Source organism: Sciurus carolinensis, chromosome 10 (assembly GCF_902686445.1).
Source record: "Sciurus carolinensis chromosome 10, mSciCar1.2, whole genome shotgun sequence".
In the NCBI taxonomy this organism is placed as follows: domain Eukaryota; kingdom Metazoa; phylum Chordata; class Mammalia; order Rodentia; family Sciuridae; genus Sciurus; species Sciurus carolinensis.
This window is the reverse complement of record NC_062222.1, coordinates 2,015,698-2,157,013: the sequence shown is the minus strand read 5'-3', so window position 1 is coordinate 2,157,013 and position 141,316 is coordinate 2,015,698. Positions and strand designations below refer to the sequence as shown.

The 141,316-nt window shown below is 43.1% G+C and overlaps 4 protein-coding genes and 1 pseudogene across 6 annotated transcripts; 4 read left to right on the top strand and 1 right to left on the bottom strand.

The window, feature by feature from the left end:
• Nucleotides 1-25,045: 25,045 nt before the first annotated feature.
• Nucleotides 25,046-68,511, top strand: Bbs7 (Bardet-Biedl syndrome 7). 2 transcript variants are annotated; one of them, XM_047566898.1, is made up of 19 exons: nt 25,046-25,237; nt 38,910-38,975; nt 39,878-39,940; nt 41,398-41,573; nt 43,447-43,633; nt 45,208-45,280; nt 45,672-45,788; nt 47,154-47,284; nt 50,489-50,573; nt 51,314-51,416; nt 52,959-53,151; nt 54,303-54,377; nt 56,422-56,487; nt 60,284-60,423; nt 61,974-62,138; nt 64,821-64,930; nt 65,040-65,143; nt 65,264-65,387; nt 67,270-68,511. In XM_047566898.1, the coding sequence occupies exons 1-19, from the start codon at nt 25,202-25,204 to the stop codon at nt 67,401-67,403; spliced, it is 2,148 nt and encodes a 715-aa protein (XP_047422854.1). In that variant the 5' UTR covers nt 25,046-25,201; the 3' UTR covers nt 67,404-68,511. The 2 variants fall into 2 exon arrangements, with proteins under 2 accessions (XP_047422854.1, XP_047422855.1); XM_047566899.1 differs by lacking the exon at nt 25,046-25,237 and adding an exon at nt 27,209-27,284 and having other exon boundaries at nt 67,270-68,510.
• LOC124994694 (ubiquilin-4-like) lies at nt 34,096-35,753 on the top strand (annotated as a pseudogene).
• A 1,221-nt stretch (nt 68,512-69,732) lies between the features above and the next one.
• On the top strand, nt 69,733-76,060 carry Ccna2 (cyclin A2). Its single transcript, XM_047566892.1, is given in 9 exon segments — nt 69,733-70,180; nt 70,896-71,142; nt 72,052-72,164; nt 72,354-72,415; nt 72,417-72,575; nt 73,104-73,311; nt 74,034-74,147; nt 74,564-74,697; nt 75,081-76,060. Coding segments are annotated over 9 exon segments (1,296 nt in total). The 5' UTR covers nt 69,733-69,970; the 3' UTR covers nt 75,130-76,060.
• Nucleotides 75,886-86,558, bottom strand: Exosc9 (exosome component 9). The gene is given in 17 exon segments (XM_053743454.1): nt 75,886-76,027; nt 76,287-76,365; nt 78,208-78,389; nt 79,007-79,120; nt 79,122-79,151; nt 79,769-79,842; nt 79,844-79,858; nt 80,816-80,948; nt 82,161-82,243; nt 83,971-84,077; nt 84,080-84,105; nt 85,203-85,307; nt 85,423-85,438; nt 85,441-85,476; nt 85,479-85,540; nt 86,259-86,353; nt 86,426-86,558. Coding segments are annotated over 17 exon segments (1,308 nt in total). The 5' UTR covers nt 86,492-86,558; the 3' UTR covers nt 75,886-75,942.
• A 32,698-nt stretch (nt 86,559-119,256) lies between these two features.
• Smim43 (small integral membrane protein 43) lies at nt 119,257-124,727 on the top strand. Of its 2 annotated transcripts, none has more exons than XM_047567328.1 (6): nt 119,257-119,479; nt 120,234-120,313; nt 121,213-121,283; nt 122,079-122,430; nt 123,247-123,356; nt 123,433-124,727. In XM_047567328.1, the coding sequence occupies exon 1, from the start codon at nt 119,257-119,259 to the stop codon at nt 119,446-119,448; it is 192 nt and encodes a 63-aa protein (XP_047423284.1). In that variant the 3' UTR covers nt 119,449-119,479; nt 120,234-120,313; nt 121,213-121,283; nt 122,079-122,430; nt 123,247-123,356; nt 123,433-124,727. The 2 variants fall into 2 exon arrangements, with proteins under 2 accessions (XP_047423284.1, XP_047423283.1); XM_047567327.1 differs by having other exon boundaries at nt 120,200-120,313.
• Nucleotides 124,728-141,316: the final 16,589 nt, after the last annotated feature.

Below are 141,316 nucleotides of genomic sequence, written 5' to 3'. Positions count from 1 at the left end.
GCCACTGCATTCCTCAGGCTGCAGGTGAGACAGGAACATCAAGGTGGAAGAGTGGGCGGAGGGAAGCAGCTTCCATGGTGATCAGCAAGCAGAGACTCCACCCCCCATACAGATAACCCAAAGCCACGCCCTAATCCCGGCTCCTCCAGCCACGCCCACCACTTCCCGGCACTGGGTTAATCCCTACCAGGGGTTCAATTCACAGAGGGGCTTAAGACGCTCACAGCCCAATCATTTCTCCTCTGAACCTTCCTGCATTGGGGGGACACCTCACACCTCACATCCAAACCACAACGACGTCGTTTTCTTATAAAAGATTTCAGCTCTTTCCGCCTGACCTTGAGTGTGCTGTATCTGGGCTGGACTTCCCGCATGGCCGCGCTGAACACCGGTCACATCCACAGTGCGTCGTGACTCTGATAGGAAAGGGTGTGGGCTCCTCAGAGACGGCGGAACACTCAGAGCTTCTGTCACAGGCTAGGCGAAGTCTGCCCTGGAGACCAGCCTCCGAGGCTTTCCACTCTGAGGCTGGAGCTTCGCAGAGCCACCCCCTGTGACCACAGCTGGGAGAGTGACTCCTGATGGTCACTGCCACACAGGAGGGCTCCCAGCCACGGAGGTGGAGTAAGCCTCAGGGCTGGGATGAGGCTCCGGGGTGGGTGCTGCCCGGCAGGCAGAGGCCCCCCAGAGTCAAATGAAACTACACAGAGCTCTTGAAAGACCCTTCTCTGCTGCTTCATTTCTACTTTTGGGGAGTTAAGAAAAGGACTTTGTATATTTTTGCTGCATTATAGAATATTTCATTAAGTTTTGTCTTATGCTAACAGTATTTGTCTTAAACGTTTTTCCATTTTAGAATAATTCTAAAAGCAAAATAATTTTTAAAACATTTTTCAATTTTTATGAATTTTATGTCATTCCTCAGAACTGAATGAAATAGTGAATTTTTCCATTGTTATATGTTACTGTGAATTAAAACTGTAAGGAAATGGAGTTTCTATAAGTGACACTTCCAGCTTTTTAGTGTTGTCTGAGATGCCAAGAGTGGAAGTTTTGCTGATAATTAGGAAACATATTCTTAGTCATTTTCCCAACTGAACTTTGAAAAAAGCTGAATGAGGAAGGATCAGATTCTACTGGGCTTTACCCTCGGGATCTGGAGCAGAGGCCATGGGCTCTGCCTCACTGTGCACGTGGTCCCTCGCTTTTTCTTTCCCTTTTCTTTTGGTCCTCTCCTCCTATACCTGTAGGCTCTTAACATAGGGTGTTTTCCCTTTGTTTTCCACACTTGTATAAATGGTACAGCATCATTTTAAGATTTCATTTCTTCCCTTCCTCAGAGTTTTGAGGTGTTAGTCAAGAAAGGAGAAGTGACACCAGGTGTAGTGGACACTGTCACGAGTACTGATATCCCATCCTGGAGCCTGTGCTGGGCCAGGGCACCTCCCCACCTTCCCAATCTCTCCTCTACAGATTGTGGGACTACTCGACAGACCTGGGGACTCCTCCACAGTTCCTAGGACTTCTGGGACTCCTTGGCGGTCCTCAGGACCCCCTGACTCCTCCACAGTTCCCAGGACTCCTCAGCCACTCCTGGGACTCCTTCGCATATTTCAGGACTCCTCCACAGTTCCCAACCCTCAGCCATTGGAAGCAGCCCTGCCCAGGGTCTTATCCCTTCCTCCTCACAGCCAGGGACTGACAGGGGTGCAGACAGAGGCTGGCCCCTTCCATCAAGGTGGGGCACAGTTTTGGTGGAATTCTCACTCTAGAAGAGCGCCTGGAGGGATCAGGCTGGAGCAGCCTCCATCCACGGTGGTCTCCCTCCGCCTTTCCCGGTCCCTCCCTTTCCCCTGAGAGTTTCCCTGAGTCCTGCATCCAGTCTTGGACCTGCTAAGACATTGGAGTCCACGCAGGAGCAGAAGGCCAAGGTGGGATTAGCTCTGCGAATGGTCGGATGGCCCCATCCTGCTGGCCATGGCAGGCACACTTGGGAGAGCAGAGTTGGAAGGAGGAGGTGGGAAAACTCAGAGGAGGGAGCCGTTCAGCAGGACCCAAACCAGCCTGTCCAGAAAGTACCACCAGGGCCCTGGCCATTGACCACAGGTGGTCTTCTCCACATGGCTTTTCCTTCATCTCTGACTTTTGATCACTTTGCTCTTCTTAGTTCTTTCCTCAGAGAGAGTTAAAGGAAAGAAGATCACACCTAGTTTGCTTCTTGGGCATACTGTTCTAAAAGTCTAAGATTTCCTAACGAGCGCCCTTGATTTTATGGAATTTTGTTGAGAAACTTGGATTCATAGAATTAAAATAGGAACTATAAAAATGATACCCAGAGTCTTCGAAGAACTCTGTGTACTATAAAGACTTTAAGGTGGCGTATTTTATGATTATTAAAAGCAAATGTAGTACAATGTAGGATGACTACCTTACTCAAATCAAATCCAATATATCCATATTTTAAATACATAAGACAAATGAAAGCAACTTTTGTAAATTGGAAGGTAAACTGTCTTAGGGACAGTGCCTAAAAAGAATTAATTCTAGCCAGATGTGGTGACACACACTTGTAATCCCAGTGATTTGGGAGGTAGAGGCAGGAAGATTTCAAGTTTGAGGCTAGTCTCGGCAACTTAGGGAGACCCTGTCTCAAAATAAAATATAAAAAGGACCGGGGATGTAGCTCAGTGGTAAAGTACCCTGGGTAAAGATCTCCAGTATCATATCTATCTATGGTTTATTTTGGTTCACAGTTTGGGGGTTCCAGTCCACAGTGGGCGGCCTGTGTTTGGGCCCTGCAGTGAACAAGCACATGAGGGTGAGAAATAGTGGCAGAGCAGAGCTGCTGGCCTCCCAGCCAGGAAGTGAAAGAGAAGAGGCCGGGTCCCACATTCCCCCAGGCTCCACCTCCGGAAGCTCCACCACCTCCAACAGCACCAAACTGGGGACCAAGCTTTCAGCACTTGCACCTGTGGGGGACATTCCAGATGCAAACTGTAGCAGTGGCCTTGGGGTCCACCTCAGTTCTGCAGACACTGTTCTCAAGGGCAGGCCTGACGGCCACAGCAGTGTGCACTGTGGTCATGTCACACTGCAGCCCTTCTGCAGTCTGAGGAGCAGGGCCGTGAAGGGGCCCTGGGGAGACACCGCAGCATGACAGGGGAGGGGCCCTTGCAGGACGCCTGGCCCCTTCTCCCAGTTGTTCACGAGTTCTGCTGTGTGCGTTTCAAAGCAACTCTTCTCTGGGTCTCCTTTGGGGTCTTTCCTGCCCTGGCTAATGTTCATAAAATTATCTTTTGGATTTTCCTTTTCACTTTTCAGTGTTTTAAGTGCGTGTGATTATAGCCTGGCACTTTTTCAGTTACCTACACTAATGACTTAATTTTAATTTTTTAAAAAATTTTGCTTTTACAGACTGCATTTTGATTCATTGTACACAAATGGGGTACTGTGGGGGTCCTCTGCCATGTCCCGCGTGGAGAAGAAAAGGGTTAACTGCAGGAGGAGGATGTTGGCCGTTTTTCTATCTATTACCCAAAGAACTTATCTACTCAATGGACACACAAGAGCCGACACTCTTTTTAAATGAGAGGGGGCGTGAGGGGTCTGGCCACACCAGCTCTGGCCCCTTAAAGCAACTCACCCAACTCTCTTTTATTTATAACACACAGGTAGAGGGGTAGGACTGGGAGGAGCTTCTTCTGTGATGGACAGGATAGGGTGGAGTTAGGGGAGCCATTCTCTTACGGGGGAATATTCCAGAAGAAGAAAGGGAACCACTCCCATGCAGCACCATATGCTTCCCGGCAGTTTCTAGAAGCCAGGACTCTGTGTCCCATGGCTCAACCTAGTCTGATTCTGCTAAATAAGGACAGCTTCCCACATCTCCTCCTTTTTAATATTTTAAAATGCAAATGATGGGCAGTTGTGTTGAGGCTCTAGATCTTGGTTCTGAGAGCTGCTCCAAGGTCCTGGTTCTTTTTTCAGAGGGTATGGTAACCTATTATAACCATACAGAAAGAATTAGTAGCAAATATATTATTCCAATGCTATTCAATTTAGGAAATATCTGATCAACCAGGAATGCAGAGTGCATGAGATCAATTCTATCTTTTGAATATCCTGGATGTGGTGATATGATTTTACAAGATCCAGGTTATTACTACTATGTCAAATGTCCATTAGATGAATCTTAATGATCTCTTAGTCCCATTGGCAAGTATGATATTTAGTTGTAACAACACACATGTTTACAGTCATCATGACCTTTAAACCTTTGTTTAAATTTGGGAGCAAAAGGCTCATCACTGATATTTAAAATAGTAGCTGTAAAAGCATTTAATTTGATCTCAATCATTCTATTAATACTCAACATTCAGGGGCCATAGCATCTTAACAGAAGGAATCATGCCCCTAGATATAATGAATGTAGGAACGAACAGAAACCTAGAAGAATACATATGTGAATTATTCATCTCTCTAGTGTAATATCAGTTTGTTAGATTCTAATTTGGTCTTTACTACATGGTTACCAGTAGTGCAGAGTAATATCCAAATAATAGGGAATAGTTCAAATTACATGGAGTTTCAAAAATCAGAATGATTGTATATTTAATCTTATTTTTATGTACTGAAAATAGTTTTAAACAACTCAATATTTGCCTAGTTCCTTACATCTTTCATAGCATTAAAGATTTAGATTGAACATGGTCACTTGTAAATTCTTTTCAAGAAGTAAAAGTGAAACATTCAGTGGCAATGTTACCACATTAGGCCTTGCTGACTTTGAATCTTCTAGAGGAAAATATTTTGATATAACTGTCTTTCATTAATTTTTAAGGTCATTCCAAAAACGTATCCACCACCTTTAGAGATAATTGGCAAGACATTTGCATATTTTATCCATTTAGGAAAAGTGTCAGATTCTATTGCAGAACAATTAAGGCAGTAAGATATTGGTGGATATTTCATATAAATGACTGCCTTTATATGAGAACGTCCTATTCCAATAACCATTTGAACATACAATCCTCAGTTCCAAGGGCAGTATAATTGGCTGGCCCAGGTATTCCTCATGCTGTCTTTTTCTTAAAGGTTACCTCCAGGCAGCCAGAGAGTCTATCATGGGACCAGCATATAGGTAAATTTCCACTGCAGACAGTAGAGTCGATCCAGCCACATGGATGGGTGTAATGTGAGTATCTGTGAAACCTCCCATCATACGAATATCACCAGTAAATATTGGGATTGGTTCTCCAGTCCACATGGTTGGATGTATTAAAGGTGGATCTGGGAAATGGGCCCAACAGATTTCCCATATATTTCACTTACCTGAGAGCTCAAAGAGCTGCAGATAAATATTGTGGTTGGAGATTTAAGATCTCCTTATGGTAAAACCTGGTGCGTTCTATTGCTTCATGTGTCACTCAGCAACGGTGGAACTCCTAATATAATTTTTAGACAATATTTTTTAAAATTAAGTGGGTTTACATAGGAATCTGTTCCCCCTTTGTATTTTTATTTTTGTAAATCATAGGGAAAAGATTACTACAAACATTACTACAAGCATTATTAACCTTGAATTGTAGACAATGGCCTAGCATTGTACAAATATTTAAACTATAAGAAGTGACTTAATAAATATTTCTATTTGGCCAGGAAGATTAATAAAAGTTACCTATTGTTAAAGTCAATGTTGTTAAGTTGAAAAAGGCATTACAATAAAAGATGGCCAAGTTTCCACCAAATATAGGATTTGATTTAGTCTCTAAAAGTAGACTGAGTTACAAAACTATAATATGCTGTCATTACAAACATGGAAAATTAGTCTCATTGAAAAGTGAAAAGGCGCCCAGACAAACCACTCAGGACGCGGGAACTCACACAAGAGATTTTATTAGGCAGACGAACAGTGTCTGCCCTGAAAAGAGAGAGAGCATGGCTGGGGAGCTTTCCTTAAGTAGTTGAATTTCCCGGGCTAAGGACGACGGGGCCAATTGCTGAGCAGTTAAAATTCGCGGCCACGGATTAGGCCAATGGTTGCCGCGCTGACAGGTGAACCAATGGCTGGCTAGGGTGGCAGACTGACAGCTGGGAGTGCTGTCATGCCTCCTTCCCTTCCCCCACAGGCGTGTCCTGCACCCCACCGCCCAGGAAGGAGCCCCAGGAGGTCAGGAGGTCATAGGGTGCGCTGGTTGTAGGTAACCTGAGGCCCCAGGCCAGTGCTAGACTGCAGGGAAAACCCGGTACCCACCTGCTGCCTCCCACGCCCAGCCGACGACGCCCGTCGTGTTCACGTGGGCAGAGCGCTGCATTGGCAGCTGCGGACCTGCCCTCCCGTGTCAGCCCGCCGGGCAGCCCACTGGGCACTACACTCATGACATGTTTTTCTATAGGTAATAACCTTATTATTCTAAATTAAGCTATTATATTAAAATTGGTGATATCTGTCAGGATAACGATTCAATAAATTATTTAAAAAGTCTTAGACTTTGTCATGGATCTAGGAATTACATTTTAAGGGATCTATGGAAAGATAACAACTATGTATAAAGATATATTTATATGAATATCTTTAATAACCTTATTTTTAAAGTGGTAAAAATAATCCAAATGTCCAACATGGGGTTTTGGATAAATGAACTATATGACAAAAATCTGGCATTAAAAGTAATGTTGTAAAAGAATACTAATTATGTGCAATCTAAAACAATGTTATAAGATTTGAAATTAACAATATAATTGTGTATGTATAAAATATGTATATCTCTGAGGTTATGTAGGGAAAGTAGTTTAGAAGATTTAGTAAATGTTAATAATAGTTGTTAGAACCTCAAAAAAGTTTTTTTATGTATACCTAATTTTTCCTAAGTGGGTCTCTTGACAAAAATCTAGGGAAGATACCTTAATCTTGAAATCATCTTTAGCCTCTTTATCTGAATATTATTTTATAAAACTTCCATATATAATTCTTTGGATTAATATAGTTTAAGTAACATAATTTAATATCACATCTGAAACATGAAACAGACAAGTCAACAGCTTCCATCCCCTCTTGGGGGAAGTTGTCAAAATACTTCCATATCCCATATTGTTAGACTTTAAATAAGCCAGCCTCTCCTGAATGTCTTTTAAAAATATAGCTGTTTACTTCCTAGTGTAGAGAGTAATATGAAAAGTGTACAACTTATATTTATGTAATTTAAAAATATTAAATAATATATTTTTTAAAATTAATTTGTTATTATTATATAATTTTGCAAGAAACCATTATTGAAAAAAACTTTAGTTTGGGGAACATCAGCTTAAGAACATGTCCCTGTAAATCTAATATTTTAAAGACTTCTTTGGAAAACAAGAATATAATTAACATAATAAGTACTAATTACCATGGTTAAGTTAAATAAAATATAGCCATTGATTTTTTTTTTTTTTTTTTTTTTTTTTTTTTGTGGTGCTGGAGATCGAACCCAGGTCCTTGTGCTTGCAAGGCAAGCACCTTGCAAGCACTCTCTTGCAAGCACCTTGCAAGCACTCTACCGACTGAGCTATCTCCCCAGCCCCCATTGATGTTTTTGTATTAATCAAATTTGGCTTTTAAAGAGAAATTTAAAATTTGGAATGCAAGGTGGTATTTTAAAATAAATTATTGTTTAACCAAATTGTATAAACCATAATGTCTTTGAAATTAACCTTTTTTTAATAGTAGAAATTCAACAGGCTTAAGAAATAACTTTATTAGAATGAGAAATTAAATTTTTAGGTATTTTCTTTTTCTTCTATCCTTTAGTTAGAAGATTCAGTTAACAGGGATTTGTGAAAAGATCTTATCTATATTTGTAAATAGCCTTTATGATAGAAACTTAGTAGAATTTAAAGAATAAAAAACAGTAACCTTAACTGATTGTGTTAATTATATACAGCCAATTTAATTACATATAAATCTTTGGAAAATTATTTTTCACAGATTTTGTTTTAATTTATTCAACATGTTATAGTCTTCTATTTTATGAGGAGAAAAAAAATTTTTTTAGACACTTACATATTACACCTGATAGTTTAAGTGCTAGTGTCTTGATTCTCAATGAGAACATAGAGAATAAAGGAATTTTAGACCTTCTTTATATTAACCAAATTACAAATGTTTATAGTTTAAATATATTTTAGTTAAAAGTATCTGATGTTTTCATATTTAGTAGATGATGTTCCAATTGACGATCTTTTAGCATCTCATCTGTAATGAGACAAGGAAATTATAGGAATTGCTATAGTTGTGTGTTACATAGTAATAAGCTGTATTTGGTATTTGCCTGGACTTGTAAAACTAAAATCATAAAGGTGCCTGGTGACCAACTTGCTGTGTGGCAGGATGACACTCCTGAACGAGGCCAATATGAACCTTTATCTATGATTTGAGTGGTGGCTTCTAGTCTAGTCGTGTTCAATGAGGACCAGAGCGTGACGGGGCTGAAAATCGCTGCTTAAACCCCTGGACTTTTGAAGCAAACTGTCAGCAGCACCATGACCAGAGGACTCCACGTCACTCTGTCTCATGACTACCCCAGCTGCTATCCACTCTATCGCTGATTACTGATCGACTGTTGTCACCAAGGCCAGACGACTGACCACCTCTCCCGCAGCAACCACTGCCACCCAGTCTCCTGCTTATTGGACACCTGAGGACATCAGAGGACATCCGAGGACATCTGAGGAGCTGAGAGGGGATACGGCTGAGAAGAATCCCTTCTGTCTTATTGACTGACTTCTTGGCTAAGAGATGTTGCATTGAGTAAGTCCATGGGGATTGGACTCTAGGTGAATAAGGGAGTGAATCTTCAATGTATTTGTGACTTGCTATCATTAGGGATGTTAAGTTGAGTGTGCATTGCATGAATAAAATCCACTTGTTGGAACCAAACTTGATTCCTCTCTTACTGCTCGAGACACCATCCTTGTAAATCAATTAAGTATCTCCTATAATAAAAGCTTGGATAATTAATTTTATTCACCTCAAATTAAATTTATTTATTCTTATTTGCAAAAGTCAAGACATCAAACAAATATAAATAATAATATTAATAATTTATTTCCTGTTTAAAAAACATTAGAAACAAGGAATATAGATCTTAAATATTATAGAATTTAGCAATTTTATTATTTATTTGACCACCTGAAAAAATGTGAATTAATAAAGAAGCCTTTTTACCTGGAAAAAGGTGAGTTAATAAGTAAAAAGAAGCCCTTTTTATTTTCAGTTGTTTACCCAATGGAAGTTAAATCTCATTGATTCATGTGAATTAAAGTTATATGGATATGAGTCCATTTTTATATTAATTTTAAAATGTGAGCATGCTCATTGAACTGTAAGTAAATTTTGAAATCATGTAAATATAGTCATTGTGTGCACACATTTATAGATCAGTCAAAAAAAGGAAATTTTTAAAATTTATTGGAAGTGAAAGTGAAGCTCCACAGCAATGGACAAACATGCATTAAACATTGATTTAATTTGTCTAAGAATTTAAGATATAAAAAGAAAAACTTCAGAATAATTCAGGCTGCCGACTTTTGTCCTGATGATTGTTATTCACCTTTAAAATCATCCCTAAAAGGCAAAAGATCAATCCATTAAAAAGCACAATTAGAACATCTTTTACCAACTTTGGAAAACATCTTCTTTTCCCCTCCTTTTTTTGTTTTGGTTAGGTCAGAGTGGTCTCCTAGTGAGTTTGCAGGTTTCTCCATTTACATTTCAACTTAAGCCTTCACTGAGACCTGTAAGGAACTAAAAGAGAGATTAGTGTTTCCAGCAAAATCTTGATGCCAAGGGCATTTTAACCATTTCTTATTTTTAGGACAGGTTTGATGTCAAAGAAAATGATGAAACCTTATTTTCCATTACTTTTGAGAATGAAGCTACTAGGCTAAGCTCCATACAGAAGTATGTCATGGGCTATTGACCTGATTTGCCCAAGGCTGCCTATCCAGCAGTTCTGGGTGAATACTTTTAGGGTTACTTTTCTCTCAGTGACAAACAGGTTAAATCTCGTTCCTTAGGTAGGTTGAGAACAACTTTTGATATTTTAAAAACCTTTAGTATGTTTTGGTTCTTACATCAGGGCAGTTGTTCCTTGGTGCAGAGTTTTTTGGGGAGGCTGTAAAGAGGCTTAGCTAATTCCCTATGCCCAGGAATCCAAGGCCTGCAGTATCCAGCTATCCGGAGGAAGCCTCTGTAATGGCCTTGATATTTCTCCTGTGTGGTAGCACATTAAGGATGTCATCTACTTGTTGGAGAACAATTACAAATGTTTTATCTCTGAATATTTTTAAGTCCTCAGCTAGGGTTTGTCCAACCAGGTGAGGGCTATCTCCAAATCCTTGAGGCAACACTGTCCAGGTTCGTTGTTACAAACTCTGAAATATTTTCCCCTGGCCCTGGCCAAATTTGACTGGGGTTAAGAGTTTTCTCTCTGGGCAGATAATTCTCTCCATGCTCTTTGTGCACATGCACTTATTTGACATGAGTTTTCAAGTTATTAAGTCAGTTGTTGTCCCAAATCAGCAAATGTCCTGAGCCAGTAAGCATATCCAAGGTAATCTGAACTCCATTCAATTTATTAATTTTTGCGTGATCTGAACAATGCTCTATCCAATTGCATTTCCCTGTTAAATATTCACCTTCAGAATGGCAGGAGCTACCTAGTAGGAGCGGTAGTGCCTCATTACATATTAATTTTAAGAAGTTTAGTACGAGTGATGTATCACTCCACACATAGATCATGCAGATTTTAACTTCCTTGATGTTGTAAAAGGAACAGACAGAACTTTGAGAATCATTTTGCTCAAAAATAGGGTATAACCCAAATTTTTTTAATTCCTTCTCAGCGGTCAGAATTCTTGGTCTCCTGATTTCTCCAGGGGCAGGGCAAGACACTGGAGTAGGACCTTTCAAATGTAGATTACTGAAATCCCATGTTAACTCCATTTCCTCTTCCCATGTCTGAATAGAAACTTTGCCCCCACTGTCAGGTGTCCCTCTGTCCACAGAAACATGCTTGGGGCTAGTTTCTGAATCCTTTTCTTTTTTACCAACCAACAACTCCCCAGAAGACCGGGTCCTGGAGGACGAGCATTTCTGACTCTTAGATCTAAAGCTCTTAACAGCATTTCTAAGACTCCTGCTCAAAAGATCCAGACCCCACAAATCAACATAAAAACAAGTTTCTATTACAGTCCAAACTAAATTCCCACAGCCTGCCATTGGGCTTCCAATCCCTGGGCTAGCTCTCCGCCATCAAGAGGCATGGCCCTGAGGGGCTCTGCCTGAGCAGGGAGCAGCCAGGTTCTGTGGGCTTCCATCCGTCCCCCCAGGGAGCAGAGACCAGGCTGTCTCTGGAGGGCTAGAAGCCTGGCGGGGACACACATATTTAAACTAGGAATTCCCCTTCGAAGTTAGAGATTTCTCTGAATTCCCAATTAGGATCTTTTCTTCCCAGGATTCTAAACTTTGCACCATCTCAGCCAAGTTGGGTCTCAGTCTCATGCAGTCACAGGGACACAAGCAGACCTGCCTGACCCAGTCTGCAGTATCCAAAGCAACCAGGTCTCCATTTACATTTCAAGGACCATAGGAGCTGCGTTCTTTCCACTGAATTTTCACTCCAGCTAAGTACTGAATATGGCTGAAAAGATCTATTTTTATTTCTCTCTCTCTGTAGAGAGTGCATTCCCCAGACTTAACATCACACAATTAAATTCCCTTTCCTTTCTTACTACTAAACTTATTCACATGCACCCACTTACTCCGGAAAGGGGCCAGCATCCTTACCTTTCTTCTTCTAAAATCCTCTGGAACAGTCGTTGTCTGGGCGCCAAATGTGGAGGTCCTCTCTGCCATGTTCTGTGTGGAGGAGAAAAGGGTTAATTGTGGGAGGAGGATGTTGGCAGTTTTTCTATCTATTACCCAAAGAACTTATCTACTCAATGGACACACAAGAGCCAATGCTCTTTTTAAATGAGAGGGGGCTTGCGGGTGAGGCCACACCAGCTCTGGCCTCTTACAACCACTCACCCAACTCTCCTTTATTTATAACACACAGGTAAAGGGGGTTAGGACTGGGAGGAGCTTCTTCTGTGAGGGACAGGATAGGGTGGAGTTAGGGGAGCCATTCTCTTAAGGGGGAATATTCCAGAAAGAGAAACACACAGTGCCACATACTTCCCGGAAGTTCCTAGAAGCCAGACATTTGTGTCCCTTGGCTCAACCTAGTCTGATTCTGCTAAATAAGGATGACTTCCCTCAGGGTAACTACTTTTCATTTCTATGGTTGTACATGACGTATATTCATACCATTCGAGTCATCATACATGTGCATAGGGTAATGATGTCTGTCTCATTCCACTATCTTTCCTTCCCCCATCCCCTCCTCCCCTCATTTTCCTCTACACAATCCAAAGTTCCTCCATTCTTCCCTTACCCCCCTCCCAATTATGTATCATCATCCACTTATCAAAGAAAAGATTCAACCTTTGGTTTTTGGGGATTGACTTATTTCACTTAGCATGATATTCTCCAGTTCCACTCATTTACCTGCAAATGCTATAAATTTACTCTTCTTCATGACTGAATAGTGTTCCATTGTGTATATGTACCCACGAAAACCACACCAGACATGGGAAATCACATAAGGGAGTTTATTAAGCAAACAGTGTCTCCCTGCAGGGTAAGAGAGAAAATGAGAGGAAAAGAGAAAGGAAAGAGAAAGGGCGCATGCTAGAGAGAGTAGAAAGCGAGGAGGAGAAAGAAAGTGAGTCAGGGGGAGAGAAAGGCAAGAGAGAAAAGATGGCGGTGAAGCTATCTTTAAGAATCCCGCCGGGCTAATGGGACCAATAAGGGAGAAGGATACTTGCAAGCTGACTGATGAACCAATAACTAGTTAGTATGTTCACAGACTGACAGTAGTTGGGAGGCGGGGAAATGGCTGCACAGAAAGGGTGGGGAGAGCAGCTTTGTACATGACATTCCCCCCTTTCTGTTTTTATAAGGAAATCTTTTGTTTTCAAGTTCTTTCCTGCCTTCTCTCTCCTTCCTGCCTAAGTGACTAGGGCTGGTTTTGCAGGTGAGATGTAAAAAGTCCATTCTCCCAGGGGCAGTCTTCAACTTCCAGACTTCCAGAGGCAGATGGTTTTCATGGACTTCCATGTCCTCGATTTAACTGATCCCCGATTTCTACACTAACTGCCTGTCCCCAATTCTGGCTTAACTCCTTGACTGCTGTAGGGAAAGGGGGGCGATGACCATTCTGACTTATTCGAGCTGGAAGTGTGCAGCATGGGGCAAGCAGTTTGGAGTTGCCTTTTTAGAAATCAGGTTAATTGAGGGGTCCATGGTGGAAGTCTGTTTGGGGAAGAGCAGGCTGTAAAGGCATCTGGGGATGGGTGCTTCTATGAGAGAAGAACAGAAAGACATGAGTACTGAAATGAGATTGATACAATATAAATGTTGCAGAATCTGGAACATGCCAATGCATATCATAAAGATGACAGAAGTCAATAATTCCTCACCAGGGGGTGGAAGAACTGAGAAGTTGTTCCCATAACAAGGCCTAAAGGCTGGAGAGGACAAGGCCTTTATTCGGGAACTTTAACATTGTCTAGGTTATCAGGAATGTAAATGCATCATTTAGTAGAGATACTAGCAAACATAGATTAAACCTACCTGTGTCTGTAGGCCTTAAACTGACTAAAACTTCTGGCTCTGGCAGTTTCTCTTGATAGTTATCAGGCACATTTGCCTAAGAATCTCTGTTTTGTAGCTTTCAATCTTTATTCTAGTGGGCTAACACAAGTGTACATCTTAAGTTACATTTAACTATTATTTCTTTTAAATGCCCAAGAATGGCTATATTTTGGTTTTAACTGTTTTGCTAGGTGTTTAAGATCCAGCTGGTCAAGTGACCTGTTCCTGTCTGTTAAAGAGTCAGCTGAGTTCCCACAGGGGTCACTCACAGAGAATTTAAGAGCAGTTTCTTAGCTCCATTAGTGCCATTAGTTAGGCAGGGTCTTCTCGATGAGGTGGCTTCCCTTGGAAGCATTAGGGGTGTCTCCCTTTTTCCATGACCCTCCTCTGCAGCAGTGCTCTGATTGACTTTTCATTCTCTAGTGGCCTCATCAATCTCCTTGGTCAGGAGGTTGTGTGACCCACCCAGAATTGCAAAGTTCCTTAGAGAAGTACTCTTGTTCCCTGGGTTCAGGCTGACCGAGGGCAAGACCCAAATATGGACTTTTCTTGACCTCTGTATTTAATCTCAATCTCTAAGTTTGATCTTAACCATCAAGCAAGCCAGTCTCACCAGTCATAAAGTAAGAGTACTGGGCTTTAACTTAAATGTCTATAACTTTAGTTATTTACCCCCTTTTATCTAATTGGGGTCTACATATCTGTCCTATAGGTGATGACTTTTCAAGTTAATCTATGGTGTACTTCTGCAAAAGATCAGGCAACAGTTAGAGTTTACAAGGAAATACAAAATGGAATCACCAACAGTAAAACATTCAGTTTGTGCAATAGCTATCTTGAATTTTGGCTGAGTTATTCATTATATCCCCTGGTTGAGATCACAGTAATCTTTACAACAAACATCAAACTTTTGAACACAACATTAAATGAGTTAAAGTCTGGCTTACTTTGGAGCCATTCTAACGTGCAGCAGAGTTGTGAGGCAGAGACTTATCTCAGGTAAGGCAGGCTTCCTTTTTGCCATGACCAGCATGACCAAATTCTCAAGTTCAGTGAGTGACAAAGGAGTATTAGAAAATAAAGGTTTATAAACACAGATTGTGAAGATTAAGCTGAGATCAGATGGAACTCTGCTCTCTGATAGAAATGCAGACCTAAAGAGTTATGTCAGCAATCTTTATATATGTATGTAAGCATTATTCTTTGTTTTCAGGAAAGTTACAGAGACTAGGACATTAACGTAACTTTTTTCAGAACTGCAAAGTGCAATGTTAGGAGCTCTGTGTGGCTCTCAAGGAAGTCCACTGTTCGAAGTTAGTGTAAGATGGGCAGGAACCAGAGAAGGGAGCTGATGAAACACTGGTTATCTAGCAAAAGAAATCCTTCCTGCCCAAAAGCTGAGTGCCTGAGATTAATGTACTGCCACAGCAGTTAGGCATCTTGTGCCCTTGCACAGGAGCATTCCCAGGCACCAGGCATGCCACAGTCATGAGGTCACAGACCCTAATCTCAGTCACTGTTGTCCCATTTTTGCTATTGCGCATTACACACTTTCTTAAGCATTACACACTTTTTTAAGAAGTTTACATGTATTGACTCCTGAGTCTATATGCACATTAGTTAACACAATTTAACATTATATCTAAAACGTGAATTAAAGAAAGGCTGAGAGAGCTTTTAACTTTCCTTTCATGTGGCAAAGTGGCAAAATGCTTTACCCTATTGATGACAGGTTCTATAATAGACCATTAAATGATGAGTTTAAAATTACCATTACAGACAAGTTTAATTTGGAGAAGAGCAGCTTGATACATTTTCTGCTTTAAAGGCTTGTATACCTGGAAAATATGAACACATTTAATATACAAACATTTAATGTACAAAGAATAATGTTTTTAAGTTTGTTACTCCATGGAATAACTTTATAAATTAATCAGATGTGAATCTGCTCATTGATGAATGGAATATTCTATATATGTCTACTAAGTCTGGGATATTGATTGTGTTATTGAGTTCTATGGTTTCTTTGGTTGGATTTTGTTTGGAAGATCTATGTAGTGGTGACAGCGGTGCATTAAAGTCACCCAGAATTATTGTGTTGTGGTCTATGTGATTCCTGAAATTGAGAAGGATTTGTTTGATGTACAGGGATGCACCATTGTTTGGGGCATAAATATTTACTATCGTTATGTCTTCCTGATTTATGGTTCCCTTAAGCAGTATGAAATGTCCTTCTTTATCCCTTCTGATTTACTTTGGCTTGAAGTCCATTTTATCTGATATAAGGATGGAAACCCCTGCTTTTTTACTGAGTCCATGTGCATGGTATGTTTTTTCCCATCCTTTCACCTTTAGTCTGTGGATGTCTTTTTCTATGAGATGAGTCTCTTGCAGGCAGCATATTGTTGGGTCTTTCATTTTAATCCAATCTGCCAGTCTGTGTCTTTTGATTGATGAGTTTAGGCCATTAATGTTCAGGGTTATTTTTGAGATATGATTTTTATTCACAGTCATTTGGCTTATTTTTGGTTTTTAAGTTGGCTTGGTTTCTCCTTCGAGTGGTTTTTCTCTAAGGAAGTTCCTCCCTTTGCTGACCTACATTGTTGTTTTTCATTTCGTCCTCATGGAATATTTTGTTGAGAACATTCTGTAGTCCAGGCTTTCTATTTGTGAATCCTTTTAACTTTTGTTTATCATGGAAGGATTTCATTTCATCTTCAAATCTGAAGGTTAATTTTGCTGGGTATAGGATTCTTGGTTGGCAACCATGTTCTTTCAGAGCTTGAAATATGTTGGTCCAGGCCCTTCTAGCTTTTAGAGTCTGGGTTGAGAAGTTGGCTACTACCCGTTTTGGTCTCCCCCTATATGTAATCTGATGCTTTTCTCTCGTGGCCTTCGAAATCCTATCTTTATTTTGAATGTTAGGCATTTTCATTATAATGTGCCTTGGTGTGGATCTGTTGTGATTCTGTGCATTTGGTGTTCTGTAAGCCTCTTGTATTTGATTTTCCATTTCATTCTTCAGGTTTGGGAAATTTTCTGATATTATTTCATTGAATAGATTGTTCATTCCTTTGGTTTGTATCTCTGTGCCTTCCTCAATCCCAATAATTCTTAAATTTGATCTTTTCATGATGTCCCATAGTTCTTGGAGATTCTGTTCATGGTTACTTACCATCTTCTCTGTTTGGGCAACTTTATTTTCAAATATTTTAAATATTTTGTCTTCATTGTCTGAGGTTCTGTCTTCCGAGTGGTCTAGTTTTTGGTGATGCTTTCCATTGAGTTTTTTATTTGGTTTATTGTCTCTTTCATTTCAAGGATTTCCATTTTTTTTTGAGAATCTCTATCTCTTTGTTAAAATGATCTTTTGCTTCCTACAGGTGCTCTTTCAGCTTATTGGTATTATCATTCATTGCCTGCGTTTGCTCTCTTATCTCATCCTTTGCTTCGTGAATCATCTTAATCATGTATAATCTGAAGTCCTTTTCTGACATTTCCTCTAACATACTGTTATTGGATTGTATTAATATAGAATCTAGATTTGTTTGGATCATTTTCTTCCCTTGTTTTTTCATGTTGTTCATGTATCTTCCCCTGTAGCAGTGCAGATCTGGGGTATTGCAGATTTCCCCCTATAGGCTTATAGTGGCCCTATAGGTTTCCACAACCCTTTCTTTAAGAGGAGATCAATATTAGCAGTGCCCAATTCAGACACTATGCAATCCTAGACCAAGTAGCCCCTATGAGGACTATAATAAAATTGTAATAATAAACAGTATGAGTTAAAATATTATCTTCAATAAAACAAACAGATTTGCAAGAAGGTCTACAGTTTCTAAAGGAGGACAAAGAGGATGCAGAGGGATGTAGAATGTGGCTGTTAATGGGATAAGAAAAGAATACACAGAAGTTCTAGAAAATAGAAAGGTTGAGAGTGTAATCAAAAGAAATTGGATGTTAGCATGCAAAAAAGGGAGAAAGAGACTCTGAGGGAACAGTTAAACAAAAGGAAAAGAGAGCAAGAAAAGCAAAGAAATAAAAACTTAAATTTTTTCAATAAGGAGAAAAAAGAAAATCTACAGTATAACAGTCATATAGTATGAAACCTCCCAATCTTCAGTAGCCTGATGCTTGAGAGGTACCTGACAATGAGCTTCAAGCTTCCAGCAGGCATCTCAGGATGGGATTTGCCCCACCGAAAGATCAGAGCTAGGGCTTCTTTGATTATTCAAGATGGCCGCTCTGGCTTCCAAATGTGTTGTCAAATGGGGAGCTGCAGCTCAGGGTGTGGACATGGACAGCTGGAGGTCTTGGAGGCAGGAATCAGTTGGTCAGGCAGGGGTCCTGGAGGTCTGGTGTGTTTGGTGTGGTTGTGGGATCCTGGAGATCGGGTGCAATCAGTTGGTCTGGGGTCCCGGTGATAGGGTGCAGTCAGTTGGTCTGGGGGTCCTGGCGGCAGGGAGCAGTCAGTCGATGTGAGGGCCCCAGAGGCAGGGAGTGATTGGGTGGGCTGAGGGATCCTGGTCATGGGCCTCAGTCAGTTCAGCCAGGGGTCCTACAGTTCCCTGTCTTTGTCTCGAAATGGCGGCAGCCACGTGTAATCAAACCTGCAGGTACTGTGACAGAGAACTTCCAGGCAACAGCAGGCAACTGGTGCTCCACTGGCAGTCGGCGATCAGTTTGCTGACTGTTGTCAGACCATGGGGAGGTGAACCTCGTGCATTTGGTGATGGATAGGTGTAAGGCAGGCAATGGACCAGCCAGAGGCAGGCAAATGGCAGATGATAGGCACCTGACAGTGAGCAATTTGCACTCAAAAAAGGCGTTGATATACTGGCAGACTGCAGGTCATCACAGCAGACAAATGGGGTACAGAGCAGGGGATCAATAAGCAGCAAAAACTGCCTTACCAAAAAACAGAGATCCTCTGCTTGAAACCGGAGTTATGGAGCGACAAGGAACGCAGCCTCCCTCTAGTCCGCCATCTTGGATCTCCCCTAAATTGAACCTTTTTAAATCACATGAATTGAAAGTATTTGGATCCATTTTTTAAATTAAATTTTAATTTTTATGCATGCTTATATTTAACACAAAAATAAAGTCCTTGTAATGTTTATCTCTATTGCAATGTAACAGAGGTTCAAAAATAACTCTAGAGTTGGATAAAAAGAACTGATCAAAAATCATTAACCTAGGTATGTAGGATCAAAATTGTGAGCTCAAAAATATAGCATTTAAGAAAAACAAGAGTCCTAGAAGAAAAATGATAATGGCCATTAATTATAGCATGAGAAAATGGGAAAGAGAAAGGCAGAGAGAAGAGGTAAAAGGGAGAGATAAAGTGTTGTGTTGCAGCCCAGGAGAAATTTAAAATGGACACTTTTTTTTCCTTGGGTTTGAAACTGGTCTCCCACTGCGCCTTCCTCCATTTACATTTCAGTGTAAGCCCTGACTGAAAGGAGCTAACAGGTTCTAGCAGAAACTTGATGCCTAGGGCATTTTAACCCTTTTTCCTGGTTAGTAATCAATTAGGTTTGGATGCAGAAAATTGTGAAACATTATCTCCCACTACTTGTGGGGGAATGGGGCTGCTATATCATACTCCTTACTGGGACATTCCACTGATGGCTGGGCTGGTTACTCCCTCCACAGCGGCCTATGCAGGACCTTGTGGCCGGAGGACTAGGTGGGCTGGGCCAGGGAATGGAAGCAGAAACAGCTGAGTCAATGTTGGAGGAGGAGGAGGGATTTAGAGGGGGAGAAGGAGGCGGCGTTTGAGTTTGCAGGAAGAGCCAAGAAGCAAGAACGAAGAGACTTGAAGATAAGGAATCCCTTTCCATCTGCCCACTCGCTCACGGAAGGTATGTGACATTACAAAAACGAATTTTGATGGCTTTAAGTCGGGGGTCAGGCCAAGGGTTGAATCTGCTGGAATGGAGGACCCAGATCCCATGGTGGAGACTGATACAACCGAGTCTGTGGCCAGGGCGTCCCAAGGCCAGAGTAGTCGACTGGAGACGAGAAGGCAGCACATTGATGGTGTCGTCACACAAACAACAATGTGGGGCCAGGAAAAGCCGAGACGAGTTGAGGACCTGATATCAGGGTTTTCGAGCACTAGTGGGAGTGCGAGCGTGAGATGAGCCTCAACCCTGAGAGGGAATTTCCACCATAAAATCAGGAATCCACCCGGCAGATAAGACCGACTATAGGGGTGAGCCGTAACTATAAAAGTTGTGACTGGGGTACCCCCACCCCTCAGTTGCCTCGAGAGCCCAGGACACTCAACGGTCGCTTCTCAGGTCAGCAGAGGTGTGTTTAAGTGGTCTAGAGTGGGGACCTATCTAAGGGAACTCACCAACCTGAAGTCCGGTGTTGCATGCACTGGGCGAATGGAAGGTGGGGCTGTGTCTGGGGGCACTGGGGCTCCGATGGGTTTCCACTTGCTTAAGAGGCAGTGGAAGGACCAATCCCGGGTCTTGGCACCAATGTAAGGAATCCCACAAAAACCACGCCGGACACGGGAAATCATATAAGGGAGTTCATTAAGCAAACAGAGTGTCTCCCTGCAGGGTAAGAGAGAAAATGAGAAGAAAAGAGAAAGGAAAGGGAAAGGGCGCACACTAGAGAGAGTGGAAAGCGAGGAGGAGAAAGAAAGTGAATCAGGGGGAGAGAAAGTCAAGAGAGAAAAGATGGCGGTGAAGCTATCTTTAAGAATCCCGCTGGGCTAATGGGACCAATAAGGGAGAAGGATACTTGCAAGCTGACTGATGAACCAATAGCTAGCTAGGATGTTCACAAACTGACAGTAGTTGGGAGGTGGGGAAATGTCTTCATCAGAAAGGATGGGGAGAGCAGCTTTGTACATTACAGTTTCTTTATCCATTCCATTCATCTATTGAAGGGCATCTAGGTTGGTTCCACAATCTAGCTATTGTGACTTGAGCTACTATAAACATTGATGTGGCTGCTTCACTTATGCTGATTTTAAGTCCTTTGGGTATAAACTGAGGAGTGGGATAACTAGGTCAAAAAGTGGATCCATTCTGAGTTTTCTGAGCAATCTCCATACTGCTTTTCAGGGTGGTTGCACCAATTTGCAATCCCACCAGCAATGTATGACTGTGCTTTTTCCCCCATATCCACGCCAACACTTATTATTGCTTGTGTTCTTGATAATAGCCATTCTAATTTGGGTGAGGTGAAATCTTAGGGTGGTTTTGATTTGCTTTTCTCTAATTACCAGAGATGTTGAATACTTTTTCCTATATTTGTTGATCTCCTGTGTATCTTCTTCTGTGATGCGTCTGTTCAGTTCCTTAGTCCATTTATTGATTGGGTTCTTTGTATTATTGGTGTAAAGTTTTTTGAGTTTATGAGATTAGTGCTCTATCTGAACTGCATGTGGGAAAGATTTTCTCCCACTCTCTAGGCTCTCTTTTCACATTATTGATTGTTTTCTTTGCTGAGAAAAAGCTTTTAAGTTTGAATCCATTCCATTTATTGATTCTTGCTTTCATTTCTTGCACTTTGGGAGTCTTGTTAAAGAAGTCCGGTCATAAGCCAACATGATGAAGATTTGGGCCTACTTTTTCTTCTATTTGGTGCAGGGACTCTGATCTAATTCCTAGGTCCTTGATCCATTTTGAGTTGAGTTTTGTGCCGGGTGAGAGATAGGGGTTTAATTTCATTTTGTTATATATGGATTTCCAGTTTTCCCAGCACCATTTGTTGAAGAGGCTATCTTTTCTCCATTGTATGTTTTTGGCTCCTTTGTCTAGTATGAGATAACTGTATTTGTGTGGGTTTGTCTCTGTGTCTTCTGTTCTGTACCAGTGGTCCACCTGTCTATTTTGGTGCTAATACCATGCCATTTTTGTTACTATTACTCTGTAGTGTAGTTTAAGTTTTGGTATTGTGATACCTCCTGCATCACTCTTCCTGATCAGGATTGCTTTGGCTATTCTGGGTCTCTTATTCTTCCAGATGAATTTCACGATTGCTTTCTCTATTTCTATGAGGAATGTCATAGGGATTTTAATTGGAATTGCATTGAATCTGTATAGCACCTTTGGTAGTGTGGCCATTTTGGTAATATGAAATCTGCTCATCCAACATCATGGGAGATCTTTCCATCTTCTAAGATCTTCTTTAATTTCTTTCTTTAGTGTTCTGTAGTTTTCACCTCTTTTGTTAGATTGATTCCCAATTTTACTTTTGTGGCTATTGTGAATCGAGTACTTTTCCTAATTTCTCTTTCAGAGTATTCATCACTTATGAATAAAAATAATTTTTATTTTTTTAAATAAATCAAATCTTACACATTAAAAAAATTTGCTTCGTATTTAATTTACTTTTCTTTTTCTAGTTTCCTAAGTTGGAAACAGATTGACTCTAGATTTTTCTTCTTTTCTTTTTTTTTTAAATTAATGCAAAATAATTGCACATGTTTATGGGGTACATGTGATATTCCAATGTGTATATAATGTATGCTGGTCAAATCGAGCTGATGAGCATTTCCATGTCCTTGTCACTTGTGTGTATCTGCAACCTTGGAGACCTTCTCTTTCAGTTCTTCAAGAAATACACAATAAAGCGTGTGAACTCTGGTCATCTGCTGTGGTGTGGGCTTTCCTCCTGTCTGTGCCTCCACATCTGTCATCTCACCTCCCGCTTCCCCACCCTTCCTAGCCTCTAGTTTTTTTTAAATTCATGCAGATAAGAATGTGCAGAGGTTGCCTTTCACACCTGGGTTATTTCATCTAACACAATGTCCTCCAGTTCCATCCACTGTGCTGCGATGGACAGAATTCATCATTATTTTGTGGCTGAATAAGATCCCATTTTGTATATGTACTGTGTTTTCTTCCTGCGTTTACTCATGGATAGGCACCTGGGTTGACTGCTGCAGGAAGTGAGGAAGGCATGTGTGCCTTTGATATTCTGATGGTGCTTCCTGGGGCGGTGAATATACCTAGAAGTGGAAAACTGGAACAGCAATGACAGGGAAGGACCCATAAAACACTTTCATTATGTACACAAGTACACTAGTTGGCTCAAGGAAAAACACTGTGACTGAGTTGCTAGATGAACTCTTTTTTCATGAAACACTTTTAAATTTGAAAGTGATTTATGATTATTCAGACTTGGATATTGGTGTAATTTTTCTTGTGAATTTACAAAAGGAACCTCTGAGTTCTAAGGAAACAACCGAAAATTCAAGCTTTTGGAAATCTGTGTATTCACCGTTTAACAATTTGCCATTTCTTCAAGATTTCTGATGAAATGCATAGTGATAAATAGGATTTGGGGGGACAAATAATGAAATCACATTTCATATTGGACCTAAGTTTCCCTTTTTTTTTGGAACTAAGTTTTCAAACCCTACCACCTGTTGACCTTGCACCAAATTTTCTTATACGCGTAAACAAAAACAGTACACCAACAGATTGATTACGAAAGCAGATCTGGGACTCCTGCCATATACTAGTACCTTGGAGAAAGACTTGGTAAACATACAATGCCAGTCGTTTAATTATTTTTTAAAATTTTAGTTTTGTTTTTCATTTCTTCTCATATTTAACAATATCAAACATCCTTCCATGTGCTTATTGGCCATTTATATGTCTTCATTGGAGAAATATCAATTTAAGTCATTTGCACATTTTAATTGATTTGCATTTTTGTTGAATTTTAGGAATTCTTTATATATTCTGGATATTTGGTTTCTCCTGATCAGATATTTGAATTGCAAATATTTCCCCCATTATTCAGGTTGTCATTGTACTCTATTGATAGTATATTTTGATGGACAAAGTTTTAGTGTTTTCTGAGGTCTAATTTCTATTCTTTTTTCTTTTGTTGCCTGCATTTATAGGTATCATTTTGAAGAAATCATTGCTAAATCCAATTTCAACAATGAGAAACTACCTCGCACACATTTGAATGTTTACTATCAAAAAATATGTTGGTGAGGATATGGGAATTAGAACCTCTGGGTATCATTACTGGTATAATGATCATATATTATCATTATATGATAGCCCCGGTGGGCAAACAGTATGGTGGTTCACCAAAAAACTAAAGAGAATTAGTGTAGAACAACTTGAGCATCCATTAATAACTAAATGGGCCAGAAATCTGTTGTGTATACAATATTGTTTAGCCTTGAAGAGGAAAGTAATTCTGACTATGTGGGCGAAACTTATTCTAAGTAAAGTAAACTAGTCACAAAAAGACAATACTGCATGCTTCTACTTATTTGAGGTAGAATAGTCAAAAATCACAAAAACATTAGCAGTTGCCAGAGGCGTGGAGGGGAAACAAGCAGTGAATTTTTGTTTGATGGATAGAGTTTTAGTTTTATAAGATGAAGAGAGTTGTGGAGCTTTATGTAATGGTGGTTGCATAAGATGATGGATATGTTTAATATCACTGAACTACACATGTAAAAATGGTCAGAATGCTAAATTTTGTGTTATGTGTATTTTACCACCATAAACAATGAAAAAGTTAATGAGACACAATGGGAATCTATTTAAATATCAAGTCAGTAGAATTTATCAAATTACTTCTTTAGTCTATGTTTTGGTGTATGGAAGAGTCCATTTGAAAATAGATTTAATACTAGAGGGTGTTTTAATTATTGTTGTTTTTAAATGACATACTTTGACAGAGTAGCTCATTGTCAGCTGCCCCCACCATGTACGATAGTGACATGCGTTCACTTTAACATTGGATTACATTTATAATACAAATTACTCCAAAATTAAAATGGAACACTCTTGAACAAATAAAAAGAAAATAAAATTTTATTTTTATTGATACTTATGCAACGGGGTTTTAGAAGTAAATTAATCAAAAGCATTTTCAGTTCTAATGTCCAATACAGTAAATACCAACATTAATTCATACAAACAAAAGGTCCTTCTCAGAGTTTTGAGAACTCATTCCAAAGCTAAAAGTTTGAGAAGTGCTGCAGAAGGCAGCAAACGCCAAGCTCCTGAAGCGAGGACGCTGGCCCTGCGCGGGCGCTCTGCAGCCCGAGAGAAACAGCTCGGGGTTCACGCGCGCTTCTCAGCAGCGCCGTCTCCGCCCAGGAGAGCGCTGTCAGGCTGGAGCTCTGCGTCCCGGTCTCCCTGGAAACCGCCCGCCCACTCTCCGGGACCCCCGTGCTGTATTCCGCTCGCTGTGATTGGAGCAGGCTGGCAGGGGGCGGTCCGCCGGGAGCGGGCGGGGCTTATTTCGGTTCTCTGGCCACTCGCGCGGGCGCGCTGACGTCACACCACCCCCGCCGCAGCCAACGCCGCCGCCCTACGCGGAGCTTGTGTGCCGGGGGCGGAGCCGCGTAGCGGGACTGGTGCTGCGAAGGGGCGCTGCGGCCTGCGCGGCCCCCCGAGGCTACGGGTCGGAGTTTTTACTGCTCGCGTCCTGCCGGCGCTGCCGGGCTCCGCAGCCGGCATGGATCTGGTTTTAAACCGAGCGGATTATTCACAGGTAAACCTGAGGGCTGGGGCGGGCGCCGTCCGCGAACCTGGTCCCAGAGAGGCTCGGCCCTTAGCTGACGCCGCCCGGGCCAGGTCCTCCCGTCGCGGGTCCCGCGAGGGCCCGGCTGTGTGCCGGCGCGCGACCCGGGTAGACGGTGTGCGCCCCGCGGTGCGGTCCTGGGGCTGCTCCGGGTGTCCCGGTGGGGCCCGGGTAGACGGTGTGCGCCCCGCGGTGCCGTCCTGGGGCTGCTCCGGGTGTCCGGCAGGGCCTGGGGAGACGGTGTGCGCCCCGCAGTGCCAGAGGTGCCCCTCCAGGACTCGGCCTTGCAGGTCTGCCTAGCTGCACATGCCTGTGTACCGCACTCCTGCATCTCTACCAGTCCCTTCTCCAGAAGTTTAGTTGTTTCTTATCAGCCGGTTTCCACCAAAAGCCGCGACAGCCGTTCATGGAGCAGCTAATTTCTTCTGAGAACTTAGCGTGCTTACTTATTTTTCAAAATAGGTGATAATATAAATGGGGATTCAGGGACTCAGAGAAAGTAAATAATTTGTTCGAGCTAAAAATTGTGTTGTTGCTGTTTGGATAAAAGTCTTGGAATCTAGAACTGGTGCCCTTTTTATTACAGCTAGCTTCCTTTCTTTCCAGAATCCTTTCAGCGTGGAATTACCTTTCCTGGTTTCCCATCTCCCTTTTCAGCCATCCATTCTGTTTCAGTTCATGGTGCAATATTTGCCTAGTGGGTTTCCCTGCGAGTTTTGCTAGGTGATTCCTAGGTACTTCACACACACACACACACACACACACACACACACACACACACATTTTTAAACCAAGGATTGAACCCAGGGGAGCTTTACCCCAGAGCCATATCCCCAGACCTTTTTTATTCTGAGATTTTGAGATAGAGTCTCACTGAGTTGCTTAGGGCTTTGCTAAGTTGCTGAGCCTGTCCTTAACTTAGGATCCTCCTGTCTCAGCCTCCCAAGCTGCTGGGAGGACAGATCAACTTCTATATATGATTATCACATCTTACTGTTTTTAATCTTGGATAGCTCTTGTATCTACCACTTTTCATCATCTCCATCACCTTGGCTCATCTAACTTGCTGGATTAATTGAAATTGACTCCTAACTGGACTGATAGCCTTCAGGTTCACCTTCCTCTAAGCCATTCTTTCATATCACTTGCTAGGTGGATGTTTTTAAAATGCAAATTTTAACAGATTACTTTAAACTTCAATACTACTCCCTCAATGCAGCATGGAATCATTTATCTGTGTATGCAAATTCTTTCATGATCTGTTTTCTTCAACTTCTCTCCCATTAGTCCTGTCCCTCCTCTAACCATATCTCCCTATTGACAGTATCCTGCTGAGCAAGCTCTGCTCTTTCCATCTTTCTATCCTCTTTTGTAAAATTATTTACCATTTGTAAAATAACCTTCACCCTCAGATTGGATGTTATTATTATTAGCATGTTTGGTATTTTATTTTTATCATTATTGTGTTTTGGTATTGGGGATTGAACCTAGGGACACTTAACCACTGAGCTGTTACATCCCCAGTCGTCTTTTTTTTTTTTGATTCATCACTTTATTCTGAAGCTTGAGTGTACCTCTCACCAAAGGACTGGAGATTATCTACACTATGTTTTTTTCACAGCAAATAAAAGCCCCATTTTTTCCCAAACCGTGAACAAGGGGAAACCTTCAGATTTCCTTCCATTTGTAGCAGACACAGCAGCACAGCTAATGGGCACTGCAACATCCTCACATCCTTTGTCTTATTTAAAGCTTCAGCGGTTAGGTTGGGGGCTGGGATGTGGCTGAGTGGTAGATCCTTGCCTGCCATGCTGCATGAGGCAAGCACCACACAAAAAAAGTAAGATCAGTAAGAATCAGAACCTCATTTTGAAAGATCCCCAGTCCTTTTTATTTTTGTTTTGGGACAGGATCTTGCAGAGTTGCAGAGGTTGGCCTCAAGAACTCATGATCCTCCTGCCTCAGCCTCCTGAGTCACTGGGATTGCAGGCATGGACCACCACGCCCAGCATGTCTGGTATTTTAACAGAGCCTTTCTGTGTTACCTTTCAGTAGCTATAATCTATTTCCAAATATTTTTTAATCTTTTTACAAAAGTTCTTCAACAAATGTATGAAATTAGAAAAGATTTACTAAAACATACTTTCATGAAACAGTAATGTCACATAATTGTTTTTGGCTTGACAATCTTATAGAATAAATTTTACTATTTTTGATTGTTTCCTACATTCTAATTTTTTGTGACCTGTTTCATTAGAAGATAAGTTTATCAGCTGGGCACAGTGGTTAACACCTGTAATCCCAACTACATGGGAGGCAGGAGGATCATAAGTTCAAAGCTGGCCTAGAAAATTTAGTGAGAGCATATCTGAAAGAAATAAAAAGGGCTGGGGTTATAGCTCAGTGGTATATCCCTGGTGTGTGGGGGGAGTTCATTACTGATAATAATAATAGCTATATCAGAAGAGAAGATGTTGCCTTAGAGGCAGGGAGCACAGCCTGCAGGTCCTCAGCACAGACAGCAGGAATCCTCCTCCTCAGGGAGGTGTGTTGCTGAGGAGAATTTGCTGAAATTCAATAGTGGACAGTAGAACACCACAGAGGCTCAGAAGGTCGGGAACTTTGAACATGATATAAGAAATAATTCATTAGAGCTGAGCCAGTTTGGCCGCAGAGGGTAGGGGCACAGGCAGAGAAGAGACATTGTGGTGTGGCCTGGGGAACCCTGGGAATAGAGAGGGAACTGAGCTTAATGGACCCAGGTTAGTGGGGAAAGTTACTGAGTGTAAAGCAAACATAATTGCTTGGTTGAGGGGCAGAGAGTCCAGTTCTGAAAGCAGGAACCAATTTTGAGGCCAGGCAGCAGTGAGCAGAGGTGGGACACTGGAACTCATAAAGGAAGTCGCCAGTGGACCCAGCAATCTCCTGTTGTGGGCTGCAGAGTGTGTCTGGACCAGCAAGATTGAAACAGGCCGGGAGAGGACTGTGCCTGGGGCTGCCAGGCTCCAGATAACTACAGAGAGCCCCTCTGTGGCCTCCGACCCACCAGAGCTACTGGGGAGAATCCTTTCGTGGCCCGCAGAGTCTGCACTCCGGGGCTGATCTGGGTGGTTCACACCCACAGCAGTGAATGTGAGACCTTGGAGGTGGAGACCCTACGCCTTTGTAAAACTGGAGTTTATGAGAGGCTCGAGGTCAGACATCCAGCAGCAACCAGCATCTCCCAGCGACAGGGTGTCTGATCAAATCTCAAACACCACCGACAGAGTTCCCAGGGTCAGCCGAGGCCAAACGCTAACTGGGGAACCCCAGTCTGGAACTCTGCAGCACCCACCATGGGAACACAGGGCTTGTCAGCACCTCCAGTCCCCCTGACCCTGTGCTGGGAGACAGGGAGCTGAGCACCACGGCAGCCAGCCCTGGCTCCTGGCCACAGTGAGTTCCTGGCAGCTTGGTGAGGAGCACAGAGATGGTGGACTTCACCCCAACCTGGCCCAGGAGTTACAGAGCCCAGTAGTCAGTGCCATGAACGAAAGTCTGTCCCTGCAACAGTTTTGGCCACCTCAGCAGAAACGAGCCCAGTATTTCTTGTTAAGATTTTTAATCTTTTTTTCTTATCCATAGGCCCCATTTTTTAATTATATTTTATTCTGTATTTAATTTTCAAAAAATTTTCAGATATTTTATTATTTTTTTTCAATTCTGTGAGATTGCATGTTTTTTCTCACTGCATGGATAGGTTCAAATATACATATTTTCAAATAACTACTTTCATTTTAATTGCTTTCTTCCTCACCTCTTTATTATGTAGTCTCATTTTGACTTAGGTGGGGTGTAATTGTGTGTGGATTTGAGTTGTTTTGATCTTACATTTGTTTATTCTTTCCTTGGTTTTTGTCCCTTTTGTTACCCCTTCGTCACTCTCTTCCCCCACAATAGCCAAATTTTCCTGTTCCCTCTTCCACTCTTGTTTTTAAAATTACTTTTACTTGTTTTTATCCTGCTCCTTTATAGCCATCATCTGCTCTGATCTCCCACCTCTCCTCTGTTCACTTTTTAAATATTCTAAACTTTTTGTTGCCGTCCTACCCTATTTTCTTTTTACCTAAGAGTCTATAATCCCACTATCTAATAGAATTATATAGTCTATATAATTCCTACCCATTTGTGTTATGATTATTAATACAGTAGACAGTGTAGTAGACATGTACTGTTTACTGCTAGGTCTAAGTCATGGTTCTTTAGTGTTTGTGCTGATGTTAAATGCCGACCCCACTGTTCCCGTAGAGGTGGCAGTTAGTGTTACAGGTGTCATTGTAGACACAGGACGTTCATCTTAAGGCTGTGCACCCCTGCGAACATCAGTGCTGCTCCTGGCTCCCTGTTCCTCTACGAGGGACTGCAAAGTGACTGGGACTCTCCAAGTTCACAAAGTAGAGATCCTGCTCCTGAGCAATGCTCACAGCTCAGCCAAGATCCAGCATGTCTCACCTCCCACATGGTCTAGCCCACCTGAGCCTCGGCCATACTTCAGCACAGGATCGGGGAGGAAAACTCCGAGCCAACAACCAGGCCCCACGGGGCATCCATCAGAGGGGGGCCTCCCTCTTGGACATCTACTCATCCATCAAAAATAGAAGTCCCACAATAAAAGAGAAAAGTATACACAGAAGAGCATGTATAAATTAGGAAGGGGGAACCACCTCAACTGATGCTCAAGTCCAAGACCTCTGAAAACATGAGGAAACAGGCTAACAAACCTCCCCCCAAGTTCACAATCCCCTAACAAAGGATCCTACAGATATGGAAGTAGATGAAATTTCAGAGAAAACGTATAAAAACTGTTAAAATGTTCAGTGAACTGAAAGGAGATCTAAGAAAGGAATCAAGAGGAGATGAAAGGCTCCTCTTCAATAAAGAAATACAGATATTGAAAATAGACAGAATTCCTGGAAATTAAAGACACAGTGAATCAAATTTAAAATTCACTTGAAACAGCACCAACAGATTAAGTTGCATAGAAAACAGAACTTCAGGCCTTGAAGACAGAGTGTGTAACTTGAACACTCGGTATGCAATAAAGGGGCAGGGGAGGACCATGATGAGAATATGCAGAAATTCCGGGATAGTATCAAGAGGACAAATCTGAGAGTTGTTGGGATAGAAAAGAACATAGAAATACAGAATAAAGACATTAAGAACATCTTCAGTGAGATAGTAACAGAAAAGTTACTCATATTAGAAATTAGATTTCCACATATGGGACCCCCTATAGGCAAAACCAGAACACAGCCTCTCCAAAATGCCTAACATAGAAAATAAGGAAAGACATTAAAAGCTACAAGAGAAAAATCTTACACCACATTTAGAAGGAAACCAATAAGACTCACTTGTGACTTCTCAGATTTCAAAATCAAGGAGGGCCAGGTGTGGTGGCACACATCTATAATGCCAGTGCCTCAGGAGGCTGAGGCAGGCTGATTGTGAGTTGAAAGCCAGCCTCAGCCACTTAGGCCCTAAGCAACTTAGCAAGACCCTGTCTCTAAATAAAAATATACAAAAGGGCTGGTGATTTGGCTCAGTAGTTAAGTGCCCCTGAGTTCAATCCCTGGTACAAACACACACACAAACACACGCACACACACATACACACATACACGCACATGGAGTTGGGGGGGGGGGCTGGAATGAGATTCCAAAAACCAATTACTAGCCAAGTTTACTGTATCCAGCAAAGCTATCTTTTGAAATTAAGGGGGGAAATAAAAACTTTCCTTGAGAAGGATAAACTAAAAGAGGTCATAACCACCAAGCCAGCACTACAAAGCATACCCAGTGATATAATGTACATAGTGGAGCCCCAAAACAAACCCCAAAGTTCCGAAATAAAGGAAGATCACTAGAAGAGCAATCAACTAAATGAAAAGACAGAATTAAACACAGCAAGAAACCAAAATGTCAGGAAACTACACATACATATCCATGATAACACTAAATGTAGATGATCTCAACTCCCCCCTAGCTAAATGTATCAAAAACCAAGAGCCAACTATATGCTATTTGCAAGAAGCTCATCTCATAGGCAAAGATACCCACAGGCTGAAAGTAAAAGGATGTCAAAAAATAGTCCATGCAAATGGAGTCTGAAAGCAAGAAGGATTAGCTGTTCTCATGTGTGTCAAAGCAGATTTCAAGCAAAAATTAATCAAAAGAAACAAAGAAGGCCCCTATATACTGGTAAAGGAAACAATCCATCGAGAGGATATAATGATAGTAAATATGTATGTCCCAAATGTCATTGCACCTAATTACATAAAAAAAAAAACTTCCTAACATTAAATCCCAAAAAGACACCCAATAAAATAATATCATATGATTTCAGTATCCAAATATAAAAATCAATAGATATTTCTGATTTAAATAATAGTAATACATCGAATGAACCTAATAGATATCTATTGATTACTTCACTCCAAAACATCTGAATTAATTTTCTTCTTAGCAACTCATGGAATCTTTCCCAAAGTAGCCCATATTCTAGGTTGCAATGTATTAGTAAATATATATATATATAGAGAGAGAATCCCATGTATCCTATCAGATCATAATGGAATGAAACTAGAAATCAACAGCAAGAAAAATAATAGAAACCCCATAAACACATGGAGATTGGCAGTACTCTTAAATGACGAATGGATCATAGGGGAAATGAGAGAAATCCATGATTCTTAGAAACAAGAAAGATACAACATATCAAAATCTCAGCATGAAAATAGTTCTGAGAGGAAAATATATAGCATTGAGTGCTTATATTTAAAAAAAAAAAAAAATCCCAAATAAGCTTATACTTCACCTCAAGATCTTAGAAAAGGAAGAACAAATTCCAAAATTAGTAGAAGACAGGAAATAAACAAGATCAGATCTAAAATTAATGAAACAGAATTAAAACACAGTACACAGGATCAGTGCAACAAAGAATTGGTTCTTTGAAAACAGAAGATTAATGATCCTTATCCAAACTAACCAAAAGAAAGAGAAAACCCAAATAAATATAATTAGAGATTAAAAAGCAGATATTTACCACAGACACTTCATTAGAAACTATTTTGAAAATTTATACTCCAATAAACTAGAAAATCTAGAAGTCATTGACAGATTTCTAGACATGTATGACCTGACCAAATTCAACCAGAAGTTATAGAAAACCTAAACAGACCAAAATCATGCAATGAAATTGAAACAGCATTAAAAGCTTTTTAACAAAGAAAAACCCAGAACCAGATGGATTCTCACTTGAGTTCTACCAGCCCTTTAAAGAAGCACTAGCACTGGTCTTTCTTAGATTATTCCATGAAATTGAAAGGGAAAGAACATTCCCAAATACATTCTATGAAGCCAGTAAAACTCTGTTATCAAAACCTGACAAAGACATATCAAGGAAAGAAAACTACAGACCAACATCCCCGGTGAATGTAGATGCAAAAATCCCTAATAAAATATTAGCAAACCATATTAAAATACACATCTAGAAGATAATACACCACAATTAAATGGGTTTAATCCCAAGGATGTAAATCCTTAATAAAATACTAGCAAACACATAGAGAAGGTAATACACCTTGATCAAGTGGGTTTCTACCCCTGGATGTTCAACATATACAAATCAATGTCGCCACATAAGAATCTAGGACAATAATCATATGATCATCTCAACAGAAGCAGGAAAAGCGTTTGATAAAATTCAGTGCCCATTCATGTTAAAACCACTGGAGCAATTGGGGATAGAAGGAACTTGCCTCAACATTATAACCACTATATATGACAAACCCAAAGCCAACATCATATGGAATGGAGAAAACTGAAAGCATTTCCTCTAAAATCAGGAACTAGGCATAGATGGCCACTCTCATCACTTCCATTCAATAGTTCTTGAAACTCTAGCTAGACCAATTAGGCAAGAGAAGGAAATTAAAGGGATACAAATAGGAAAAGAAGAATTCAAATGATCTCTTTGCTAATGACAGGATCTTATATCTTGAAGACCAATAAACTCCCACCATAAGACTTCCATAGTTAGTTAATGAATTTAACAAAGTAGCAGGCTACAAATCAACATTCATAAGTCAATAGCTTTTCTATACTCCAACAGTGATTCTGCTGAAAAAGAAACGAAGAAAACCATTCTATTCACAATAAACTCAAAAATAAACAAACAATCCCCAAACACTTTGAAATTAATCTAACCAAGAAGGTAAAAGGTCTCTACAATGAAAAGTATAGGACACTGAAGAAAGAAATTGAAGAACACCTTAGAAGATGAAACGATCTTCTGTGTTCTTGGATAGGGAGAATTAATATTGTCAAATGACCATACTCCCCAAAGTAGTACTGTTTAGATTCAATGCAGTCTCCATCAAGATACTAGACATTCTTCACCGAACTAGGAAAAAAACAGTCCTTAAGTTCATTTGGAAGAATAAGTGACCCAAAATAACCAAAATAATCCTAAGCCTAAAGAGTGATGCAAGAAAAATCACAATACCTGATCTCAAAGTATACTACAGAGCTATGGTAACAAAAACAGCATGGTATTGGCATTAAAATAGACACGAAGACCAGTGGAACACAATAGAAGTCATAGAGACAAACCCACACACTTGACTGTTACTTGACTAAGTTGTTAAAAATATATGTTGGGCTGGGGATGTAGCTCAGTTGGTAGAGTGCTTGCCTCGCATGACAAGGCTGGAGATGAGCCAGGCCAGCGGGATGGGCAGAGAGGAGGAGGAGCCTGACAGGCTGGTGGTTGGCCAGGTGACGGCAGCGGCATGGTGGAGCTGAGCGGGGCTGAGACAAGGCCCCCCATTCAGGTCATGGTCAAGACCCCCAAGGACAAGGAGGAAATTGATCTGTGACCAGGCCTTGGTCAGGGAGTTCAAAGAGGAAATCTCTTGGAGGTTTAAGGCTCAGGTAAGGCAAGATGAGCTGGTCCTGATCTTCACAGGCAAGATCCTCAAGGATGAGACACGTTGAACAGGATCAAGACCCCTCAGAAGGCCCAAGATCCAGCTGCTGCCACTGCTCCTTCCACTCCAGACCCTGTCTCAGCACCCTCCCCCATGCATGCTTCGCCTGCCACCCCTGCCCATCCCTCTGCCTCTGGCAGTGGAGTGAGAGGAGCAGGAGAGGGACACCCTAGTGCCACTGCACCTACTCTCTCTGGCTGTGGGGCAGCCTGGGCTCTGCCAGCTTCATGGAACTGCAGCAGCAGATGCAGAGGCAGCTGATGTCCAGCCCTGAGACGCTACTGCAGATCATGGAGAAGTCCTTGGTCCACGATATGATGTCTCACCTGATCTGATGCGCCACACGATTATGGCCGGTCCCCAGATACAGCAGTTGATGGAGTGGAACGTCAGAATCAGCCTCATGCTCAACAACCCTGAGCTCATGAGGCAGACAGTGGAGCTTGCTCAGAATCCTGCCATGCGGCGAGAGATGATGTGGAAGCAGGACCAACCCGACAACCTCGAAAGCATCCCTGGGGGGTGCGACGCTCTGTGCCACATGTGCACCGACATCTAGGAGCCCATGTTCAGGGCTGCCCAGCAACAGTTTGGCAGCAGTCCTTTCTCTTCCCTGGCCAGGAACTCCTACAGCTCATCTTCCCAGACTCTATGGACTGAGGATGGAGAGCCCCTCCTTAACCCAGGGAGCCCCTTTCCCCCCACCTCAGACCGCACCCCCAGAGGGCACCAGAGGATCGGGGACCAGCCAGGTGCACCTGACAGTCTCGAACCCCTTGAGGGTCAGTGTGGCTCGCCTGGGTTCAACAGCCCAGAAATGCAGGCACTCCTTCAGCAGACCTCTGAGAACCCCCAGCTGATGCAGAATGTGACTTCAGCCCCCTGCATGCACAGAATGATGCAGATACTTGCCCAGAACCCTGACTGTGCTGCTCAGATGATAGTGAATGTGCCTCTCTTTGCTGGGAACCTCTCTACCTGCACCTCGCCATCTTCCTGCAGCAGATGCAGAATCCTGAGGCACTGTCTATCCTCACCAACCCCTGTGTCATGCAGGCCTTGCTGCAGATCCGGCAGGGACTGCAGACCTTGCAGACTGAGGCCCCTGGGCTGGTACCCGGCCTTGGCTCTTTCGGGATGTCCTGGAGCCCAGCACCCTCAGCGGGCAGCAACTCTGGGCCTGCAGCTGAGGGCCCCACCTCTTTGCCAGCCACGCCAGCCACATCTCCTCCCACTGGGCTTCCAGTGCCCAGCAGCAGCTCATGCAGCAGATGATCCAGCTTTTGGCTGTAAGTAGAAACTTACAGGTGCAGACGCCAGAAGTGAGGTTTCAGCAACAACTGGAGCAGCTCAGCTCCATAGGCTTCATCAGTCAGGAGGCCAATCTGCAGAACCTGATTGCCACCCGAGGGGACATCAATGCAGCTGTTGAGAGACTCCTGGACTCCCAGCACTCCTGATCCTTCTGCCCGTGCCTCCTGCCTGTGCCCTGATTCAGCAGCACCCTCTGGCTCCTCGGTCAGTCCCTAACCTCTGCAGCTTATTTCTCTGTTGTCTTCCTTGTCTTCTCCAAACAGCAAGGTGACTTAGAGGCATGGGTCCAATCTCATAGCTCCGTCTGTGAATATTGATCTTACCCTTGTCTCTAACGATCTTTTCTCCTGTCCTCCTAGAGCAGAGCTGTGTGAAGAGTTTTCACAGTTCTGTTGACTGACCCCAGCTCCTTGCCCACACCACCTTTTTGCAATCTCAGCCTTCTCAGTGGGGACTGCAAAGTTGAAGGAGGACCTAACCATCTGGTTTACTGGAACAGTCTTCCAGTCGTACCGCTAGGTTTTAGCCTGTTCTGATTTACTTTTGGTAACTGTCTACTTCCCCACCCTCCCGCCAGTCCTCCAGTGCTATTATTGTACACTCTGAAGGTGAGGGGCAGCTGAAACAGGCTGTGATTTTCCTCCTCAACCCCTATTCTGGTCACTTCGTCTAGTACTTTTTCTTGGACTTCTCATCCAAAGAGGAACATGAGACAGCACTCTGTGTCTCATGGACAGAAATTAACAGACGTGGACCAGAGCAGTGGAGACTGTTAAGGCAGAGGAGAGACTGAGATTTCCTAGAGGAAGGGAGTGGGAGACAACCTGATCAAAAGACTTGACATGGGAATTGACAGTTGGGGTCTGGGAGTACTAGTAGTTCTGTGGGGCAAGAGGATCCTTGCCCAGGCCTGAGAGGAGAAATAGGTATACTAATGGGATTTGAACTGAAGAAAGGGACTCGATGAAGCTAAGCAGTCTCTCTCTCTCTCTCTCTCTCTCTCTCTCTCTCTTTTTTTCTCTCTCTGTCTCTCTCTCACTTTCTCACACACACTCACTCACACTCCCATGAACCCAAGACCTCAAAGGATAGGAGGGGGACTGGAGCCTGTTCAGTACTGGGGTAGTATCTGGGTGCGTGTGTGCCCACATTGAGTTGGGTAGAGTTGGGTTCTCCATGGATTTCTGGTTCAGAGCTACTTCTCAGGGACAAGTGAATGCATGGGCCCATCTAGAGCAGAAGTAGGGACACCCAGAGAGCTTAGGCTTCTGGATGCTGGGTCACAGAAAGGCAGTGCAGGGACCCTCGTGAAGCTGTTGGGGTGTGACTGCTACCCTTACCACCCACTGCTGTTCTGGAGACTAGTACAGGGGTTTCTCCCTCCCGAGTTCCTGGTCTTTCAGTTTTTTACTATTTTCCCTCCAGGCCAGAAAGTTCTATTTGAGGAGGGAGGGGATGGTGGCAACGAAGCCTTTATCTGGAACTGGACATTGCTGTACTGGAGCACGGAGGAGGCTCTTACTACCTCCTCCCTCAGCTGTGCGGCCCCGCCGCTTGGAGAAGATGGAAGCAAGAGGAACAGAAGTTTGCTCCAAGCGGGAAAGGGTCCCAAATAGTCCAGAGATGTCTGTACTTTTCCTCCCTGTCTCCCCCTACTACCACACTGGCGTTGGTAATAAGTGGTGTGATCTTTGTTGTGAAAAAAATATATATAGAAAAGATAGGCTTTTTAACAAATGTTGTTGGGAAAATGATATACATATGTAGAAGAAGGAAACTAGATCCCTGTCTTTCACCATGCACAAAAGTCAAATCAAGGTGGATCAGAGATTTAGGAATTAGACCAGAGACCTTGCAACTGCAGAAGAAAACATAGGGCCAACACGCCATCATATTGGTGCAGGCTCCAGCTTCCTCAACAAGACTCCTACAGCTCAAGAGATGAAATAAAATGTCAATAAGTGGAATGCGTCAAACTAAAAGACTTCTGCACAGCAAAGGTAGGGAGTAGGAGAGTGAAGAAAGAGCCCACAGGATGGGAGAAAGTCTTTTCCAGCTACTCCTCTGACGGGGGATTAATACCGCGAATATATAAAGAACTCAAAAAATTCAATGCAAAATAAACAAATAGTAAAGGAACAAAAGAACTGAACATTTCTCAAAAAAATGAACACAGATGGCCAACAAAGATAGGAAAAAATGTTCAACATTTCTAGCCATCGGGGAATTTGCAAATCAAAACTCATCTCACTGCAATAAGAATGGCAAATATCTATCAAGAATATAAATAATAAAAAATGCTAGTAGGGTGCAGTGGTGCACGCCTGTCATCCCAGCAGCTCTGGAGGCTGGGACAGGAGGATTGTGAGTTCAAAGCCAGCCTCAGCAAAAGTGAGGCACTAAGCCACTCAGTGAGACCCTGTCTCTAAATAAAATACAAAATAGGGCTGGGGGTGTGGCTCAGTGGCCTAGTGCCCCTGAGTTCAATCCCTGGTACCGTCCCCATATGCCATAAAATGAAACAAAATCACAATATTGCATAAATAAATATGCCACTTTGGTGTACCACATTGTTGGTGGGACTGCAAATTAGTGCAACCACTCTGGAAAGCAGTGTGGAGATTACTCAAAAAACCAGGAATGGAACCACCATATGGCCCAGTTGCCCAGCTCTTGTTGTTTTTCTAAAGAACTGAAATCAGCCTCTGTGACTAAAAGACCTGACAAGAATAATTAGAGGAGGAAACGTTTATCTGGAGCCTCACAGTTTCAGAGGTCTCAGTTCATAGATGGCCAACTCCACTCCCTGGGGCTCCAGGTGAGGCAGGACATCATGACAGAAGGATGTGGTATGGATATCAAAAATATAGGGAAGATCAGTAGAGTAGAAGGAGACTGAGCTGAAGAGAAGAGGGACAGGGAAGGGGAGGCGATGTGGAATGAATTTGACAAAACCATACTGTGGTGTATAAATATGCACAGGGAATCCCACCTTTACATGTAGAAAGCATCCCCCAAAGATAAATGAGTGAAAGAAAGATCAGCAGAGTAGAGGAAGGAGACAAGGGGAAGTAAGGAAGGGAGGTAAAGGGGAACAGACTGAAATGGGTCCATCACATTCCGGGCATGAATGACTTTGTCAAAATGAACCCAGCTTCTAAAAACGGGTATCACTCTTTTCAGATTAAAAAAAAAATAAGGCTCACTATGATCTGATCTGCTGGTCCTTTTAGTCTCTGATGTAATAACTTCAAATTACAGAGTATCAGTAACCATTAACTAGGCAGCTGGTGTTTCCTTAGGTGGGAGTGACCTCGCAGAAGACTATGAAGCTACTTCCTGCGTCAAGACATAGAGCTGCGCAGAAGGTAGGTGTGGACACCTCCTCTTTTACCAGGAAGTCAGTCTTTTAAAAACAGAAGTCTTAAAATGAAAATGAATTTCTTTTAATTTGAATGAAGTTTGACTAACAAGGCACATTTACACATAGTAAATTTACATATTTCTTGGACACTTTAAAAATTATTATGTACAGTTAGTAAATAGGATAATAAACTTGTTAAAATCCATATTCCATTTTTATGGTAATAATTTGCCCTATGTGGACCAGATTGTGTACATGGAAAAGAAAAATAAAGCACATCAGAATGTAGAGAAAATTCTTTCCTTAAGATTTATCATATTTTTAAGTCATTTATTATATGTTGAACTTTGTATTTAGCTAACACTATTGGTTTTTAATAAAAATAAGGTCTTTGACCCCCTTTACTTGTTTAAATTATTGAAGATCCCAAACAACTTTATGTAGGTTTTATCTATTAACACTTACTGTATTAAAATTAAGCCTATGAAATGTTAAAAATATTTTAAAAATGTATATGTTTATAAAAATAACACATTTTTATTGAAAGTATTTTTTCAAAAAGAATTTAGAAAGATTAGGATATGATGTTATATTTTTGCAAATTCTTTAGTGTCTGGCATAAGCAAAGGCAGATGAGTTCTCATATCTGTTTTCTATATTCAGTCTGGTGTGATATGTTGTTTTGGTTGAAATATATGAAGAAAACCCAGCTCGTCCGGATACATGACTTGGAATAGGGAAAGATATTTAGATAGCTTTTTCAGATAGTTATGACTATTCTCTTCCCATTTGATACTACACTTAAACTTGATGTAGTTTCTTAAACATTGGTGTGATGTGGACTCTGAAAGCATTTGATGAACTTTTTATAGTAAAATTAATTTTAAAGATTATTTTCTATTACAGGTGGTTATTGGAGATCATGATGGGGTAGTTATGTGCTTTGGCATGAAGAAAGGAGAAGCCATGGTAAGTGTAGCTTTTTTGGTGGGGAAAAGTTGGGGTTGTTTTGGTTTGTGGGTTTTTTGTTTGCTTGTTTGTTTTGTGGTGCTGGGAATTGAACCTAGGGCCTTGTGCTCACAAGGCAAGCACTCTACCAACTGAACTATATCCCCAGCCCTGTGTCTTTTTTAAAAGACAAATGTACTACCTTTTTTTCAATACTCCCAGGTTAAAAATTTCCTAAAGTACAATTAAAATAGATTGTAAGGGAAGTTCCCAAAGTCCCCGCCAAGTGGTCCTTGCACAGTTCTTCGTACGATTAGTAACCTTCAAAGTGAGCAGGAAGATCTCTTAGCATGTTCAGATGGAGTCTTACAAAGCATAATGTAATAGTGGAAGTGACAGTCCTGCCACCCTTGCCACGTAGCAGAACCCAGTCAAGGTTACCTCGTCATGTCACGTGCTTGGTCTGAGACGTGAGCTCTCACACTCATTATACATTACATAGGATTTAAAAACAGATGAAGAGGGTGGAAGCTCCCAGAAATACCGTCTCCGTTATTCACATGCCCTCCCAGAAATCGTGTTCTCTGTGTATGAATCACGACAGGGCAAGGGAGACTGGTGCAGAAGATAAAGTGGAAATTACGCGGAAAGTTGCAATCAGAATGTTGTTTTTAGTTAAAGAGAGAGATGATTAAGGTAATAAAATAGTCACATTTTCAGTAAATTCTATAGGTAGTCCTTTGCCAAAATTTATAAATAAAATTGTACAAAATTTAGGAACAATTAGTTTCAGAAAAGATGGTTATGGTATAAAATATGTCCACTGAACCTTGTTAAAGAATTTGTGAAGTGGACTTTCCTATAGATCCAGTCCTTCTGAAACTTCAGTGTGTATAGGAAAGCTAGGGAATCTTGTTAAAATGCAGATTCTCATTCAGCAAAGTCTGGGGTTAGGCTTAAGATTCTGCATTTTTAATGAATTTAGCAATGCTAATCCTATTGCTTCATGAACCCTGCTTAAGAATTTAGACTTCTGTGGTATCATTAAAATATGTGTCCATTTTCTTTCGGATGTGGAAACTAGAGAGAAAAAAGGAAAAGAGGCAGTTATGTCATGAAAATAGAGGGGAGGTAAGGGTGAAGAGGAGGGAGAGGGAAGGTGCTGGGGACTGAAGTTGACCAGATTATGTCACGTGCATGTACAAATATGTCACAATGAATCCCACCTGGTATGATCACAGTGCACCAATAAAAAAATTATCAGAATAAATATGACAGAGTTAAAGGATATCTAGCACAAAACTGGAAGACCCATTAAAACAAATCGAATTTTTTCTAAAGATGTTTCTGTATAGTGGAACTTACAAAACATTGTGTCATAAGTTCAAAATCATAGCGGTTTTTTTTTTTTATGATAAAGGAAAGAGGCTTACAGTACAATAACTTGTATACTTATCTTTTCTGAATGATTTTTGCAGGCAGTGTTCAAGACCTTACCAGGGCAGAAGATTGCCCGGCTGGAGCTGGGAGGGGTTCTTAATACACCTCAGGAGAAAATCTTTATTGCCGCAGGATCTGAGATTAGAGGCTTCACCAAGAGAGGAAAACAGTTCCTCTCTTTTGAAACAAACCTCACTGAAAGCATTAAAGCTATGTATGTTCATTGTACATATCTATTTTCAATGTTTTAGTAGATGTAGATTATGTGATTAAATGTCATATCTTAAGTTTTCTGGAAAATAATATTGACTACATTACAGATATTCTATTGGAAATCAGATTTGCCCCATAAGCAATACAAAACTAACTGACAGTTGAAATGTTGTTTTCTTTTAAAGAACTTCATTTATATACACACATTCATTTGTTGTAGTTTTTTTGATTTTTGTTTTTTGCACTACTGTGGAATGTTTGAGGGTACTCTCCTGCTGAACTACATCCTCATCTCTTTTTATTTACTGTTATTTTGAGATGGGGTCTTGATAAGTTGCATAGGCTGGCCTCAAATATGTGATCCCCCTGCCTCAGCCTCCTGAGTTACTGGGATCACAGGCATGAGATTCTTCTGCCTCGCCTTTCCAGTAGCTGTGATCCTATGCATACACCACTGTACCCTGCTCTGGGCATTTCTTTTTTGAAATACATTTTATGTTATGTTATTTATTTATTTAACTATTTTTAGTTGTAGATGGATACAATACCTTTATTTTATTTATTTTTATGTGGTGCTGAGAATCAAACCCAGTACCTCACACATGCTAGGTAAGCACTCTACCACTGAGCCACAACCCTAACCCCAGTACATTTTATTTTTAATTGTACATATTTATGAGGTACAGAGTGACATTCCAGTGCATGTATATGATGTATAATGATCAGATCAGGGTAATATTCAGAGCCACACTGAAGGCCATGCAATAATGAACTGAGGGGCAGTATAGGGTAAGCATGGCCAGGGTGATTTTAGTATGAAAAATCTTAAGTGGACTGTAAGCATGGAGAAATAGATGAAAGGCCCAAGTAAGATTATCTTTGGGGTGGTCATATGGTGATAATCTAGAAGTGAAAGATAGACGTGTGTACTGTCCCTTTTCTGAAATGCTTGGGACCAAAAATGTTTCAGATTTCAAAATTTTTCAGATATTTCAGGTATTTGTAAAGACTTTCAATTAAGCATCCCTGACCCAAAAGTCTGAAATGTTCCAAAGTTTGAAACTCTTTGAACATTTTGTTAATACTCATAAAATTTTGGATTTGGGATTTTCAGATTTCTTACCTTACATTCCAATATATATATATTATATATGGAATATATATATAAATTTTTGTCAAGAAATTTCAGCTGTACCAAGAGAAAATTCATTCTAAGAATTAGAACATCATTATGATTCTTATCAAAAATTTGTTAAAATAATTTGAACTTAATTCTCGTTTCTTTATTCAACATAAAGTTCTACTAAAGACTTTTCTCCTCTTCTTATCATGTAGTTTATAGTAGATTTACTTCAAATCAACTTTTCTGGGCCATTTAGTGTGGTAGTAAGAAAGCTTAATTCTAGAGCTAAAAATGACTGAGTTGCAGTCCACTGCACTGTTATTAGTTGTAAGTCAGCTGGCTGTTTTTCACCTGCAAGGGGATGGTCATAATCCCACTTTTCAGGACCCTGAGGATTGACTTACCACATAAATCCCCCAGGACAGTGCTTGACACGAAGTGTCCTATACATTAAGAATGTTTCTTTTTTATATTTCTTCATCTGCAGACAAATTATCATTTTTGTTTTCAGTTTTTCTGAGCTTAGTTTGTATTGAGAAGCCTGAAGCTTTAAGATCTTCATTTTTATCTTTCAAAATAAAAAAAATGTATTTTCAAAAAGACCAGACATTAAGTGGGGAAATTAAAAAAAGTTTGTGTTCTCTAAGTCTGTGTTAACTTTTGTTTTCATTTCTGAGAAAAATTCAGGAATTACCTGTGCTTGTTTTTTTAAAACTATGGATGTCTTAAATTACTATTTTAATGTTCTCAGGCACATATCTGGCTCTGACCTCTTTCTCAGTGCAAGTTACATCTATAATCATTATTGTGACTGCAAAGACCAACATTATTACCTTTCTGCAGACAAAATCAATGATGTCATCTGCCTTCCAGTGGAAAGAGTACCTCGGATTACACCCGTCTTGGCCTGCCAGGACAGAGTGCTCAGGGTTTTACAGGTGTCTGTCATTTGCGTTTTATAACTTTTCATTATATAAGTAAATGAATAATTATGATCATTGTTGTAAGTTTTTTTTTAAAAAATTGTTAAATTTAATTGATAAGTTAATATGTTTGGTTGGGGCAAATCTTTCACACGTTTTTAGAGAGCAATATGTGGAAGAAAAAGGATACTTTCTCCCTCCCCATCCACAGTTTCTAAGCTAGTACAGTCACAACAGAGTGCTTACTTGCATTTTCCACTTTCTCTCTCCATCACCCTCCCCTTCCCCCAAAAATCAAATTAAAGGAAGAGATTGGGTTGAGGAAAGGGTGATATTTGAGTTTATCCAGCATTTTTGACAGTATGTAGAATAAAGCAAGTTTTTTGGATAAGTAGGTAAGTGACAGACGGAAATCATCTAAGTTCCTTTATTTCTAGTAAGAAACCTGATGACCCACACAGCTGTTTCAGGTCATTGCTGTTAGTGGTCCTCATCACCACTGTGTCCTCTGGAGGGTGGCTTTTAGTTACATATTCTCTCTCCAAGACCCTTAGAGTTTATTGTGTAACTGTAAGGTTAATTGGGCCAGTATTTAGGTTTTGTGTGTGTTCTTTTGTGTTCATGTATTTGTGTGTAGATATGTGCAGATTTAAAAATGTTAAAGATAAGACATATGGCTCTCATATTCTAAATATATAGTAAATATTTTTAACTAATGTTATACCATATTTACTGTAATTCTGTAAGTTGTGTTTCCATTTTACTATATATGTGGCAAAACTGAAGTGACAGAAGGACCTGACTTGTTTTCTTACCTAAGTAGCAGGTGACTGCCTCTATCTGGAGTGGATTTTGGGAATACCAAAAGACAAGGCCACACTTTTCCTTAGGCAGTCATTTTGGGCCTGCTCAAATGTTTGAATGTGCTTGAAGTTAGGCTAGTTATGACTAGAGAAGGCAGAAAAAACAACTGTTCCTAGTGAGTTTTTTTTTTTTTTTTTTTTTTTTTTGGGTGCTGGGGATCGAACCCAGGGCCTTGTGACCAACTGAGCTATCTCCCCAGCCCCCCTAGTGAGTTTTGAAAGGAAAATTTACTATTGTCAAGTATTCTATCAATCAGCATATTCAAAAAATGAAAAGTTTGAAAGTGGAGAATATTTTGCATAATTTTTCTCCTTGGTCTTTACATTTTATATATATTTTATTTTCAAATGTGTTAATATATATAGAGTTGCTAACAAATGGAAGGTGGTTCAACTGACTTTTTTTTTTTTAGCAGTTTTATCAAGAATACCAGTGTTTTCTATGAATGCATGTATATGTGTGTGTGTGTGTGTGTGTGTGTGTGTCTGTGTATTTATGTTTTTCTTTTTTGTGGTACTGTGGGGATTGAATCCCAGAGTGTCCTGTCTCTGAGCTACTTCCCCCAGCCCTTTTAAATTTTTTTTTACTTTTGAGACAGAGTGTCATTAAATTTCCCAGGCTGGTCTTGAACTTGGGATCTTTCAGTCTCCCAAGTAGCTAGTTGGGCAGGTGGAACCAGGCCCAACTTCATTCTGTATTATTTTAAACTTGTTTTTCTCCTTCAGGGTTCTGATGTGATGTATGAAATTGAAGTTCCTGGCCCACCTGCTGTCTTAGCACTACACAATGGAAATGGGGGTAATCAGGATTTCAGTTTTCACAATCAACTGTATTTATGAAATAAATTAAGGAAAATGAGACTTATAGAAAGGAGGTGAACTGGGATTGAGATATTTGTCTTCTGATAACTTGCCTATAACTCATAATAATGAGTCATTGAACTTTGATTTTTAGTTTTATCTTAACTTTAGATGATGGGAGTGGGGGAGGAGTGGTCTTCTCTTTTGAGCTACAAAATTCTGTGAATATATAACCATTCTCCCAAATTGTTATCTGCCTTATAATATTAAAATTCTGTGAATATATAACCATTCTCCCAAATTTGCCTTATGATATTAAAATGAGGTTTTTATATGAAAATATTTTAATTTTAAAGAGCTGTCACTAATGTTGCCTTTAATTATACTAGGCAACTCTGGGGAAGACCTCCTGTTTGGAACAGCAGATGGGAAGCTTGGGCTTATTCAGATCACCACATCCAAGCCAGTGCACAAGTGGGAAATTGGAAATGAGAGAAAGAAGGGAGGTACGATGCTGATGTAGTTCAGATCCTGAAGTGTCCATAGTTGTTAAATTAAAAAGATTATGCAATTCACCATTTTATGATTCATGTTATATAGTGGACCTAGCAATTCACAGAGCTACCTCTGGTTATATACTATTTGTTTATCAGGTCTCTTACACTGTAGGTATAATTTTTTTTTTTTTTTTTAAGTAAGAAATGCTAGTAGTGATTTGGGGTAGCATGCTAATGTGCATCATTCTATGGTAAAATCCATTTTTAACTGCCTATAGTAGGCAGGTAATTGGACTCTGAGAGTGATTGGTAGGATGCGAAGAAGGAGCACAGTAGGTCAGGAGGTGTTGTTTTCTAAGGAATTTACACCTTTCTGTGGGGAATTTGCACCCAGCGAGGTAGGTAGTGAGATGGGTCTTTATACGTACAGGATGTCTATACATTTATCCCCTTAACAAGTATTATTAGGAGAGACAGATAGTCTGACTCTGTCATGTGAGGAAAACACAAGAGACCAGGAGTTAGAGAGCACTGAGAGAGGGGAGCTGCTTTCAGACTGCGTGGTCAGAGAAGGTGTCTTAGAAGAGGTGAAATTTGAGCTGAACTCTAAAGAGAAAAAGAAGGATGTGAGATTCCTGGGAGAAGAATCTTCCAGCCTTCAGTTTCCCTGAGCCTTTCGGGAGTTCCCGGTGGGACGTCATTGGAGAATTGCCACTGGGGACGGTGTGATTTGATTCACCGAACAAACAAAGCACACTGCACTGAGACTGGATTTGGGGAAGGCAGGTCAGGACTGGAAGCATGGACACAAGTTATTATATCGTAAGCTAGTCTAGGCCTCGTCCAGGCTAACTGGACTGGAAGTGAGAAGAGGGCAGTGTCAGTATACATTGTGGGGCACAGAAGGTAGAATTTGCTAGTATATTTGAAATGGGGAGTGAGAAGAAGAAAGGAATCCAGTTGTAGGCTAGGTTTCAGCCTGAAGACTGGGTGGTCTAATCTACTGAGTTGGGGCAAGCCTTGGGAAGGAGCAGCAGGGTAAAGAGGAAGGTGTGGTAGAGAGGAGCTTGACGAGTCCTGTTTGGAGCATGGACAGTTTGAGAGATGTGCACAGGAGGAGGCTGAATTGGCATGTGGGCCTGGGCCCTGGGGAGGCTGGCATGGGAAGGAGATGTAAACCTGGGGCCACTGCCACGTAGGTTGACATGAAGCCCTGGACACAGGGATGTGGGTGGAGAGGAGGAAGCACCTGATCGTGCTCAGAGTTCATCTTTCCTCCCTCACTCTGAGTTAGTCTTTACAGTTTTGCATTCTTATTTGCTACATACTTGACTACAACCACTCGTTTTGTAATAACATCACATTTTTTTAAAGGTATTTTGTGTATTGACAGCTTCGATATTGTGGGTGATGGGGTTAAAGACTTGCTTGTTGGGAGAGATGATGGAATGGTGGAAGTGCACAGTCTTGACAGTGCAGAGGAGCCTGTTCTGCGGTTTGCCCAGGTAGGTGCATTTAGCGAATTCTCCATCTGTGTGCTTATTCCTTGTCAGGTTTTATAGAGATGACCAAGGGCTGGATTTTACTAAGGAAAGTAAATTAAAATCTTGTGTTTGATCTGAGACATTTTGATGTTGTCAAAATCTCTAGACTACTCTGTGTGTGAATAACAGACTGTTGCTTCTAAACTGAATTCGCAATTGCTATTTCACTAGACTTTTAACCCTTTGAGTTCCTCAAGCATTAACTGTTTGGCCCAAGTGTCTCGAATGCACAGCAGCACACTGTAGGAGTTGCCTTTCCTGTGCTTGAGTGTCATGTGTGAGATGATTGAAGTAATCAGAGTTCAGGAATAAGCTGCATACCACGAGGACTGTATCAGAAGTAACCTTAAGCAGAGAGGAACAAGTAGCAGTTTCACGTGTAGATACTCAAGAGCCAGCTACGAAAGAAATACTAGAGAAGAATGACTTTTGTTCACCAAACATAAATGTAATGGAATCTGTTTATGCTGAGGTATAGAGTCACATGGAGAAGCATTCTGACATAAATAGGATCTTTCCTATTTTTTCTACTTGTTTTAAGTTTATTTTAGTGATATTTAAAAATATAAAAATTGAATATATTAATGGGGAATCATGAGTGTTTTGATAATATACATTGTGTAATGTTTAAATCAGATCAAGCATTTTTCTGCTCAAGCATCGTCATTTCTTCATGGTGAAAACAGCAAAAATCCTTTGTTCTAGCTTTTCGGGACATGGTTGCCTGCCACCCTGCTGTGCAGTGGCACAGCAGAGCTTTGGGTGTGTGTGTGCTGTGACCTGGGTTCCACAGCTGCCTAGTCCTGCTGAACTGTAGCTGTACCCACTGGTCAGCCTTTTCCTGTGTCCCGCTACCCTTCTAGCCCCCGGGAGCACCATTCCTCTGAACTTGTATGAGATCAACATTTTTATGTCACACGTGCAAGTAAGATCACTTGGTACTCGTCTTCCTATGTGTATTTCATTTAGCGTATGGTTTCAGTTCCATTTGCGTGGTATCAGACATATTCCGTGGTCTAAGTGGGATCTTCCATTTTCCTGAGCTGGCATATTAGTCCATGTTTCTGCTCTTGTGTGAAGTATCTGGGGCAGCCTCCTTTATAGGGAGCAGGTTTGTTCAGCTTGTGTTTCTGGAGGTCCAGGTCTAGGGGCCTTGTCTGTGGGTGGCCTCCTTGCTGGTGGAGTCTCCTGTGTAGGCCTCAAGTCCCCGCTTCAATGTCTGTCCCAGACCTCAGCAATGACATCTGCTCTGCCAGGTCTGGCCTGAGACCTGTCACCCTCTGGTTCTTCTGCTTTTATAACAGGACAGGTACTGGTTTCAGAGCTTACTGTGAAAATGAAAGCAAAGAGAATACAATTGATGTTGAGTCAGTCTTATTCTAGCAAATAAATCTATCCTTTCATCTTATGAGATACGGTTGCTTTAGGAATTTGCTTTTGTGATTAAATACTACATACTAGAGCTTGTGTGTTTGTCTTGATCAGATGTGTGATACTAATAATTGTTATAGAATATCCAGTGTTTGTAATTATCATAATTTCTAATCTTAGGACTTCATGATCACAGAAGATAATTTCAAATATACATACATATATATATATATATATTTTATATACTATATATATACTTTTTTTTTTTTGGTACTGTGGATTGAACCCAGGGGTGCCTAACCACTACACCACATCTCCAGCCCTTTTTTATATTTTATTTAGAGACAGAGTCTCACTAAGTTGCTTAGTGCCTTGCCATTGCTGAGGCTGACTTTGAACTTGTGATCTTTGGGGTCCTCCTGCCTCGGCTGTAATCCCCAGCTGCTGGAATTATAGGCATGCGCCACCATGCCTGGCCTCAATTTATATTTTTTTGGTTGCAGAAAAGCATAAAAGAACTTCAAGCATATGATTACATTAAGATAAAAGTATGTGAAGGGAGTGAAGTGAAAATGAAAGTTGAAAGAGAAAAAGGAAAAATGTAAAATTTCCAACCATTAAGGACTTATTAAATCTACATTTTTTTCTTTTTCCTTTTGTGATACTGGGTGTTGAACCGAGGGGCACTTTACTACTGAACTACATTTCCAGACCTTTTTTATATTTATTTTGAGGCAGGGTCTTGCTAAGCAACTGAGGCTGTCCTCCAACTTGAGATTCTCTGGCCTCAGCCTCCCCAGTCATTGGAATTACATGGAGCACCACCATTCCCGGCTTCTCAGTATTTCAGTTGTTTGCATCAATTTGTCCCTCCCTCCTTGGTGGTGCACACCTGTAATCCCCGCATCTGTGGAAGCAGGAGGATCACAAGTTTGAGGCCAGCCCAGCACTTATTAAGATCCTGTCTCAAAATAAAAAGGGTGGTGTGTAACTCAGAATGCTTACCTAGTATGTGGGAGGTTCTGGGTTCAATCTCCAGTAGCACAAAAATAACAAAACACTCACTGGTGGGTTGCCAGCAGATTTTTAAAAAATGAAATAGAATAAACAGATCAGAGTGTAACTGCATATGTTGTATACATTCATGTGTGAATGTATACCAGATAAAAAATGATTGCTGCTTTCCAAATAGCTTTAAAGCCACTGACCTACAGTGCTTGTTAAAAATACAGATTCCAGGTTGACTCACCTTGGTGATTATTGTCAGACAAGTTTGGGGAGTTTTGCTTAAAAGATGATATTATTTACAAACTTCCAGAAATATGGGCTTTATAACTATGTAAAATTATGATGAAAAATCTAGAAGCTAACTTAAAAATGTACAGGAGTATACATGGTTTTGTTCATCTAAAAACTCTTTTTTAGAGAAAACAAGAGGTGATCTATTGAATTCAGATAATAGAATAAACATAGTAGTAGTTTTACTTTTGTAATTTCTTTTCAAGAATCTTTCATTATGTGAATAAATTATTTTTGCTCTTTAGATAGGTACAGTGTTAGCCAAGTGGGCCTCACAGATATACTAGAGTCATTTTAATCTTCTTTAAAAATTTAAAACTGGCATTTGTATAAGGCTTTGTCTTTCTAATCACAGCATCTGCCCATAACAAATAGACAGTCAGCGAGTATGTGTTCAATGTCTGGAGACAGGAAGATGCATCTTGGCAGCTTGCTGAAACTGCCTTTGAAGTTTTCAGCTTATTAATGAAGTGCTTGGTCTTGAATTTATTGTAGGCATTGTCTGAGAGTGTCACATCCATCCAGGGCGGTTGCGTAGGGAAAGACGGTTATGATGAAATCGTGGTGTCCACCTACTCAGGTAAAGAACGATGGAGAACCAGTGACCAAAATCTGAACGCATGCTCTTTGGGTGGCTGCTTTTTGCTTGGTGTCATTAGTAAATCCCTCCTTCAGTGTGGTCACCTGTACTGGTGAGGAATGAGGTGGCGCTGGAGCACTTGCCTGGCCTGCACCAGGCCCTGGGTTCCACCCCAGCCACAGAAAATAAGTAAAGCAGGAGCAGTTGGCTTGTTGGTTTGTAAGGTAGTCTGCATTTGAATGACCCATGTTTCTAGTGCCTTTGAAAACCAAGTAGTACTTTGTGGAAAGGGAACTACCTCCCGAAACCTAGTTTGCTTTGGTCTGTGTGCTTGTCTTATAAAAACTCGTTTGCTTTTGAGTCACTGAGTTTTGCTTTCTCACAACAGTCTCGAGGGTTTAAATCTTGAAAGTGATTTTCCAAAGGCGATGCTTAGTGGTCACTTTTTTGAATTTGCTAAAATGTTCTGACTTACTCCATAGTTCAGATCTAAAACTATTGAGAATAGAAAGATATCTTTAGGCATAATATTATAGTAGTTTCAAGCAAAAACAGTATCACAAAATGCTTAAATGCTTTTTTTTTGGTTTGAATTCTTTGCAGCTGGGTGTTGTGTTTTGCTTTGTTTCTGAAGGAGTCCTGGGGCTGAGTCAGGTTGGTGGTGGTGGACACGGGGCCCACACTGTTGGCATCTCCTGTGCACTAGCAGCACTGATGGAGCATGACTGTTCTCTCTACAGGCTGGGTCACAGGTCTGACAACAGAGCCCGTTCAGAAGGAAAGCGGACCAGGAGAAGAGCTGAAGATGAATCAGGAGATGCAGAGTAAAATTTCTTCTTTACGGTAACTTTTGAGTTGTGTGTTTCATCTCAAATGCTGGTTGCTGCTTACCACTTACAGATGCACTCCATTTTATTGGAAGGAATGATATGACTGTCACCTTTTAAAGTGAAAGTTTGTTGATCTGGGAGAATTAGCAGTGAGTGTTGATGAATGTTTTGGGTTTAAGATCCACCGTTTCTGTGCATTATTCTGTAGTGACTCTCAGATCCGAACTGCATGTTCCCATTTGTCAGTTAAGGTGGTTGCAGTGTTGTGCCCCCCCACCCCCCGCCCCAAGACATTACAGAGAAACCCAACAGATGTGTTATTTTTCTCTATTTCTCATTAACTCTAGTGTTCACGCTTCCTGTGGACATAACTTTGGCTCATAAGTTTTCTTAGAGGAACTGAATGTTGCCTCCCGTAGATACAGTTGCTCAGTGTAATATGCAGACTGCACGCAGGCGGTTGCTTCACATAGTGAGGAAGTGGAGTGAGCAGTCATTAAATTTGGGCCACTTTCTAGATGAGGGAGGCCTGATCTGTATTTTGGTGGTGGTTAAGGCTAGAGAACGTCCAAGGCAGCAAATGCCACAAGTTCCAGTAGCACAGACCAGTTCCCCAGAGCCACCAGGAGAGACCTCGAGTGTTTATGCAAACCAGTCTGCCATTCAGGACGTCCAGGTTCATGCACCAGGAATACCGGTACACTTAATGACCCCCACATCCTCAGCACAGTTCTTTTTATTCATGACCAAGTCTTGCTCTTCCTGATTCCCTGGCTGTAAGCCCTCTACGAAGGCTTGTGTTTTGTTCTTTCAGCACCTGGTGCACTGCCAGGTACATAGGAGTAAATACCTAATGTTCCCTGGGTGAATGAAGCTTTTCCTCTGTTCATTGCACAGATCCCTTCCACACTTCTCCACGTACCCTTCCCCCTAACTGGGGATAGCTAAGCTCCAGGTTGTTCCAGCTTATTGCTGTTGACTTCATCTGCATGTGGCTTGTCCCTCAACCATAACTACCTAGGCAGCGCCCATATGGTTCAGTCTCAGCAGGATCTGCTGCACCACTTGGTAGAGCTGAGACTGTGCCACTGTCCCAGGGTCATCCTGGTGGTTACCACAATGAGACTACTGAGCAGCTTCTCCTTATTTTGTCTTTGTGCCCCAATCATTACTGAAAGGTGTGTGTTGCTGGTGTTCCTCCTCATTAAGGCTGATGCGTTCTTCCTCATATTTGTTTTCCTCCTGACTAGTCTTGGATGCAGCTGTAGCCATCTCCTGTGCTGGAGTCGATTAGTTGTGACCTGTCTGGATACTCACAACTCTTTATTAGTATTTCTGGTATGGGACTGAGTAGATGCTTTAATTTGGGGGTTAGGAATAAATAACGTGGGATCAGTTGGTCAGTCAGAGAAACTAAAATTTTGTTCCTATTGATAGTATACTTCTAGCCAACCAATTGAAAACCCATTTTGCAGAAGTAAATGTCTTGAATTTTTACACATTCTAAGGACCTCAAATGTTTATAGATGACAAAGTTGTGTGTCTTTTCTTCTAGGAATGAGTTGGAACATCTGCAGTATAAGGTACTGCAGGAAAGAGAGAACTATCAACAGTTTTCTCAGTCAAGCAAAGCAAAATCAGCAGCACCTTCATTTAGCATAAATGACAAGTTTACATTAAATAAAGATGATGCCAGCTACAGCCTCATTCTGGAGGTGCAGACCGCAATAGACAATGTCTTAATACAGGTAAGCAGGAAGTCTGTGTTTTTGGTGGTGTGCTTGGATCTGTTTTGAACACCAACCATATGCACTTATTATTATTGAGCACTTTTAGTTTTAGATGGTAATTTTAAATGTTTTTGGCTTCTTAATTTTCCATTAGATAATCAATTTGCTCATAGGTTATTTGAATTTTAGCTTTACCTTTGGTTTACCCTAAACATAATAAACAAAAGATGGATGAACTTCAGTTTCAGGAAGAGAGAGAACAATAAGGATTTTCTTCTTTTGCTCTGCTCTGGGAGAATCTTCACAGAGATGTGACTAAGGAAACTCCAATATTTAATGCTCTTGTTATACCCTTTTATAAATCTCCAAATACTAAAATGATAACTTACAGTATAGTTTACCCATTAGCCCAGTAGTTTCTAGGTAGGTCAACAGGAAAGACAGATAATCCCAAAGGATGAAATTTAGGGATAATAATGTATAGCTCTGTTCATCTATTTAATAGTTTTATTTACTTTTAAGTTGGAATATACTCAGGAAGTAGAAAAGGATAATAGTAGGATGAATGAAAAACAAGAATAAGATGGAAAACCATAAGAAGATGAGAAAATAATAAATTGGAGCAAGAAGACAAGGTTCAAGAAGATGTGTGGAGAGGCCCGATTCTTACTTACTTGAGTCTCACTACGGCAAACTCCAGGGCAAGGCTGCTCAGGTTGCTGCACTCGGTAGCCTCAGAGCACCGTCCACAGAATCCCGCATAGCAGCATCTCTTAGACACTGCTCCGTCAGGGACCGTGGCTTATCTTCTTTTTGTGTTGCAGGAGAAGCTAAAATTGAGCAACATGAACCTGTGTAATCTGAATGCCCCTCTGATTACTTATAGCCATGGTAACATTTTTAGCACTTACGAAAATAGAAGATGATGCTTTTCAGGGGATAGTAAGAGACATTTTATGATTCTGATAATCTAAATTAGAAAAACATAGGTGATTTATTCTTTATTGTTTTCCAGAAATGTCTGTGATCAAGTGTGAATTAAGAGAATGCATACTCTCAAATTTAAAGGTGAACATAAACTGGAACCCAGGCAGACCCTCAGAGAACATGTTTTGTGAACAATTTGGGAATTTTCTCTCTGAACCATTTCTTTTAAATATTCCCTACAGAGTGACGTCCCGATAGATCTGCTTGATGTGGATAAGAACTCCGCGGTCGTCAGCTTCAGCAGCTGCGACTCGGAGGTGAGTGAAGATTCCAGCAGCCCTTCCCTTCCTCTTCTGCCCCTGCTCTGACTCAGGTCCTGAGGCCAGGAGTAGCTGCTGCCTCTTCCACAGTCACTTGTCTGGTCAAGCTCTCACACTCCAGAGGCGAGGCCCTCAGCGCTGCCCCTGGGCTCCATGGGCCAGGGTCCCCAGTTCCAGGCCCTCAGCGCTGCCCCCGGGCTCCATGGGCCAGGGTCCCCAGTTCCAGGCCCTCAGCGCTGCCCCTGGGCTCTTGCAGCTCTCAGCCTCCTGCTCCTGCCGTTCCAGCTGCTGATGCTCTCTGCCTCCCATCCCGCCTCCCATCCTACCTCCCGCTGCAGACACTGTCCTCTGCCACCAGCGGGGCCTTCCCCCAGCACAAACTTCACATCGGCCTTCCTTTTCCCAGAACGTTTTAAGGATTCCAGTTTCTTGCTGGATGTGAATCTAGCTTCCTCCTCCCTCACTGGCACAGATCTTCACCTTGTAATCACGCCCCAGCTCATCTCACCAGCTCCCCCCTACCCCCCCATGCATTTCTGCCAAATTGAAGTTCTTAAAATGTCCTAACTGCCGGGAGCTTCACACATCCCTGCGCTTGGACACGGTCTTTCCTTTCCCCAGTGCTTCCCGGCTGCCCTAGAACACTTCCCCTGTACCAGCAGGTCACCTGCTGGCTACCACTGCCTTCTGCCCCGTGCTGCCAGGCGAGCTGTCTAGCTAGCCCTGTCCTGAGGGGAGCCGGGGAAGGACACAGCCAGATGGGCTGGGTGTGGAAGGCAAGCCAGAGCAAGACAGAGGTGACCATAGTGTGTTTTAAAAGGGAGGAATGAGAGAGTGGATGAAGAAAAAAGTGGTAGCTGTGTGAAGGAAATATTTTAAATATAACTTCATAGTAAGCACTTTCTTTTTATTAAGAGAAAGTTTTATAATAGTTATTAATGTATAGTTTGACATCCTTTTTTTAGAGTAAAACACAAAGGACCTACATTTTTATGATCATTTAAGAAATAAAATTAGCATGAACTTAAAATCTTTTGTTAAGTTACTATGAAAAACTAATCCATTTACATCACTGCAGAATTATTTGAAATGAGTGTTTTAAACTAATTTAAAATCTATTTCCTAGGACAATGGATTCTTAAATCAGAAAATTTACATGGAGATTTCAAAAATAAAGTAGGAGAAGTGTAACATCCCTCTCCACACTCATCGCTGAGCCAAGCACGTGCCCCACCCCCACCTCCCGTTCCTGAACCTAATCCAAGGCATTTTCTCTCTTTAATCTGTTATTTTATCCATAACTACTTCAGCATATGACATTTATTTGTACATAAGGTATATTTATTTTAAATTTGATCCCTCCTTCCTGTTCACTGAGTTGAAATGATTTAAAATGAAAAAAAATTGAGATTTCTTTTTTATATTAACATCTTTTTAATTTTTTGGTTATTAAAAATAGAGAAATAGCAGTACATGAAAATTGCATGTAAAATATTTCATATTTTGTGGTTGCAATTCATGCACCTAGTTTCTTTTTCTGTGTTTAAGTTTGATATTTAATTTCAAGTAATTACAATATTTGAAGGAACTGGCCCAATTTAATTCAGTAAACATGTATGCCAATAATGTGCTGTTTGCTGGAATCACAGAGACAATATTTTTCTCTTCTCTGCAAGTATTTGTGAAAATCAAAGGCATTGGTCCACATGCCTTTATAACATTTGTGTTGTTGGAGTTTTAGAAGAACTTAATGTTTACAGGATGGAAGGATCATGAACCATAGGGTCTTAGAGAAATTTGAATTTGTTTCATCACTGACTAGTTTTGGAAAATTTCCCTAATCCCTCAGGGCCAGTTGCTTCATCTGAAAAGCTTACTTAGTAAAACTTGGTGCATATGGTTGTTTATATAATAAGAACGTTTGAAACTCACATAGCACACATGATAGGTATTCAGGTGAATGGTAAAAACTTTTATTGATGACATTTCTGTGGTTAAAAACCTGGATTCATCCTTTTCCCCAACTTTGAATTCTTTCCAGTCCAATGACAACTTTCTTCTTGCCACCTACCGCTGCCAAGCAAATACCACAAGGCTGGAACTAAAGGTAAAGATGTTAGCAATTGCCTTTACTTGGGTGTTTGAGCTGTCTTTTCTCCCCCTTGGCATATCACTCGAGATGGCATTTCTTCGGGTTGAACTTCTCCATGGAGAACAAATGGTTTTGGGGTCCACCTTTAGAACGACTGGCTGACATGATGCAGCCTGAACCATCATCTCTGCTCTGACACTCCTTCAGTTACCATTTGTAAAATTCGTGATCATAAACTTCCCTGTAACGGAATTATTTTTCCGTTTTCCATTGTGGGAAGTTTTAAACATACATAAAAGTAACGATCCGTTACTTACCCCCAGCTTCATGGCAGTCCTGTGTGCCGGCACTCGCTCCTGCAGGTGACTTGGAAGCTCATTCAGGATATTTGCCGTTTCGCCTGGGAATACTTGGTAGATATGTCTAAAAGATGATTTCTTTTTTTAACACAGCAAAAATGCTATCAACAAATTTTTAAAAATTCTCTTTATATTAACAAGCATTTAGTGTTCAGATTCCATTGGCTTTTGTGATCCAATCATGGTCTAAATTAATCTAATTTACTAAAGTTATCTGAGCATTTCCCTGATATTTTCCTATTGCCTAAATTTTGCCAGTTGCATTCCAGTGATTGCATTTTATTATCGCCTGTTTTAAGTTTTCTTTAGCAATTTATTAAGTCATTTTTATAATTAAAGATTGAGTATAGCAGACAAATTTATATTAGTTTTTTTGGATTGTGAGGTTTTATAATTTTTTTAGTTTTGATACACCTCTGATCTAAAATTTAAGGACTGAAACTTTTTTTCCTGGTATTGCTGATTATTTTGAAACTTGAAGTATGCTTTTTCAAGACGAATTCTATTATATGATACTTTTTTCACATCTGGTTAGGAAAATTGGAGTTAAATGTAATTTTTTCCCAAAACAATTCATTCAGTCTTTATAAGTTCCCTCTCATGCATCATTGAAAGAAAAATTGAAAAGTAGGATAAATTTATTTCTAGAAGAATTTACTTAAGCATATTGTGTGAGTGATCGAATTATATACCTATTGTATGTCACTAAGCAAGGCTGTGCCAGTAATTTTAAAAGCAGATCTAAAAATTTTTTAAAAAATCATATTCCTTTATACAATTGGATACAATAATTTTAAAGTTCAAAGGAAAAAGTAAATACCTGAAAAGAGCAAGAAAATTATGAGAAGGAAGTAAGGAGGAACTTGCCTTGCCAAAAGAGAAAACACACTTTAAAACCATGATAGCAAAAATAACCTAGCAGCTGGGTGTGGTGGCACACGCCCCTTGTCTCAGCCCCTGTGCGGAGGCTGGAGGATCTTGTGTCCTCACACCTTCAAGACCAGCTGGGCAGCACCATTAGAGCACTGTCTCCAAGATACTGGCCATGGTGGTGATGATGGTGGTGATGGTGGTGGAGGAGCAGAGTATTTCCGAGTGTAAACAAATGGGCTCTATAGCAGAGAAGTGTCTAGAAATAGAGCTAGCACACGTTTATAGGACTTAACATGCGGCATCTCTGTTTAGGGAAAAATTCTACTACATTGCTATTTCTGTTTAAAAATTGGCCTAACTGGCATTCATCTGGAAGAAAATGATGGGGATTTGGGATTAGTTTTTCTTTTTTTTGTGATGCTGGGGATTGAACTCAGAATCAGGGCCTCATCCATGCCAGGCAAGTGCTCCACCACAGAGCTACATGCCCAGCTCTAGAGTATTCTTACCTTTTGCCAAGTGTAACAAATAAATTTAGAAGTACTTAAAGAGAACATTATGTTCCAGATGACAGGTGATTGTCAATGAAAGTAAAAACCATCTGTATGTTACTGTAGAGAAGACCATTGAATAAGGAAAATAGGCAAGGGTCTGGATAGGTAGTTCACAAAAAAGAGAATCAGAATAGCTAACAAAAGAGTTCTGCCTCGCTATTGGGGAAATTCAAACTCAAATAGCAAAAAAGTAGCTTCTGCTTTTCTAACAAATGGGCAAAAAATATTAAAATAGTGAAGACATCATCTCTTGGTAACAGGGATGAGTAAAAGGTCACAGTCAGTCATGGTTGGTGGACTTGTAAATTGTTATAGCCATTTTTGAAGACAAGTAATAGTGCCCTTCAGGAGGATCTATTTAATAGCAATGAAGTCACAGCAACCTGTACACACCCAGTTGAGTACAGTTAATTGCAGTGTTGCTTTTAGAGGCAGTAACATAGAACCAAAGGGAATACTTGTTAATGATTGGCTGGATAATAGCTGGAGTTCCCTGGGATGCTACACAGCTACTGCATCTATTAGCATGGAGGGTGTTCCAGACAAAAGCAAAATGCAGTCAGGTCCCTATGTGCGTATGTATGTATAGATCTTAACTATAATGATGTGGAAAAAGGCCAGGAAAGAGACACACCGAGGGGGCAGGCATTGCCTGCAGTGTGGGACAGGTGTGAGTGGGATGGGAGAGGACGCAGAGCCGGGGTGCCAGAGCCTCCTGGGAAGTCGCGGGTGTACCTAGAGAAGACTGGCTACCTGAACAGCAGGGGTCATCTCTGGGCAGGAGGATGCCAGTGGACTTGTGTGTTTGTCTTGATGTTTCCTTACTGTTGGAATTTTTAAATAATATGAACTGTTATATTCATTATTGAAAGATACAATTTTCGGGCTGGGGAGATAGCTCAGCTGGTAGAGTGCTTGCCTCACAAGCACAAGGCCCTGAGTTTGATCCCTAGTACCGCAAAAAAAAAAAAAAAAAAAAAAAGATACAATTTTCATATAAAATTGTTACACTTCTGATTAAAGCTCTTTTTATTAGGGAGAAAATTGTGCTGCCACTGTAAAAATAAACCCTTTAAAAAAAAAAAAAACCCTTTAAAAATAAACCCCAAAATTGGATTTACAAAGCCTATTTTCTTTCTGTCTTTCTTACCCTGTTATCTTTCCCATTTCCTGTCTTTCTCCCCATTTGGAAACAAATCTTCCTTTAGACTTTCTCATTTAGGTGAAACATTTCTTTATTTTTCCTCACATGCTGAGAAGGGTGTGAGTTAAGAAAGGTGAAGTAAGACATCAGTCAGCTTGGAGACGGCATCTTCCAGGACGAGCAGTCCTGCAGTCTGCCCTGGAGCTGGGACAGCCCGGCAACCTCGGCACTCCCCGTAGGCCAGGTCCTAGCAGCTTAGGGAGTCGTTTTATGTTAGGGGTTTGGCGTTCTTGGGGCATCCAGCCATGTTCAAAATGGCCTGGGAATTTCGGTCCAGATGTGCTGGTATAATCTGTACTTCCCTGCTTTCGGACAGTCAGGAGTTAAGCTTTTGGGAACACTTTTTTCTGTCAGTAAAATTTCACAATCCCTGTATGGTGTAATCCCTATTTCTGAGAAAGTACTGTGTCCCATGAGCTATAGTTATTTTGAAAACTCATTGATCTGTTCAAAAAAATGTCGAGATTTTAAGCTCTTTTCTTATGGACCTTCTACCATATGCTCACACCTCTTTTGAGTACTCTAGAATAGCATGCAGGAGTGTCTGTCATGTGGAGTGGCGCAGGGCTGGGAAGTGTGGGCAGGCCACCTGGAAACATGGTGGATAACTCGGATCGACTTCGCCACTGACCCCCAGGATTGTCCTTAATTCTACTTCCCTGTAGTGGGGAAAGAAAGTAGTTGCTTGGTAGAATGTCACTGTAGCCCTCAAAATAGTACCAAGGAGTGAAGAAATAAATATTTGATAACTTTGTTGAAAATTATAAAGATGTGTTTATGCTGCTCATTGTTCTCATTTTCTTTCGCGCGCGTTGCATCAGATTCGCTCAATCGAAGGCCAGTACGGCACCCTGCAAGCCTACGTGACTCCAAGAATTCAGCCCAAAACCTGCCAGGTGCGCCAGTACCACATCAGGCCACTCTCACTGCACCAGAGGACTCACTGCATTGACCATGGCAGGTGGGACAAGGCAGAGATCCATAGATTTTTAACTTACACACTGTTCAGATAAACTTGCTTTTTATTTCTATAGTGTATATTCTGATAGCTTTTTCTCCATTTAAAAATAATCTTAACTTGTGGTTCGATATTAAAGTATGGGTTTAATATTCCTAATGGATACAAGGTTTTTTTGTCTTATTCTCAAAGCTCTTTTGAGTTGAATTTTCTTGTCTTTCACTTTATTACCATCTCAAGACGATGAGAGTAGCAGTTTTCTCAGATACCTGTTGTAAATACATACATTTAGCTTTTAGATGGCCCAGTAGTTCTGAGTGAACAAGGCTCTATTGTATTGGCCTCACACATTGTATCTCCTTTGTCACTTCACGGAATACTAGTAGGGCAGATAGTGACAGTGCCTATTATTACTGACTTCCAGTGTAAGCCTCTTCCTGTTAGGAGTTTTCAGGACAAGAGAACTTGATCTTGAATGAAAGAGAAGAAAAAGAGATGAGCAATTACTGAATACTTTCTCGGTGTCAGGTAGTATGGTGGGTGCTCATGTATTATTTAAACCTCACAGCAAGATGTCACGTCTCCATTTTACAACAAGAAATGGAAGCTTAGGAAAGCACATAGCTTTGATAAAGAACCAGAGCTATGATTTGAGGCCAAATCCCGAGTTCTTTCTATTGCAGCTTCTAATTTAAATGACATAAGGTGGAAACTTCTTAAGGAAGCCTTGTGGAAAACAAAGAAAATAGATTCTTTGGGGATATCTTCCTGCTTTAAAGTCAAGGTCAGCTTTAATGGTATAGAAGGAAAGGCAAACTGAGTTACAATATGTTCCTGTGTGGTGTCAGGAAGGTCATTTTTCCGGATTTCAGATTTTTCATCTGCAAATGAGATGACTGATTTGGATGATCTCAAAAGTTCTGTCTAGCTCTTCCCTTCCTTAGCGTGTGTCCCACTGAGCTTGCTTCTGAACGTTTTCTTCCCTGTGCTCTTGTGTTCTCTGCCCTTAGTGGTCGCCCACTGGCTTGCTTCAAGTGTTGTGATTTATTTTTCAAACCTGTGTTCCTTTTTTTGTGCTTTCGAGTGACAGGAAGTACTCCCACATCCCTGGGAGGTAGAAGCCTCATTAACTTGCCTGGTGGTTCTCACCCTGCCTGTCTTACCTGAAAGCCCCAGTTCTTTCCTTCATATTATGCTGATTCTTTCCCTAAGGCCATTCATATGTAAGTGTGTCTTGAAGTTCACATAGTGGAAACACTAGATGAACTTTTTAAAGAGATCTACCTGTAGACATTTTTGTGTGTGTGAGGTTTATTGTAATGACAAAGAGCTATTTGTATCACCTGACTGAATGTCAAGACATTGAGCACAGGTTCAGATCGAGACAGATGTTCTTTTTTTTCCTCCATGAAATTCATATCTTCTTTTATTTAATGTGGGAGGTTAGGAAAATCAGTGTTCTTTAAGGTGTTTGTTTGGTTGCTTTTGGAAATGCTGCCTGTGAGTGTGCAGGTGACGCTGAGTACACACCTCGTGTGTGAACTGACTTTCAGACCCACGAACACCCTGACTCTGACGGGCCAGTTCAGCTTCGCTGAGGTTCACTCCTGGGTGGTGTTTTGCCTGCCGGAAGTCCCCGAGAAGCCTCCAGCAGGAGAGTGTGTGACCTTTCACTTCCAGAACACCTTCCTGGATACACAGCTGGAAAGTATCTACAGGTGCGTCGCTCGTGAGAAGGCAGGGTCCGATCTCTATTGGTACAAATCATATGATTAAAAACCCGTACTGTTCAAGCAACTCTGCTGGAAAACAAGTAGGGTTAATGAGGCTAGAAAAGTGATCAGTAAAGATGGATATGCAAAGATCAGTGCCTTTCCTAAATTCCAACAGTAAGAAGAATCAGTTAGAAATAGTTTAAAAAGATCCTTTAAGAACAGGAGTAATAACAACAAAATGTCTATGTGGAATCTATAGGAATATTCTTAATTAGAAATACGGAGGACATACATGGAGAAAGCTATAAAAGACTAGATTAAATGCAGAAACAGGTGGTCTTCAATGTGAAGACACTGCAAGGTGGCAGGCCTTCCCGGATGGACTTGAATATTCATCCTAATTCCAGCAAACCTTCCAGCTGAATGTCGTTGTGTAAAAATAGAGATGGCCTGGCCCCGCAGGTGCAGCGTGTTGAGGTGATCCTGCTAGGTGTGGGTTGCCCAGCCTCACAGGCTCCCTCTGCTCCCAGCTGCACCCTGTCCCTTGCCCGGGGCTTCTCACCCCTCCTCCCCTCCTCCGCCTCTGAGTGTAACATGGCCTTCTCCCTGGGCAAGGCCAGTCTCTGCATCTGCTCCTGAGTTGGACCCCCAGTGCTTCAGGGTCTTCACCTTCCCACTCTTCCTCTGTGCCCTGTCGTTTCTGTGGTTTGGCGTGGCCAGGCTTGGAGGAGGGCAGAGCGTCCCTTGCTCCCCTGAAGGACTGTGACTTCTGCTCTGCCTGGCTGATGCGTCACCATGCTCAGTTCTGGAGGCAGCAGCAAACCAGCCTTTCCCCTGGGAAAGAGGTCCTCAGAACTGTAGCTGGCCTAGGTCCTTAGGGCCACCAGGCGGCCGTGGAGGTGGGGTGGAGGTGCGCGCCCTGTGCCCCAGCCTGTATACCGCAGGCCCTTGCTCTTTACCCCCGTGTCCAACATTCTTTCAACACAGACTCTCTGCGCCCCTCCAGGCTTTGTCTAAGTCACTTTTCTGAGGACTTCCTTGATTCTTTTCTGTTTCCACAGCTTTTTCTCTCTTTATGCTACTGGGAATTGAGCCCGGGGCCAGGTACCTGCCAGACAATGCTCTCCTACGAGCTAACCCCCAGCCCTCCCCTAACATTTTATTCTTATCTGTCTTTGAGATTTATTGTCATTTACTTGAAATGTATTTTTTGTGTAGCTTTTCTAAGTTGTACTATATCCTCATAGGCATTTTTAATTATCTCTGTACGTAGCTTTCCAGTACCTAACATGTGACTTTGGACACAGTAGGTGCTCAATAAATGTTTTTCAGGTTCCTGAACACACTACATGTATTTGGAGCTAGCATAGAGCTTTGGAGGCAGCCATAATTAGGTTCAGCTCCTGTATTCATCAGCTGTGTGACTGTAGCTGGCCACTTAACCCTCTGAGCTTTAGCTTTCTCTTCTGGGAATGGAAATAATAGCACTTCCTTATGGAATTCTGTGACAGTTAAGAGGATAAACCATGTAAGTCATTCCTTAGTGCCTGGCTCTAGGTGTTTACAAACATCACCTGTTAAGTTGAGAGACAGATGGAAGTGTCATGATTTCTATAGCACAGTTGGGATCAGACTATAAAGGTGTATTCATTTTTCTGGAAAAGCCAATCTGCATTGGCCTACAGATAGTCAATATAAATGATCTGTGTGTGTGAAGGCCGAAGAAAAGACCTCATTAAATATGTGAAAGATGGCATGTATTCATTAAGAAGCTTCTGGTCATCACAGTAAGAAAGCAGATGCAAAAGTCTGCAGTAATTTGTCTTGGGCACAACTTGACTTGTGGCTTAGCTGATGTCATCAAACTCTGACCCCTGTCCGTCATTCAGTTCTGCTTGTCTCCAGCTGCTGTAGAGCCACTGCCTCTGGCTAGTTCCAGTAACAGCAGTCCCAGGATGGGACTTGAACCACTGTGGTCGGGTGTGAGATATGTTGCCAGCTGCTTCCTCCTGACACTCCAGAAGTGGATCGAGGCCAGTGCCATTGAAATGATGTGGCTGAGAGGGGAAGAGATGGGGAGAGGGTTTTTTACAGAAAACTAAAGCTCCTGTGTGTAAGCAGGGCGGTGCATGCTAGACATGGGTAAACGGCAGACTGACTCTTGCAGGTCGATATCAGATTTCTTTTAAGGATGAAGTGTATAGTCATGTTGTCATTTGTGTGATCACATCAAAGAAAACAGTTACCTGTGTATGTAAGTAAGTGATTCTAAATGCATTTCGTATGTAAGAGGTAGCTGTTGGAAATATTGATGACAAAAAGAAAAAGTAATTTTAAATGACGTACTTGTACACATTTTATCTTTAAGAGGCATGTATCTAGCATGCTTAGTTTTATGAGTATGTTCAAAACTGACTTAACATAGTAGAAAATGATTCCATGTATAAGTATGGTTTATATTGATGCTATATCAGGATACCTAAAATCAAATGAAACCTAATCAGTTAACTGCTAGTCATAAGATATGTGCAGATATGTATTTATGAAGTTACTTCCTTCTGAGCTTTCTTTCTTTTTTTGTGGGCTGGTGATTAGACCCAGGGTCTATGGCAAGAGCCCCACCACTGAGCTACATCTCCAGCCCTCTTCTACAGCTTTTCTTTTAAAAATATATTAATTTTATAGAAAAGGAGAAGGAGTTTTTAAATCTGACAACATTTCTACAATATCCATCCTAAAAGATGTGCTTTCTAAAGAAGCTACAAAAAGGAAAATAAACCTCAACATAACATACGGTAAAAAAAAAAAAAAAAAGAAATCATTCTTATTTTTTGTAGTTGTGTTACAGTAATAGTGTTTCTGATGAAAATGACTTATCTGATTGTGCCTGGCAACTTCTTGTAGAGATAAATGAAGTGTCGGTCAGACACACTTTAATGCTGATCCACCCGAAGCTGGAATACCAGCTCCTGCTGGCCAAGAAGGTGCAGCTGATTGATGCTCTAAAAGTAAGTGCGTGTTGTGGATTCATACTTTAAGGAGTGGGATTTCTAAGATTACAAAAACTTCAGTGTCATGGGAGGCTGAATCTGAACTCTAACGTGCTTCTCTTTTTAATTTTAAATAAGGAATTGCAAGTTCATGAGGGAAATACAAACTTCCTGATCCCAGAGTATCGCTGTATTCTAGAAGAGGCAGATCACCTACAGGAAGAGTACAAGAAGCAGCCGGCGCATCTTGAGAGACTCTATGGTCAGTGGTCTACTCTAGAATACCTTGCCATATTTCTTTGCAGCTGACTCTTTGCTGAAGATGATGTGAAAGAAGCCAGGCAGAAAGATCGAGAGAAAGGTGATAGCAGCCATCCACCAGTGACAGCCAGCTCATCACACAGAATGTTTCTGTATCTTCCAAGCTTGTTTTAAATTGCGTTGTTTTTACTTGACAAAATGTTAGTGAAAATTCACAAGCGAAATGATCCTGTGATGAAGGCCCATGGTGTAAAGGGAACGTGACTTAGGGAGCACAGCACTTGAGATTCTTTCCATACAGACACTCTAAAAGGTTTAGAATGCAGCTTTTATTATTTTTATGCAAAACTGAATGGGAGACATTTTTATTCTGTGTCATTTTACAGTTTAAGCTTGTTTACTTTGGTGGTGAGAAGTTGAGTGTTTCACAGATCCTATTGAAAGAAGAAAGAGCAGCTGGAGGTGAGGGACACAGAGGGACAAAGGAGGAAGGGGCAGCACTGAACAGCAGTTTGCTCAGCGTCCGTTCCCTGGGCCCAGTGTTTTTATTACTCTTCAATGAAATGAGGCTGCAGGATTGGTTGCCTCATTCCTAGTTAGTGGCAAAGCCTAGCATGGAACCTCCTCACCCCAAATCCATGCTTCTACGCCAGGCCAAGTCTCTGGAGAGTCCACAGTCACTGGAGAGCTTGCTGATACCAATCCATGTCGATCCTGAAGCCTCTCTTGCCTGGTGAATTGATGGTGTGCCCAGAGACTTTCTCACAAACTAATAAGTATATTATACACATATATGTGTACATACAGGTGTGTGTATGTGTGTATGATTTTTTTATGTGGTGGTACTGGGGATTGAACTCAGGGGTGCTCTACCACTGAGCTACATCCTCTGCCCTTTTTTTTTTTTTTAATGAGACAGTCTTACTAAGTTGCTGAGGCTGGCCTCAAACTTGTAATCCTCCTGCCTCAGCCTCCTGAGTCACTGAGATTACAGGTATACACCAGCACACCCACATAATATGTACTATCTTAATGTTTCCTATACAGCAGGCACAGGATCTCTTTTATCTTTAAAATAACATGGAATTGGTGCAGATCTACCATCTCTTATCAGTGACTTTAAAATCTAGAAATTAAAAAACAAAGCTTTTTGCATAAATTTGTTTGGCAACAAAATCTGACTTAATCTGAATGAGTTAATGACAAAACCTGATTTAAATGGACATGAAGTTATTTCTGATCTTTTTTATTGTTCTTAGTGCAAATATTCATCTATGTTGTATATGGTAGAAATATTGTCATGTTTACTTATGAGTTGCTGCCACTGAGGCCCCTTTGATTAATACTATATACTCTTAAGTATATTCCTTTTATTTATTTCTAAAGTGTGGAAAATTCTGAAACACATCTTGCATCAAGGGTTTTGGATAAAGGATTGGTAGAATGAATTATTCCTATTTTAAATCTGTAAAAATTAAAAGGTGAAATAATTTTCCCAAATCTTTGAACCCAGAACTCTTGACCTTCAGGTCAGCATATCAGTGCAGTATTTTAATTTAGATAAGGCTGCTAAGAATTTAATTTGCTTGATGGGAAAAATACTCACTTGTGATGTTATGTATGCCAATAGCAATTGAAAGATGACCGGCAGTTAATTGAATTAACAGTTCATAACCAATTAAGCAGTTGTTAGCTAACTATGTATACCTTGAAACTTGCTTTAAAATCACCCCCAAATATTTTTTAAAGTATTAACCCTTTTAGGTTTATGTATGTAAATAGTGGGATTTCAGGTGCTCAGAAGTAGATTATCCAGCAATTATTTTCATTAAATACTGTGTTCTTGAAAGAATGAATCAATGATAAAATATTTTTCTTTACAGGTATGATTACCGATCTTTTCATAGATAAGTTTAAATTCAAAGGTACCAATGTGAAAACCAAAGTACCTCTCCTGCTGCAGATTCTGGACAGTTATGACCAAAACGCCTTGATTGCTTTCTTTGATGCTGCATGAAAGATAAACAGGGCAACAAACCAAAGAAGTGGTCTTTTTAATAAAATGTTAAAGCTGAATTACAAACCAACTTGTAGCTAAAAATATTGAAATTCATTGATTTTAAGTAAAGCTTTATTTCTTTTGAAAAATGGAACTGTTTAAAAATAAGGAGTTTTATTTTATTTATTTATTTTTTGGGGGGCTGCTGGGAGGGAGTTTTATTTTTAAAACACAAACGGAATGATTATGGGGATATTAATGAGTTTGGGGCAAGTAGATGTTTTAATTTTAAATTGAGAAATTTGGATTTGGAAGCGGGTATGATGGTTCACACCTCTAATCCCAGCTACCCAGCAACTTACTGAGACCTTGTCTTAAAATAAAAAAAGGACTGGGGTTGTAGCCCTGTGGTAGAAAGTAAAAAATTGGAAAATAAAAATATTTACAGATTTTTAAAATAATAGATACATAAATATATGAAAACTACAGATTTCAATGTATTTTTATTTTTGTATATTACCTGATTTGATCTTCACAACTTTTATATGTTTGTGAACTTCTCTGTGAAGTTACATAATTAAGCTAGGACCAGAACCCACGTTCTGGCACCTGGTTTGTGTCCTGGTTCCTGTGTGTCATCAACCAGTTAAAAGTGGAAATAACCTATTGATGATTATTTCTGGGAGTTGGAATTGATTTGCAGCTGTTTTTCTGTTGCTTGGGGACATTTTGTGAACCTGCTGCAGTTGGTGAAGTACTTGACTTGGCTCAGTGCTGTCCATTGAGCCCAGGGACATAAGTGGAGCTTGCTCAGGATGGAGGGTCTTAACTGGCTGTGCTCTCTCCAGTTGATCTCTCCAAGTGTGCACGCGAATAGCGATGGCTTCTGTGGTTTTCTGTTGCACTCGAATCCATTAACTTCACCATTTTCAAGCTACACAAGTTTGGTTCATAAATCTCAATTCATATTTATTTATTTTGGGGTAATACTATATTTAAATGTTTTAAAATGGCATAAAGAATGGAAAATAAGCTATTTTATATTTTCAGTAAGGGTAGACTGGTGAGTTTTTCCGAAAACAGTGATTCTTAATTATATGTCATGGTATGTGCAAGCCTTGAATATTAAATGTAAACTTCGTTAAAGACATTATAGTTGAGTTTTATTCTAATAAGGTCATGTTGTCTTTACTGCATTTATTGTGGAAGTTAGGGGGTGGCAGTGGGGATTTTTTGAATCCAGGGCTTGCACATGCTAAGTCTGCTGTGTATGACTGAACCACACCCTCGATTTGTTTTTAGTATATTTGAACAACCTTAATTTCTAAATGAAACTTACAATTATATCCTAGCCACCGGGATGTCACTGTGTGATTTTGTTGTCTGCCACGGCTTAGGGGAAGATAAAATTTAGTGACTATTTAAAGACAAAAATTAGTGACTATTTAAATTTCTTGCAATAAATAACTTATCCATTATCCAAACTAGTGCAAGGTGGCATCTTAAATTGATAGCATCTTCATGAGGACAAAAGCATTAAGACAGAGCTGAAGACTTAGCTCAGTGATAGCGTGTGCTTAGTGTGTGAGAGATCCTGTGTCCAGTGCCACCCAGCACAAGTTTCAGCCTCCTATGAGTACAATTGGCAGGCTGCCACCTACTGCGAGCAGCGTGTCAAGCGATGCATGTACATTATTAAATCCTAATGAGAGCCCTAATACGTGCAGACGTCGTTACTCCCAGTTAACAGATGAGACCGCTGAACTAGACACGGAATAACTTGGCCTTAGGAACTCAAGTGCCAAGGCTGGAGACTGGGGCAGCATCCTGCAGTTGCTGGAATTTAATTCCGTCAGTCCCAAGAGGCTTAGGGACGTACCGGGCCTGGGACGCCTGGCGCAAGCCCCCGCCCGCGTCCGTCCTCCGTGCGCAGCCGCGCTCGCTGCTGCGCCCGTCCTCCCTGCGCGGTCCCGCCCAGCCTACGTGCCCCCGCCCCGCGCCTGAACTCTCTACGCGGCCGCGGCCGCGACCCCGCCCCCGCCCGGAGGTCTCCGCATTGGCTTCGCCGATCCTCCCTGCGCGGCCCCGCCCCCGCCTGCGTGCCTCCGCCACGCGTCTGTCCTCCCAGCGCGGCCGCGGTCCCGCCCCCGCCCGGAGGCCCCCGCGCTCGCTGCTCCCATCCTCCCTGCTCGGCCCCTCCCCGCCTGCGTGGCCCCGCCCCATTCCGTCCTCCCTGCGGCCCCGCCCTGAGGCCCCCGCGCTCGCTGCGCCCGTCGCTCTGGCTGACGTCACGGGCCGGGCTCTCATTGGTCCATTTCAATAGTCGCGGGATACTTGAACTGCAGGAACAGCCGCCGCACGGCGGGCTGCCGGCTGCATCTCGGGCGTCCGCGCCTCCGCGCCCGGCAGCGCCTGCTCCACCCTTGGCGACTCCTGCGTCCCGCGCGGGCCCTCGCCGGTGAGCGCGCGGCGGCCAGGCTGGCTGGGCGGCGGCGGGCGTCCACGGCTGGAGCGTCTCCGGCGGGCGGGCGAGCGCACGCTGCTTGGCGCGCGAGCTGATCCGCCTCGCGCCCGCGGGAGCCGCGATGTTGGGCAGCTCCGCGCCGCGGCCTGCGGCCCGCGAGACGGGCTCGGCACTGCCTGCGCTGCAGCAGACTGGGCTCCAGGAGGACCAGGAGAACATCAACCCGGAGAAGGCGCCCGCCCCGCAGCCGCGGACCCAGGCGGCGCTGGCCGTGCTGAAGGCCGCGAACCCGCGCTGCCCCGCGCCGCAGCAGAGGCCCAAGACGCGCCGGGTAAAGGTCGCGCGGTGTCTGCAGAAGGGCGGCCGGGCGGGACTTGGGCGGCGGCTTTCGAAGGCAGGGAGCGGGGCCCCAAGCGCCCTCTCGGCCCGTTAGGGGGCTCGGGTCCGAGGTCCACTCGGTCCCAGGTTTCCTGGTATGTAGGATACCGCTGTAGTAGCTTCTTCCATTATTCTCAGCGTGCCCTACCCAGGTTGCTTTCTGTAGGTAATGGGGTCAAACCGTGAATGTGGTCTTTGCTCAGCTCCGAGCCTTTTTCTCCACGTTTAAACTCTAGGCACTGCCCTAGGACCGACTCTCCCACCCCCACCCCACCCATCTGCTTAAAGACAACCTCTGTTTGGGGAAGGGGTCTGAAAAATATTTTGCTTTTGGTAAATTCCGCCATTTTAGCCGGATTTGCTCTGTTGCTCCACCCTGGGGTGAAAGTGGTGAATGAATACTTTTTTCTCTTTTCTTAAACTTATGCATTGACCTGACACCCCATCCTTCTTGAAGCCGTGGTTGTTTTATAATTCCACTTAGTCCTGGTTACTTATTGTAGGAAAGTCTGTGACAAGTTGGAATATCCCTTCAATCTTTATTATTTGCCTCAGATAATTTAAATTTCCTGATAGCATATGTGGTAGAAGCAAAGGCTGAGATCCATAGGGGAAAAAGGTAAAACTCCATTGAATAAGCTCAAAGCCTGTTATTGCTTTCCCCTTAGGTCGCACCTCTAAAGGATCTTCCCGTAAATGATGAACATGCCACTGCTGTTCCTCCTTGGAAAGCAAACAGTAAACAGCCTGCGTTCACCATTCATGTGGATGAAGCAGAACAGGAAACTCAAAAGAGGCCATCTGAATCTAAAAGAACAGAGTGTGAGGATGTCCTGGCTTTTAATACAGCTGCTACTTTACCTGGACCAAGAAAACCCCTGGTGCCTTTGGATTATCCAATGGATGGTAGTTTTGGTAAGTTTTAAGGAACATATTGAATTAAGTTAACAGATTGGGTTAATCGCATTTCGCATTCTAAGACACTTGTACCTGTTTATGATACACTGTGTTAAAGTTTAGTATAATAAGCTTAGAGAGGATGTGATTTATCTCTACTCTCACCCTAATACTGAACCTAGTGACCTACAAAAGGACCCAAGTCCCCATGCTCCTTTGGGGACACTACCAAATTAATTGGCATATTATTAATTAGGTCTTGAATTCTTATTTGAATCTGATCCTATATGTTTGCTTGTTGGGAGAATGGATTCCAGTTATATTTTATAAGCCTCACTTCTCAGATATCACTTCAGAGAGTACTATTTGAAGACACAATCTTGGTTATATCTAACACCTTTTTCTATAAAACCATTCTGAGTGATCATCTGATACCAGGAAGTGTCACTGTCCTGTAAGTTAGTAGCTGTACATAGATGTTTTCCCTAACCCACAAATACAGCTATTTCCTTTCTGGTAAGTGCTGATTCTAGCTGATGCCCAACTGTGCTTTGAAAATGTCTGACTACAGGGTCTGCATTCTCTTAGGGCAAACTTTAGATATTATCTCAAAACTTGGATGGTAAGTGCTTTCCTAATAGAACCACATACCATGTGCTCCCATCTCTCATGGAAGATGAATGATACTTTAATACTCAATCTCCTATTAGTGGCCTATCAGCATTTGTCTCATTAATGGGAACCATTCTAAAGCTACATAAACAGATACTAAAGCCAGAGTGAAATATTCCATGCACTTTGCCATGAGAAGTCCTCTTTAGTTGAATGAAAGAAATGCTCTGGTAGTAGTAGACTCCTGGTAGGGGCAGTCATTTTTAGCTGCTGAATCAAACAGAAACAACTTACTCTTGTCTTCTGAATTCTCAGAGTCACCACACACGATGGACATGTCAATTGTATTAGAAGATGAAAAGCCAGTGAGTGTGAATGAAGTGCCAGACTACCATGAGGATATCCACACGTACCTTAGGGAAATGGAGGTAAGGGCTGGGTCCACTTTGCATGTGTGTTCACTAAGTGCAGCTGAGTGGACTTGAGAGAATGGTGTGCGAGCTCTGTATTTACTCATGAATAGCTCCAGTGCTGCGCTTAAGTTACAGCATGCAGCGTCTGTGTCAGTGGAGACTGCTCGAATTGCAGTCTTAACACTACTGACCTTTTCCCAACAGGTTAAATGTAAGCCTCGAGTGGGCTACATGAAGAAGCAGCCAGACATCACTAACAGTATGCGGCATCCTCGTGGACTGGCTGGTTGAAGTGGGAGAGGAATATAAACTGCAGAATGAGACCCTGCACCTGGCTGTGAACTACATTGACCGGTTCCTGTCGTCCATGTCGGTGCTGAGAGGGAAGCTTCAGCTTGTGGGCACTGCCGCCATGCTGCTAGCCTCGTGAGTCCTGTTTGTCTTGTCAGAGCCATCTCCTTTTCACGGGAATAAATGTGGTGTCAGCTGGGACGTTCTAACATGCTTCAGAGGGCAGAGTCAGTGCTTTAGGGAGTGGAGAACGTGCAAATACTGCATTTTACAATGACCGGATTACAAAGCTTGGAGTGTGGCTCCTCCATGACAGTGCTCTCTGGCATGCAGGTAGTATCTTCTCTCTACTAAGACATGAAGATGAAATGTAGAAGTGGAAACATCAGATTTCTGACCTATTTCTAGCTACGTGGTGAGCTCCTGCCTCTCCCTGGCTCCCTGTGCCACACTGGGAGAATATGTTGGAAGTCCTCTTCCATCAGGTCTTTGAGTAGTAGTAGTGGTCTCTGCTAGAAACGAAGGTCAAGTATCAGTGGGAGTGCTAGTGGTAAACAGTGGATTTGGGGGTCGTTCTGTGTGTTATGCAAATGGGATTGCAGAGCTAGGAATCTTGCTTCTCTTTTAGAAGGACTTACTATTTACAAACTTTTTTCATTGTAGAAAGTTTGAAGAAATATACCCCCCAGAAGTAGCAGAGTTTGTGTACATTACAGATGATACCTATACCAAGAAGCAGGTTCTGAGAATGGAGCACCTAGTTTTGAAAGTCCTTGCTTTTGACTTAGCTGCACCAACAGTAAATCAGTTTCTTACCCAATACTTTCTACATCAGCAGCCTGCAAACTGCAAAGTTGAAAGTTTAGCAATGGTAAGTTACTTTCATTTTGTTGGGGATCCCTGCACAGTAATTAGGGGTAAGCATGATTTTAATTCTACAGCTTTGCTCAAGAGATTTAGTGGGACAGATTAAAGTTGAGTATGGAAAAAAGCCTAGCACTGGCAAAAGACAGTATATGGTTGGCCCTCCCTATCTGTGGGTTCTCCACTCATGAATTCAACCAACCACAGACTGAAGTTTTCATGGGGAAAACAAACTGCATTTGTACTGAATAAGTACTGATTTTTTTTCATATTTCTCTAAACAAATAATAACTATGTACGTTTACATTAAGAATTACAAGTAATCTAGAGATGATTTAAAGTATACAGGAGGATGTCTGTAGGTACATGCAAGGGCTAGACCATCTACGTCTGTGCGACTTAAGCATATGCTGGCTTGGGTGTCCATCAGTGGGTGGGGGGGGTGCTAGAAGCAGCTCTACATGGATCCCGAGGGATAGCTGTGGATCAGGAAAACACTAGGAGCAGTGGTTGCAATGGTACTCAGGAGCATTGTCTTTAGTTGGTAGAGGGACGTGCAGGATGAGAGTGGAGTGAGACACTTTGATAATGGGTGTGTTTAAAGATGAGGCTATGGGGTATTTTCTCAAGGTTGTCACAGAGGCAATATCAAAGGAAAAAATTAGGTCAGAAGGCAAGGATCTGAGGTGTGAATTCTGAAGCTCGATCATCAAGTGTCTGTCATTACAGTTTTTGGGGAGAGTGAGTTTGGTAGATGCCGACCCCTACCTGAAGTATCTGCCATCTGTTATTGCTGGAGCAGCCTTCCACTTAGCACTCTACACAGTCACAGGCCAAGGCTGGGTAAGTGTGACACTGCCTTTACGTCCACCACGACTGAGAGGTGGTGCCACATAGGCTAAAAGCCCCCTGGGACCCGGGTTGTCCAGATGGTCTTACTTGGAAGACGAGTCCAGTGAATATACTGTTTAAGACATCTTACCTTTTGAACAGTGGGTGGTAGGCGGCTTAGTTGTAAGCTGGGATTTGAAAGATGTGCTTAGGACTTTAGGCCACCTCGGGTTGTAGTTAACAGTGCTGGTGGGGAAAGTAGTGAAAATGGACAAAGGCGTAAGAGATGAATAGAGGCCTGAGAAAACAGGCCTGCTAGGGGTAGCATTAAGTGTAGTGCTGTGATTTATGGAACTTCAGCCACCTACAGACTGTGTTTAGTGTCCTGTGTTAACAACAGCACTGTGGTTCTCTGCCCTCTCCTATAGCCTGAATCACTGGTTCAGAAGACTGGATACACCCTGGAAAGCCTCAAGCCCTGTCTTGTGGACCTCCACCAGACCTACCTCAGAGCCCCGCAGCATGCACAGCAGTCCATAAGGGAGAAGTACAAGCATTCAAAGTAAGAGCTGAGCACAATTACTTTATCAAAGGACACCTGGGGTCTGCCACAGCTTCTTTAAGCTGTTCTCAGGCTGGAATGTAGGGGTGGAGTACTTGCCCAGCACAGCCAGGTTCTGGGTTCCATCTCCAGAATTGCCAAAACAAAACAAAACAAAATGACAACTAAAAAACTAATCCCTTAGCAGGTGGTGTTTGGAGGTTTAGATGATGCTCTGTCTTGCAGCTGGGGTGACGGGAGAGGAAAGGGGGATCAGACAGTGATTCTAAAATCAACCAAACCAGAGAGGTAGGAATAGCACTTCTGAGTGCCCAGCACACACAGTACTCCACGATCTCCTTTGCCCAGGTGAACGTTACTAAAACACTTTTTTTAACTTACAGGTATCATGGAGTTTCTCTCCTCAACCCACCAGAGACACTAAATGTGTAACGTGGAAGACTGCCTGTTTTCTAAGATGTAAATCACTCAAAGTACATGGTGTACAGTTTTTATCTTAGGTTTTAATTCCACAATCATTTCTGAACATAGAAGTTGGTCAAGGACAAATTATGGTATCTATTACTTTTTTAATGGTTTTTAATTTGTATATCTTTTGTACATGTATCTATCCTAGATATTTGGCTAATTTTAAGTGGTTTTGTTAAAGTATTAATACCGCCAGCTGTCAGGGTAATAATAAATTGACTTGGAAATCTTTGATGTAGTTAATTGGAAGTTTAAATATGACTTGTTCCAGATTCTCTTAAAAAAGTTAACTTGTTTATGGTTTGTTGTGCAATGGGGAGTGAGGAGCCTTCCTCTAAAATTGGAGTCGTATTAGGAAAACACCCTCAAATTCTGACACTTATTTCCTAAGCAACTGAACCAGTGTGCCGACTTAGTCTTAAACTAAGCATTCCTAGAATAAACCTAGGCCTTTTCAGTACAGTGAAGACCCTGAGACTCAGCTCTGTATAACTACACTGAAGCAGCCTTTGAAAATATCAACTTCTATAACTTTACCTGGTTCATAGTTACTTACAACTTAAGAATCTGAAATGACAAAAACTCCGAAGAGGTTTTGGGAAGCTTTTGTGCACATTAACAAAGAGTTCACTTTTAAAGGTTCATTTAAAGTATTAAAAACAATCGGCTAACCAGACTTTATAATGGGAGTGTGAATAAAAAAAAAAAAAATACCCAAAGTAGTTTGCACTGAATAAATTACCTTTATTAGCTACATATGCAAATATGCAACTATTGTTAGTTAACAACTCTCTTCTTTTTTCTCTTTTTTGCTGGCTTTTTACTTGGTGCTTTTTCTTGTTTTGCACTGATGGTCTGTGTTCTGTGAATAAAGAAAAGTAACAGTTCACTAACAGTATGTTGTTGAATTTTGGATCATTAAAATAGGGCTTCCTTATTTTTTCCAGTAGGAAATGTGGCATCTATGAGTCAAATAACTTAAAGGCATCCATTTCTATAAAATTCAGGTACTAACTTAGAGTGAATAAATCAGAGAGAACAGTAATGAAAAAGGGCTGTCTTTATAGGAGAAGCCAAGATGAGTGCAAAACCAGAGGGCAAACAACCTAGAAATCCGTTACCTTATTTTTTTCGGATTCTTGTCGGGTTCTAAAATGATCATTTCTTCTTCTTCACTATCTGAGAGTACTATAGGGGCATCTTTAAGAAAATACCAAGAAGCAATGTAAGTAATCTCCCAAAAAATTTCCATGGGGTTGTCAGGTTTCAAACCTCCATTCCACACTGACACCCCAGGTACTCTCAGGGGTTTACAGGGATGAACTTTGTTCTTTGCAAATCTTTCCCTCAGAAAAACTGCCCTCTAAAATTCCTATTTCCTTTCACTGTGTAGTCACTTAACACGTCACAGAATTACGGGGGCAATCTATGCAGTTCTTACAGAACCAACTGAGATGGCCTGAAGTCGGATGCCAGCAAAGCTGACTGTGCTGCTCTAGCTAAGAAGGCACAGGGTCCACCTCAGCATCTGCTGTCGTCTCCACTACAAACACTGGGAAATTCCCAGAAGCAGAACTGCTGGGTCAAACGCGCGTCCAAGATATGTTTGGCCAAATCCCTCCAGAACTACTGTTCCAATAACTCTAAGTAGTAGCAAATGATAAAACACATTCCCCCATTCACCCTTGCCAATACTGGTATTTATTAGGGCTAACCATTAAAAATGTTAACCGGGGCCATTTGTACTTTGAGAGCTGCTTCGTATCTTTTGCCCAATTTTCTCCAGAGCATTAATGGTGAATACATGTCCTACACACAAACTGAACCTTTTTCTAATTGGTTGGTTGTCTATTAATTCTTTCTAGTTTAGTTTGAAACTGCTCTGTTCACATGCTTCAGAAAAGCTTTACCTGCTTCATCCTCCCAATGTCATTATTTAATTGAAAATACTACTCTTCAGAACAATGTCTAGCTGTTAACTTTACTAAGTGATCAGAACAGTACTAAACAGAGGTATGTGTTAAGTGCAAGGACACCAGCACTGGTAGGAGTGGAGAACCTGCATCAACAGTCATCGACGAGGCGTGGTTAAGCCTGCTGGGTACATGCAATGGCATTGAATTCTGTGCAGCATTTAAAAAATGAGGAGCTACACATGCTGATGTGGAAAAACTTGTAAAGACAAGTCCCTGGAGTAAGCAGCTTACTGCACTAGTAAATAAATACCTGAACAAGTTTTGGAAGAATAACATCAAACAGAAGTAGTCACTGGGAAAGCGGAGCTGAAGTTCCCATCAAGGGGGGAGTTTTTCTCTTCACCCATTTACCAAACTTGTCACCATGTAACCAATTCCTGATTTTTACATGGGCCACATCAGAATTGGGTATTCTTAAAAGCAAAAAAGATCCATAGGTAAAATCAATTTCTTCATTTCCTCACCTTTTTAGAATGCAAGGTAGATACACAGGCATTTTTAGAATTTCTGTATCCTTTGATTCTGCACTAATATGGTAGCCACTAGCCACATATGGCTAAAATGAACTAAAATTCAGTTCCTCAGACAAACCAATTTCAAATGTTTGGTAGCCACATGGGGCTAGTGGTTTCTATGCAGTTGCAGAGTGCTGCTCACTGCAGAAAGTTTGTACTATATGATGTAATGTGTACTTTAAGTCTACAAACTATAAACAACCAGGAAACTCATTCCCTTAAACTGGCCCAGATATATATACGAAAGACAAAAATTTTAAATTAAAATGTCTAACTGTATATGCTACTTTAGCATATACACTACACAAAATAAACTTCTTTTTAAAAAAGAATCTATGTTAATGTTGCAGTTAGCCCCTTTGGTTGAAATTTAAATCACAAAATATTCAGCCTCTCCAAGAAAGACTTGCATACCCCTTGTTTAGCTGCATCTGTGTCCTCCCCAGATCTCTGCACAGCCATCTGTGTTACACACTGACACACACACCATCTGTAGACAGTTATGTGTACACTCCTTAGGCGGATCACAAAAGGCATACTGCACCACCCACCTTGGCTTCCAATGTCGGAAACTTCTGCTGCCATGTCCATCTTCATGTCGTCAAGGACAGCTTCGTCACTGCCACCTTCATCCTCAGCTTCCTTCTCGGAGTCTTCAAGTGCACCCCAGGAATTTTCTATTCCCTCTCCAATCTGGGCAGTTCCAGGAGTCCACAGCACAGGTTCAGCAACACTTTACAAGTTAAGAAAACTGAAGAGCAAATGTACTGCTATTGAACTGATAAAAAGTCACATCTTCTACTAAGACTTATTCAATTAGTCCTCAATTCTCAGGGAAATAGTAGAGCTGTATTAAGGAGGGCTCTGAACAATGAAAAGTAAAATACATAACCCAGGATGTTATGGGCACCAGTGGTAAGAGAAATGAGGAGACAGTTGTAAGTTTAGTGAACGAATGAATACACTTAAGAATAGCGTATACCAGAGTATAAGTAACCTGACCAATACCATCGATACTAAATTTTTCAAAGTAAAATGAAAATGCTATAAAAACATTTATTTTTTGGCAGTGCTAGGGATGTAACCCCCAGGGCCATGTGCACATGCTAAGTAAGTGCTCTACCAGGGAACCACACTGCCAGTCCCTAAAATGGTTCTCACAATAGAAAATTTTCTGCCAGAATAAATGAAGCTAGATTTTAAAATGTCAACTTAGTATGATTCACATTACTTTAAGTGTTTTCTCTATCAGTATTTCAGAAAAGAAACTGTAATATGCATACACAACATCAGCAAAGTCAAAAGTGCTATCAATCTTCTTGTCACTGCACAAACCATGCAACAAGATACACTTCTGGAGGAGGCTCAGCTTCAGCAATGATTTCTTCTGCTTTCTCCTCTACATCTGAGGTATCGATGGGGGCCTTCTCCATTTTAAATGCTGTGATTCTTGATTTGCTATAGACTCTGCAAGCCAAACTTTCCACCTTCTTTCCTGTATGTGGGTTGTTGTGGATGGGTGGATGGAGAAGATGAGGACAGATGAGAGGAAACAAAGGTATTTTACCTTTTGGTAGGTAAGAAATATTGGAACAGTTTATTCCATAAACTTATGCCTATCAAGTGAAACAGTAACAAATTCCCATCATTACCACTTATGGAACCAGTACCAGGCATGTGGCCAGGTGCTTACAGTACACTCTGATCCTCAGGTTAGTTTTACCAGGAAGGCATCAGCTCACGGATGGTAGAAAAGAGACTGAAGTGCTAGATTACATATCTTGTGTAAGGTAGCACAAGTAAGAAGTAGAGATGAGAATCAACTTATTTGTGTTCTTTCCATTAACTGAGTTACCAGATTTTTTTTTCCCCCTTAAGAAAATGTGAACTTTTAAAGAAAAACCTTAAGAATTTTCAATAAAAGTTTTGTTTAGAAACTGGAATAAAATATAATAGTCTAATAAACTTTCAAAAACGTAAGTACTCTATTCAATTCAGGTTAACAAACAAGGAAAGATCAAGTATGAAAATTATATTGTTGCCTTTATGCAAGAAAGGCCTTTAGAAAATAGGTATAAAAAGACCATTTCGTTCTGGAAAAGGTAAACTTACCTAACTTTTTGGTCATTCTCCAGAGCTTTCTGTATTAGCTCTGTAATTTCTGCTACTTTCACACCAGCTATTTTTACTGCATCTCAAAACCTATTTGTAAAGCAAATTATGTTAAACAAACCAAAAGGATTTCTGTAAACAATAACCATGAGATTAATTTAAGCTTTTACAAATATGAAAATAATGCATGTTAACACAAATTAAGGCAAGATGCAAGAATTGTGTTACCACCTTGAAGGACTACGGCAGTAGGAGATCAGACTGTTAGCTGACAGTCTAAGATACCATGGGAAAGAGTGTAGACACACAGACCTGCCTCAGGTGTGTCACCTTCCCATAAGTAATCCACAGAAACAGGAACCAGGGTAGTGTCTGTAGTGCTACTAACTATGACCGCTGTGAGGATAAACTAGGGTCTGCTGAGCACTTCACGTATCCTGGACACTGCTGTAAACCTCCATCTATTTATTCTCTCATCCTCCATCTATTTATTCTCTCATCCTAACAGTCTCAGCACTAACACCGTTCCTTATTTTACAGAAAAGAAACAGGTCCACAGATGTGACATCACTTGCCCAGAGTGAGAGCAAGGCGGAGCTGGAACAGGACACACAGCAGTCCCTTACTCTGCAGGCCCCATAAGGCATCCCCCTACTTTCAACAGGTCTCCGTGTGAATCTGGCATGTGGCTGGGTTTGAGGACCACTGCTAGTAGTACCAAATTCTAAAAGTAAAAGGTATTTCTTACCTCATTTCTACCTTTTGCCATTAAAAAAAAAAAAAAGATATGAATCTTTCTTCACTGAAAGAAAAAAAGTGTTCCCCTAGTTACGAGGGTCAAACTCAGGATGCTCAGACATTGGAGCAGCCACAGACGGAGAATACCCCATGGCCAAAATCAGGAGAATGTATCAACTGTACTGAAATCAGACTTCAACACATCCTAGAATCAATCCATAAAAGTGCTCTGGCTTTTGGTTAAGAGAAGAAAAGACTTCTAAAAAGATGAGCCCTATTCTTAAAGGCACATTAGTTCAAAGCACTGACCTGATCTTTTAGTAGCATTATCCCACCACTGGACTGGATGGTACAAATCTCTCGATGCTTATTCATGGCAATCACCAGCAAGCCATCCATTACCCGTTCTTCTCGTTCATTGGGATCCACCAAGAGATACATTCTGAAATGAATATTAAATGATCCTGAACAAATGCCTATCATTTTTAGAGTAAAGGAATTTTTTCTTAAAAGACATCATCAATGAAGTCAACACTAAAGTTGTCTAAGCCTGTGGGTATGAGTCACTTTAATGAGACAAGAGTCGAGAACATGTTTTTATGAACACAAATGCTTAAGTGGCTATTTCTTGCTATTGCAGTAAAATCATGTTAAGTTCAGATTAATTTTAATTTAAACTATATAATCCAAACCTAATGCTATCTCTGATTAAATGATTTCTGGCTCATTAATAAAAACTTGGATACCATTAAATTAGTTAATTTTAAAGTTACCTCAACATCCTTGTTCTAAATTCTGCTAATGGTACATTAAAAGTAGTACTTTGCATCGTCCGATACAGTAGTTAGCAGTCAGATGGGTTTACTAAGACCTTGCAATGTGACTAATTCAAACACAGTAAAATACTAGATTTCAAAGACTTAATGGATATTTTAAAATGTAGTTTTAAATATATTGAGTACATAAATGAAAATGTTTTGCATATTTTGGGTTAAGTAAAATATATAAAAATGGTTTCTACCTCTTTAATGTGATTTTGAGAAAATTTTAAATTATTTATATAGCTGGCATTTTATTTCTATTGGACATGCCAGTCCATTTCCCTGTAATAAAATTCTACATAACATAGCTATAAGCTGACATCTTTTCTCTCATTCTTATGCACAACACTGTTAAAGCTATTTTTATATCTTTGCTTGTTTCTGAAGAGTTAAGGCTCAAGCTTTCACTCAAAAGCACCATCACATGGACCTAAGAGACCCCAGGTTTTCTGTTGTTGGGAGGATTTAGCAATGAGTTGAACAGACTGCTGGAAAACCAAAGGAAAAAGATTTTCTTGCTGTTGTGAATCATTCTCCCTTGTCATCTGCTCCTAGAACTAACACAGCTCCAAAATCCACAGTAATTCTTAACCCCACTTTCCCAAATTAGAGCCTAGCATATACTTCTAAGAAAGGCAAGGTGCTACTATGCCATGGCAAATCATCAAATTCTAAGTGTACTACAAGAAGAAAAATATTGGAAAGTGTAATTATGGAACTGTTTTGTTACTTCTATTTGGAAAGCCCTCTGCCAACTAATGACCTCAGGAAAAAATATATGCCTGAAACACTTAAGCAGGGCAATGAAGTTCTCACACCAAGGCAAGACTTACCCTTGCTGGAAGAAGGCAAAACTGACACAAATGGGCATGTGGTGGATGCTCAATGGTACAGGATCTCGCTCTTCAGGAGTATACTGTCTCAGAAGAAGAGGTTCAATAATCACACTTCAGTTCTGAACATACCAAGTATCACCTTGTGAATCAAGTACTAAAACATAAAAGTCTTTCAATCCTCGGTGAGTACCTCAATCACTTCTTTTACAATTACCTGTTTGACCCTGCCACTCAGATTCCTCAATTAGATGCATTCTTCAAAAACCTTCATTGAGGTGTAACTTATATCCCATAAAATCTACTTCTGGTAAGTATGACCCATTTTTATCAAGTGTATAGGTATGAACCATGACAGCCTTCCCAGTGTGTATTTCCATACCCCACAAGTTCCTTAAGACCCTTTAGTAGTCAGTTCTCATTTCCCCCCACCCAGTCCCTGGCTGATCTGCTGTCTGATGGATCCACCTCAGCTCCATATCATATTCTATACAGATGAATCCAGTGACCTGTAGTCACCATGTCGGCTTCTTTCAACTTGGCCTGTTTTCTCCACCTTGCCGCAGTTACAGCAGTGGACTGCGAGGTGGAGCAACAGGCCAAGTTCTCCATGTATGAGTACACACTGTTCACCCATTCACCAGTAACGAGAGCCTATGGCTATTAAGTGAATGCTGTGAACACCTGTATACATCTCTCTCACAAATACATACTCTTGTTCCTCCTAGAGATTCTAGGCATATAATGCTAGAAAAAATCTTTCCCCAGTTTCTAAGCCATTTATTAATATTATAAAGTCAAATGTGCTGAAAGATGTACACATTGAGTATTTTATTCTTCCATTGTTATTTATTTTTCTGAATACAGAATGTTGTTTACATTTAACTTTTTAAGAAACTGCCAAACTTCTCTAACACAGCCATACATTTTACATTCCCACAACAATAACACTATAGCATCTTTAAACTGATTTCTTTTTCAGTTTACTAACTGCTCTCTACTTTTTTCTTTTCTTGTTTTTACTTTCCTATAACCAACTTTTCTTCTTAAGGAACATTTTCTCGACTGTTAATAAACTCTACCTCTAAGTCTACGAAGAAGATGCTCCAATCTAGTTTTATAGATTATTTGGAAACCTTGGGCATCTGATGTTTCCTTTTGAAACTTCAGGGCTCAAACTATGTCTACAGTGCATTTTCATTATCATAGTATGTAATTTATAGAAATCAAAACTGACATAGCACAAAAGTCAGGCAACAAAGATCAGCAGTTTTCAAAATGTGGTCCCCAGACTAGGAGCATCAGTGTCAGAAATGCAAATTCCTACCCTCTGTCCTACTGTGGAAGTGGAGCCTAGCAGTCTGTTTAATAAGCCCCTCCAGGTATTTCAAATGAACTCCTGCCATCTACTTTACTTAATGAACAGAAGTCCTGGGGAGAGAGGTGAATCTGCAGGACCTCAGTCCCGTCCAGTTACTGCATGCCTCTCGCAGGGTATGCATCCCATGGTGCTGAGAACCATCGATTTTTCACATGTGACCCCTTAAACATGGGCCAACCATTTCATCTAATATTCGATCCAAAGAAGTAGCTGCATTCTATTCTGGAAAACCAAGCTCGAGGTTGTGTTCATAATGACAGACATCTAGGTAAGGAAAATTTTTGACCATATATGCTTTTTGCCTTATGAGTATTCCAGAACCTATGGAGGTGCCATCTACAACATGACTTTACTACAAGCAAACTGTCTGCACAACTAGGATATTCTTTCATCACAGGGAGGGTCCTGGCTCAAGTCACAGGGGCTTACCAGGGTAACTTCATCTCCTTGGACAGAGACATCAGGCCTTCGGAAGTGACACAAGGCCACGATGGCAGCAATGCTGGCAGCGTCAATGATATTTCCATCATGATTAATAAATGTAGGTCCACACGTATCTGCCAACCTAAAAGGGAGTTTAAGATAAAATAACCTAACTAAACAAAAGCTGTGGCTATTAAGCAGGAATGGTAACAATATGTTAATATTATTCCTTCTAATTCTCCTATCAATAAAAATGCAAAAAAATTTAAAAAACAAAAAAGCAGATCTGAAATACTAATAGTTCACCTTCTATATGAGTCATTTGACAAAAGCAAGCTGCATATTCAAAATAAAAGGAATCCTTTCAGCATCTATATCTAATACTTCCTACCTCTAAATCTATGTTTTTATGTTATCTGCTAACTTATAAATCTCAGAAGTCTTAGAGTTAAATGATAATACGATTACCTTAAAAGGAATGCAAATTGAAGTGTCACATTCAGCTACAGAATGTGGAAAGTGACATAACCTCTCTGGAGTAAAAAGCTAACAACAAGACCCCCTCATGAAAATAAAGTTCTAACATCCTTGTGCAACACAATTTTTTGTCTAAAATTTCCAATGTAAGTCCTGCCACTGACTCTGTGTGGCCTGTGTAAATCAATGAACCTATCCACATAAAGGAGTCAATCTGTTCTTCATCCATAAAAAAGGAAAACGCTAACCTGCTCCTATCAAGTCATCTAAAGTAAATGAGAGCTTATATGAAAAAGCTGCAAGTTCCATGAATAAAACATTTTTTTTTACACAAATTCAAGTTGCTACTTTGACCCTTTTAAGATGTTTCTTGTGCCTTTGGAAAGAGATGGCAAAAAATTCTAAAGGCAGCACCTGGGACAAGGTGATATGAACCAGTATAAAACTAAATTAACAGCTGGCGCAGTGGCACTTGTCTATAATCTCAGTGACTCAGGAGGCCTGAAGCAGGAGGATCCCAAATCAAGGTAGATGGGGCACTTAGTGAGACCCTCAACTACTCAGCAAGATGTGTCTCAAAATAAAAAGCAAAAAGGGCTGGAGTTGTAGCTCAGAGGTAAAGCACCCTGGGTTTAATCCCTAGTATAAAAACAAACAAAAGACACCTAAATTAACCAAAGCTCTGAGAATGAAAGCACAGATCTAGAAACCAATGAATCAACAATATCCATACTAAGATTAGAATTCTGAGCATATTCCCCACCTTTTCACCAGCAACAACACAAAGAGATTCAGTGTCTATACACTTTGAATTTCTTAGACATCTTTCCAAGAGTCGATTCAACTTCACCAAGAGATCTGACTGCCTGTGAAAACAGGAATGGGCTAATGTCATGAAATGTAACACCAGGCATTAAAACAATAGCTCACTGCTCTTAGGTTCTTCTATAGCTAAAGCAACTTAAGAAAAGATGTAAATACCTGCCAGGTTCAAAGCTGGAGCAGCCATCTGAGAGAGTTCAAGGTTAAAAAAAGAATGCCTTCCGTTGCCCGATTGAGTTTTGGAGACACAAGTTCACAGGAAACCTGTCCGAGAACTCTGAAAAGATAAAGGGACAAAGCAGTTAACTAAATGTTATTTCTTTTTCAATTAAAAAAGTAAGAAATATAAAAGACAAAAATTTATTTTAAATCAGTGTCAATAATAATATACTCAACTGGACTTGAAATAAAGATTATATATAAAACATATTAACATAATAGATGCAGAAATAAAAAAACATGGTATGCCTAAGAAGGTAACAGAAAAAACAACTCTTATTACAGTATTTACTATTGCATAGATGTAAAGGAAAGTGAAGGACTTTTACTCCTCTTTTCTGAAACAGTGACACAAGATGGCCAGAAAACTTGAGCTTTAAGGGTTTCCATGTGGCATGGTCAGCCAACATGCTCTGACCCAACAGCCTCACAACTCTCGAATTTTTACTTCACTCATGAAGAAAGGAAAGTGGGGCCTGAGGCCGACAGATGTGGGAGACCTCGACAGTCCGCATACGGAGCAGGATTGACAGGTGCCACTCACAACGCGAACGGCGATCACGTGACGCGCACAGATCGGAAGCCACGTGACACTCACGGGCGGAAACGCGTCTGTACTGGGCGTTCGTGTGGCCAGAGAGCCGGAACTGCACTCCGGGAAACACCCTCACTTTGGGCAGCTACAGAAAGCGGGCAGCGGACTTCGGAGCTGCTTCGTAAACCAGCGGCCAGGCGAGGCGGCCTCCACCCGGCGTCGCGTACGCCCGGCGCCTTACCTCGTCTTCCCGAGCTCCACCACGCAGCACCCGTAGTCCGTCCCGAAGGAGACCCGGATGCTCCTGTAGTCGTAGGTCTGCCGGCCGTCCAGCCGCTGCAAGACAACGTGCCGTCACGCACCGCGCGCTCGGGGCCGCGGCGCCCGCCCTCCCCGCGGGCCGCCTACCTTCTTCTCCTCAATGGCGCGGAGGAGGAAGCGGCGCTCGCAGTTTGAGAGCGGCGTCTCCTTCATGGTGTCTGGCCCACGGGCACCGGAGTCCGAGGGGCGAGGGGCAAGCGGCCCGCGCCTCCACGCGCGGCGCGCAAAACAGACGTCGCGCGGCGCGCAAAACAGACGTCACGCGGCGCGGCGGCGGGCTGACGTCACCGCGGCGCGGCGGCCGCCAGAGCGCAGACGCAGAGCGAGGTGATCCGCTCCCGGAGTGTGCCCCGTTTTCCTCAGTGCGGAGCGCGGGAGGAAGGACACCCGACTTTCGCACCACTGTCAGCCTCGACCGGCAGGGTCGCAGCGGGCGGGCGTCGGTAGGACCGATGACGCTGGTGGGCTCGGGGGCGTCGCCGGAGTCGGGAGCTCCCGCCCGCGGCGGCGCCCCAGAGCGAGTGCGGTTCACTCCCTGCCGCTCTCCGGCACCTCCAGGCGGAGGGAAGCCTCGGTGCGTGGGGAGGCCCTCTCCGCTGGTGACTGGTAGAGGGCCTGCCCGCGGCGACGGACTGCTGCGCCTGGTGCTGCGTGTGCCCACCTGTGAACTAGGATGGCAAATGCCATTACGGTGAGGAGTAGAAAGGAGTCAGTGGCGTAGGGGCTGCGGCGGGGCTCAGTGCTAGACGCTTGCCTGGCCTGCGTGAGGCCCCTGCGTTAGATCCTCAGCACCGCATATAAATAAATAAAGATAAAAGATCCCTTGACAACTAAAACTACTTTTTAAAAAATGCTAGAACCGGCCTGATCGAGGTGAGCCCCATTTAACTGTACGTTACTCTTCTGTTTCCTTTGGCTTTGGATGGTGTAGGCAATGCAGGCTCCTGCACTGGCTCCCCTCGGTTTCTTTTGTCTTCTCACGCTTTTTTCCTACAAGTGATACATTTTAGTCGTTATTGCACCCTTTGCAATCCATGTACTCAATAAGTATTTAAAGAGGGCTACTGTATCCCAAGAACAACCAAATGCTGGGAAAACCAGGTAGACAAGGTCCTTTCTTCAAAGAATTTAGATTCTTTTTGAAGAGATAATAAAACTTAATTAAAATCAAGCCATTTCTCACACTGACCCGTGTTTTCTGAGACAGGGGCTCTGTTTTAGTATTTTAATAGAAGTAGTTGCAGGTAGAGGTGACTAAGAAAGGAAGGTTTTTGAGGCAGGAGAAAAAAAGTACAGAGAGATATAGAGTAAACTCATAGTCTGAGGACAGGACCTGTCAGGAAGGAAGAAAGTGGATGGGAAGTTATGTCTACCTCCTCAGTTGATTGTTTTCAAGATAAGAGGTTACAGGGTGCAAGCTCTTTGAAATGTGAATGTGTTCTAGTTTCACACCAGAACTCCTGGTTGAGTTCATTTAAATCTTTGATTCTTACAGTGGGCATTTCATAATTCCCCTTTCAGAGATCAAAAGGGGGTCTCATCAAAATATTGTATTCTTTCCTGTAGGCAGCTTGGTATTGGAAAGAATGTGAGTGTTTTCTAATTTATTAAAAATTAATGTCTTAAACAACAAATGTTTTCAGAAAATTCTGTGTCAATTTGGTTTGATTTCTACAAATAAAATCATATTAAAATTGTTATTGTGGATTAACTAATTGTGACATGGATTGCATATTACTACACTGGGGTTATGTGGTAGGCAAAATAATGGCCCTTGATAAAGATGCCCATAACCTGGTCTCTGGGAACTGTGAGTATGTTACCTTATATGGCAGAAGTTCCTTAGGGTCTTGAAAGAATTGTCCTGGATTATTTGGATGAGTACATTGTAATTAACAGGGTCCTTGGGTGAAGGAGGCAGTGGAGCTAGGCCGGAGTGGAGATGTGATGACAGAAGGCAGGAAAGAAAGATGCTGCACAGCTGGCTTTGAGGATGGAAGGGCCACAAACCAAAGAATGGGAATGCCCAGAAGCAGGAGAAAGCAAGGAAATGGGGTTTTCTTCCAGAACCTTTAAAAGAAAACTGCCTGGACACGTTTTAGATTTCTGAGCTCCAGAACTGTGCAAATAGATTTATGTTGCTTTGAGCCATTAAGTTCGGGTAATTTGTAACAGCACTGTCTTAGACCAGACCACTATAACAGTGTGCTGTAGATTTGGTGATCCATGAACAACAAATTCATTTCTCACAGTTCCAAAGCTGGGAAGTACAAGATTGAGGTCCTGGCAGATTTGGTGTCTAGTGAGGCTTTGCTGCTTACTTTATAAATGGTCCTCGTCTTGCTGTGTCCTTGCATGGCAGGGGGACAAGGGAGCTCTCTGGGGTCTCATGAGGACATGAATCCTGTTCATGAAGTCTACCCCCGTGACCAAATCAAAGGTTCCCACTTCCTAATACCATCACATCAGGGGTTAGGATTTTAACAGTGAGTTGCTATAGAATAAATGTTTGTGTGTGGTATGACTGGCATCAGCCAAGTTAAATGAGATGTGCTTACCTAAAGTATTTCCGTCTTGCTCTCCGTTCACTGTGTAGAAGTAGCACCTTCAGGATAATCAAGGTATATTTTAACATTGTGATTTTTGAGAATTAATAGACAATGTTAAAGCAATGTTAGGTTCACAACAAAATTGAGTACTACAGAGGGTTCTCATACTCTTTCCTCCCTATTATGGCCTCCCCTTGCCGACATCCCTCACCAGTGTATACATTTCTTAGAATGAGCCTGTGTTCATTATCTGTTCTACGAAGCAGAAAGATTGAATAATTTACATTTGCAAAGCTAGTAAATCAGAACCAGGATTCATATGCAGTCTGGTCTCCAGAGTCTATATTTATACTTACTATACCATGCTGTTTTTGAAAATGAGAATCCATTTCTATGCCAATTTTATTATCTTCACCCTTAATACCCAACCATTTACTTCCTATCTTTGTGGGATCTTAACTTTCTTCACTTAATTACTTTGCCTTCCGACATGTATGTAGAGAATAAAGCTGCTATAATTAGGTTACCTGAACCCAGTTTTTTCTGCTTTGGCTTGACAACTAAATGTAGGGCTTATGAATGCAGAAACACAGGAGGTCTGACTACAGTCCCAAAGCTAGGACACTGGCAAGGGTGAGTTTGGTCTTGAGTTTTCCTTAGAAGGAACAGGAGTTGCTCATTAGTTAAAAACTGGTCCTGGTCCTTGATTGAGAGACTCTTGCAGACTCTGTCATTTCTACAACCGTGGCCACTCTCCATTAGTCCTTCTCTCCAGGAGTGCTGTGACTCATCAATGACTGACTATGCAAATTAATGATTTAAGAGGGGAAGTTTCTACTTTATTTCTGACACCTTTTTACCTCTTCCTAAAGTTACCCAGGAAGGAAACAGGTAATTTCAGCAGCAGCAGCAAGACACGAGGTGATGCAGCTCTCCAGGAAGGCGTCAGTAGCCAAAGCCAGACTGTGGTATCATCGAGCATACTTCCTAGCAAGTAGAGTGACACCGTGTTGGGATGATACTTCAGTGGTAGGCAGCCTCCGAGATGGTCCCCAGTGACTCCCGCCTCAGGGCAGGTAGGGCTTTGTCCCATCCTTTCCGCCTGAAATGACTTGCTTCTAAGCAGAACCCTTGAGCCCTCAAGGTACAGCACTTCTGTGGTTAGAGTACAAGAACACGTAACTCGTCATGCCAGCAGACTCGCTGCCTTGCTGGATCTGATGAAGCAGGATTCCATGCAGGGGCCCACGTGGCAAGGAGCGGACGATGCTCCTGAGCCCTCAGTCCACAGCCCGGGAGGAGCAGGAGCCTCCCGATGGCCGCAGACTGAGTGTCGAGCTTGCCGTGGTGAACCTTCCGCAGGGACCTCGGCCTGGCCACTAGCTTGATGGCAGCATCCTAGGTCAGAGGGACCCTTGAGATAACCTAGTTAAGCCACACCTGGAATCCTGAGCTACATACCCATCCCTTTTTATTTTGAGACAAGGTCTCACTAAGTTTCTGAGACTGACCTCAAACTTGCGATCCTCCTGCCTTGGCCTCCCCAGGTATACACCACCTTCCACAGAAAGCAGGATTTTTTCCAAGCAATAGATTTTTAAAATCTGATGTTATCTAAAAATGAATGAAAATATAATGTCCACAATGAGTGCACATCTGCAAAAATAAATTGCCTATAATCAAGAACTAGAAGGGAAAATTAAAATTAATAAGAGGTTATACAATTAAGATTAATGGTGGTGGGGCTGGGGTTGTGGTTCAGTGGTAGAGCACTTGCCTAGCATGTTTGAGGCACTGGGTTCGATTCTCAACATCACATATAAATAAATGAATAACCAAATTAAGGTCTATCAACATATAAAAATGTTTTTAAAAAGATTAATGGTGGGTATTTAATTTTTGTCTCTGGTATTACTGATAAAACTTAATAATTATAACCAACCTAAAATAATCTATAAAATTCAGTCATAAGAATTTTTTTTTTCTGTGAGTCTACTCTGTGTCAAGCTCTATTCTAGCACTAGGTTAATGTAGTAAACAAATTTTAAAATCTTTTGGAGCTTAATGTTATAGGGATGGGTGGATAACAAAATAATCAATAAGCAGTGATGTCTGGCAATGATGAATGATAGGAAGACAGCCTGCAGAGACCACAGAGTGGCTGGCAGATGGCTCTGCATATGGTGCCATAGAGGGCAGGCGGCTTCTGGTGAGCAGGCTTTGCAGAACCTGAAGAGTGGCGGGTGAATATGTAGGCAAGTGGACGGATGGCAGTGTTCGAATTGACCAAGGAGGCTGTTTCAGCCAGCTTTTTAGTTGCTGCGACTGAAAGACCTGAGAGGAACAATTTTAGGAGGAGGAGTTTATTTGGGAGGGTCACAGGTTCAGAGGTCTCAGTCCGTAGACAGCCTACTCCATTCCTGGGGTCTCAAGGTGAAGCTGAACATCGTGGCAGAGCCAAGCATGGTGGCTGCACCTGATCTGGAATCACAGCAACTCAGGAGACTGAGGCAGGAGGATCACAGGTTCAAGGCCAGCCTCAGCAACTTAACAAGGCCCTAAGCAACTTAGACCCTGTCTCAAAATAAAATATAAAAAGGGGCTGGGAATGTGGCTCAGTGATAAAGTGCCTCTGAGTTCAGTCCCTGGTATCCTCCCAAAAAGGAAAAGGAACATCATGGTGGAAGAATGTGGTGGAGGAAAGCAACTTCAGACACGGCCACCACCAAGCAAGGAGAGACGAGCTCCGCTCACCAAGTATGTACTCCAGAGACACGCACCGCAATGCCCACCTCCTCCAGCCACATTCCACCCGCTTTCAGTTAGCACTCACTTAATCCCTATCAGGAGATTAATTCACTGATTGAGTTAAGACTCTCATGACCCAATCATTTCACCTCCAACCCTTCTTGCATTCTCATGTGAGCTTTTGGGGGATACCTCACATCCAAACCTTGAGGCTGCGAGGAATTTGCTGGAAACAGGGTCACTGAGTTCTGAAGAGGCCATGACTTCCTTGGGGTTTGGGGTGAGTTCCTAGTGGTTTCATTGGAGGGAGTTAAGTGGATAAAAGGTTCAGACTCGAGACCATGCTTCCTGGCTCAAATTCCATCTTAGCAACTTACTAGCCTGGTGACCTGGGGCAAGTTATAAACTTCCCTGTTGTATGTGTGGATGCTAATAATACCACCTCATCTTACAAAGTGGTCTTGAGAATTAGATGTTAACATGCAAAAGTTCTTAAACAGCCAGAGCCCATATTTAGCAATAAACATCTATTACAATATTTATTCTTTATTAGATGATGTCAACACATGCTGCGCTCCAGAGCTATAACAATATGCCTTTTACATGGAGGGGTGTTGCCTTCAAGTTGGCAAGCCCAATTTCCTCTAGGAAAGTTTCAGCACAGAGCTAGCTTCCCAGACACATTAGATATAATGGACGTTATGAAAACACAGTATAAAGCAATAGGTGTCAAGAGTTCTTTGAAATCAGTCAAGAGAGGTTCACGTTTTTTAAAACAATTTTTATAGACCTTGGGCTTTGGCAACAGAGAGCCCTGGGTTTGGATGCTGCTGGGAAATTCTGGGGTCTTGGACAGTTCCTGGATGACACCACTTGTCTTAGGCCGCTCGGGCTTCTTCCACCCAGTGCCTAAACAATGGAGTTTTATTTCTCACAGCTGTGAAGGCCGCTCACGTGCTGGCTTCTAGGGCTGCATGCTGGCAGCATCCACACAAGGCACACAGATCTGCCAATTCGTACATCTCCTAAGTGCACCCTCCTGACCTGACTCCCTCTCACAGCCCCCACCACCAACCACCATGACACAGAGGACCTGGGCCTCAGCACATGAATTTTGGGTACACACCAGCATTTAGTCAATAGCACCTCTTTAAAATGGAGTCCAGCAGACACTCATAAAGAATTTAATATGGAGATCCAAGATGGCAGACTAGAGGGAGGCTGCGTTCCTTGTCGTTCCGTAACTCCGGTTTCAAGCAGAGGATATCTGTTTCTCGATGAGGCAGTTTTTGCTGCTTATCAATCCCCTGGTGTTTACCCCATTTGTCTGCTGTGATGACCTGCAGTCTGCCAGCATACTGACGCCTTTTTTGAGTGCAGATTGCTCACTGTCAGGCGTCTATCATCTGCCATTTGCCTGCCTCTCGCCTGTCCATCGCCTGCCTTACACCTATTGTCCGACAACAGTCAGCAAACTGATTGCCGACCACCAGTGGAGCACCAACTGCCTGCTGTCTCCTGGAAGGTCACTGTTACAGTTCCTGCAGGTTTGATTACACGTGGCTGCCGCCATTTTGAGACAACAGCTAGGCCCCATAGGACGCTGGCCGGACTGACTGAGCCCTGTCTCCAGGATACCTCAGTCCGACTGATCACTCCCTGCCTCTGGGGCCCTCACATCGACTGACTGCTCCCTGCTGCCAGGACCCCCAGACCAACTGACTGCGCCCTATCACCGGGACCCCAGACCGACTGATTGCACCCGGCCTCCAGGATCCCACAACCACACCATACACACCGGACCTCCAGGACCCCTGCTGGACCAACCGCATCCCGTCTCCAGGATCTCCAGCTGACCACGTCCACACCCTGAGCTGCAGCTCCCCATTTGACAACACATTTGGAAGCCAGAGTGGCCATCTTGGATAATCCTGGAAGCCCTAACTCCGATCTTTGGGTGGGGCATATCCCATCCTGCGACGCCTGCTGGAGGCTTGAAGCTCATTGTCAGGTACCTCTCATGCATCAGGCTACTGAACACTGGGAAGTTTCATTAGTATATGACTATTATACAGTAGATTTTCTTTTTCTCTCCTTTTTAAAAAATTTAAGTTTTTATTTCTTTACTTTCTTGCTTTCTTTTCCTTTTGTTTACCTGTTCCCTCAGAGTCTCTTTCTCCCTTTTTTGCATGCTAACATCCAATTTCTTTTGATTACACTCTCAACCTTTCTATTTTCTAGAACTTCTGTGTATTCTTTTCTTATCCCATTAACAGCCACATTCTACATCCCTCTGCATCCTCTTTCTCCTCCATTAGAAACTGCAGACCTTATTGCAAACCTGTTTGTTTTACCAAAGATAATATTTGAACTAATTTTGTTTATTATGACAATTTTGTTATTGTCCTCATAGGGGCTATTTGGTCTAGGATTGCATAGTGTCTGATTTGGGCACTGCTAATATTGATCTCCCCTTAAAGAAAGGGTTTTGGAAACCTATAAGGGCCACTATAAGCCTATAGGGGGAAATCTGCAATACCCCAGATCTGCACTGCTACAGGGGAAGATACATGAACAACATGAAAAAACAAGGGAAGAAAATGATCCAAACAAATCTAGATTCTATATTAATAGAATCCAATGACAGTATGTTAGAAGAAATGTCAGAAAAGGACTTCAGATTTTACATGATTAAGATGATTCACGAAGCAAAGGATGAGATAAGAGAGCAAATGCAGGCAATGAATGATAATACCAATAAGCTGAAAGAGCACCTGCAGGAAGCAAAAGATCATTTCAACAAAGAGAGATTCTCAAAAAAAACCAAATGGAAATCCTTGAAATGAAGGAGACAATAAACCAAATAAAAAACTCAATGGAAAGCATCACCAAAAGACTAGACCACTTGGAAGACAGAACCTCAGACAATGAAGACAAAATATTTAATCTTGAAAATAAAGTTGCCCAAACAGAGAAGATGGTAAGAAATCATGAACAGAATCTCCAAGAACTATGGGACATCATGAAAAGACCAAATTTAAGAATTATTGGGATTGAGGAAGGCACAGAGATACAAACCAAAGGAATGAACAACCTATTCAATGAAATAATATCAGAAAATTTCCCAAACCTGAAGAATGAAATGGAAAATCAAATACAAGAGGTTTACAGAACACCAAATGCACAGAATCACAACAGATCCACACCAAGGCACATTATAATGAAAATGCCTACCATTCAAAATAAAGATAGGATTTTGAAGGCCACGAGAGAAAAGCATCAGATTACATATGGGGGAGACCAATATGGATAGCAGCCGACTTCTCAACCCAGACTCTAAAAGCTAGAAGGGCCTGGACCAACATATTTCAAGCTCTGAAAGAAAATGGTTGCCAACCAAGAATCCTATACCCAGCAAAACTAACCTTAAGATTTGAAGATGAAATAAATTCCTTCCATGATAAACAAAAATTAAAAGAATTTACAAATAGAAAGCCTGCACTACAGAATGTTCTCAACAAAATATTCCATGAGGAGAAAATGAAAAACAACAATGGAGGTCAGCAAAGGGAGGAACTACCTTAGAGAAAAACCACTCGAAGGAGAAACCAAGCCAACTTAAAAACCAAAAATAAGCCAAATGACTGGGAATACATATCATATCTCAATAATAGCCCTGAATGTTAATGGCCTAAACTCATCAATCAAAAGACGTAGACTGGCAGAATGGATTAAAAAGAAAGACCCAACAATATGCTGCCTGCAAGAGACTCATCTCATAGAAAAAGACATCCACAGACTAAAGGTGAAAGGATGGGAAAAAAGCTACCATGCACATGGACTCAGTAAAAAAAAGCAGGGATTTCCATCCTTATATCAGATAAAGTGGACTTCAAGCCACAGTTAGTCAGAAGGGATAAAGAAGGACATTTCATACTGCTTAAGGGAACCATAAATCAGGAAGACATAACGATAGTAAATATTTATGCCCCAAACAATGGTGCATCCCTGTACATCAAACAAATCCTTCTCAATTTCAGGAATCACATAGACCACAACACAATAATTCTGGGTGACTTTAATGCACCGCTGTCACCACTAGATAGATCTTCCAAACAAAAACCAACCAAAGAAACCATAGAACTCAATAACACAATCAATAACCCAGACTTAATAGACATATATAGAATATTCCATGCATCAACGAGCGGATTCACTTTCTTCTCTGCAGCACATGGAATCTTCTCGAAAATAGACCGTATGTTATGCCACAAAGAAGCCCTTAGGAAGTGCAAAAAATAGAGATACTGCCTTGTGTTCTATCAGATCATAATGGACTGAGAGTAGGAATCAATGACAAAATAAAAAACAGAAATTACTCCAACACCTGGAGACTAAATAATATGCTATTGAATGAAACATGGATAACAAAAAACATCAGGGAGGAGATTAAAATATTCTTAGAGGTCAATGAGAATGATGGTACAACATATCAAAATCTCTGGGACACTATGAAAGCGGTACTAAGAGGAAAATTCATTGCATGGAGCGCATTCCAGAAAAGAATGAAAAGTCAACAACTAAATGACCTAACATTACAGCTCAAAACCCTAGAAAAAGAAGAACAGAATAACAGCAAAAGTAGTAGAAGACAGGAAATAATTAAAATCAGAGCTGAAATCAATGAAATTGAAACAAAAGAAACAATTCAAAAAATTGACAAAACAAAAAGTTGGTTCTTTGAGAAAGTCAACAAAATAGACAAACCCTTAGCCACACTAAGAGAAGGAGAGAGAAGACTCAAATTACTAAAACACATGATGCAAAAGGAAATATCACGACAGACACCACTGAGATACAGAACATAATGAGAAGTTACTTTGAAAATCTGTATTCCAACAAAATAGAAACTACTGAAGACATTGACAAATTTCTAGAGACATATGCTTCTCCCAAACTGAACCAGGAGGACATACACAATTTAAGCAGATCAATATCAAGCAATGAAATAGAAGAAGCCATTAAAAATCTACCATCCAAGAAAAGCCCAGGACCAGACGGATTCTCAGCCGAGTTCTACAAGACCTTCAAAGAAGAACTCATTCCAATACTTCTCAATGTATTCCAGGAAATAGAAAAGAAGGGTACCCTACCGAACTCATTCTATGAAGCTAATATCACCCTCATAACAAACCAGGAAAAGACACATCAACGAAAGAAAATTTTAGACCAATATCCTTGATGAATGCAGATGCAAAGATCCTTAACAAAATATTGGCAAACCGTATCCCAAAACATATTAAGAAAATTGTGCACCACGATCAAGTGGGGTTCATCCCTGGAATGCAAGGATGGTTCAACATTCATAAATCAATAAACGTAATCCATCATGTCAATAGACTTAAGGATAAGAATCATATGTTTATTTCAATTGATGCAGAAAAAGCGTTTGACAAAATACAACACCCCTTCATGCTCAAAACACTAGAAAACATAGGGATAGTAGGAACATACCTGAACATTGTAAAGGCTATTTATGCTAAGCCCATGGCCAACATCATTCTTAATGGAGAAAAACTGAAACCATTCCCTTTAAAAACAGGAACAAGACAGGGATGTCGTCTTTCACCACTTCTATTCAACATTGTCCTCGAAACTCTAGCCAGAGCAATTAGGCAGACTAAAGAAATTAAAGGGATACCAATAGGAAAAGAGGAACTTAAGCTGTCACTATTTGCGGATGACATGATTCTATATTTAGAGGATCCAAAAACCTCCTCCAGAAAACTTCTAGACCTCATCAATGAATTCAGCAAAATAGCAGGCTATAAAATCAACACGCATAAATCTAAAACATTTTTATATGCAAGTGACGAACAGCTGAAAGGGAAATGAGGAAAACAACCCCATTTGCAATAGCCTCAAAAAAAATAAAATACTTGGGAATCAATCTAACCAAAGAGGTAAAAGATCTCCACAATGAAAATTACAAAACATTGAAGAAAGAAATTAAGGAAGACCTTAGAAGATGGAAAGATCTCCCATGTTCTTGGATAGGCAGAATTAATATTGTCAAAATGGCCATACTACCAAAAGTGCTATACAGATTCAATGCAATTCCAAATAAAATCTCAATGATGTACCTTACAGAAATAGAGCAAGCAATCATGAAATTCATCTGGAAGAATAAGAAACCCAGAATAGCTAAAGCAATCCTTAGCAGGAAAAATGAAACAGGGGGTATCGCAATACCAGAACTTCAACTCTACTACAAAGCAATAGTAACAAAAACGGCGTGGTATTGGCACCAAAATAGACAGGAAGATCAATGGTACAGAATAGAGGACACGGACACAAACCCAAATAAATACAATTTTCTAATACTAGACAAATGTCCCAAAAATATGCGATGGAGAAAAGATAGCCTCTTCAACAAATGGTGCTGGGAAAACTGGAAATCTATATGCAACAGAATGAAACTAAACCCCTATCTCTCACCCTGCACAAAAATCAACTCACAATGGATCAAGGACCTTGAAATTAGAACAGAGACCCTGCACCTTATAGAAGAAAAAGTAGGTCCAAATCTTCAACATGTTGGCTCAGGATCAGACTTCCTTAACAGGACTCCCATAGCACAAGAAATAAAAGCAAGAATCAATAACTGGGATAGATTCAAACTAAATAGCTTTCTCTCAGCAAAGGACACTATCAGCAATGTGAAGAGAGAGCCTATAGAGTGGGAGAAAATATTTGCCACTCATACTTCAGATAGAGCACTAATTTCCAGAATATATAAAGAACTCAAAAAACTCTACACGAAAAATACAAATAACCCAATCAACAAATGGGCTAAGGATATGAACAGACATTTCACAGAAGAAGATGTACAAGTAATCAACAAACATGAAAAAATGTTCACCATCTTTAGTAATAAGAGAAATGCAAACCAAAACTACCCTAAGATTCCATCTCACCCCAATTAGAATGGCAATTATCAAGAATACAAGCAACAATAGGTGTTGGCGAGGATGTGGGGAAAAAGATACACTCATACATTGCTGGTGGGGCTGCAAATTAGTGCAGCCACTCTGGAAAGCAGTGTGGAGATTCCTTAGAAAACTTGGAAAGGACCCACCATTTGACCCAGCTATCCCACTCCTCGGCCTATACCCAAAGGACTTAAAATCAGCATACTACAGAGATACAGCCACATCATGTTCATAGCTGCTCAATTCACAATAGCCAGACTGTGGAACCAACCTAGATGCCCTTCAATTGATGAATGGATAAAGAAATTGTGGTATATATACAATGGAATATTACTCAGCTATAAAGAATAATAAAATTATGGCATTTGCAGGCAAATGGATGAAATTGGAGAATATCATGCTAAGTGAGATAAGTCAATCTCAAAAATCCAAAAGGCGAATGATCTCACTGATAAGTGGATGATGACACATAGTGGTGAGTGCGAGGGGGGCAAGAATGGAGGAAGGAGGGACTGTATAGAGGGAAAAGAGAGGTGGGAGGGGCGAGGGGAAGGAAAAAAATAACAAAATGAATCAAACATCATGACTCTATGTAAATGTATGAATATGCAAATGGTATGCTGTTACTCCATGTACAAACAGAAACAACATGTATCCCATTTGTTTACAATAAAAATAAATTTAAAAAAAGAATTTAATATGTACCAGACACTTTCCTAAGGCATTTGCAGAAATTAATTTATTTAAACTTTGCAATCTCTTTGCAAGGTAGTTACTATTATTATCACTCTATTTTACAGATGAGCAAAATTAGGCAGAAATTTATTTTCTCAAGGTCACTCAAGTCTCAAGTGACAGGAGCTGCAAACTGAAGCCACACACGTGGATCAACTGAGTTTCTACTTCACAGAGAAGACTGTAACAAGCATGACCTGTAAATACTAGCTCAGTGCAAGACTCCAGGTAAGGGGTGCTTGAATATTTGCTGAATGATTGGCTTTGCAGAATCAGTGAATTTTATCATTAGTCAATAGACTACCTGCATATCTTATTATAGCTAAATAGTTCAGTCGTTTTTCATAGTTTAAGTTCCCTTGTATGTATTGCAAATTCACTTTTGCCGAATTGCTGTGCACCAGGAGGACATGAGACCACAGGCACAGTTTGTCTGAGCCCTGCTGGCCTCCTCCCACATCCCTAAATGCTCACTCCCTCCTGTTGGAGCACCTGGTTTAGAATGTCATGGGAACCAGTGGAAAGTCCACACTGCACTTGGTTTACAGGCGCTCCTTCTTTGCATGTTAGGGTCTTGGGGAACTTTTGTTCTGTTCAGGATGAAAATCGAGCTCACAGTTTTCAGTGATGAAGACCACTGGAGATTTTCTAGATAATTTCAGCTTTTTAATGAAAGGAATGAGATGATTACATTGTCCTTGAAGAGCATTTAAATTATACAACTAGCAACTGATGCCTATTTCAAACCATAACTCTGTATCAAATTGTGGAGCTGATCCAACATAAAATTAGATTACTCATCTGTTAGAGAAAAGCTTCCAACAGGAAAATTTAGGTAGGACGTGAGTCATAATGTGACATTCTTCTGCCCTGTAAATAAATTCTGTTTCTCTAATCCATATGTTTTGAAGGAGTTAAAAAATGAAAATATGAGATTTTTATATTCCTAACCCCTTGATGAATTAGATCTCATATATTTTAATTTCTCAGAGTTATAATTGTACTTTGGAAATAAGTCAGTCTCTTCCTTTGCAGCTAATCTTCCCAACTACATTTTTTGCTTAATAAATAATTTGTGACCATTTAAATGGAGCAAAAGATTAAACTATGCATACTTTTCTTCTTTTGCAATATGGATTATATCCAGATGGTGTGGTCCAGAGCAAAAACTAGCAGCAAAAGTTCTTCAGTGTTAAAAGCTATAGTTCAAGATCTCCCTTTTAAAATTTTCCAAGGAAAATTAACCAGGAGATGAGAATTGAACTTCACAACTTCAGCTGGTCAAGTTAGCAGCACATCTCTGTGACTGAGTTTTCAAAAAATGAGTTTGCTCCCATTGGAGAGTTGCAGCTCAACAGCTAGAATCAGGGTTACCACTGAGAGGGGTTTGGCTTTGGTCACAGAACTTCTAAGTGGCACCCCACGCCCTGGTCTCTCTCCCCTCTTACTTTTGAAGTGCTGCAGATGGCTCAGAGAGCAACTGCAGAACAGGGGTGGTAAGAGAGGCACCGAGGAGCAGGCCCTGGTGTGTCCTGGATGGCCGCTGGCCTATTATTTGAGAATTTAAAGTCTGTTAGTGTGTGTACTTAAGTGTCTGTCTCTGTTTGTGGAATTTGGATTGACTTACACCTTCTGTTGTTGAACTAATGAAAATTGTCTCGCTTGATTTTTCTGTCCTTCCCTATTCCTGTGACTCGTTCTTCTCCTGATTTTTCTACCTCTCTAGGCATTTGTTTTCAGTTCCTTCAGAAATTCCTCTTCCTCATGTCGTCTCTGAAGCATCAATGTTTTGTGGGATTCTGTCTGAGAACATTTTTCCTTTTATAATTCTCCCTAATTTTCCACCTCCTTGTTAGCAATTACCAGTGATATGTGGATTACTTCCAAATCTTTTGTACCACCCAGACCTCTCTTCTGGGCTCTGGATGTTTCCAGATGTTCCACGAACATTTCAAATTCAGCATCACAACTGAATCATCATCTTGGTCCCTAGACGTCTTCCTCCCGTGTTCCCTCTGGGGAATGGCAGTGCCCAGTACCAGGAATCAAGGTGTCTTTCTTGTCTCCTCCCTCTCCACATTCACCTTTCTCATAAGCACCAAGACCAACTGACACCACCCACTCAACATTAACCCTTGCGTGTCTCCAGTCGCTACCATCATTTTGCCTGATACTGCTGTTTTTCACGTTTCGGGCAATGCTTCCAAACCTTGAGTCTAACCAGGCTGCTCCATGCCAGGCGCCCATGAAGTCCACTGCTCTTAAGATAGGTCTTAAGCTCTCTACCGTGGTTTGCAATGGCATTTATGATCTAGTCCCTGTGTATGTTCCCCATCCCCATCTGTATGCACTAATTATTTCATCTCAGCTTGGTTATTTTCAATGACTCCAAGGCACAGACTTCTCTCTTCCCTCCAGCCATTTGCATTGGAATTGCCTGCCTGAAACGCCTTCTCCTGGTCAAGTCCTGACCCTTACCCTTCAGGCTTCAGCTCAGGGACAGCACGAAGCCCTTGCTGAGGCCCAGGCTGGACTGAGCCCTGCCCCCCTCACAGCACTCATAGGCTTCAGGTGGTCTGCTCGCCCACTCAGCTCCACAGGAAGATCACGTACTCATCCTTCTCCCATTCAAGTCCCAGGCCCCACCCTGCTTAGCTCCCAAGACCCAACCAGGTGGGCGTGTCCAGGGCGGCATGACCATGAGCTCGATTCCCTTTGCCTTCCACAATGCCTGGGCCAGCGACATGGAGAGGACTCAGTAAATCCTGAGCGAGTGGATGAAGGAATAAAGGAGGAGCGAAGGAGAGAGAAGTGGAACGCACATGGCGGTGTGCACCTGGGGACACGAGCCTACCGGGACTTCACAGCCGCCTCCCGCAGGGCTCAAGGCCACTTCTGCAGGTTCCCCGACAACCTCAAGACCACCAGGATGCTGGAGCGGAGCCGGGTAAGACGCTTGGCAGACGTCAGACGTACTGGGCTGGATGGCGGGAGCTCCCAGCATTGCTCAGAGAGGACGTTACTTTCGGTGCGTGTGAGCACTGCACGCGATTGCGCCAGACCGCGTGTTTGAGGTTTCAGTGTTTCTGAAACAAACAAATTCAGTCTCTAGATTAGAAAAGATTGTATTTTAAGTAGCTGCACATCTGTGTTATGAGAGAACCCTTCAACATAATATAAATTATGGAAAGTTTCGGTGACCCCGTGCACCTTTGCTCAAAGCCTGCTCTGGCAGGCCGGAGGGCAGTTCATCGTCCCACCTCTGGGCCGGGTGCCAGGCAGCGCAGGTGAGGCACAGCACCAAGTTCCGTAGCGCCACACTGGCAAAGCAGACTGCGAAGACATTTGTTCAGAATTGGGAAGTTTCTCAGAATCCAAAAAAAATCCCACCACATATCTTGCCATCCAAAATGTGTTTGACAAGCTTCTCAGGACATCCAATTTTTCTTCAGGATGTTAGTCAGTATTTTGGTGATCAGGCTTTGGGAAATTAACCTGAAATCTCTGGCTTCCCCAGACAAGGTGGTCCTGTATATTTGCTGATGGAGTGTTTTAAATGGAACAGTGGAATCACGTGCTGGTTGATGAACAGTATTTAAAATTGCATTTATAGCAAATAAGTACTACAGCTAATTATGTATAAAACTTAAACCGCTGAGTGTACCAGCATGGTGGGACTTCCCCTAGTGTTCAGGAAGTGTCAGGCACGCCACGGTAAAAACTGGAAAGGAATGCAGGGTCCGCTTGGCAGCCGCCTGTCCCAGTGCACAGAGCAGACTGATCTTCTGACCCATCCACATGCTGTCAGAGCCTCGCGTTCCACAGCACATCCTCACAGGCGCCCGCTGAGTGGTTCCTGGGCATTTAAGACTCTCCAGCAGAGCCCGGAGGCAGAGGCTGCGCCGGGGGCTGAGTCGTCCCCCCACCCCCCCCACCCCCCCCACCCCCCGTGGGCGCCATGCTGCTCAGAGACAGGGAGCAGCTGTTGGAGCAGGGCCCAGCCGTGGGCAGCCGAGCGGCGTCAGCCCACTTGGCGAGAGCACCACTGGCTCCTACCCCAGCAGAGCCGAGAGGCTCCAGAGCTGCCAAGAGGGAACGACTGTGGGTGGGTGGGTGGAACTCCGAGGCGGAGGAGCGGTGCGGCCGTCCCCCAGGAGGGTGGAAGCGAGCAGTGGAGAAGATGTCCTCAGAGATGTGCCACGGCCATCGCTGGCTTAGGGGGCCGTGTGGTGTGCATTTAGTGGCTGCAGACAAGGCAGGTCCAGGGAGTGCTGGAGGAGCTGGGCACGGGACACTCAGAATGAGCTTCCCCAGGCCCTGAGCACAGGAAATAACCCTCCAGCCACAGGCTGTGGTGACAAGGTCCATGAGGGCTTCTGGAGAGCAGGGTGGATGTTGGTAGACTTCCTGAAGTAGATCATAGTCCAAATGATCGGATAGGGTCCCCTGAAAATAAGATGTGAACGTGAGCGTGTGACCTTCTGGTGGAGAGGTGACATTTTAGTATTTAGCATATTGACTCTGTCTGTGGGCACTGTTCCTTCTTCTGACTTTCTGTTCTACCCATCGTCCTTTTCGCTTGTCTTATGATTTGGATACAAGGTGTCCCCCAAAGCTCATGTGAGTCAATGCAAGAATTTTCAGTGGTGAAATGGTGACATTATGAGAACCATGACCTAATTATTGGATTAAACCTGTTATGGATTAACTGGGTGGAAACTATAGGCAGGTAGGTTGTGGCTGGAGGAGGTGGGTCTCTGGGGGGCCTTTGGCATTTACATTTTGACACTGGTGAGCAGACCCCTTTCTGCTTCCTGGCCACCAGGACCTGAGCTGCTTCCCTCTGCTACCCGCTTCTGCCATGATGTTCTGCTTTACCTCAGGTCCAGAGCTATGGAGTCGGCCAGCATGGGCTGAACCTCTGAAACATGGGCCAAAATAAACTTTTCTTCCTCTAAGTTGTTCTTGCCACGTCTTTCTGTCACAACAATGAAAAACTAACTAGACCTCAGCAACTCTGCAAGACCCTGTCACAAAGTAAAAAATAAAAAGTAATTCAGCGGGTTCAATCCCTAGTAAACCTCCCACAAAAAGGATATTGACTCAAACGTATTTGCAGCCCCCAAATGAACAACAGGCCCAAAGGAAACAGGCCCAACCAGAAAACATTCAAATACATGACTATCTCAGTTTTCCCTTGTGAATCCACCTCTTCTGGCTTGCTTATGTCACTTTGACACTTTTTAAATCTTATAGCTACTTTCCACATTTTCATCTGTAATTGTTATCTATTTAATTTTAATTTAGTCTCTTTTTAACCAGAAAATAATGATTCCTTAAAGATGAGATGTATATGAGTCAGCATGGCTGCTGTAACAAGATGCCCTAGACTGTGTGGCTCACACAACAGACACTTCTTTCCCACAGCTCTGGAGGCTGGAAGTTCCAGATCCTGTTGCTGGCAGATGGGATTCTTGACCCGGCTTGCAGATGGCAGCCTCCTCTGTGTCCTCCCATGACAGAGAAAGCGTCTGGTGTCTTCTTATGAGAGCGTTGGTCCCTTCATGGGGACCCACACACATGACCTCATCTAAACCTCTTCCCGCTCATAGGCCCCCATCTCCAAATACCATCACCAGCAGGTTCGGGCTTCAGTACATGAATTTGCTGGGGAGACGACATTCAGTGCACAGCAGGATCCACCTTTTATTACCTGGCATTCTCTCTGAAGTAGAAGGGGGAACCAGGACAACATAGACAAGAGCTAAAGTGAAATGTCTTCACGTCTGGTACCTGCACGTAGCATGTGCAGTCAGACACGTACAGACCTTGTGCTGCTCGCAACTCTGAGTGCACCTGGAGGTTTGTGGTTTTGATTGTGACTCTATCAGGCAGGGTGGAGTGCAGAGTCCAGTGGCGGATCTGGACGAAGGCAGCCATCCCCTCCACACACTAGATGGCTGTGGTAACAGGGCAGTGTGACAACTGCAAGGAGGAGGTGGGGACGGGTCTGGAGCATGGCTGGTGGGGATGCGAGACAGTGCAACCACTTTGGAAGACAAGTTGGCAGCTCCTCCAAACGTTAGCATAGAGTTAAGTAGCCAGCATGGCGTTAGACATATGGCCAGCAGCTCCACCTCCACAGCCCTACCCAGGGAAATGAAAACACGTTCCCATGAAAACGTGTGCGGGATGTTCATGGGAATGTTATTCATGGTAGTCACGAAGTGTGAACGAAACTAAACGTCCTTCAGCTGGAGAACAAATGGAGAAAATGCACCATCCTGTGCAACGGAACACTAGTTGGCAGTGAAAAGGACTGAGGTGCCGATGCGCAGTCCGGGCTCCACACCCTGCGTGCGTGGACCTCAAACACCCGACACTAAGAGAAAGGAGGCCCTGAAGGACAGCACGTGTCCATGATCACGGATGGGGACTGTCCAGAAAGGACACCTCTGTGGAGACAGGAAGTGGGTTAGCGGTGACAGTGGGCTGGGGAAGGGGTGGTAGGAAGATGGGGGAAAGGAGAGTGACTGATAATAGGGATGAAGTTTCCTTGGGGCACAATGGAGAAACTTAGTGGCGGTGACTGCACAAGTCTGTGACATCTGAACCCCTTTGCAGGATAGACCTTAAAGGAGTGGACTTTATTATATGCAGGTGATGTCTCAGTAAACCTTTTTAAAAAAGAGAACATTTCCATTCACCTGTCCGAGTCACAAGATAAACCTTTTCTTAAATGACCATTGATGTTTCTGAACTGCATATTGAGTAGAGTTGACTTACCAGTCACTTCTATTTCCCTGATGTAGGTCTCCCCTAAGTATTTTAGAGCCTCTGTTTTTTCAATTTGATGTCACAAAGAACTAGCAATTGATAGGCGATGACTGGCAGACCAGAGAGGATTCCATTCAAGCCATTGGTGCCACCACTGGGGTTTGGTAGTTGTGTATCGGCCAAGCCCTGGACTAGTGCAGTAGACAGGCAGCGTGCGCCCCACCATGGCAGCTTACAGTGATGTTAGAGATGTGCTGGGTTCATGAGAGGAGGAGATTAAAAGCATGTACTGAATGGGAGTCGGCATGGCCGGGTGGAGAAGGCCCCCAGTGAGGGAAGGTCTTAGCTGACAGAACACCCGGGAAGCAGTGACAAAGGCAACTTAAAACTGCCCACATTTCCTTCTGAACTCCAGCAGTGCAGCCCGTGACGTCCAGCCTGAACCTGCTGATGGTAGGTCAGGGTCTCTGCTGGAGGCCTCCTCAGCCTGGCCCTCCTGGCTCTCGCCACTGCCTCCGCCTGCCGCCTGCCGCCTGCCCGTCCTGCTGCCTTATTCCATTCCGCCTGCTGTAGCGCCTCCTGGGGCTGGAGCAGATCTGGTGCTCTCGGTCTGGAGGTGCAGGTCCAGTGCGGCAGATCCAGTTCTGGCTGGGGAGGTTCTCTGCTTGGGAGACAGTGTCTTCTCACCGTGTCCTCACGTGGTGGGAGTGAAGATGCTCCCAGGCTCGCCCACCCACGAAGGCCGGTCACCTCTAGAGGCCCCACCTCAGACTGCCTGCTGGGCGTCAGGGTCCTGGGTATGATGGTGAGGCCCGGCACTAGCCTGCTCCCATCCTGTGCCGCTCGCTGGGAGGGTCTGCAGGTGTGAGGAAATCTATTTCACACATACACCTGCCACTTAATGGGACTTGCATCATAAGGCCATTTTGTCCCCGTGCAAATTTCATGGAGTGTACTTACACAAACTGAAACGACTCAGCTGTCACGAGGCAGGATCGTTTTTTGAGAATGCCATTGCATATGTGGCCATTTCAGGCCAAAATGTCATGCGTGTGTGACTGCTGTCAGCTAACAGGAGCTGAGCAGTTGACAACTGTGGATCCTACACCAGGCCCCCTTGCCAAATGGGTCATGGTAAGATGTCTTAACCCTCCTGATAGGACATACGATTTTTTTCCTGAGTAACTCAGGCCTTGTTACTCAGGATGGTGGGTCCTGCTTTCTCACAGCCCCACAGATCAATCAGTCAGTAAATATTTACCACTCACTCTGATCAGAAATGTCGGGTTGCCACACAAGTATGAATGCCAATAAGACGGTTTGATTTTATACTGGTGGACTTTGCAGATGGCTCCTGCACATAGGAAGAGCTTATCTTTCTGTAAGTCTTTTGGGGTTGGGTGCAGGTGTGATTGATTTTTGAAATGTCATTAAAAAAAGATGGTTTGATCTTAAGTGTCGCCCAAAGGCTCATATGCTTAGCACTTTGTGTCATCTGATGGCACAATGGGGAGGGGGCAGAGCCTTTTGTACGTGGGGCCTGGAGGAAGGACTCGAGGCCACTGGGGACGTGCCCTTGAGGAGGACAGCGGGCTTGGCCCCCTCCTCTCTGCTTCCTGGCTGCCCGTGGGGAGCAGCCTTCCTCCTGCATGTGTTTCCACCACAGCAAGCTGCCTCACGACAGCCCAAAGGGAGGCCCAGTGGCCACGGACTAAGGGCCTCCCCACAGGACCTTCCGAAGGTCCACATCAACTCCCAGTGCCCCACCTGGGACCACGCCTCTACTCACACATGGAGCTTTGGGGGCCATTCCACATCCAAACTGCAGCAGACAGGTCAATGTCAGGGTTGCATATGAGGGGCCTTTGAGACTGAACTGGGAGCGCTGTGACCTGGTCCATCCCTCCCAGGCTGAGGGGACTGACGGTGGGAGCTGTGGGCAGGTGGGGCGGGGCTGGAGGAGGTGGGTCGCTGGGGTGTGCCCTGGAAAGGTGCATCCGCCCGCGGCCCCTTCCCCTCTCTGTTTCTGGACCCCACCGGGAGCCGAGCAGCTTTCCTCCATCGCACTTTTCCCCCATGATGCACTGCCTTGGACCCAGAGCAGCGGAGCCAGCCATCCGTGAACTGAGACCTCTGAAACCATGAACCAAAACAAACTTTTCCTCCTCTAAGTTGCCCTCATTCGGTGCTTTGGTTACAGCAATACAAAAGCTGATGGACACAACAAGTGTCATTCTGCATTTGTCAGAACTCTCAGAATACACAAGAGCAAGAGCAAGCCCTGATGTCAGCTATGGGTGGTGGGTGATGTGACTCGGGGCCCACAGAAAGTACCAAATGAGCAGCTTGGGGCAGGATGTCACGGGGGCCTGGGGGGGGGAGAAGCAGGGACTTACGGGGACATCAGTTTTTCTGAGAACCTAAAAGTTCTCAGAGAGAGAGAGAGAGAGAGAGAGAGAGAGAGAGAGAGAGGGACAGAGACCAAATGACAAGCCTCTCTTTAGGAAAAGTAATATTATTTTAGGAAGCAGTGCACAGAGGGTGAGGATCTGCACATGGCCCCTGGAGGTGTCCGTGTGCGTGTGCCCTCTGGGAAATCTCCATCCACTTCAGGTGGACTGAGGTGGGCTCGGAGGCCTCTGGGCTCGGGCTGAGGAGTGCATGGACCAGGAGAGGTGGGGTCTTCATGTGCTGTGCTGGCGTGTGCCTGCCCCCCACAGGTCTGGGTGCCGGGAGCCTGGGCCCCAGTGTGACAAGGCTGGGATGAGAGAACTTTTAAGAAGTGGGGTCTGGTGGCAGGTGATGAGGTCATGGAGCTTCCCCCTTGCGAGCAGGTTGATGCTGCTTCGAGAGAGGGGCTCGGGCCCCAGACTGGATGAGTTCCTGGAGAAGGGGCGGCGGGAGCCAGCCCAGCACCGGCCTGGAATCTCTTCCACAGGCACAGCTCCCGCCCTCACCAGCGCTGCCACAGGGGTGCCATCTGGCGTGCGGCCCCAGCACCACGCTCCTGGACTGCCAGAACTGTGAGCTGGGTAGACCTCTTTACAATTAGCCAGCCTCAGGCATTATGTTATAGCACACAAAACTGTCTAAGACACCACTGAACAGACGCTCTGGGAAAGCAAGATAGTCATATGCAAAAATATAAGGGCAGATCTCCACTTTATACTGTATCAAAAATTTAGATATAAAAACTGAAACCATCAGTGCACTAGAGGGACCATTAGCGGGAGAGCAGTGGGTGTGATCAGTGAGGCAGGCAATGGAGTGTACAGCTGGTTTGTGTCATCACAGAAGTGCCCCCGGAGCAGCACCGACCTGATGTCTCGATAGCCTACATTGTGGAATAATAGTAAGAGTGATCATTAACCTTTACTGAGCACTTATTATGTTCTGGGCAGTATTCTAAGCAATATGTGTGTATGAAACCACTCATCTCAGCAACCAGTGACGAGCAAGTTGTTGCCTCAGGCAGTTGAGTCTCAGGGAGTTGGGGTTCCATGAGCTGGTGAGGAGGGAAGCCCCTCTAGGTAGCTGCAGTCTTCATCACCAGACTCTACTATGAAGCAATGTTAAATGGATATTTCAGGCTAATAAACATTAAATTTTGACAAAGTTGTGTGTGTAATGATAAGTTTAAACAATTTGCGTATTTCCTTTAGAAAAGCTCTAGAGAAGGCTCTTCTTCATTTAACAGTTCATGGAGAAAGTATAGTATTATTTTATCCCCTATCTATTTCACTAACTAGAGAGTATAATCTCGACACAGTTGTAAGGCCTATTTCACAATTTAATTTCACAGTATAAAAAATCACAGTGTATAGAATAGTTTTGGATACATGGTTGCTGCTACGCATGAAGTATTTTACAAATATGATTATTAACAGTTTATCACAGAAGGGGAACAGAACAATCGTGCTTTATGTTAATATTCTGCTTGTGTTGAAGCCGAGAGCAAATGTTGTCACATCACTTCCTTGGCTGAGTAAATGTGGGAGCCTCATTAGAAATGCATGAATACCAAACAACACATCAAATACACCCGCTTAATAATACTTCTGTGAAATGGTTATTGTGATGTGAAAGAAGATAAAATAGATTGTCAACTGCTTGATAACAAAAAAGTCTTTATTAGCCAGGAGTAGTGGTGCACATCTGTAATCCCAGCAGCTTGGGAGGCTGAGGCAAGAGGATTGCAAGTTCCAAGCTGGCCTCAACACTTTGGCAAGGCCCTAAGCAACTCAGCGAGACCCCGTTTCTAATAAAATATTTTTAAAAGGGCTAGGGATATCACTCAGTGGTTAAGCATCCCTGGGTTCAATCCCCAGTACCTAAAAATAAGAAGAAAAAAACTCTATTAATACTCTTTCGTATTTAAAGAGGAATTTGTACAATGAGACAAATTTTCAGTTCAAAATTAACTGAACGCTAGTAGAAGCCTTCTTCTTGGAGTGCTGAAACGTGGAAAGGCTTGGCCTGTGTGTGCGGTAACTGTGTTTACTCCCTCGGGAGAGACACTGAAGAGGGCAGGCAGGTGCGCTGCCCAGCCGGGCAGGGTCTCCCTAACCGCCTTTCTCATACCCTTCCTACGTGGAAGTGACTTGGGCTGGCTCAGGGAGGTTGATGGGGCACGTGCAGCAGAGAGCAGGAGAATTCCTGCAGGCAGGGTCCCTTTTACGTAAAGAAGATCTGGTAGGCAGGCAGCAGCCAGCTCGGGTTGCTGCCCAGGTTTCCTGTGTGACAGGAAAGCCAGGTGGCTGGGTGAAGTGGTGACTTCGCTGGGGAAGGAGGTTAAAGGAACACCTCTCTGGATGCCCTCTGCACCAGGCAGCTGCGCTTCCGGATGCCTCTCCCTCTCAGGGAAAGCCACGTGGGCTCCGACCTGCTCAGGGTTTGCACACAGCAAGGGAGGGACTGATTTGGGGGGCAGCTGACATGTAGGTTACACATGGGCAACTCCACTCCGTTAAAGTAAAAGGGGTGCCACGAGCTGGCTGGGGCATGAGGCACCCTCTTCTGCTGGTGCGACCGAGGCCCCTCCTGCAGCAAGTTTCCTCCTGGAAGAAGGCGCACTGGGTTCCAAGCCTGCCCTGTCATCATGGTGGATGGGAGCGATCCACCTAGATACTCTGGCTCTCACCACCCCTGGATTTGGCAGTAAGGATGCTGAGCCACTTGAATTTTGGAAGCAGAAGGGATATGGAGATAATTATGTGTAAGCCCCTAATTTAGGGACCAGAAGCAGGGAGAGTTAGACACATGCCCAGTATTCTATGGCTCATGCCAGCAGGGGATGTTTAGAACCTAGGCTTCTTAGTTTCCAAACACACCAGGGACTCTCTCCAGCCAGAGAACCTGAAGAAATGTGGAAGAGGAAAAATTGTACTGGGAAATATAACTAAGGCATGGAAAAGATGACAAAACTGGGATCGTGCCATTTTCCTCTTGGAAGAACTTTGTCCTGTGACAGAAAACACGAAGAGCTGTAGAATACGTAGGCAGCAGGTGCCGAGGCTGGCACGGTGAGTTGTGATCACGTCTCCTACGGCGAGAACCGGCTCGCCCACAGCTGGGGTGATGGAGAAAGTGGTTCTTGATGGTGCATGGTGAGAACCGGTCCCACGACTCAGCCATACAACACGTGAAGAGATCATGATCGGAAGGCACACGAGAGCCAGTGGGACCAGCTGGCCAGGAAGATGCATTTTCTTTGGCTGTCACCTGGCCCATTTTCACTGGTGAGTAATTGCTATCACAGTACCACTTGGTTCAACCAACAGCATCTCGGGTGGAGCAAAACAGAAGCTCAGGGGCCTTTTACCGTTCGATACCATTGTCTTCACACACACCCTTCTTTTTACCGTGTTTCACAGGTCATAAAGAAAATGATAGGACAGTACCTACACTGCTGACCTGAAAGCCCATAGCTTTTAGATTCTTGAAAAAAAAATGCTCTAAATTCCATGACTCTATGGTGCTGGTCACTTTGGGGTTCGGCTGCTCAGCTCCATGAAGCTATGGAAGCACATGTGAGCCAAGTGACCAAGGCCTAAGCCAGCAGGCCCTGGTCTGCAGAGGTGCTTTCGGTGGGGAGGGTTAGAAGAGTCCTGGGATGGAGTCCCTGTGGCTTCCAGAGGGAGACACAAAAGCTAGAGAGAGGCGAGGACGAGCAGGTGTTTGCTGATAGGTTTAGGGTGGGATAGCAAGGTTGATAGCAGGTATATTTCCCAGCAGAGGCCTTGGGGTCTCTCACAGGGGTGTTTGCTGAAGATTCCAGCTAGTATTCATGATAGTGGGCCTTCTAAAATGAGATATTCCAGTAGCAATAATGCCAAGCCTGTCCCCCGCCTGTGGGACAGGCCTCTAACAGAAAACCCCAGTTAGAACCATCACTCACATGTCGAAACAACACTGGGCTTTCTGTGTAAGAATGCTGGCTCTGAGGAGATGGTCCCTGGCGGGTGCAAGTCTGTCTTCCTATACCCACAGCCAAACCAGCCTGATCAAGGGTTTAGCACACATGGAACACCTGTAGTTCTAGCCAGTATAAGGCACGAGCACAGAGTGGGACACAGCACCACATGGTTCAACCAGTACACAGTGAAATGTCCACTAGCCAGCGTGCTCCAGAGAAGCAGAACCAGAGGCTACGCACATCCCCTCCGGGGGCTCGTGCCTGAGCCTGTTTAGCAGTCATGACACCCTCACTTGAGTACTGGATGCCGTGGTTGCGTATCAGTTCCACTCAACAGATCAGAACAGGAGGTTTCTGATTTATCAGTAGAGTGCTTCCAGGAGGCAACAGCAACCAGCCTCAACCTAGATTTAAAAGTAATGAAACGTATTTTTGTCCAAAATGAGATGTCAGGAAGCAGGTGAGCCGTCAGGGTCGGCTGGCTTGCTGGCCCAATAATGGCCGCAGGGATGCAGGTTCCTCAGTCTTACCAATTGTCAGGCTGGCTGTGCCCCCATGAGGACGGAGGTTGGGATGCTGTTCTTGTTACTTATGTTTGGCATTTGCAGAAGACTCTCTCCAGGGTGTGAGCACGTGGACGCGGGTGTCTGCTGTCTCAGTTCTGTGGTCATCCTCTCTCTGGAGGGAGTTCAGAGAGCCCTGCCACCTGCTCCCAGCTAGGCTTCACCCAGGGGCACTGGCAAGGGCTGGAGGGCAAGGGTGAGGGAGGTTTCTTGTCTCCAGGCTTCCGTGGTACCTGGGCCAGAGCCGGTGGCCATGGTTGCTTGCCTTGGATTCAGCTCCTCCAGGCATAGTGCACAGTGGTGTTTGGTGGCCCTCCGACAGTGGCTCTGGGTGATGCCCTTTGCTCCTCTGGTCCCAGGGCTATCATCTGGTGCTATTCCCACCTTCTCCACTTGGCTTCTCCTGCCTCTGCACAGCCTCCAAGCCAGTTGGACCAGTTTAACCAGCAGTAAATTTCCCTTCTTAGAGGCAACAGTTGTTTTCTTCTCTTTTTTGGGACAATGGTTGATATTCTTCCATTAGATTATGTCACTTTCCATCAGATACTCCCTCCTGGACCAATATAAAATCTTGCCATAGTCTCTGAGCGAAGTTTAGACCATTCAGGACCCAATTCCCTGGGAGGATGCCTCTCAGTCACATGGGAGGCTTCAGGACGAGGGAGATTCCTGGATGAAGTCAGGATCCAGGAAGAAAGAAGAAAGGGGGGGCCACCCACCATGTCCAAGGACACCCAGTCAGCAACACAGGGGGCTGGGAATCATGTCCAGTCTGCAGGATGCAGAGTATCTGCTGCAGCTCACAGTGCCATCCAGCTGGGAAGGGACAGTGGGTGGGAGCCTGGCTGGGACCAGTCTGTTGTCACCAGACTGCACTCAGGCCACCTGTGGACACCTGGTGGCAGTGTGGGTCACCAGGGGAGTGCAGGCTCAACCTGTTGGCCGCCAGATTTCAGGAACCACTAGGGAAGGAGGGCAACAGAGTCCCCTTCTCCTCCAGTTCCTCCTGCCCTGGGGCAGTCCGGGCTCAGCCTTGTGCGAGTGTGTGAGCGTGCGTGTGTGTGTGTGAGCTTGTGTGTGAGCATGTAAGCATGTGTGTGTGAGCGTGCATGTGTGTGAGTGTGTGAGTGTGTGTGTGAGTGTGTGAGCGTGTATGTGGGCGTAAGCATGTGTGAGTGTGCATGTGTGAGCGTGTATGTGTGTGTGAGCGTGCATGTGTGAGCGTGTATGTGTGTGTGAGCGTGTGTGAGTGTGCGTGTGTGAGCGTGTGTTTGTGTGAGCATGTGTGTGAGCGTGTGAGCGTGTGTGTGAGCTAGTGTGTGTGTGCACGCAAGCTCGGGCTCCCGAGACTCACAGCTCCTGCGGGCCGGCCTCCCACCCCCCGCAGGCTCGCCACAGCTGCCAAGCTGTGGTGAAGAAGCTGGTGCTGCTGCGCGATGCTCGGGATCTGTCCAGCCCAGCCGGCCACCCTCCCGTCGACTTCCTATGTTCCTGCTCCCTTCCTGGGAAAGAGTCTAAATCAAAGCAATAATGTTTGGCCAGAATCACCATCTGTCATTTAATAATTTTCTTCTTCAGTAATGGTTCGGCTTGATGCTACTTTTGTTGTGTTTAAAATGTTCAAAGATGAGGACAGAGTCTAAAATGTTTTTCAGAGAACTATTCTTAGTGGTGAATTCTGCCTTCTAAAGGCTACCCACATAGGACCAGCTCCCACATGTCCCTCAAATAAATCTCTTCCTTAGATTCCCTTCTTCCCTCCTCCCTTCTCACTGGAATTCCTAAATGGTTACATGAGATGTAATAGTTTTCACATCAATTCTACTTACTTCCTGAAGAGAATCTCTTATTTTCTAAGTATTGCATAATAGTTAAGTTATTCTTTAGTGGATGGAGCAGGGCCTGGACGGCTTCCCTAGAGATGGGCCTCGTCCTCAGAACATGAATGGGTGCTTCAAAGGACATCCCAGGTAAGCAGCAGTCATCCACACGTAACTCAGTTGTCGTGGCAACGGCACCAAGGTAAGTGCGTAGCTACATCAGAACCCAGTCTTACCTGCCATGGTCAAAGTCACACCTCAAGGCCAGAGAATGGTACCAAACACTTCTTCTGGGCTCCTTTCAGCCTTATGACGTGCCTGGAATTCTCTTTTTGCTCTTCCCTGATCAAGCCCCTTCCATCCTGCAGGTGCCCCACAGGTGAGTTCAGGTCTCTTCATACTGGGATTGTGACACTGAGTTTTCACAGTCCTTCATTGCTACCAGAGGTCACTTTCCATAAATGCCTATGTCATGAGTTGAGATAAAAGATCCTCCCAGGCCAGGGTGTGGGAACAGAGGCCCCCTGGCAGCAGGCAGTTGTTCTGAAATCCGTGGGAGGAGAAAGCAGGGTTGCAAGACCCAGGAGCCCGTCAAGGGCGGAGCAGAGCTGGTGAGCTGGAGCAGGGGCTCTGCTGTGCCCAGGGGTGCTGTGAGGGCGCTCTCACCTCAGAGTTCGCACAGCGCACACATCATGCAGGCCCTCCTTTAACCAGCCAGCTGTTAAGCTCCAATCTCTAGCAGTGTCTGTTCTGCCCTTTAAAATGCTTGGGATTTCTTTCCATGGATTTCCATAATGTGCATACTTAGGAAGAGAAAGATTATGTCTTATTTCTATGGAGTCATTTATGTCATGGAAACCAAATTTCAGACTTCCTTAATGAGGTACATACCCAGAGTCTAAAAACTCTGGGAGCATCTAATAAATGTAATGTTATTTGTGTGTGTGTGTGTGTGTGTGTGTGCGCGTGTGGCAACAATATTATCTTAAATACAAATTCTACTGAGGGTGGCTATGAGGATTTATTAGTTAATATTTATAACTCATTTAAGCTGCTGAGATAAATGGATTATCTAGTCCTGGGTAGGGAGGCTGAAGGGCTCGGAGCTTGGCCACATGAAACGTTCAACCCCTGGCCTTTTCCTCAGCATGCTCCAGGCACACCCTGGCTCCTTTGACCTTTGAGATTTCAAAAGGAGGACTTGAGGTGTATGTCAGGAGATATGCGTCTCTTGAAATTTCTTTTTAGTTTAATACTTACAAGAAAATATATGACCATTAGTTTGATAATTGTGCACAAGAAAACTACTCTTTCTTGTGAAGCAGTGCACACCACAGGGTTGGAGCACAGACCTTGTAGGCAAACTGCTTGGGTTCATATCCTGATTCTGCTCCTCGCCAGCTGTGTGCCTCCAGTAGTCACTTAACCTCTCTGCTTTAATTGACATCCTTTAAGAGCTTGGACATCTGGTGGACAATAAGTCAAATGGCATATGCCTTTTCTACTAAACACCTCATTGGTTTTGAGAGCTTATTCTGTGCAAAGTGAGCAAGTGATATTTTCTTGCCTTTTTTTTTTTTGAGGGGTAGGGTTTACTGGGGATCAAATGCAGGGTGCTTTGCCATTGAGTTACATCTCCAGTCCTATTTATGTTTATTTTGAGACAGGTTCTTGTTAAGTTGCTGAGGCTGTCCTCGAGCTTGCCATGCTCCTGCCTCAGCCTCCCGAGCTGCTGGGATCATAGGTATGTGCCACCGAGCCTGGCTAAGTGTTCTTCATCAGTCGGCGTCCTCATCTGTTAGCTGGGACTAGCCACTCTGACTAGCTACAACAAGATTTCCTGGAAAACCAATAGAGGTAACAGAACAGAAAGAAGACAAGAGGGCCAGGAGCCACCCCCAGGTCACGCCTGGGACTGGGCTGGCTCTCAGAGCACCCTTGCAACTAGACTACTCCAAACCTTCCCTCCTGCTCTGTCAGCTCCCAGGCTCCAGTCTGGAATCAGGATGTTTGGCTGAGCTTCTGGCAGGTTCTTCCTGCCCTCCTCCCCACACGGTTCCAGGGGTGGGTAGAAGCTATATCTGATCCCCTTCATTTCCTTACTGGGAGGAGGCAACGGAAGGCAGGCACGGGGAGCTGTCCTCTTGCCAAGATTACATAAAATGGAGAATTCCACAAGAGGAACACATGGTGCCCAGAGTGGAGATGTATGGATTCTGGGAAGTCAGAGAAATCAAAACTTGTTAACTTGCATAAACCTTCTAATGTCTAACGACAGGCCCTCTGGACCTGATGCGAAGCATTTGTGTTCCTTGGGGTACACACTTACACCCTGGCCAGTCTCAAGCTACTAAGATGACATCACTGAACACAGTTGGAAGAGAGAGATGTGCAGTCAGGAATAGTCTCCACCACGCAGCTACAACAGAGGCACATTGGAAACATTTAGGAAGCAAAAGTCTTGAGCCTTTATTATGTTTTTGTTAACATTTGTGAATTCATATAATTTAATTTCTAATAATAGATTTTTTAAACAATTGGCTTGAAAATTTTAACAAGTGTTCTTGTGAGTCATTATGAGCCTGCTCCAGCATACCAGTGCCTGTGAAGTGGATCATTATGTATGTGTGTGCACACACGCGTGTGCTGGGAATCAAACCCAGGGCTCCACACGTCTGGCAAGTGCTCTACCACTGAGCCACATCCCTAGCTTAATGGATCAGTATAACATGAGGGGCAGGTGGGTGGTATGATGCTTAGCGGAAAGGCCTGGACATTTTTAAAAATGGCCTTTAAGACTGGAGACCCTCAATCATAGAATAATAGAAATGGATCTTTATATCGTGAAACACATTCTTAATGAACAACAAACCTGAGGAAAAAGTACATTATGCTACAGGGGGAGGGGACTGAGCGATGCAGAGAAAAAGTGCTGCCGGCAGGTGGAGCTGAGGGTAGGACGGCCCTTGGGGCTTCCAGGCCATGGCTTTTTCAGAGCTGTCCTCTTGGAGCCCTGCCATCCCTGGAACAGCTGCCCATCACACAACCTGGGTTGCTGGTCAGGCCTCATCCCCCAGACTCAGCCCAGGGGTCTCTCATGAATCTTCACAAGCGAAGAATGAAATACAACTGGAGGCTCCCAAAACAGGCAAGGATGACACAGGGCGACAGCTGGACTCCACGGAGTCTCCTGTGATCTTCACCCTGTGTTCGTGTCTCAGGACTCCTGTGCTGGACAGGGCTGACCTGTGTGGCAAAGGGGCACTGCAGCAGGGACACCTCAGGTGGTAGGCATTCTGCAGCTCCTGGCTCTGCTGGGTTGCTGGTTCTCCACCAGCCAGAACCAGTGTGGTGGGCACCCAGGCGGCCCTGTGGAGAAGCCCACTGGGAGGGAGCCCATGCCTTGCAGCGCGGCTGGGTTCCTTCCAGACCACAGCAGCCATGTGGAAGCCCTTGGATGACTGCAGCCCTTGCTGACACCACAGCCAGCCCTTTTGGGAACACCTAAGCCAGAAATACCCAGCTAAGCTACCAATTCTTGACCCATAAAGAAACGGAGAAATACCCAATGACTACATTGCCTCAAGCCTCTAAGTTTTGAGGTGACTTGTTGCACAGTAAGAGAAAAGTTGAATTTCTTTCAAGGCTCCATTTAAGGGCTGTGGGGACCTCAGTCAAACACAGGTGCTAGGGTCTTCATAGAGCACTTTCAGTATATTTTCTTTTCTCTTATCCTCAAAGAAATTTAATTTCAAGCCAACGTTTGAAAACTTTGCACAATACAACTCTGGAATGCATTTTATCCTCAATGTTCTCCTTAAGAGCTGTCCTCCAAATGAAGTACACTCGTACTGAGCGCATCCGCCACTCCAAGGAGCAGGCAACATCAAGCGGACCTCACTCAGGTCCCCTAAGTCATTTCTTGGCACGAAGCCCTCGGTGGCACTGGGGACTCCATCTTCACTGTCACTTTAGTCCTTCAGTGTCTCTGGGCCACACATCGCCTAGCTTTTCAGAAACGGGGGTGGGGGTAACAAAAGATACTAGGAAGGGAGGGGACTAGAGACCCTGCGCGGCGGGTGCTTCCAGTGGAGATCTTAAGCTCCTCTGCGGGTCACCAGCCCGACGCCCCTGGAGACCGGTGTCCCCGCCTGCCGCGGTTTGCTCCTACAGAGATCTGCTGGCGCGCTCCGGGCGCAGAGGAGGACCTTAGAGGAGGACCTGAGCGGAGCGCGGGCTCTCGCGCCTGCTCGGCAGTCGCAGCCCCGGGTACTCCGGCTCCGGGGCGCGTCTCCTCGCAGCTGCGCGGCGCCTGCAGCATGGAGTGGGAGCTGAACTTGCTGCTCTACCTGGCGCTCTTCTTCTTCCTGCTCTTCCTGCTCTTCCTCTTGCTCTTCGTGGTCATCAAGCAGCTGAAGAACTCGGTGGCCAGCACGGCCGGGACGCTCCAGCCCGGGCGCCTGTCGCTGCACCGCGAGCCCTGGGGCTTCCCGCACGAGCAGGCGGTGTGAGCCTGGTGCGGCCGCGACCCCCGGTATCCAGGTGCGCGGGCGGCATGTCGGGGCCTGAGTGGGTGGGGACTCCTAGGCTCCCGGAGGCTCGCGTAGGGGACCCCAGTGCTGGGGCGGCCAGGCTGTGCGCACGGGCGCGCGGAGAGGAGGAGAGAGGGCAGTAGGCAGGGGCTCGGGCACCTGCTGCCAGCACCTGCTGCAAGCCTCTCTCCAGTCCCGTCTTCGTGCCAACAGCTGGAAATTCCACCATTCAGCTCATCCCTCCAGCCGCTTACCAACAAAACCCGCTGTCGACCTAAGGATCTAAATTATCCAGGAGGAGCGGAGCCTTGGGGTCGGCGGCGGGAGGAAACGGGGCGCCCTGGGTCACCCCAGTTATTGCCTTCCATGTCTTTGTGCGTCCGCAGACGACTGTACTGGCCGTCCGGGGACAGGGCGTTCAGGGTTCCCCTGGGGGGAGGGCTTCTTTCCTGCCCTCGATCCCTACTCAGCCTGGGCGCCTTCTAGGGTGGGTGTGGAATCTGGGATTGAAGAGGGCGAACGTGAGAGTGAGAGTCATTTGGAAGATGCCTTCAGGTTGGCGGGTCTGTGAGCTCCTGGGGATGGCATGGAGGGTGGCGAAGAGGGGTACTGTCCTCCAGCGTAGGGCCACAGGGCAGAGAGGACCGCCAGTGCGCCTGTGGCTCCTAGGGCTCTACTGGGAAGTTGGTCGGGTGGAGTAGACTCAGCAGTGGGCCTGGGTACTCTCCAGGCGATGCTACCGCGGGAATAACTTCGTCCTCCAGACCCAGGCGGCGCACTGAGCGCCAAGCACCGCAGCTGCACCAGGAGGCTGGCAATGGGAGAACCGGGCTGTCTGCAAAGGGTAAGCTGGACCACGCCACTTTCACGTCTCCCCTAGTTGTACCTAACCTTCGGGGAACCAGGGCCTAACAAAGTGAAGGGCTGGGATGAGGGAAATGGGGACCACAGGTAAAGGGCTCTCTCCTGCTCAGAACAGCTGAGCTTCTGCTGGGACCAGGGAGCCAAAGCTGATGTCTAGTTCATTTCAGGATCGGAAGTCTAGGTAGAGGATTATGGAAATTAGAGGTGGTGTAAGGAATGTTAACAATTTTAACAATCATTCTGCTCTTGGGTTTACTGATGGTGGACAGGCTTTGTGGGCACTACAATATTGGAAACATTGTTACTTTTAGACACAAAGACCATGTGGAGAGGCTAAAACCAGGGGCATGACTAATTTTTGCCTAAGCAGATAATACAAAATTAAGTAGAAGACAATTGTTTTGATGATCCAAAGGAAGAAAAAATAGTCTCCATTAGGTGAGTTAGTATTGGCTTGAGGTGTGCAGATGGTTTCCCACAGTTTCTATTTCACTTTGTCCAAACAGAGCTGTTCTCAAATTAAGTGGTTTCTTTTAACTTTTATGACATGAGCAAATTCTTACCTCTTTGTTATGTCTTTCTCAGAGTTATAGTAAGACTTGATTTGAGTTTCCAGTTTGAATTCCCAGAATCAGCTGCAGTGAATCATGTTGAGCTTTGAACAATAGCTCTCTAATTGGTTGATACCTCTGCAGTGGCATTTAGTTACAGGGTTGTATGGTTAATATGAACACTGAAGATGAATGTGGGAGTAATTAGCAATTATGGTTGTTTACAAGGCTAGTAAACAATGATTCTACACTTTACAAATTCTCAGAGTGCAAATGATTTTAACCATCTGCTTGGCGTCTTGATTTTTCCATCCTTTAATCTTCCTAGCAGTACTGTTGGAGTCTAGAAGTTCACCCCGCCCCCGACCTTCTTTGATGGGAGATCATAGGGAACTCTGGGTAAGCAGTTTGTTACCATCTCAGCTTTGACTTTGTTTCTCCACTGGTTCTACTGACTTGGGTTCCTGAGAAGAGTGGCTGCCTTTCTATCTTGTGTCTGGTGCCATTATATATCCTCCTGGGAAACTAATCCATCAATTACTTAGTTCCTAATTATTCAGGCCAAAACAGAATATCCATTCCTGTGGTCCATGTTCTGCTTGGAGCTTGGCCCTAAACGTGGTATTGGAGTTCCTCACATTAGCTCTTACAACTTCCTGCTCCTTATCTCTTTCCTTGCCCTGGCTTCGCTAGGGATTCTGCTTTTGAAACTTTGACGCCCCTCCACAAATTGCCTTTTCTTATTTATTTTTTCAATCATAATTTTCCCAAGACCTAGCGTAGAACTGATCTCACCAATCAGAACGATTTTAAAGCTCAGGAGTTCTCGACCCAGATGGAATGCTTTGATCCCTCAGTGGTCCAGGTCCCCGGCTCCACCTGCTGTCTACTCCATCACTGATGCCCTGCTTCTCACAACTGCTAGGCCAACTCATTTTTAAAGATGGGGTAAATATGAACGAGACATTAAAGCATTTGAAAAGTCAGAAAAGTTTAAAATAACTGCTCATTTTCTAAGTGTAACTTGATTATGAAATGTTTCTGTTTTATTTTCAACAACAGGTTTTTAGTGATTTCAGCAATGTTAGACTGCAAGTTGAATTTCTTGCGTCATAAGGAAATGAGCCATAATTCAATAATGCAATATTAGTATTTTATTTCAAGTGTCCTAATTTCATTATTTCTAAATTTCAGCTGTTCAAATGACTTCCAATCTTATTAGGACAATCTGGATTGTTTTCTTCATTTCCAAGCTTGCAAGTGAAGTGGATGCACAATTCCGCTTGGAAAGACAGTCCATTCAAGTTGGATGAGAATGACATCACATCCACACCTGCAAAACCCAAAACGTCTAATAACGCAGATTCCTGTGCCCCGACTTTGATTTTAGGGCACAGCTGTAGATGCAGGATTGATGCCATCTGGTGTGATTCTGCAGAATAAGATAAAATTTACCCTGAGTGTGCCATGCACTGGCTTTTCTGGGAATGACAGGATGCCAGGATTTGTTTTTGGTTCACTTGCAGGGGTGGAAAGTTGGAACTAGGTAAGTAAAAAATATGCAATTCTCTATTTTTGATTTGACATTCCATGTCCCTGATTTTGTCTGTAGTTTCAAAGTAAGTGCACTAGAGTTAAATATTAAACGTTTAAAATTTTAAGCACTGTAATGGAGAAAACATTTTGGATAGTAGGAAACACTGACTTTTTGTAAGTTGTACTGATTAGGGACTTTAAGAATACTGAAGATACTAATACAGTACATAAAAAGTATCTGCAGAGTTCTGTACTTTGTTTCAATCTTTATAACTAGTCTGAGGTATCTGTGCTTATTTAAGCTAAATTCATAGTCGAAACTCTCGGATCATTAGATATAACTGCTGATGTCTGTGTCACATTCAAGAGCAAGTTAAGAATTGAGTTGTAGATCTTTGATGCAGATGTTTTGTTGTTTGTTTGAATCAGAGAAACAAATTCCTCAATTCTCCATTGCTTATTTTGTCCACACAGAATTTTTAAAAACTTCTAGATTAAATACAGATCTGATTATCTGAGTAGTGACCATGTTATCATACATACGCTGGGTAAGTTGAAGGACAGAACTGTGTCTGAAGAGTGCTCAGAACAGAATAAGCACACAGGGGAAGTTTCCTCATGGAGTAAGCTAAAAATCCATATCAGCAGCTGCTTCATTTCATGAGGGACCATTTCTGCCATTCTTGGTCTTTACAGAGAGATCCTAAGGCAAGGCTGAGTTGAAGCTGAAAGTCCTATACTCAGACTATGTTTTACTAGTATGCCTAAGAAGTCCCTTAAGTTACTGAATGGGTCCATTCTTCAGACAGGATGTTCTTTCTTTCAGATGGAAATCTCCCTTGGATGGCTATCTCATAACAGAGTAGGACGGTGATGGACAGTGGCTTAATTAGGGCTGTTCTTTTCTCCAGTAACTCACACTGATGTGTGCTGGAGGTAGGTGACCACTGGTGTCAGCTCCGCAGCTCACAGCCATCAGGCTTTAGGTGACTCCCTTGGCTTTTTCCTGTAGGTCCCAAGATGGCCCTTGCATCTCCCCACCAGATGGAGGAAGCCCAGAGCAGTGGCTGGTCATGCAGTCTGAATCCATTTCCTTTGGAAGAGCTTTCTCGGCTGCTCAAAGCTGCCAGCCCCCGTTACGGGCAGCTGCCATCTGGATGCAATGGAGCTTCTGCAGCCTTCAATTGAAATCTGCATTCTTTCAGTGAGGGGTGATGGCAGCAGGTCTCAAGTGGACAACCAGCTGTCTGTGCCCTGGTGACAAAATCCAATTGTGAAGGAGCACAATGCTTGAAAGGGATTGAGGCAGTGGCCCCCCTCCCAGCTGCTGGGACTTTGGGCAGCGCTGCTGAGCTGCAGCCAGGTGAGGGAAGATGCCAGGTGTTCTCCTCAGCAGGCAGCCTTGCCCTCCTGGGCCCCTTCTGGGCGGACGTATCTTCATGGAGGCTTAACACAGCCCGAAGCGCTGTTCTTCCTCACGACCATCGTTTGTGTCCTCTTAACTTTCCTGTCAGTCGGATTTTAGTGGAATCTAGGTTTGTGTATTTGGTGCCCATAAAAGACCATCCCTTTTATGCACTGGGGAGATAATCTATGCAAAGAAAGTCTTCCTGACTTCCTTCTGTGACTCTGCCACCAAGCTAGGAATATCCCAGGAGACTCGCTCTCAAAGCTGCTTCCACTAGCAGCCTACATCCTGGCAAAGCAGAGGGAGAAGAATCACTTCCCACATCCAAGGCTGTCCAAAGAACTTTCTGTGAGGATAGCAACGTTCCATATCTGCAGTCTCCACTATGGTAACCGCCAGTCACATGAGCCTGGTACACACTTGAAATGTGGCTATTGTGACTGAGGAGGTAGCATTTCAATTTTCCTTATGTCAATAAGTAAAACTGACCGCATGGGGCCGGTGGCTCTGCTGTCGGACACATGGTCCATATCCTGTGCTTTCTAGTGTTTCAGGGCCGGGGATGGGTGTGGGCCAGGCCCGTGGCCTTCCTGTTTCACCCTGCAGTGGACCCTCCTCCCTGAGGACGAGGAGAAGCGGTACTTTGGAACTAAATTCAATATGCTAACTTGACATGTGTACATCACACACCCTCCTGGGACACAGGAATGTTCTGGGAGTCTGTCTGGGGGACTGCTTTCAGTGATGATGGATGACAGAGAAACCGCAGGCCAGGTCCACTTCCCCCTCCTAGTGGCCATCTTGTGTTTCTAGGTCAGAGTGATTCTACATTTATTTTGACCTATTGTGCAGGTTTTTAAATTTTTGTAACATTGTGACTTTTAAATGATTATCCTGTGTATGTTTTTCCAAAATACCTAGTGATTTATATTTTTAAAAAAAAACTGTGAAATAAAAAATAATACTTACATGTAACTCAGTTTTTGTGTATGTGTATTGCTTGTTTTTTTTTTTTTTTGGTAATTACTACCCAAAGTTTATGAAGAGTTAATTAGGATGAGATTAATAGAGCAAGTGTATATGCCAATTAATGTTTTTTTTTTAAATTTGTTTGTTTGTTACCAGGAATTGAATTCAGGGGCACTTAGCCACTGAGCCACATCCCCAGCCCTGTTTTATATTTTATTTAGAGACAGGGTCTAACTAAGTTTCTTAGCACTTTGCTTTTGCTGAGGCTGACTTTGAACTCACGATCCTCCTGCTTCAGCCTCCTGAGCTGCTGGGGTTACAGGTGTATGCCTCTGCTCACCTAATGTTATCTTTTAAAAATATTCAATCATTCTTCCACCGAATTTGGGTAACGTATGAGGGTCATGGTAGTCTTAGTGAATTCTTTTTTTCAGGTACCGTTTTCCCCACTGAGCATCACTTGGACCTTTTTCTCTACAAGTTCCCTATCCTGTGCTGTCTGCTTTTACTGAATTATACACATCCATACACAGTTCTTTAGCAGATATGTGCTTTGCAAATATTTTCTCTTAGTTTGTGACTAGCCTATCAATTTTCTTAACAATATTTTATTTAAAAGATGTACTTTTATTTTGAAGTTTAATTTACCCACCTCTTTATGTTTGTTGCTTTCTGTGTCCTAAAAGATGATTACCTTCTCTCTAGGTAACCAAAAATATTTTTATATGATTTATTTTAAGCTATAGAAGTACAATTTTAACTTTAACATTATAGCTATAGAAGTATAATTTTAGCTAAGTCTATTATTCATTTTGAATATTTTGTGTATAGTGTAAGGTAAAGACAGATTTCTAAAACACATAAATAATCCAGTTGTTACTCCCTCCCTCCTACCCTCTCTCCTTCCTTCTCTCTCTTCTTTCTTCTTCATTTGTGGAAAAGGCATCCCTTTCCACACTGGACTACTTTGTCATCTGTGTCAATACCAGACACCCTGTAAGGGTGGCTCTATTTCTGGGCTCCCTTTTCTGTCCCATGGGGCCATCCTTATCCTATTCCTACACTGCCTTGATTACTGAAGTTTTATAGTGAGTCTTGATATTCACTACAGAAGCTTATTAATCTGAACTTTTGTAATAAACTCCTACTCAAAGGCTGAAATCTATACACATTACGAGGCCTAAATAATTTCAGTTGAAAATGGTCAAATTTCATAAGAAAACCCCACCTGGCACTCTGCTTCCTTTATTCCTTTCTTTAAACTTGGGTCCACAGTGGGATGGCACTCAGCCAAGAGGGACGTCTGCATGCCTTCCTATTGTGGAAAGTGGGAACTGTCCTCATTAGTCTTACTCCAGGTGCGAGCAAACAGTTTTCTGAACCCGGCAGGAGAGAGAGATAATGACAATGATCTGCATGACATTTCAGTGACCGTGTGTGCTCCTGTTGCTGACCTGGTCTATCTGCAAACAGTTCCAGTGGACAGTAAGTCTACCCTGCTTTGGATCTTGTGCCAACAACTGTTCACATTCCTTTGGTTTCTGGAAGTTAGATAGGGTGGTTCAAGGTCACTCTGTACTTTGTTACAAGTTGTTGAGGGCTGGATGGCCTCCAGAAAGGACGCATGGGTTAGAGCTGCCTCAATAGTGTGGGAGTTGCCCATTTCTCTCCATCCGTGCCAATTCAGCATTTTGAGAATCTTTTCATCTATGCATTCCAAAGGTAAAAGGGGGATAGTTTGGGCTGGGGCTACAGGTCATTGGTAGAGCACTTGCCTAGCATGTGTGAGGCACTGGGTTCCATCCTTAGCACCACATAAAAATAAAAAAATAAAACAAGTGCATGCTGTCCAGCTACAACTACAAAAAGAATTTAAAAAAAAAAGAATAGAAAGTTTATATATAAAAAAAGGGGGATAGTTCGTTGCCCTTGCTGGCATTTATTTTCTCTCAGTTTGAGCATTTTAAAATGCTCTTCGTTCTTTTGCGAGCTGCCTATTCGTATCTTGCCCATCTTTCTGCTGGGGTATCCTTTAGTTCCTTATGGTTTTTTGTTATTTTCTTTCCTTCTCTTGGTGAATTTTATTTATAAACACGAACATAATGAGGTTAAATCTTCCTCCCATTCTCTACGGATTCTTTTGTATTTTTCTAGACACCATTCCTATCCCACCTATAATCTACAGATTAATTTTTGAAAGGTAATCCCGATAAGATCCCATGCATTTAGAAAATTTGTACTGAAACATAATTAAAAATATCTTGATATTGGGGAACATGCTATTTCTGTAATTTAAAAAAATCTTTCTGTAGTTTTGTTTTCATATATTAGTACTGGGAACTGAATACAGGGGCGCTCCACCACGGAGCTACATCCCCAGCTCTTTTCACTTGTTCATTTTGGGACAGGGCCCCTTTAAACTGCTGAACTTGCGGTCCTCCTGTTTCAGGCTCCTGAGTTGCCGGCATTATGGGGGTGCACCACCATGCCCATAGGGCTGATCGCCTTACATATTTTATTTTTAAGTGTATTGGAGGAGGTAGTCACAGTTGGTCTCATGTGGGTTATGCTAATCTGATTAGGTGTTAGGCTGTATTTACAGTTTGCTTTGCCTCTAAGGTGTTGGAGGCTAAAATTTTCTCTGACATCCTTGGTTTTGTCTCACTGTTTGTCTTTGGGGGTCCCTAGAGACTTCTTGAATAAGTTCTTAGAGTGTGATTCTTTCTGTCAGGTTCCTCTCCTGATGGACATCAGTTCCACTGATGTGGCCTCAGGGGTAGGGAGGCCAGGTGTTCTGTGGTCCTTTGACCCCATCTTGAGCTCGTGGTGAGCTTGTGTGTCTGGGATGTGACTTTCCTAAGTGCTTCTACTACCCCTTCCCACCTTAGCTAGGACAAGAAGTCTGGGGGCCACAGCTGGTACTTTCCTTCCCGTGGGATGGCCAGGATCTGGTGACACCCCAGGCTCTGATGAAACTGCTTCTCTTGAAAGCCAGCTTTATTAAGAACGAATTCTCCAGACTTATTTCAGAATGAATAATTTCCCCCTCCCTCCCTGCTGGAAGAACCAGGGTATTTTTTTTTTTTTTTTCTCTGATCTTCACTGTGAGAACCCAGGAGGGAGGAATTCTGGAGATTAAAACTCACAAAAACCTGGGACCTCTAAAATTTTAAATCTCAAATGTGTCTATCAAACCTCAAATGTGTCTATAGTCTGCCTTCAGCAATTGGTAAATTTCAGTTGGGGTTTCCCACCGTGGTACTGGTCCCCACTGAGATTCTGCTCAGGTTGGCTGCTCCGGTGAGTTAGTTCTCTGTGTCTGCTTGTGTCTCTCCCACTTGGAGGCAATAGCTTCTGCTGTTCTTCAGTCCCCCAATGGACCTGTCAAGAGGGTTCAAGTCCTCCTTCTCTTATGTAGTGTTTTTTCCCTTCCAACTTTACTGACATGTGATTGATAAGTTAAAACTGTACTTACTGAGTACACTGTGAGGTTGTGGCATAACTACACAGGGTGGACCCGCTACCACACACCAGCAGTTTAACTCCATTCGTCCCCTGGCTTAACTGTGGGTGTGTTGTGAGAACACAGTGTTGTCCTTCAGTTAAGAATGATGGCTTCTAATCTCCTTGCACGCTACCAGGAAAACTCATTCTTCCCTCTGATGCTAAAATCATCCCAAATGCGGAGCGTGAGACCGATCTGATTCCCGTCTTTTCACCTGCCCCCTTATTCCTGAAGTTCCTTACCTTCCAGCACAGGATTCACCTCGTACCCTCCCTCTGTCCTCCTCTTAGACCTGCCCGCCTCATGAACCATTTTCCAAGGAGGCCTGGTTCCTGTTCTTGGGGAAAAATGTCTGGCAACAGGGTGTTGGGCAGCCACGTGCTTCTTGCTCCTGAGGTCAGGGATTCCCGCGCCTTTCAGCGAGCAGGGGGCGGGCCGCGCAGGCCCCGCCCCGGAAGAGGCCCCCCCGGAAGAGGCCCCCCAAAGAGCCCCCTCATGCAGCCGCGCCCTCGAGTCCCCGCCCCGGCAGAGGCCCCGCCCACACAGCCCGAGCCCCGCCCCAGGTCGCGGTTCTCTGCCCACCGGAAGTCGTAGCGGAAGCCCGGCGGGTAGTTCTGGGGGCCATTTCTTCCTTCAGCCCTGCGGCGGCTGCACTCGCAGGGACCCGCCCTGACCGCGCCCTTCTCGGGTTTAGAGCGTGTCCGCCTGCGTCCTGGGAGTCACACCCTGGCCCTCGTACCTCAGGTCCTCGTGGACCCTGCCGGCCACCTCGTCCGCCTGCCCCAGAGCGGGGCCCTGTCCTCGCCCGCTCCGCGCCCGCGAGTCCCCTCCTCAGAGCGCCTCCTGGCCCTGGGTCTCCAGCTTCGGCGGCGGGGACCGGGCTCGGCCTCTGTCCTCTCACCTGGAGGCAGGAACCCGGGCTCTGCCTCTGCCTCCCATCTGGGCAGCTGGACCCGGGCTCGGCCTCTGCCCTCGCACACTGTCTTCAAGGACTCGGGCTCGGCCTCTGTTCTCTCACCTTGGGCGGCCAGGACCCAGGCTCAGTCTGCTGTCTTTGCCCCTGGAATCCTGCAACCAGACCCGGGGTCAGTTTCTGCCCTCTCACTTTGGTGGCCAGGATGCCGTTTCTGCCTCTGCCCTCTCACTTCGGTGTGGCCAGGATCCAGGCTCAGCCTCTGCCCTCTCACTTTGGTGGCCAGGATCCAGGCTCAGCCTCTGCCCTCTCACTTCGGTGTGGCCAGGACCCGGGCTCAGCCTCCGTTCTTGTTCCCTGGGACAACCAGGACCTGCCGCTCTCCCTGGTTCTGGGATCCTGCAGACCCACTCCTTTCCTGAAGTGCCCCGTCATTGAGCCCCGGGCCTAGCCTGCCTCTCCCTAAGCCTCCCATTGTCAGCACCACCTCATGGAGGCCCGAGGCCCAGAGGCACCCCGTCCTGGACACCAGTGTTCTCTGTTCCAAATCGCATCCCACCAAGTACATCTCCCAGGGTCTGTTTCATTTTTGATGCCCACTCTAAAGTGGACCCTTCCTTCTCTGAGGTTATTTATGTTGAGATGGGGAGGAAGGGCAGGAGGAGGGACCAAGAACTGGGAACTCAGTCAGGGAGAGGTGGGAGAAAGAGAAGGGAGGGTGGGGTGGTGGTTGACTTGCAGTGGCACAGTGAACGTGAAAGAGAACGACCTGGGAGAGGCAGGGAGAAGGAGGGGACCAGGGTCAGAGGAGAGATGGAAAAGGCAGAATAGAGCGGGGTCCCTGAGCAGGAGAGATCAGCTGCGGTGCTGCCTAATTTATGTGGTTTCACTGGCTGAGGGTGCTCAGGTACCGGTGTGTCTGCGATCAGCATTGAATGAGACTGAGGGCAGGAGGTTGCCTTCACCAGTGAGGGTGGCATCATCAACCCATGCAGTGCCTGAACTGAACAAAAAGGGCGTAAGAAGGGTGAATTTGTTCCGTGCTTGGTGGGGGCATGCATCTTCTGTCCCCAAACGCTGGAGCTTCTGCTTGGCCTTTTGAAAATGGACTTTATCCTATACCACTGACTCCTCTGGTTCACAGGCCTTCAGGTTCAAACTGGGAGGACATCACTGGCTCTCCTGGGTCTCCGGCCTACAGAGTGCAAATCATGGACCTTCCTAGCCTCCCTAATCATGTGAGTTAATCCCTCCTAATCTCTTTTTTTTTTTTTGTCTGCATATCCTATTGGTTCTGCTTATCTGAAAAATCCCAATAGAGACAATTTAAATTTTCAAGTTACTTTCCATTTTAAATTTGTTTTATCAGATTCAGAGTGATATCTCAATGGTTTTACAGTGTAAAAAACATATTAAATATTCTTTGGGGCAGGGGCATTTGTCTAGCATATGCTAGGCACTTGTCTAGCATGCATGAGGCTCTGGGTTCAATCCCCAGCACCAAACAAACAAATTTTTTGGTGCTTAGTAACTTTGTATTAATTCATTGTACACTTGGTAATGCTATTGATGCCTTTCATATTAATGTCAAAATCTAGTTTAACCAGTTACTCTAATACTCAACAAATTTTCTTTTTCCTGTGATCTGTTAAATTAGTGGGCTGTGAACTGATCTCTAGGTGAGAGTATGTTCTCTTCAAATTCCCTCATCCTCCTCCTGCAGATGTTGAAGGATGAACTGGATTAGTGTGGAACCTTCCAGCAGAGACTGTATGTTCATGATGCATGGAGGTACGTCCATGGATAACTCTTTCAAGTCGTGCAGTACCAATGACCAGGTCTTCTCCCTTTATAAAATATGTGAAGTATGGTAAACATATTTACAAATATATAAATATATTTCAAAATATTTGTTTATTGGAGCATTGGGGATTGAACCCAGGGCCTTGTGCTTGCTACCACAGAACTCTGTCCACAGTTCATTTAAAAATTTTGTTTTGAGAAAAGGTCTCATTAATTTTCTCAGGCTGATCTTGAACTTGTGATCCTTCTACCTTAGCCTCCCAAGTAGCTGGCATTATAGTTATGCACCACTGGGACTGGCTCAGTTTTATATTTTTGATAGTTTAATCTGATTTTATTGTAAAGAGGAATCAAATGATTGAGATCCATGTGATTCAAGTCATGAAAAAAATGTCTCTCTTGCTTAGGAAAATGAAATATGATCTGGGATCTTTAAGCCAGTGCTGATTGCTCTTTGCAGGCATCTCCTCCTCACCTCTTGCCTCATACACACCTAGAGAGTCCTGCAGCTGGGTAGGGAAGACTCAAAACTTTTATCCTTTTTTTTTTTTTTAATTTGGAATTTGAAAACAGGTTTGATTTTTTTCCTCCAACTTTTTCATGGTAAAATACACATCACATGAAAGTTCCATCCTACGCTTTAAAGCGCACAGCTCAGTGTTGTAAAATACATTCTTAATATTGTGCAGCCATTGCTACCATTCCTACATTATTTTGCAGAACTCTTTGTTGAAGAGATCACTTTTCCCAGTGATTATTCCTGGCATCTTTGTCAAAGGTTACTTGCTTTCCTTCCGGGCTCTCCACTTGTGGTTCTGTTGGTCTGCATGTCTGTTTTTATGCCAGTACCATGCTGTTTTGATATCTTTTGCTCACTTTGTAATACACAGACAGCTGTCTGTATCTTTGGGTTCTGCATCTGAGGATCCCACCAGGCATCAGCTGAGAGTATTGAAAAATTGCATCATTATGCAGTCTATGCAGACATTTTTCTTTTCATCATTCCCTTATCAATGCAGTAAAAAAAATTATTCTGCATGATAGTTACATTGTATTAGGCATTAGAAGAAATCTAGAGATGATACAAAGGCTGTGGGAGGATGTGCGTGCGCTCTGTGCAAGCACTGTGCCATTTAACGTAAGGGCCTTGAGCATTCCTGGCTTTGGTATTCCTGGGAGGTCCTGTGATCATCCCCATGGATGCCAAGGGATGACTGTAGTTTGAAATCAGGGAGTATAGTGCCTCCAACTTTGTTCTCTCTTTTCAAGATTGTTTTGCTGATTTGTGGTCTTTTGTGGACCCCTATAAATTCGAGGATTATTTTTCTGTTTCTTTGAAAAATGCTATTGGAATTTTGATAGGAATTGCATTGATTGTATGGATTATTTTGGGCAGTATGGATGTTGGGGTAAAATGAATTCTTCCAATCCTTGAGTATGATGTATTTTTCTTCTTCAATTGATTTCACCAATGTCGTAGAGTTTCCAGTGTCCATATGTTTACCTTCCTGGTTAAACCTTTTTCCTAGGTGTATCAATTGGTACGGTTTTCCCTAGGTCCCTGTGAGTGTTCCTGCTGGGTCCCTGGATAGGCTCCTGCCCTGGCAGGAGTGGCCTCAGACTCTGACTGAGAGGGGCTAGAACTGGGTCACAGTGCTGCTTCAGCTGAGACCACAAGGACCTCAGGCTTCTGAGGGCACAGGCTTGTTTCCTGCTGGTTTCCTGAGCAGGCAAAGCTGCCTCTGGGCTACCGCTGAGCAGGTCTGGAGCTTGGTCCTGGGGCTCCTTGAGGATCTTCAGTGTGACCAAGATCAACTGCCTTGCCTCTGTGGGCATGGATTCATGTGTCTCCCAGTCCATCCCTGGTGAGGAGGACAACTTGTTCTACTGTGACTGGGAGGGCTTAGGACCAAGTTGTGGGGATGGAGCTATTTCAGGTCCTGCTGTGGGATAGGGGTGTGCAGGCTGCTTCTGGGGGCACAGACAAGCAGGCCTTCCATTGGGTTCCTTGTTGGGCAGGACTGCTGTCAGTCTGCAGGGGGCAGCTCTGGGGCCATGGTACAGGACTCTTACGCCATGCCGTTGCAACTGAGCTTGGCAGGCCAGTCACTTAGGATGGGAGTGGGCATGACTCCTCTGGGACCCTTGGCAATGGCACTGATGGTAGCACCAAGGCCAGGAGGGGCTGTAGCCAGGTGTGCAGGGACTCAGGCTGTTTCTAGGTCTGTAGGAAGCGCCACATTTGACAGACCAGCCATCTGGACGTGTGCCTACCCTCTCATAACAGCATTCCTTAGTCCTGGACTCTACAACCTGTACTCTGGGTCCTGTAATTCCCACAAAGGCACTTCTGTTTATGGATGACTGCCCAGTTCCAGTGCTGTGAGGGGTCATGAGTGGGTCACTTGTAGTCTACCACCTTGCTGATGGTTACTCTTCCTTTTTTCTGGTACTAGGGATTTGCACATGTTTTTCTCTAATGCAGGTGGATTTAAAGTTTTCTATATATTTATTTTATTTTATTTATTTATTTATTTATTTATTTATTTATTTATTTTTGTGGTACTGGGGATTGAACTCAGGGCCTTGTGCTTGCAAGGCAAGCACTCTACCAGCTGAGCTATCTCCCCAGCCCTTATTTTTTATCTATATACTGGTGATTGAATAACATGTGCAAAACTTCTTTCAGTCAACATATACATCACAAAGAAACCATACTGGTATTAAGATTTGAAAGTCCTCGCCTTAACGTGGCCTGCAGGGTAAATATTGTGTTGGTTTGCTGGAGTTGCCATTTAACAAATACCACTGACAGCGTTGCCTGCACAGTAGCAAGCTCTTTTCTCTCAGCCCTGGAGGCTGGAGTTCAAGATGAAGGTGGTGGCAAGCTTAGTTTCTACAAGGACCTGTATCCTGGGTTTACAGATGGCCACCTTCTTACTTACCTAGGCTTTTCTCAGTTTGGTACCTCTGGTGTGTCTCTGTATGTTCAACTTTCCTCTTTGTGTAAGAACTGCAGTCAGATTGGGTTAAGATGCTCCCTAAAATCCTTATTCTAATTTAACCATCTCCTTAGAAGCCCTATGTCTGGTATCCTCATAGTCTGAAGTACTGGGGGCTAGGACTGCAGCATTTAAGATTTTAAGGCCATAGTTTGTATCTAACAAAATGTCATGCCTAGGTGTAGATATTTTGGTACTTATCTTATTGCTTCATGTTGTCCTGGTTATGTGATCTGATGTCTGACATTAATTTAGGAAGATTCTCAATCGTCCTTGCTACAATTTATTATTAGTATTGATGGTACTACTAGAACTTCATTCCAGAGGTGCTCTAAAAGTGAGTTACATCCCGGTCCTTTTAATCGATTTTTATTTGGAGACAGAATTTTGCTGAGTTTCGTAGACTGGACTTGATCCCTCTGCCTAAGACTCCTGAGTCACTAAGTGTGGACCATTGTACCTGGAAGTTAAGTATGTTTTTTCTCTTTGCTTTTAATTTTTGGAAGATTCTATTCATGTACCCTCAAGATTCTTGGTACTTTGTCATGTCTGATCTACTAACAATCCCATCAAAGGCATTCTTCATTTCTGCTATTGTGTTTGGATGTCTGTTACATCTTTTTGCTTTTCTTTGAATATCCCTGTCACTACTTAGACTCTCCATCTGTTCTTACATGTTGTGTACTTTTTCTTGAGCATAGAAATCACATCTGTTTTAAATTCCTGGTTTGGTCATTCCTACATTCCTGCCACATCTGAGTCTAGCCCTGACACTACCTCTTCAAGCTCTGCTAGCCTTTCCGTATTCCTTGTAAAGCTGATGTGACTTGTGGGTAAAAAGAATGGAGGCAAAGAGGCGTTTAGCTGTGTTTTGAGGGGAGGGACACATTCTATGCTGCTGTGATGAAGCCTCAGGCTTTCAGTGAACCTGTGTCACTGTGTTTGTCTTCGGCCAGAGCTTCTCAGTTTTCTCTGCCCCTCAAATGGGATGGGAAGGATTGATGGCTGGAGTTAGGCATTTCCTTCTCCCAGGTTTTTGTTCCCTGATGAAACCCAGTCAGGTGGCAACTGGCAAAATAGTTTCTTTTGATTGCAGGCACCACTGAGAAGCAAATAATGCTTGAGGAGTATTTAAAAGTGGTTATTTCCAGGCCAGGCGTGGTGGTACCTCCTGAAATCCCAGAGACTTGGAAGGCTGAGGCAGGAGGACTCTAAGTTTGAGGCCAGCTTAAACAACTTAGCAAGACCCTATGTCAAGATAAATATTAAAAAGGGCTGGGCATGTAGCTCAGTGGAAATGCACACCTGCGATCAATCCCCAGTACAAATAAATAAATAAATAAATAAATAAATAATAAAAGTGGTTTCCCCTGGTCTGCCACAGCGGAGCGTAAGTGGGTATTTCTCTACTTTGAGGTTGAGTCCATAGAAGGCTCCTAGAGATGACCCATGAAGGTGTGCCTCCCCTGAGTGAGCAGCCTGGAGACTTTCGCTGCTGGACTCGTCACCTTGGAGACTCCAGCAATTTGTCAGTTACAGCTTGGGATTTCCTACCTTGGAGAACCCCCGAGGTGTCTACTTGGGGACTCCTGCTCTGATGAGGTGTAATTCCCGAGGTCTCCACGTGTGCTGCAACTTCCCAGGGCCTCACGCGTGCTGAGCACACCGTCTACCACTGAGCTACAGCCCAGCCCCGGCTCTACCGTTCGAGACCTCGATTCTCTGATGGATGTGGGGAAAGTGGCTCCTTCTCAGTGAGTTCGGGTTTTTCTTTTTTACTTGTTACAGTGGAGTGACAACTTCCTCTCCTTGTAGACAGAACAAAGCCAGAAGTCCCTGTGCGTCCTTTTGATTCCTCTATTTCACTGTCAGACTTTTGCTCTTTGATAGTTTGTAATTGCTTGTTGTTTCTTCATTTCTTTTCTCCTCCCTCATATTTCCTTAAATTTTTATTAACATCTTCTTTATTTTCAGTGCTTTGAACCTTTAATTCACTTGAGTCGTTTTTCTCCTCTGCTGGCTACAGTGCCGAAGCACGAATCCATTCACGTCCAAACCCACTTCCTCTATTAACTGTGAAGCCTCGCTGCTTGGCCACGTCTTATGCTTTGATCATTTTCGTTCTTCCTAATACTGATGACTGCATATTCACACTACGTTAGCCTGGGCTTGCCTAGTTATTCAGAGTGTTGGTTGAATCATATCCTAAATAATTCAGCCATCACTTTATGGCTTAGTCTTAATTTAACTCTGTGTATTATTAATTTAATTTATAGGCTGAGAACCTGTGGCTATTTGATGGAGCATTTTGATAGCTAGCTAAGATTTTTGTGTCCAGAATAATAAGGTCATATTGAGGGAGTCCTACAGGTGTCTCGAATTCAGCTAACAAGGCTTAGCTTTAAGAATTTTCTGTGACAGATGTGAGGAAGCCATACATGTGCTGTGGTGTCTGAACACAGAACAAGAGTCTCAGGGGCTTAATTCATAACTGACTTATTATTTCCGCTCAAGGGCTCCACTCTGGCTTGGCGACCCTCTGAGGACTGACTGCCTCTCGTGACCCCAGTCAGCAGGTGCTTCCATCTCATCTCATAACTGGTTCTCTGGGATCATGAAGCCAGAGCAGGAGAGGAAACATTGACTCTTAGATTGCCCTGGAAGCGAGCATGGATTCTGCTCATTTCCTCCTTGGTGACATTAGTCATGGCCTTGCCGTGGTGCAGCAGGCCTGGGAAGTGAGGGGAGATGCCCAATGATGCACTGTAAAGCTACACAGAGACCGAGAAGATGCCTTCTGATACGGAGTGCCCTCCAGTCTGTGGAAGAGCAAGGTGCAGGACAGGGCATGGCCCGCTGTGTGGTGTAGAGGCAGAGCACAGGACTGCAGACCACACGGTAGCCACTGAGTGAATGAAGAGCAGAGAGAAAGGAGAGTCACAGCAGAGACTCTGAGTGTATCTGAAAACAACTTTTTCTATTGAAACCAGTACTTTATGTGTTCATAGTAGAATCAGTGAAATGAAAATAACAAACTGAAAAACTGGACTAATGACCTTGTTTATTAAAATTATAAAATAAAAGACAGTTGTTCCAAGTAGTTTACAACAATTGTGACATTAAAAATAAGTTCATATTCTTTGGATCTATGTTTAGTTCTCTCACCTTTGCTGAGGAGGCCCAGTTTGCTCTGACATGCAGGTGCTGGAAGAACAGTGGGCCCTTTCAAAGCCAGGAAATGAACCTCACTACAAATTTATACCTGAATTAGATGAACCGTGGAGATCAGTGTCAACAAGCTTTTGTTTTTCCTGAGGCTGAACAGTATGTGTCTTCGCTCTGAAATGATTGTGGTAAATAGGGTTCAGTGGTTTCTCTCAAAGTGGTGCTGATTCTGGGAACAGCGGAGGACATACATTAAGTGAAAGTATCAGCCATGGACATTGACCAGCCCTGGATCCTAAGACAGAAACGCTCACTCAGTTGTCCCTTGCATGTAAGAAGAAGCAGTAATCAACCCAGTAGATGGGCAGACGTACAAGCACTATGAACAAGCAAGGAACAAACCACCCCACACAGCCCCTAGCATTTAACAAGTGACTGCATTGACACCAGAGTGGAGGAAATGTCAGAGAGAGAGTTTGGAAAATTCATCATTACAATGTTCAGTGCACTAAAAGAAGACATGAGGTTAACTTAAGAGGGAAAATACAGGAAGGTAACGATTTTGGTAAATACCGATTCTAAAAAAGTAACCAGATGGAAATTCTGGAAATGAAAGAATCAATAGATAAAATTAAGAATTCAGTGGAGGGGCTGGGGATATGGCTCAGTTGGTAGAGTGCCTGCCTCGCAAGCACAAGGCCCTGGGTTCAATCCCCAGCACCGCAAAAAAAAAAAAAAAAAAAAAAAAAAAAAAATTCAATAGAACACTTTTTTTTTATAGCAATGGTTTATTTTCAATCAACATGTTATTTTAAGATGCAAGCTTATAGGGTGTGGCTGTAAGGTATTCATTTTCACTGCAGTATAATATTCCATTGGTCGACTGTGTCTTCAGTTTCTCTGTTCTGATATTGACAGACCTATATATCCCCCACCCTTCTAGGGTTTTGTTCTTTTTTTTAAATTTTTTATTTTTCAGTGCTTTATTTCTTTTTTTTAATTCATTTTTATTGTAAACAAATGGGATACATCTTATATCTCTGTACATGAAGTAGAGACCTACTGTTTTTGTAATCATACACTTACCTAGGGTAACAGTTTTTGATTCATTCTGTTATTTCCCCCTCCACCCCTCTTATCCCTCTATACATTCCCTCCTTCCTCCATTTCTTGCCCCCCTCCCACTCCCCCATTATGTGTCATCATCCGCTTATCAGCGAGATCATTCGTCCTTTAGTTTTTTGAGATTGGCTTATCTCACTTAGCATGATATTCTCCAATTTCATCCATTTGCCTGCAAATGCCATCAGTGCCTGCATTTGCTCTTTCATCTCCTTGTTTGCTTCTCTGATCATTTTTTTTTTTTTTTTTTTTTTTTTTTTTTTTTTTTTTTTTTTTTTTTAACAGTACAGATTTATTGAAGGTGAAGTTGGCAGTCCATTAGATAGAATGGAGTGGGCCCATGGAGCTGGAGAGAGGCTCAAGGCCCCAATGTCTGGAAGTTAGGGTCTTATATCCTAAACTGTCTTATATCCCTAAATGGACCTGTTTGAAGACCTTATCCCATTTCCTCCCATTGGTTACCTTATAATTCCTGATCAGAATGTTTTCTCCCAATTGGTTACTTTAGAAAACCTAATTAGAATACAGTCCCTTTACTCCCATTTGTTATTTTAAAATTTGAACCTGTGGAGGGAGTTGTCATGGTGATGTCCTCAGTGGTGGGAGTTGTCATGGTGATAAGTCCTTAGTGGGCAGGAGTTGTCATGGTAATGGAGTTGTTGTCATGGGGAAATGGGTGAGGGTCAGGACTCCTCTCCTTGTCTTGTCCTCCTGGGCTTTTTTCTAATACCCTGTCTCCTTCACCTTGATGTCCCTGAACTCCTACCTAACAGTTGTTTTTCATTTTGTTACTTTTAATTCTTGTTTCTTTTTCTCACTTTGCCTCTTTGGTTTTAACTGAGCATTTACATGATTCCATTTTGTCTCTTAGTATATCAATTATTCTTGTTTAGCTTTCTTTGTTAGTCATTGCCCTAGAGTTTGCAAATATGCATTTACAACTAATATAAGTTCACTTTTAAATAACACCATACCACTTCATGGATAGTACAGGTTCCTTATAATATTTCCAATTCTTTCCTCCCATCTCTTACCACATTGCTGTCATACATTTCACTTATACATCAACTATAATTATCTAGGATATTATTGCTATTATTATTTTAAACAGTTTTCTTGTTTGATCAGTTAAAAATAAGAAAATTAAAAGATTTTATTGTGGCTTATCTTACAACACTTCATTTCTTGAATATTTTTTCTTTGTGTAGATGCAAGTTTCTGACCTGTATTATTTTCCTTCTCTCTGGAGAGCTTCGGCATTTTCTTTCTTTTTCTTTCTTATAAGGCAGGTCTACTGAAGATAAATACCAACAATATTTATATATCTGAGAAAGTTATTAGTTTTCTTCAATTTTGAATGATAATTTCTCTAGGTATGAAATTGTAGGTTGTGGTTTTTCTTTCTTTTTTTCTTTCAATGCTTTAAATATTTTACTCCACTCTTCCTATTTGCATGGTTACTAAAGAAAAGGCCAATGTGATTCTTAATTTTATACCTAGATAAGACAGTTCCCAGCCCTCCATCCCAGAATCTTCTTTGAAGATTTTCTTTTTGTCTCTGATTTTATGCAGTTTATGATATGCTTTGATGTACAATTTTTGTTTTTCATCTGACATAATATTCTTTAAAATTCTGGATCTGTAGTGTGGCATCTCTCATCAATTTTAGAAAATTCTTCTGTTCCATTTTATCTTTCTTCTCTTCCAGGTATCCAAATAATGTGTGTGTTATAAATTTAGTCATTATCTCACAATTCTTGGATATTTGTTTCGTTTTTTAAAATTCTCTTTTTTAATTGGAAATTTCTATAGATATAGCTTTAAGTTCACTGGTTCTTTTTTTAACATGTCTCTGCTAGCAAGCCATTAAAGGTATTCATTTCTGTCATAGGGATTTTGATTTCTAGCATTTTCTTTTGATATTTAAGACTTTCCATCTCTCTGTTTATATTACTCATCTGTTTTTGCATCTTTTCCACTTTTTGCATGAGACCTCTTGGCATTTTATTCATATTTATTTATTTATTGACTTTGTGGTATTGGAGATGGAATCCGGGTATCCTGTATCACTGAGCCGCTACCCTTTTTATTAATTTATTTTGAGACAGGGTCTGCTAAGTTGCCCAGGTGGACTTGAACTTGCAATTCTCTTGCTTCAGCCTCCCAAGTTGCTGGGATTACAAATGCCGTCACCTCACCAGGCTTGTTTTTCATTTTTGGTAGTAGCTCTCCTAGTAGGTAGAAGCGATATCTCATTGTGATTTTGATTTGCACTTCTCTAATGATTCTTGGAGTTGATCATCTTTTCATATGTCTTTTGGCCATTTGTATATCACCATTTCAGAGGTTTGGTCCATGATTGGCTGCCCCAAATCTCTGGGACTAAGGTGTGGAATATCATGGTGGAAGCACATGGTGGAGGGAAGCTGCTCAGGTCATGACAGCCAGGAAGCAGAGAGAACTTGAGTGCAAGGAGTCAGGGATAGTATCATCCCAAAGGGCACAGCCCCAAAAACATCCTACCTCTGATCATTTTAATTATATACATTCTGAACTCCCTTTCTGACATTTCTTCTGCCATGCTGTCATTGGATTTTATTGCTATCCCATCTAGGTTTGTGTGGAACATTTTCTTCCCTTGTTTTCTCATATTTCTCAGGTATCTACCTCTCTAGTAGTGAAACTCTGGGATATCGCAGATTTCCTCTATTGACTAATATTGTCTTTGTAGATTTCCAAGAACTCACCTCTTAGCCTTCAGTAGCCTGAAGTCTTGGAGGAACTTGATAATGCGGTGCTCCACTAGGAAGCTGCCCCTCTAGGGATGGTGGCCGTCAGGTGGGGTATATTCCCTGTCAGTGGGCAGAGGCGCCTCCACTTGTTGACTAATGGTCAGTCAGAGGGGGACTAGACTGCAGACTGGGGCACGTTTGATCTGGGTCTGGGTCTCTGGTTCTACTGCCCTGGTGGGAAAACCTCGCCCAGCAGGGAAGACTCACCTGGTGGAGA

Coding starts and splice junctions, on each gene's coding strand:
- Bbs7 (XM_047566898.1), top strand. CDS start 25,202: ATGGATCTGGTTTTAAACCGAGCGGATTATTCACAG. Junction 45,789..47,153: donor AAATGAGAGAAAGAAGGGAG/GTACGATGCTGA, acceptor ATTTTTTTAAAG/GTATTTTGTGTATTGACAGC. Junction 50,574..51,313: donor CGTGGTGTCCACCTACTCAG/GTAAAGAACGAT, acceptor TTCTCTCTACAG/GCTGGGTCACAGGTCTGACA.
- Smim43 (XM_047567328.1), top strand. CDS start 119,257: ATGGAGTGGGAGCTGAACTTGCTGCTCTACCTGGCGCTCTTCTTCTTC.